This window comes from Xenopus laevis, chromosome 3L (assembly GCF_017654675.1).
Source record: "Xenopus laevis strain J_2021 chromosome 3L, Xenopus_laevis_v10.1, whole genome shotgun sequence".
Taxonomy (NCBI): Eukaryota; Metazoa; Chordata; class Amphibia; order Anura; family Pipidae; genus Xenopus; species Xenopus laevis.
The window spans coordinates 81,702,436-81,846,614 of NC_054375.1; the positions used below are offsets into that span (position 1 = coordinate 81,702,436).

Below are 144,179 nucleotides of genomic sequence, written 5' to 3' on the forward strand. Positions count from 1 at the left end.
TCTTTATGGCTGAAGGTGCAATAGACGTAGTGACGTGCCAGTACAGTAAACTAAATATGTATGTGAGAGCGGTGCATCACTACGTGCCATTACGTGTCTATTGCTCACACCTTCAGCACACAGGCAGCAGATCGTTTCACTAATTATGTGCCCAAATATTACTGCTATGGCTATGTGATTCCTTGTCTAAATGAGGCGCAGAGAATAAGTCCAAACAGACTCCACTTCCTAAACGTCGTGTACGCGTCCATCTCCAGGAGTGAATAATCCTGATCACAAGCTAGCTACCTCGGAATGGATGTCAGGCTGAATGGTCGGCCCTCACACATTTTCACCTCACTAACTCTGGCCCTTGTTGCAAAAGTTTGGACACCCATGGGTAAGGGAATATTGTGTGTCATACTTACTGTGATCATCCTTTTCTTGATGAATTCCATGTTAGTAAAATGAATACTGACATGGATTTCTTTATGGGAAATATTTTCCATGTAATGAAAATGGTGTATAGCTGAATGTGTTGGTGAAGCTCCTTCTCTTCATGACACTTTTAAATTTAAAGCATATTATTGGGAGGGCTTTATCAATGAGGCAATTGTGAACACTGTATTTTATTTTTGTTATGTTTATTGAACACTTGCTACCCTTCCCTGTCAATGTGTACTCCGAGGATCCAGGGAATAACATTCCAACTTTTGATGCCATCATTACCCCATTAAATTGCAAGCCTTAAGGAAGAGGATACCTTATACATAATGCTTTTTTGCACTTTGCACCTTGGCCATTTTAGTATGAGGATACTTCTAAAAAAATGACATAAGAAACCATTTGGAGGATGTATTTAATGGGCCATTGTAATAATTTACATAGAAGTACAGTAATACAGATAATCTTCACAGTTTCCAAACAAATATCAAGAAAGCAGCTTTTCATAATACTGTACTTGTTTATCGGATAACTCATTTCCTTGAAATATTTCTATAAAAATGAATCTTATAATTATATTAAATAGAAAACAAAACAACAACAAAAAAATACCCAACACAAATCTACCAAAATATCGTTGGTCAGTTAACATGAGCTCATAATTACTGTGTACATTAAGGGGCAGATTTATTAAAGGTTGGGTTGTATTAAACCCAAAAAATTCAAGTTTATAAGGGTATTTTTAATTCAAAACCCAAATTTTCAGGTTAAAAAAAACCACAAATTGTTTTAGATTTATTATACCCTGAAGCTGAAAATAGAATCCAAAAATACTCCAGCTAAAACCTGTCAAGTTCATGTAGAAATCAATAGCAGAGGTCCCTTGAACCATTTGAAGATGTTAATAGTCGTCATGATGTTCGAGTTTTTTTCGGTGGGTTTTGTTCGAAAACTCGATCAACTCGAGCAATTCGTCTTTTCCCGTGAAAAACTCGATCAATTAGGGCTTTTGGGTTGTTCACCTTGAATTTACTGATTCAAGTTTTTTCCATTTGAGTTTTTTCTTCAGTCGGAAATAATTCGCATTTTGAGTTCATTTGAGGTATTAAAAAAAACTCTCACAGCTCTAAAATTTGACGTAGGGAATATTTTTCCTTTAAATGAGAGGCCAGTAATACTGTAACCTAATGAAACTTTAATGCAGGCAGTCAGGACAGAAAAAAAACAAGGTTACTAAATAATACATGCTGCTGTCTGTGCTGTTCAGGTTACATGAGCTGTCTTTGCTTAATATATATTTAGGATTCTAAATGAAATCAACATTTACACATTTTAAATTGCCCTACAATTGCAAAGCTCACAGTTGTCACTGGTGGTAGTTTTTCCTTTTAATCCACCAAACTTACATTTTCTACACAGCCCACGGTTTTTACTGCCACTTATAATTATATTGTAAGCCATACCACGTTTCCTTTTTCCAATACAGGATTATGGCCTCTACGCTGTTCATGCCCAGTTATGTCCAGCCTTACACTAATCCACCCAAACATCTTCCCACGGATCTGTAAACAGCTTTTGTCCCTCCTACATCAGGTCAGTTGGGAGGGATATTATAAAAAGTTCTCTATCAGATAAAATACTAAAGGTGGTCATACACAGAGAGGGGCAGATGTATCAACACTTGAGGTTGATTTTTTTTTCAAAATGCAGGAAAAACATGAATATTCTCAAGAATATATTTCGAATGCTTGAATATTCAGGATTTATTAAAGAAATAAAGGGCCAGATTGAATTCAGAGAGAAAAAGATTCATCAAGTGAAAAAAAAGTAATATGAATATGATTTTCATTCATTATGTGTGGCTTTTTTCCGTGACAAAATACTTAAGTTAAAAAAGAAAAGTCACAATATTCATGACAGTGTGTTATTTTCTCAAACGCAGATATCCAAAAGTGAATATATTTGAATTTGACTTTGGCAAGTGAAGGCTGACCAGTATTTTCTGAAGCTTAAATTTTTATGCCCACTTTATTAAAACATTCAAGATTTTCAGTCCCATTGTAAATGAATGGAACCATGTAATTTTCATTTATTTGTGACTTTTTTCTGTGACAAATTACAACTGGGACTATATTTTTTCTGAAACAAGCTATTGCTTGCTTGGGTAAAGAAACTGAGTACTTTTATTGTTTTTTCTTTTCTGCACTCGTGTTTTTTTCCACTTCCACTTTGGTAAATCGGACTCTTAAAGGGCGCTTTATTAATGGTCAATGTTGGGATTTGTACATCCAACTGAGCGCACTGCTAATGGAGTATTCTTAAAGTTTATTATTTGCAACTAATGATGTAATCTGGTTTTTTTTTTCAAACAACATTTTTTGAGATATGATGAATTCTGCTGACTGAGAAATATTTTGAGAAATAGTAGGAGATTGAGTCTAAATAGGATAAGAATATTCAAAGTTTTGAAGATATCACCATTTTCTTCCTGTCTTGAATTGGGTGGAGCAATTTAGGGAAACTATTTTGAGCATTCATACATATTGTTAACACACATTGTGCACAGTTTCTTCAATTAGACCAGAATGCAAAATGTATGTAAATAAGGTAAGAGAACATTTGAGATGAGTAAATTGATCAGAATTCACTTCATTACCCAAGTATATTCAGGAGACTTCAGCCTTGAATGCATTTATTTTTTAAATAAATATTATATTTAACATTATATTTGTTTGTGGCAGGGTTAAAGGTTTGCTGGCCATATAAAGGCATTTAAAGGCAATGCAATTTAAAACAAATGAAAATATATATATATATATACAATGATTAGTCGATACATAAAAGTATAATTATATAGCCTATTTCCTTTACTCTCTGTGTATTTCAACTATATTTGTTTATGTATATAAAAATATATACTCAAATATTGCTTAAATGTGATTTGCATTTCCTTAACAAACTTCAAACTTATTAGAACTCATTTATATGCGACTAAGCCAGAGACGATTCGTTTTGTGCTATAGTCTTGTAGGTTTCTGACGTATGTACATACATTGTTGTACACTTGCGTATAACACTATACATCTTTTATATCAGTTGTGCAATGAAATATTAATGGAATTTAAAAATATATCAGTGGAGAAAATACTGTATTATATCTTCTTGTAATTTGGCATATCAGTGCCTTGCAACTCATGCTTTTATTGCGGACATCTAATAATGCATTATTAGTCGACTGAGCATTAAAACTATCCAACCACATGCTACTGTTTTGGTCAAAAGGGAGCTATTTGGACAACACTGAAAGCAATAATATCAAACAAACCTACTACCTTTGCTGAGAATGCAAACCTTACATTTATGAGGTATCATAGAATGCCCATTCTATGTTTGCCATACCATTTCTGTAATTGGTGTCATTCTCAGCAAGCCAAGTATTCTGCAGATCCATGCAAACATTCTGTGCCAAGCATAGCCACATCTCAGGAAGAGGCTGTAGGAAACGGTCTCATGCAGAGGCAATTCTACATTTATTTCACTTAATCAGTTTCATTTTAGGAGCGGGAGGCGCTACCTCTATAAGGTTAACTTCCTGTATGGAAGATAATGAATGTTTATTTACAGGATTTCAAAGGGGTTCATTCTATTAAAAAAAAAACAGGTTATTGCCTAAAATTTGAGGCAATAATTTATTTCACTTTAGAATCTCAATTTATCAGTAGCAAAAATAACTTATTACAGGTTTATTAGTAACCTGGGTTTTATTGGTTAACTTTGTGTACAGCACACTGCCTTATGGCTACTAAAAACAATTATTTAAAATCAAACAAATTGGTTCTTTGGATTTTGGGGATAATACCACTTCTTACTGCATTTATCAATTCATAGGTCACATTTATTCTGGGCAGGAGTGCAACTGCTGGAGCAGTAAGGGATGCACCTCCACCTCCATTTAGCACTTGCATCCCTGCCCCTCCAGCACAACCCAGAACAAGGCACACACTACCACACTGACAAGCACAACACAGCCAGTTATCCATAGCTACCAGATGTTTAATTACACTACTATAACCCAAGTAGACTACTAAATGTTAAATCCTACATGGTAGCTATTATCTACACGGGTAGGGCAAATGTTGTTGTCTTCTCAAAGCTCAATGAATACCATATGTGCAATGCAAGATATATCATCACTAATGCCTTGAATGAAAATCCTCATGCGTCATGCTAAACTTGCACCACTCCATGTCTGATGTAATCTAAAGGCACTCTAAAATAAATAACATCAGGGTTTCATTTACAATGTTATTGCAAATAAACTGAGTTTGTGTCCATGTTTTAAGGATGATTTGTTTATGTAATGTATCACCCATAACGTAAGAATGAGCCATAAATATAAGATTGCTGCATACTATAGAATATAGCTCAATAGTAAAAAACAAAACAAAGCCATGTGGCAGGTTTTTTCCTTGAATTCTGCATACATTTTAGTTTCAGCAGCACGTTTTACACCCCATCCACCCCAGTAGTTGTGAACCTCAGCCCACAGTATCCTTAGCAAGCAGCTTTTTTACAGATTCTAGAAGTTGTAGTTCACTTATGCTAGAGGGCTGCAGCTTTGACATCCCTGATCTGCAGCCTATTAAAAGTTAGCGATTAACTGGAGCAGCTACTCCTCTGCTTGGATTTTTTTAAGCACTGAATCTTCGCCTAGGATTTGACACAGTTCATTCAGTCTCTGCTGCATTTTAGGTATTCCAGCAAGTTGAGATTCCAACCTTTGTTTTTCTTCACTCAATGACAAACGTGTAGCTGTATCCAGTTGTTCAAAACGCCACCCTCCTTCTCCATCAAACTGCAACAAATGAGTGTGATATTTCCTGTGCAGAAATGTAAAACAATCATTATATGACATATCTGATTACAAACAGAAAACATATGTGTATGATTAACGAAAAAATATCTGTACAGCACTTCATAATGAGTTTTAAATACATTAAATTTTAAAGAACTGTATATTGTATGTTACTACTGTTTATGTAAGGACTTTGCAAAAGTTTGTCAAAAAAATTGAAGTATTTTAAAAATAATGCCCCCTTTTCTGTAATAAATATATATTGTTTGTGCCTACTGATCCTGGGTCACACCTCTGCAGACCCCCTTCTCCTCTACTAAGACTCAGAAATCCAGCAGAGAAGCATTTTCAATTAATGTAAAATCTAAGGCTTCTGTGCATGGTTGTTTTTGTCATTCATTTGCATAACGTTAATCCAATTGCCAGCCAATCGGATTAAAGATATGCAAATGAACGAGGAGCATGCGCAGTAGTGTAATTGTCCTCTCTCTCTCTCTGCTGCCTATCTCTAAGAAAGCAATGTACCTAACAATCAGATAAGAACCTATTTGTAATTCAAATATCAAAGAAAGGGGGCATTTTTTTTTAAATAGTTGTATAGGGAAAAGTATTTACTGTGCACCACTTTGGTTGGACTTTCCACAAAGATGGACAACCCCTTTAAATTGTTTGAAAACCTCTTTTGTAGATGGAACTGTGTCCTTTTTAACAGGGTTTCCTCATGCCATATGCAGACCAGACTTTAACTGTTGTTCCATACACATTGTTGTCTTATCTTCTGTCATATTTGTATCCTATGTGATTAGATTCATATTATCTTTGATAATATTATATAACATTCGATAATCTTGATCATTAGCTTTAGAATTATTTTTGATATATGATCTTTAGTAAATTTGAAAAAAAAAGTTTATTTACAGTGGAATATGCAAAAATATTCACAAAACTGCATCCTTCAAGGACTATCACACTTATGTAACGTCACACTTGACATTTGTCATTATTTGTATTTAAATTATTAGGATCCAAACACAATTTCAAGAAGATTTTTCTTTTATTCCACAATAACTAAGAGGGTGTCTATGAGAAAGGTGCATTTAGCAATGGTTGCTGACAGATGGATAAAAAACACTAATTTACTTTACAAATTGTGGAATGTGCAAAACTGTTCATGAAACTGCATTGTTTCAAGGGCTGTTCACAAAGAAATGTGCATAAATACATGCTTAATGAATATTAAAATATTCACACGTGACATTTGTAATTCTTTGTATTTATATTGTTTGGATACAAACACAGTTCAAAGAAGACAATTTGTACCCACAATAACTAGAGACTGTGCCTACTGTATGAGAAAGTTGCACTGATCAATGGTCGTCATGATCGGTGCCACTGGTGCCTGTATTTTGGCTCGGATGATTTGTCTGCAGAAAAACCTCCCTCACTGTTTATCATGTGAAAACTCTATTAAAGTCTATGGGGGAAAAACTGTAACTGAATTAGGAGAAATATTTTTCTCCTTGAATTGAATCTCATCCATTAGTTTTCACATAATAAACTATGAGATAACTTTTTCTCAATGAATCTGGCAATGTGTCTTGTTAAAAAGTTAAGATGCCTCCACATTTAGTATAGTATATTATTATAGTACAAGTTGCAGTAGTATACTATCATCCTGCCACCCAAATGAAAAATACATTTCTGCTTGATCTGCCCTTGTAATGTTAAGGCTGTACTTGAGAATTCAAACTTTAAAATGAAGGTAAATATACAGTAGGTGCATTTTGAACTACACCAACATGTTTGCACAAATGAGTTCCTTCATATAGAAAAAGACTGCATCAAATGACTTTTTTCTCTTTAACTATTGCTGGGTACTATGTTTTGTATTTGTTTGTGGCTATAGTATTTACACACAAAATAACACCAATTAAACCAAAACAAAAAAAACGTTACTGCTTAAGCTGGAATTTTACAACCCTATGATGTGCATGCTGGAGAGTAAACATAGCACAGCAGCAGGGACATATTAGGGAACACCACCACCATTTTCAGCCCCCCTCTCGTCTATTGCACGACTGACACATGCACGTTAATAAAACTGTGTTGTAAATACACTGAAGGTGGCCATATACTGGAGGCATCCCCCTCCTCCTTCAGCTTTGCTGCTGGATTTTGCTGCAACTGTTTGGCAGCAAGCTTGAATTAACCCAAGTAATGCTACTATGCAGAGAGGTACAATTTTTTTTATACTATGAACGGAGGTAAACAAGTTAGGGACCACCATACGGGGTTTACCAGCACGTAATGCTGCACAATTATAACCTTTTATCAACATATTCAACCCCAGTGGACTATGTTAATAGGAGGAAGTTGGGCTAAATCCTACAAGGCAGCACAACACACCTCAGTTTTTTCGGACTGAATATACTTTTACAGAGGTTTATAAATGTAGATAGTGCTATGGTTGTGCAAAATATAAACACCTAATCACAGTGTCATATAATGGCTGTAGTTTTTCTTACCAAAGGGATGGTCGGTGAGTTATTGACAAAAGGCTTATTCCATTATCCTTTGCAGCTTGAAATATCTTTCCTTCTACATCTATGCTCACAGCACTTGTACATTCATCAAGCAATGCGTATTGCGGCCTTTTGGTATAAAAATAGCATGTGAGTTAATGAAAAATAGATTTGGCTACCCAGTTATTTCCTTAGTGAGACTGAAAGAAATAAAAGCAATGTGATATAAATTCATTACATTGTGCATACAATATTATTTATTATTCCCTTTTGAACTTTAAAACAAACACTTGATAAAAAGGAAATATCTGCTAGTTGTTGAAGATGAACCTCTTAGCTCTCTTGTAGTTGTGTCCAAGGCAACAATAGATTAGTCAAAGCATGTGCTGCTTACATTGGAAGTCATCATTACTTAAAGGGATTCTGTCATGATTTTTATGATGTCGTTTTTATTTCTAAATTACACTGCAAATAATTCACTCAACAATATAAAATCTCATACCTGAAACAGCAAGTGTATTTTTTTAGTTGTAATATTGGTGTGTAGGCAGCCATCTCAGGTCATTTTGCCTAGTCATGTGCTTTCAGAATGAGCCAGCACTTTAGGATGGAACTGCTTTCTGGCAGGCTATTGTTTCTCCTACTTAATGTAACTGAATGTGATGCAGCGGGACCTGGATTTTACTATTGAGTGCTGTTCTTAGATCTACCAGGCAGCTGTTATCTTGTGTTAAGGAGCTTCTATCTGGTTACCTTTCCATTGCTCTGTTGTTAGGCTGCTGGGGGGGGGGGAAGGGAGGGGTGATATCACTCCAACTTGCAGTACAGCAGTAAAGAGTGACTGAAGTTTATCAGAGCACAAGTCACATGACTCGGGGCAGCTGGGAAACTGACAATATGTCTAGCCTCATGTCAGATTTCAAAATTAAATATAAAACAATCTGTTTGCTCTTTTGAGAAAGAGATTTCAGTTTAGAAGTCTGCTGGAACACCACTATTAACTGTGTTTTAAAAAAAACATTTTTTCCCCATGACAGTATCCCTTTAAAGGTAAACAATACCTCCCAGTTTGACATGAGCTCATTTAGCCTTCACCACTGCTGTTCAACTTCCACACCCCATTTTTTTAATCCACATACATGGGAGGCACATTTGAGGATATAAAATTATGACTTGTTTTACCGCTTTAAAGGAATTGTTCAGTATAAGAATAAAAACTGGGTAAACAGGGTAACATTTTGCAGGCAATGCAAAATAAAAAATGTTTTAATGTAGTTAGTTAGCCAAAAATAATCTATGAAGACTTGAGTGACTGCATGTAAAACATAATAGCCAAAACAATACTTCCTTCTTTGCAGCACTCTTGCTTTGCACTGATTGGTTACCAGGCAGTAACCAATCAGTGACTTGAGGGGCATATGGGTCATAATTTTAACCTGACCTAAATGCTGAGGATTAAAAGCAAACTCACTGAATATTTATTTCCCACGTGGCCCCCCTTCAAGTCGCTGACTAACACTGAGTGAGAGAGCTGCAAAGCAAGAAGTTGGGTTCTGGCTATTATATTAGACATCCAATCACTCCAGCCTTTGTACATTTTTGGCTAACTAACTATAGTAGAAACATTTTTTATTTTGTGAAGCCTATCGATTTAAAACGTTTTTATTTTTACACTGAACTGTTCCTTTAAGAATATAGGCTGACTGTCAGGAGTTGTCAGTTTTCAAACCCTTGTCTGCAGGGTCTTTGGACAGTGGACTTTCCTGTTGAGACACCAGAGACTTTTGGTGCTTAATGCTGATAATAGTCCAAGTAATCATACCCTCTCTCTGTTGTTTTCTCAGTCTCCACCTCTAATCTTGTTAAGGTCAGGTGTTAGCAATCTTGTCATCAAGACCCTATTTAAGGCAGTGCCTGCATCCCAGCTATTGCTGGATCATTGACTCATATCTGTGTTCTAGTTCCCTTTGTACCGAGCTCCTGAATTGCCTGGTTCCTTGCTCCAGATTTGCCTGCTTATTCCTCAGTCCTATTATCCCTTGTTCCTGCTACCTAGCCTTTATTCTGATCTTCTGGTTTTGACCCCTGGCCTATTCCAGAGACTTGTATTGCCTGCTGTCTGCCAAAGACCTCTTGTCTGTTTACACAGACTTGTTTCAGCTTGCGGCCTGCAGCCTGGCCCTGACCTCTGGCTTGTTATACCCACTTAGCTTCAGGTTATATTTTTCATCTTTGTCTTCTGTTCACATTCCTAATTAAATCAAGTTCTGAGTGCATTATATACTTCTGGTTCTTCTAAACACCAAACATGGAGACATCATGCTACCAAGGCTCCTACCTGCCAGCACTCTGTAGCCCTGCCTGACAGCTGACACTTAATAACAAAGTTCTGCTCCAGAACCTATACAATATGACTGCATAGTTGTGGGAAACCTAGCTCCAAAATCTGTCTCACAGAGAGATTAATGCTTCAACACATAAGAAATACAAAAATATTTTAGTTACCTATGGTAGAACATTCTTGCCATTCCCATCCGTTGCTTCTCACCTCCTGATAAAACATCTTTCCAGTCTGTAAAAGCATCCCATCCTGAAGACAGAGAAATCAGAGATCATTTGAAAAATAACTGCTTTATATGATAGAGGTTTTACTTAAAGTAAAGGTTTCTCATATTGATTAGCGGAGACTTTTGTATTATCTTCTCTTCTACTTCTGGTGATTTTAAGAGTGAGTTCTAATAATTATTTTAAGCAAAAGGAGCCCCCCCAAAAGATTTATTGGATCTGTCATTCCAGCTTCTGCAGTGAGGCAGATGCTTAGAGGTGGTTAGTGAAGAGTAACTTTATTATTTCAGAAATTAGTCAGAATTTTTAATTGATTCTATTTAGAAAATGTATTATTTAAGTAGGATGAAGCATATATTAAATTTCCATTTTCGCGTTCCCCTTTAAGATCTCCATAGTGGAGATGTAAGCTTCAAAAGAGATGTTGCTATCTGGTCCTGAAAGCTATAGTGTTCTCGAAGGCTAGACAATCCATTCCAATGGTCCATCTCCTATATTGGAGCCCACTTTCCACAGGAAAGCTGTCCTGTGGAAAGATATTTAATTGTAGTGTGAATATAGATGGTCTCTCTGAGCAGTACACAGGACAGGAAGGTTACATGTCTGTGTAAGGAACTCGTAGAGGGGCTGGGTGTGCTGCCTGCAGCGGGATCCTTCGACCAAGGGACTGAGTGAGTGAGGAAATGAGAAAAGCCAGAAGGCTCAGCAATTCCCCCTAAAATGAGTAATGTGAGAACAGTTTTGACCCCAACATATGTGTTTTCTTATTGGTAATCTACGAGGGACCAGTTTAGTGAGGAAACGCATCAAATGTATGAAGGTAGTGCCTAATGGGCAGGAGTTATTTTTATGATTTATATTTTATATGCTGAATGTGTCTGAAAGAACTGTCTTAAAGAGAAGAACATGTCTATTGTGGATCCCATAAGTTTACAGTATCCCATCAATAATGGGTTGTCAGAAATACAGAAACATTTTTGAGAATATGCCACCCTAACATCCAGCATCAACCATCAATGAGTGTAATAAGGGTTACAAGTAGAATCATCAGCAGTCTATGACTTTACCTCCTTCTCTTTGTACTATGTGGTTTAGATGAACAATGTCAAGAATGCGTTCCAGATCTTGGTCTTGATATCCTTTCTCACGCATATCTTCCAGTAAGTCAGGATAAATTACTTGATCCCTCAGTGTTCCGATGGACATGTATGGTCTGCAAAAAACATAACTCATCTTTAGTATATTACAATAAATGATGGAGAATACAGAACAAATGAACATACAAAAGGAATCCCAAGAACACTGGTAACCTGTGTAAAAAAGCTTAAAATATACCATCTAATGAAATCAGTAGGAAGTTTCTACAGCTGTGTATTTGGACAGAAAATGCTCAAGTGAATGATTTTTGGCTGAATCCACTTGTCAATGTTGGTAACAGGCAGTTTCCATGAATTCTATGTACAATCTGTTCTGTTTGGTTTAATTGCTTCTCTGCCAGTGGAGAATATGATGTCTTTGAGCCATGGGATTAATGGCCCAGTGACTCCCTGTATATAAGATAATTACCCCTGCATACAAAAGCACATTAACTTCCTACATATAGTGAAACAGTGATCCCAGTTGAGCATATCATTTAATTGTGATGGTTCAAACTTACATGCATTTATACAGCTGTCCCCTGTGGTCACCACTCCTATGCATGACTTTCTTGATGAAGCAATGGCTAATTGACTAGACATTTAATAAAGTGAATGCATTTTTATTCAGTAATGCCACAGGTTTTTCATTATATAAAACTGAACCCACTCATTTGTGGGTTCTATAATTTTTTGATTTTGCTCAACAGTGGGATTATTGGCCATCCCAGTAAAAATACCTCCTTGAAAATTAGCTGATTAGATTGCTGCTATCTCTTAAATGATCTGTAGACTGGACCCTTCATGACTAAAGCTAGTACCACATGGGGCTGTTTCTTGGCCTGTGTATAAGGAAGTTGAGAAGAGCGAGAGGCGTGTGCCACTAGCCTTTTTGACTGTATTTTTCAAAAATAAAATCTCATATCCTTCCTTGGAACCTCTGAATGTCTTGGATTGTATTGTTTAAATACAGTCAAATGTTTAACACCACCATGTTACCCTCCTAAAGGACCCCAACTATATATTTTACACTTCATCCGAAGGGCTAGGAGGTGTATGTTGCAAAGTAAGGGTCTCTCCATTTATATTTAAGCCATAACAGATGCCAATAATGCGTGCTGAAATCAAACCAAATACATGGAAAAATACTGATAATCAGAAATAACCCAGGCATTTAAATATATTTTTTAATTATAAAATAAAGTGCTGTTTAAAAGTGAAATTAAATAATAATTTGCAATAATAACAACAACCCTTTGACTTCACTAAACTTCACAAAATAATTCAAACAACAACCATTTTCATCACAATATTTAGGGCGTTATTTACTGAACCCTCAAATTTATGTTAGGCTTTTTGGGGCGAAAACTTTTTTTTTTGTGAAGTAAAAAAACTTTTTCGAGATTTATTATACCCTGATGCTGCAAAAAGCCAGAATCCGAAAATCTGCCCCTGTAAGTTAACATGTATGTGTAACGGGCCCGAAGGCACAGTAATAGTAAGGACCAAAGAGGAGACCAGACCAGGTTCGCAGTACAGAAAGGGTTTATCCAGAAGAATCGTCAAATACAAGCAAAAGGGTCAGTTCAGGCGGCAATCAGCAAAGTCCAGGAAACAGGCAATAAACGGTACACAGGAAAATATAGCAGAATGATAACACCCAGGAACACAGTAAAGGAACCTATAATCGGGCAATGAAGAAAAGGGGAATGGGGTTAAAATAGTCCTGGGCTTGGCGCCAAAAACTGACTCACTGGCGTCAGACGCAGACGCCAGCGTCCCCACGCTGACGTCCTGACGCCGGCGCCCGATTCTGACGCCGGCGTCCGTTCCGTCGCCGGCGACCAATCCCTGGGCGACTCGATCTTGACGTTGATGGCCTGCGACCAGCAGGGACCACATGGTGGAGCAGGGGGACGCCATCTTGGTCGCCATCTTGGACGCCATGCAGGTAAGAACCTTCGGATTCCATTACAGTACCCCCCTCCTTAGGGGGGGCCTCAGGACCACCGAGACTGGGGGAAGAAGGGAACAGTCTGTGGAACTTACGGACCAGGGTAGGTGCATGGACATCCGAGTTTTTTACCCAGGAACACTCCTCAGGACCGAAACCCTTCCATTCGATTAAATATTGAAGAGTGCCCCTGGAAAAGCGAGAATCCAGAATCCTCTTGACCTCGAACTCTTGGTGACCATCAACCAGGACAGGAGCTGGGGGGGAAGAAGAAGAGGAACAAGACATGGCAGGCTTAAGTAAAGAAACATGAAAGACATTAGGAATCCGCATCTCGGGAGGAAGTTGAAGACGGACCGCCACCGGATTGATAACTTCGATGATAGGATAAGGACCAATGAATTTAGGACCAAGCTTGGGAGTGGGAATCTTGAGGCGAATGTTGCGGGTGGAAAGAAAAACCTTGTCCCCAGGAGCATATGGTGGGGAAGGAACTCTCTTCTTATCGGCGAACCTCTTCTGAACCAAAGAACTCTTTTCCAAATTAGAGGAAGTAGCCTGCCAGATAGCCGACATGTGAGCAGCTTGGTCGTTGGCCGCAGGAACGTTGGTAAGGAGAAGATCCTGAGGGAAGGCCAACGGGTTCCGACCATATACACAGAAGAATGGAGATTTCAAAGAAGAGGAATGCAAAGCGTTATTATGAGCGAACTCAGCCCAGGGAAGAAGATCCGACCAATCATCCTGGCACAGGGACACGTGGCACCGAAGAAACTGCTCCAAGGCCTGGTTGACCCGTTCAGCGGCACCATTAGACTGTGGGTGATAAGCTGAGGAAAACTGAAGAGAAATATTAAGAACCTTGCACAGAGCTCTCCAGAACTTAGAGACAAATTGAGAACCTCGATCTGACACAATCTCGGCAGGGAAACCATGTAAACGAAAAATGTGTTTAATAAACAGTTCAGCGAGTTCAGGAGCAGAAGGCAATTTTCGAAGAGGAGTGAAATGGGCCATCTTGCTAAATCTATCGATCACCACCCAGATGACAGTGTGGCCGGAGGATAAGGGCAGGTCGACAATGAAATCCATCGCCAAATGAGTCCAAGGGCGAGATGGGATGGGTAATGGCAAGAGAAGACCCTTGGGGGAGGAATGTCCAGATTTAGAGACAGCACAGGTGGCACAGGAAGAAACAAAGTCTCTGACGTCCTTTCTCATGGATGGCCACCACACCAGGCGTGAAAGTAGTTCCGTGGTTTTTTCAATTCCCGGATGACCGGCTTGCTTAGAGGTGTGGACTTGGGACAAAATGGACTGACGACAATCTGGAGGAACAAAAGCAACCCCCAAGGGGGCATTTCCAGGAGCCGAGGTCTGGGCAGAGAGGAGTTGCGAAGCCAAGGACGGAAATAAGGCAGCGATAATCTTGGAAGAAGGCACAATGGGTTCAGGAACCTCGGAACTAGGCATTTCGGAAATGAAACTTCTGGACAGGGCATCAGCCTTTCTGTTTCTAGAGCCAGGACGAAAGGTGATGATGAAGTTGAAACGGGAAAAGAATAAAGACCATCTGGCTTGTCGTGGATTGAGACGTTTGAGGGACTGGATGAATTCGAGGTTTTTGTGGTCGGTAAAGATGGTTACAGGAACAGAAGACCCTTCCAGTAGATGCCTCCACTCCTCCAGGGCCAACTTGACAGCAAGTAGTTCACGATTCCCAACATCGTAGTTTTGCTCAGAAGAAGAGAATTTCTTGGAAAAGAAAGCACAGGGATGTAATTTACCGTCGGAAGAGGACCTTTGAGACAAAACTGCTCCCGCTCCCACATCAGAGGCATCGACTTCGAGGAAGAAGGGTAGAAGAGGTTCCGGGTGCCTGAGAATTGGTGCAGATGAAAAGGCTTCTTTAAGGGATTCAAAAGCTTCCAGAGCCTGAGGGGGCCAGTGTTGAGGTCTACCCCCTTTACGGATTAGAGCAAGAATTGGAGAAATCTTGGAAGAAAAACCTTTAATGAACTGTCTATAATAATTGGCGAAGCCAATAAACCTCTGAATGGCCTTGACACAGGTGGGAAGAGGCCAATCAATAATTGCCGAGACTTTGGCGGGATCCATCTTGAAACCCTGCTGGGAGATGATATAACCAAGGAAGGGAATGGTAGGCACTTCGAAAGAGCATTTCTCCAATTTGGCGAACAGATTATTCCTCCTAAGACGAAGAAGAACTTCTTTGACTTGAGAACGGTGTTCCTGGAGATTTTTGGAAAAGATAAGGATGTCATCCAAGTAAACGACCACACTTTGCCCCAATAAGTCCCTGAAAATGTCATTTACAAACTCTTGGAAGACCGCAGGGGCATTACAGAGACCGAATGGCATTACTAGGTACTCGTAATGCCCGTCACGAGTATTAAAAGCGGTCTTCCACTCATCCCCCTCACGGATCCGAATGAGGTTGTAGGCGCCCCGAAGATCTAACTTGGTGAAGAGACTGGCGCCCCTCAACTGGTCAAAAAGTTCAGAAATTAACGGGAGGGGATAGCGGTTTTTAATGGTAATTTTATTAAGCCCCCGGTAATCAATGCAAGGTCGCAGACTTCCATCTTTCTTTTCAACGAAGAAAAACCCTGCTCCCGCAGGGGAAGAAGAAGGGCGGATAAAACCTCTTTGAAGATTTTCCTGAATATAGGTCTTCATGGCGGCAGTCTCAGAGGGAGAAAGTGGATAGGTGCGACCACGAGGAGGCATGGAACCAGGAAGAAGCTCGACTGGGCAGTCGTAAGGACGGTGAGGAGGGAGAGTCTCAGCAGAGCCTTTGTTGAAGACATCGGAGAAGGTCTGATAAACGGGAGGAAGAGAAGGATTCGAAGACACAGAAGAAACTTTGACAAGGGGCGCAGCAGGCAAACAATTCTGCTGGCAATAAGGACTCCAATGGGAGACTTGTGAGGAGGTCCAATCAATGACTGGGTTATGGGTACACAACCATGGAAGCCCCAGAACTATTGGAGTGGAAGGGCAGTCAATAATAAGAAAGGACAGTCTCTCCAAGTGCATAGTGCCCACCTTAAGCGAAAGTTCTTGTGTAGACAAGGAAATGATTGCAGAAGACAGAGGACGGTCATCGATGGCAAGGACTCGAAGAGGATTCGCCATGGGCTGAAGAGGAATAGCGTGATTAGCAGCGAAGACCTTGTCCATAAAGTTTCCAGCGGCCCCAGAGTCAAGGAAGGCTTGCAGGGAGACTTTCCGGGTGCCCCATTGGATTTGCACAGGAAGAAGAAATCGATGGGAAGAAGACTGTGGAGAGGGGACAATTCCTCCCAGAATAGTTTCCCCAACCTTGGCTCTGGCGTTTCCAGGCTTAATGGGGCATTCCAGAGCGAAGTGAGCCTTGCCCCCACAATATAAACAAAGTCCAGTAGCCTTTCTACGAAGTTTCTCCTGATCAGACAGATGAGAGCGACCAATCTGTACTTGCTTCTTGGCGGGCAGAGGAGGAGAAACAGAAGAAGTAGAAGTAGACTGGGGAGGTAGTATGGGTCTCTGGAAGCGAGGAGCTAAAGCTGGTTGAGACCTCTGCGATTTCCAGACCCGCTCACAGTCAGCAAGATGTTCCCTCTGCCGGGTATCGACTCTTACAGCCAAGGAAACCAAGTCTTCCCAAGAAGAAGGGATCTCGCGGGACACTAGGTCATTCTTGATACGCATTGCCAGGCCGTTGTAGAAGGCAGCGTGATAACTGTCGTTGTTCCAGGATGTTTCTGCCAGCAAGGTACGAAACTCTATGGCATATTCCGGCACAGAGCGAGTTCCCTGCTGTAACTGGAACAACCGAGCAGAAGCCGAGGCAGACCGACCTGGCGCGTCAAACACAGTGCGGAGATCCCGGATGAAGGCTTTTGCATCGTCAATGGCTGGATCTTGCTTTTCCCAGAGTGGTGATGCCCATTCCAGAGCCTTCCCTTGTAACCGGGAGATGATGAAGCCCACCTTAGCACGCTCTGAGACATACTGGCCGGGAAGCAGAGCAAATTGGATTTCACACTGGATGATGAATCCGCGACATGCTTCCGGATCGCCGAAATACAGAGGGGGTGCAGGTATGCGGGGCTCAGGGACACATACCGGTGTAGCAGGTCTTGGAACAGGGGCGTGGGCCGCTGACGGGAATGCGGACAGCTTCTCCTGAATCGCCAGAAGGACTTGGCTGAACTGAGATTGCTGGTTCTCGTAAGAGAGAAGACGAGAAGACAATCCTCGGACAGCTTGGTAGACATCGGGCGTAACTTGCGTCTCCTCCGCAGGGTCCATGGCCCGATTATACTGTAACGGGCCCGAAGGCACAGTAATAGTAAGGACCAAAGAGGAGACCAGACCAGGTTCGCAGTACAGAAAGGGTTTATCCAGAAGAATCGTCAAATACAAGCAAAAGGGTCAGTTCAGGCGGCAATCAGCAAAGTCCAGGAAACAGGCAATAAACGGTACTCAGGAAAATATAGCAGAATGATAACACCCAGGAACACAGTAAAGGAACCTATAATCGGGCAATGAAGAAAAGGGGAATGGGGTTAAAATAGTCCTGGGCTTGGCGCCAAAAACTGACGCACTGGCGTCAGACGCAGACGCCAGCGTCCCCACGCTGACGTCCTGACGCCGGCGCCCGATTCTGGCGCCGGCGTCCGTTCCGTCGCCGGCGACCAATCCCTGGGCGACTCGATCTTGACGTTGATGGCCTGCGACCAGCAGGGACCACATGGTGGAGCAGGGGGACGCCATCTTGGTCGCCATCTTGGACGCCATGCAGGTAAGAACCTTCGGATTCCATTACAGTATGTAGCTGGAGTGCAACATGTCCAATAGATCTGTATAAAGTCAGGAGGCTCCAGCCTGTTAGGGGCAGATTTATCAAAGGTTGAAGTGAAATTTCAAATTTCAAGCTAATTTTTGTGTACTTTGACTAGGGAATAGTCCAAATTCGATCAAAAATCAAAAATTCTAATTTAGAAATTATCATATACTGTCTCTTTACAATTTCAACAATTTGCCATCTTAAACCTGCAAATTGTTGTTTAAGCCTAAGGGAGACCTCCTAGAACCCATTTGGTGTCAATTGGTGGACTTTTTTTTGGAAAAACTTTGAATTGAATTCGATCGAATGCGCTATTACTTTGATTCGTAAGATCCGAATTCGATCTACAACAGACCTATTCGATTGAAAACTGACCTATTCGGGCAAAATAAACTTTTGGTTGAATCCGAATTTCGACGTTTTTCACATTAGAAATTCGACCCTTGATAAATCTGCCTCTTAATGTCAATGAATGTGTTTGTGGACCACGGACTAATGAGCACATAAAACACTGCTAGCTAATTTGAATTGCTAGATTATTGTAAATTATTTTTTAAACCACTGCACAAAATATTACAGACATTCAAATTGCAGAGCCCATCTGAAGAAAATTTAATTTGCATTTCAATTGAGATTGACCTATATGAGGATATGACAGAAGCATATGATGGATTTATTAACAGTAAGACGGATTAATTCCCATCTGGATAGTTCTGTTTAAAGGGTTTTAGTCAAGACAGCTAGAGTGTAGCATCAGCCATTAGTTTATGCAAATGTTAACATATTTGTTATAAACATACCTCATAAACTGATCAAGTGAATAACACTATGGGGCCGATTCACTAAGCTCGAGTGAAGGATTCGAATGAAAAATACTTCGAATTTCGAAGTATTTTTTGGGTACTTCGACCATCGAATGGGCTACTTCGACCTTCGACTACGACCTTCGATTCGAACGAAAAATCGTTCGACTATTCGACCATTCGATAGTCGAAGTACTTTCCCTTTAAAAAAAACTTCGACCCCCTACTTCGGCAGATAAAACCTACCGAAGTCAATGTTAGCCTATGGGGAAGGTCCCCATAGGCTTGCTAAACTTTTTTTGATCGAAGGATTTTCCTTCGATCGTTGGATTAAAATCCTTCGAATCGTTCGATTCGAAGGATTTAATCGTTCGATCGAACGAAAAATCCTTCGATCGATCGAACGAACGTTTAGCGCTAAATCCTTCGACTTCGATATTCGAAGTCGAAGGATTTCAATTCGAGGGTCGAATTTCGAAGTATTTTTTACTTCGAAATTCGACTCTTAGTGAATCTGCCCCTATAAATATATGCACTAAAGGGTTAACAAGTACCATATTATATAAAGTTTTGCTCAAAATAATTTCCGACAACCCCGATAATTTAATTTCTTGTAATATAAGAAAGGTGATGCCTCTGTCAGTTAAATAGCAATGTTACCATGCAGCCATTAAACATACCTATTTAAAGGGCAGTAAAACTAGTAAATGTAACAATTTTTATGTGTGTGTTTATCATCTGCAAATAAATACATTCTTGGCCCTATTGAACCTTGAAGGCAGCCCCTATGGATATATAATAGCTGTGTTATGTAAACTATATTACAGCAAATGCAAACACACTATTTAATAAAATAAACGATAATGGTTAATTTTATATAAATTTACAAGGCCCCTCCCTTATTTATTTTTAGTTGCCCTTAAAAATTTTCGGTTTTTTTCAGTTTCATTAACACAATAAATTAACAACAAATATAGTACTAGAAAATATACATGTAATATTTCAAATGACTACCACTTTAATTTATTGTAATGTAAATAATATAATCAATAATAAGTTAATATACAACTGAATTGATAGCTGTACAAGTAAAGGGCAAATTACACAAGGGGATCTTTCTATAATTATGGATCACCGTTCCATGCTGTGCGCGTATGTGAAATTTTCTCTCTGCTTCACAAGTTGTTGTATGAGCTGGTGTCATAACATCTGTGTATTAGTGATGCACAGGTCGACAGAAAGTTAACCCACGCCAACCCCAACCAGCCCCCTCCCAACCTGAAACCCAAATGACCCGTTCTTATTTATATACCCTTGCTCTGACATCACTGGATGGGGCAGACAGATGAGAGTATATTAATAAGCTATGGCCTCCAGACGGAGTGGGGAATCAGTGGGAGCTGATGTCACAGCTAGGGTGAACCCAAGGACAAAGTTCAACCCGCCACCTGTCGGTAAAGCAATGTGGTCCAGTGCAACACTTTTGGGCACTTGTACCCATTACAACTAGTTAAAATCATGAAGACTAGGAAGAACTAAATCTACAAAAAATATACCTTTGTGGAATATAAAACATCTTCTGAGGTGGAGGTTTGTAGAGAACTCCTCCATAAACTGGCCATAGTCCACCTAAAATTCTGAATAGAGAACTTTTTCCACAGCCATTGGGTCCAGTAATTAGAAGATGCATTCCTTCCTCTACCTGAAATAAAATGATCAAAGCTGAAAGTAATCAAACTATATCAGGTAATCAATAAAGAGAGGACTTGTGCTTTAGAAACTCTGTATATAGTGTGTTTTCGATTGATAAGCAAAACAAGTTTTGTTGATTCATTACTTTACTCACTTGTGTTAGTGATTCATCACATGATCTAAATTTTCATTGAACACCCTGAACTGTATATTGGTTAAATATAGTATGCTCTTCTAGCTACATTAATTATAAAATAACCCTTCTCTACTTCTTTAAGTTAAGAGCAGATGGAGAAAAACCCAAAACTAAGCCTACTAGCTCACCCTGCCTCTTTCTGACTTCAATGAGAACCACTTCACACTACTTGCAAAGTTGATTTTCGGCCGGCACTACTGAATATTTTGGGCCTAGAACCTACTGCACTGGTGTGTCAGGTAATTCCCACTGAAATCAATGGGAGGTGGCACGTGCAGTTTCAGGAGGTTCTTCAGCATCTAAAATACATCAGCGTAAAAAACTTTTTGAGACTATGCTCCAGACTTGCTTATCAAGACTGAGTTTAATGCCAGTGCTCACTATTCTTTAAACAGAGCAAGTGCTGGAAGGCAGGGGTGTCAGGGTGAATTTCATAGCAATGTTAACTATATATTTGGTACAGGTATAGAATCTGTTATACAAGAATCCATTTTCCATAAAGTTATGACTCCCATTGACTGAATTGTAATCAAATAATTTAATTTAAATGTTAAAATGTTTTAATTTAAATAAATGTAATAAAAAATGCAAGTATGGGATCCGGTATTCGGAAACCAATTATCCAGTAAGCTCTGAATTAAGTAAAGGCTGTCTCCCATAGCCTCCATTTTATCCAAATAATCCAAATTTTTAAAAATGATTTTTTTTTCCTCTGTAATAATTAAACAGTACCATGACTTGATCCAAACTTAGATATAATTAATCCTTATCGGAATAAAAACTAGCCCATTGGTTTTATTTAATGTTTAAATTATTTTTTTGTAGACTTAGGGGCAGCTTTATCAAGGGTCGAAGTAAATGAGAGGGAATTTTCGAAGTAAAAAAATTCGAAATTCGAAGTAATTTTTTGGATACTTCGACCATTGAATAGGATACTATGACTTCGAATTTACTTCGACTTCGATTTGAAGTAAAAATCGATAATATTCGGAATATTCGACCATTCGATAATCGAAGTACTGTCTCTTTAAAAAACTTTGACTTCAATACTTCACCAAATTAAACCTGCCAAAGTGCTATTTTAGCCTATGGGGACCTTCTAGAGCATTTTTCTAAGTTTTTGGAAGTCGAAGTAAAATCGTTAGATCGATCGCTGAAATCCTTCGAATCGTTTGATTGGAGCGATTTAATCGTACGATCGAACGATTTTACTTTGATCGTTCGATGGCCAAATTCGGTGAAAAATACTTCGACTTCGATATTCGAAGTCAAAGTATTTCAATTTGATGGTGGAATTTCGAAGTATTTTACTTCGAAATTCGACCCTTGATAAATCTGCCCCTTAAGGCATAGAGATCCAAATTACAGAAAGATCTATTTTCTGGAAAACCCCAGGTCCCAAGCATTCTGGATGACAGGTCCCATACCATTATTTCCATTTTCTCTGTAGTAATAAAACAGTATATTTTACTTGATCCTAACTAAGATATCATTAATCCTTATTATAGGCAAAATAATCCTATTGGGATTAATTCATTCTTCTTCAGCAATTCATGCTTAAATGATTAATATTGATAAATGATGCTTAAATTAATTTTTAGTAGACTTAAAGAATGGAGGTTAATTACACAAAGATCCCTTTAAATTTAATTGATTTAAATGTATCCAATTAGTTAAAGTTACAATATGATTTTTCACTTTGTCACAGCTTGCACTTTCTCCATAGGAAAAGGACTTGGCAATCTTCCAGTTGTGCAGCCCACAATGGAATATCTGCATGACATGGTAAATTAAATAACTATGAGCACATAGTGTAATTATATATTAAGTAGAGGATATTTACATGTAAATAAGTGCTGTATGTATTTAAGTGGGTTAATGTATAATTAAGTTCTAACTAGTTCTAAATATTGTTCCAATATTGTTCCAGCAATGACTGAAACAAAGGCAAATAGATACGCAATAAATCTATCATATAAAACTCTGAGCATTTTAACAGCATTTAAAAAACTAGTAATTTTTATTTAGGATTGCTTATCTACTATAGGCCTTCATATGGGTGTCTTTGACTTTGTTCCCTGGCTGTGAATTTTTCTAGTGAAGGGGAACACTGGAAGAAACACGTGACTCTATTTGCTATGAGATCATACTCATGCAAGTGCCAAACACAGGTGGAATGCATCATATTGTGTGATCCAAATTTCAGATAATAAATTTGATACCCATAGCAACTTGTCAGGGTGCTTGTAATATAAAATCCATATTATTGCACATATTATTAGACCATATAAATAGGTACATAGCCACCCTACCCAACCTGCACCTCCTCAGTGGAAGATCATCATTAAAACAAATAAAATACATACAGTGCAAATGCATAATACATGTTATTAATATCACAGTTACAGCAAAGAGGAGGTTTACAGCAGGGAGATGCAAGTTTCATTAAAGGAGAAGGAAAGACTTGCAGCACTTGGGGATGCCAACATGTTAGGCAACCCCAAGTGATTGTAGTTACTTACTTGATACCCTGGGCAGGTGCTCCTATCAGCAGAAAACTGCACCGGCCCTGGGTTATACCAGTGAGCACCACGGAATGATCTTCTTCCATCTTTCTCGTTCTTTGCACGGCTGCGCATGCGCAGTAGAACGAGAAGCCGAACTTAAACGTCAGCTATTTCGTTCAACTTCGCATGCGTTTGCCCTGGGAAATCTGAAGAAAGAAGAAGATGGAAGTGGATCGCTCCGTGATGCTCACTGGTATAATCCCGGGCCAGTGCAGTTTTCTGCTGATAGGAGCAGCGGCCCGGGGTTTCTTGTAACTACAATCACTTGGGGGTGCCTAACATTTGGCACCCCTAAGTGCTGCAAGTCTTTCCTTCTCCTTTAAGAAATCTACTACTTCATTATACATTTTTTTTCACAGGGACTAAATTTTACCTACACCTTGCTTGCTTTCAAGGTTAACACTCCCAAACATTGCCCTTTTTATTGGCCACCACTGGGATCACCTGGCTGTAGCTGGGAATGATGGTCATGTTATAGAGATAAAACTAAACTGATATAAATATAAATAAAACTAAACTGCATGTATAAGCACCACATGTATATGAAGCTACTTGCAAAAGACTTTGGTGCAGAGTGTTTAGCTGCAAGAAAATACTTAGCAAATGTCTGTGCTGCTCCACTTTTCAGTGTTAATGTGACCCACATAAAACACCTGTCAAGAACAGTAAGCTTCACTTTATAATTTTGTACACAGTGCAATACTATTTTAAGCATATTTACCTTAATATTTAGCTTGGAAACCACCACATCTCCATTTGGGGTTATTATAGGAACATCCTCACAAATGATTCCATGCTCAACATCAATTACTTTACCTATAAAGAGAGAGGACGGTGTTAAAATAATCATTCATTTGAATTTTAAAGAAGCAACCAAAAAGAGGAAAATAGGGTTTGTAAAACGTACTACGTATTACAAGTGACGCAGGATGATCAGATACAGAATTGGATGGGACTTTAAAAGCTACATTACTGGCACTGAGCTCTACACATACAATGTATCTCACCTCAAATTAGAATTAATTAAATTAAATAGTAATGTATGTTTCCAATGTACAATTACTTTGTCATTTCAATGATGCACCAAATACAGAACAAGTATGGGATCTGTTATCTGGAAACCCATTATCCGGAAAGCTCTGAATTACAGAAAGGCTTTCTGCCATAGACTCCATTTTAATCAAATAATCCAAATTGTTATCTGAAAATCTTTGCATCTGTGCAATGCTGCCATTATTTTTGCACTTCCTAAATTCATAGTAGTAAAGCGGTCATTGTTTGTTATAGACTGATATAAAACACAAAATGGTTCTAAATGGATTCTGTGTCCGCTATGAGTTAAATTAGCATATTAGTCATACTTTAAATGTATTTTTAATATGTTTCTTTCTAATATTTGTCATTGATCCATTGAAAATTACAAAGATTAAAAACAGTATCTACTGTCAGTAACATAAACAAACTTGGGGTGCTAATGTGCTGGTTCGAAATTGCTTACAATTTTCAGGATAAGAGATGCTGTGGAAGTAATATTATCCTAGATTAAGAATCAAACTAGTCATATTCCTAGAGATGTTCTTGTTAGGTGAGATTGGAAGATTCACCTAACAGATATTTGTCAGATTTGATAACCCATGGACTAAACAAAATTGGGCTGATTCAATCATTGGCAATGGATCAAGCTGTATCTGAATTAAAACTGACAGGATACATATATATATAAATAATTTACTAATGTAATTAATCTGTCTGAAAAATAAATACATCAGAATACTGTTGAGTAAAAATAATATTACACCTCTCTTATGAGGACTGTGAAACTTTGTTTTTAAAACCTTTGTGCATAAAATGATAAAATGTAAGAATATTTTTGAGGACAGTGTTGATTTATTTGCAACTAAATGGCATCATTACACAATACTTTTCTAGGTTCAATTTAGTTTCAAGAATCATAGCTCTGCTACCTTCAAAACAAACTGCTGGTTGCTGCAGTTGCCTTGTCCTTTGTGTGTACTGGTCAAGGGGATGATGATCTTTAACTGTTGCTGAACTATAACTTCCAGAATTTCAAGCTATTACATACATTTATGCTAATTACCTTTAATTTCCAATGGCCCATCAATGTGCAGCTCTGTTTTCTCCTTGTTCTTATTGTTGTTTTTTGTTTCCTGGATTAAAGATCTCTTGTATATTCCTTTCTTAACTTCATTAAAGACTAAAAGCATATTATATACCCTGGCTGTATAGCCAGCTAATTCTGTGACCTGCAAGATAAAATCACACAAAATGGTTACTACTCAATAAACATTAGTTTACATGCCAGCATTCAGAAGAGCCTTCTAATATGAACTGGCTTACTTACTGAAGAGATACATTACACCCAACTACAGAAATTCTATGCCATTAAAGTTTTTGAAGTGAATGGAATATATCAGATGCGTTCTTCGGTTATGACTTTGCATATACAATTAAAAATCACAGAAAGCACCATATTTAACTGTAGCCATAAGACTACACTTAGAAGGCAAGCCAGGACAGTATGAGAGCACACATGCGCAGTCAACTAAAATGTTATTCTTGCTTAGAAAGATTCCTGGGCTGGTCGTTTTTTCCAAAAGATTTTATTCACTGGAGTTCATTTTTGGAACCGCAAAAAAACTAAACAATACATTCAGAATTTGCTTATTGTGAAAAATGTTTTCATTTCTTTAATATTCAGTGAAAAGAATCAAGCCTATTTACTACTAATGGAACAAAATACTATTCCATTGCTCTCCAAACTGACACATTCAGATAAAAAAATAACATCCCCTAATTATAGTCTACTGAAAGGCTATCCCAGTAATATAGCACTGAATTGCTTTAGAGACTGTTCACCTCTCTCTGCACTAGTGGATATAACAAAGTCTCACACATGCACTAGGGTGAATTTAAACAGAAGAAAATGTACCTATCTGTATGTAGGGATGTCGCGGACTGTTCGCCGGCGAACTTGTTCGCGCGAACATCGACCGTTCGCGTCCGCCGAATGTTCGCGAACGTAACGCAACGTTTGCCAATTTGGGTTCGCCTTAGCTGGCGCTTTTTTTTGCCATTTCTCCCCCAGACCAGCAGATACATGGCAGCCAATCAGGAAGCTCTCCCTCCTGGACCACCCCCACACCCCCTGGACCACTCCCCTTCCATATATAAACTGAAGCCCTGCAGCGTTTTTTCATTCTGCCTGTGTGTGCTTGGAAGAGCTAGTGTAGGGAGAGAGCTGTTTTTGTGATTTGAGGGACAGTTGATAGTAACTTTGCTGGCTAGTAATCTACTTGATACTGCTCTGTATTGTAGGGACAGAACTCTGCAGGGATTTGAGGGACATTTTAGGTTAGGTAGCTTTGCTGGCTAGTAATCTACCTTCTACTGCAGTGCTCTGTATGTAGCTGCTGTGGGCAGCTGTCTGTCCTGCTGCTGATCTCTCATCTGCATCTGTTCTTCAAACCACTGCCACCTAGCTGTGTGAGCTTTTTCACATTCTGTCTAAATATCAATAATAATACCGTCTCCAGAAACACCACCTGAGTGACGTTTTCCAAGCAGCAATAATATATTCCGTATCCACTGCTGTAGTGTATACGTTGACCTTGCAGGCATTATTTGCCCAGTGTGTTCTTCAAACCACTGCCACCTAGCTGTGTGAGCTTTTTCACATTCTGTCTAAATATCAATAATAATACCGTCTCCAGAAACACCACCTGAGTGACGTAGTGTGATTTCTGCCCTTTACAGCACAAAACGCAGCGCTGTGTCAACAATGGATTTTTTAGAAACATATTTGCCCTTGATCCCCCTCTGGCATGCCACTGTCCAGGTCGTTGCACCCTTTAAACAACTTTAAAATCATTTTTCTGGCCAGAAATGTCTTTTCTAGCTTTTAAAATTCGCCTTCCCATTGAAGTCTATGGGGTTCGCAACGTTCACGAACCGTTCGCATTTTTGTCCGGACGTTCGCGAACATGTTCGCGAACATTTTTTCCGACGTTCGCTACATCCCTATCTGTATGTCTTGGGAGTATGGGAACCTATTCAGAAACAGGGAGAACATGCAAATCCCCTGTAGATGGTGCCCTTTTAATGATCAAATGCAGGACTTTGCAAGTACAAAACAAATATAAAGGTTTTCCTCATACCTCTTTGTATGAAGACATAATTCTTTCAATGGCATCAGCTCCTGAAGCCAGTAGATTCCTGGCTGTAGTGAAAGCTTCAGTTCGTTCGCTCACCATGGCGTGTTTCTGTCCATCTTCTAAATCTAAAAGAGGCTGAAATTAACTCAGGAAGGGCACAGCTCTCCTGCACTCTTCCCCATACCTATAGTTAGCAGACCAGTATAGATGGATATATGTTAAAGAAGAATGTTAATCATGATAAATACTCAGCAAACTGTATATCAAAGCTTGTGTAAATTGATTCTCTGACCTAACAAAAATAAGGCAGTGTTTCAAAACCTCTAAGAAATAACAAATACAATCTATATTTGTAAACAAAGCGTTGCCCCCCATTCTGGCTGTTCTTCCATGAAAAAACTGCAGAACTAAAATATCTAAACTAAAAAGCCTCTATTATCAGGCACTTGCTGAATATAATGAGCAGTTACCTGCAGCATTTCCCAACAATTTTGTAATGTTAGTATATACAGTTATGGGATCCGTTATCCGGAAACCCGTTATACAGAAAGTTCCGAATAACAGAAAGGCCGTCTCCCATAGACTCCATTATAATAAATGAATCCAAATTTTAAAAAATGATTTCCTTTTTCTCTGTAATAATAAGCTTGTAATTTATCCCAACTAAGATATAATTAATCCTTATTAGAAGCAAAACCAGCCTATTGGTTTTATTTAATGTTTACATGATTTTCTAGTAGACTTAAGATATGAAGATCCAAATTACGGAAAGATCCCTTATCCGGAGGACCCCAGGTCCCGAGCATTCTGGATAACAGTTCCCATACCTGTACCTTATATTAATGTTCAAGTAGTGAAAATAGTGATCTCTGTTGGAGATGGCTGCTGAGAATAACTTAGTAGACAGTATAAACCAGACTGCAGAGGAGGGATTTCAAACACACACACACACACACACATATATATCTATATATATCTATATATATATATATATATATATATATATATATATATATATATATATATATATATATATATATATATCTTAGAGTGAAAGACAATGTGATCCACAGCACCACTTATTAGAAGGGTGTGCACAATAAAATCTCAACATCATAACCTGCATGTATATTTTTGGCGTGTGGGAAAAAAATCGAGCACCCCAAATACTCCCATGCACATATGGAATCCAACTCAGAATTCCAGCACTTCAAGGTAGAAGGGCTACCTACTGAGCCACCGTGCTACTATTATAGATGAAAGCAAACTTGAAAAAGCATTTTATGTGAAATTTGTACCACAATAGAAAAATTTGGCTGTACTTTGTCTTGTTCCACTTTATATCTGTTTAGGCACCTTACACAGGTTTTGCATGAAACTTACTGGAGCATGTGGATGACATAGTGAACCAGAGCACAGACACACAAACTGTCTTCTATAAAAATACATGACTTACCACCATCTGCAAAGCCAGTTGCAGTGATGATGGGAACAGCGACCATCACCAACCCACTGCTGCTCCAAACATATTTCATCAGGAATTGTTCTATCATGACATACCAAAGACGTTTGGATAAGATAAGATTTATTTGACCAGCCAAAGCCCTATAACTCTTTTGAAGTTTAGTCATCTCTACCTATATAAGGAAAAAAACTGTGAGTTTTTTGTGATTGTGATCTAGAGAACAAAAATCAGTGCCAAAATAGTTTCAGTTTAAATGCACCTGCTAACATCCATAGTACTGTATGCCATCTCTGCTACTCCTAAACAGGGAGAGTCAAAAATGTAGGGAGAATGATTTTTAGATACCACTTTGAAATTCCACATCTTGTCTATGAATTACGTTATCTTGATGGAGCAACAGATATGGACTCTCCAAAGACGGTGCTTGAAATGAATTTATTCTAGCAGAAGTTAATGATATCAGGCTAGGGGCACAAAAAGCTGAAAGCTCTGCTGGTGGTGCATGGAAGGTGCAGGCATAAGATAGCGGTTGAGGTTGGGAGGGGACTTTTGAAAGGCCTGCTTGTAATTTCTGTCCTTCTCCAGGTGGATGGGAGTAATATTTAGTACTCACTGCCATGTGAAGGACAGGAAATATAAATAGCTACTCACATACTGCTTTAGTAGCAATTAAATACAAATACTTTATTTGTGCTGAAAATGTTTAAGTAATGGATATAAAATTACTTTGACATATTCAGCAGAACAGTTTTTGGGTTGGGATCCTGTTTTAAACTAAAGATCAATTCAAGTCTTGTGTTTCAAAGTGGCACTTTCTGTTAATAGAGCATGTGTTTTCATGCAGAACATGCATGTTATTCATATTATTACAGAGATAGAACTTAAATCCACAGGTATATTTACAGCAAGTTAATGAAAGAAAGAAAAGAATAGGAAAAGTGGGTGGAGAAGCAATGCCTTCTTTCCTGGTTTATTGATAATGCTATGTAAACATGTATTTGTATTCACCATGTGGTTCAAGGCTATTGCCTAGCCCTAGCCAATGGCTGCAAAAATAGTTGCTGTTCTTCCTACTTATCTCAGAGCATTAAATTGCCATCTTAATTAATTTGTTCTGGCTTCTATTGAACCTAAATATGTCACATATCTCAGTACAAACAACTGAGACAAGTTTATATCATTATAATGTGAAAATGATTGCTTACTGTTATTGGCCATCATAAATTGCTAATATATACTATTTTATATTACCAGTTCATCATTTGCAGTGGCAAGAAAACTAAATTGGAACAATTGGTCAGCACTCACCCAAACCGTACTTTGACAAACAGGTGCACGTGCAGAGTTGTCCACTCCAACTGGCTGAGTATATCAGTAGCAAAATCACAGCACCATCCAAATCTTGTTTAATAATAAAAGCCTTTATTGGATTCCTGGCTCACATCTCGAACAAACGACATTTCAGGCCTGCATGGCCTTACTTGAAAAAAAGACCATGCAGGCCTGAAATGTGGTTTGTTCGAGATTTGAGCCAGGAATCCAATAAAGGCTTTTATTATTAAATAAGATTTGGATGGTGTTGTGATTTTGCTACTGTGGCAAGAAAACTCACCACATTTATAGCAGATTATGCATCTGACAGAAATGAGCGCCAAATCCTTGAAATGTACAGGAAAATGCTGAACTGAACTACGACGCTTGAGTAAATATCGACAGTTGTTGCCAGATTAATTTGTTGCATCACACCTTAGTAAACAGGGGGTGGCAATAATACTTTTTGCAAGTGGACACTAATGGGTGATGTATTTTTGACAATTGTAACATACTGTACTTTTGTCAAACAGAAGCCTTGTGTTAGAAAGTACAGCATGCCCCTCTATGGTTCATGCCATCATGAAATATGTATTTATATAAAATCAATTTTAGAAATAAATGCTAACTGTAGGGAATCAGTGGTTATTCAGTATAAAATAAAATATCATCGTGTCACATTATAAAGGGTGAGGAGGCGCTGCTCCAGTAACATTGATCCAAGGCACTGGAGTATAGATGTGAGCCATCTAAATGCACCACTCATCTTACAAGTCCTTGCATTGGCCTGCCAGGAGGATGCTGGGATTTGAAGGCAAGTAACAGCTGTTGGACATCCCTGCTGTAGCAGAAGGAAAGTGAGCCACATCAGAGAAGGGGGATGGGGGCCTGAGCATCACAACAGCAGCATCCTCCTCTCACATTTCACCCATTCATCCCTTTAGTAGCTGCCTTACCTTATGACCTCTGTAAAAGGCAATTTCTTCCACATTGGCTATAATTCTAGAGTGCACATAGCGCAGGTATCCCTTCCTGTGGGCTTCCTCAGCTACTAATTTGCCAAATTTCGGGGAGCATGCCTTGAGCACCTTGGCTGTGGCATAGACCACCAGGCCGGCTAGCAGGGTGGGCCCCAGGGGGTTGGCTCCTCGGGACCTGGCAGTCTGGATGAGGGTGTAAGATGTGAGTACCACATCCAGGATGGGTTTAGTGAGGTTGGAGTACAAATGTGCCACAGACTGGGAGAACATCATGATATCCTCAGTCAGAGACTGGTCGGGATTGGCCAACCTGCTGTCCATGTTAATAATCTTATAATAAGTCTGATCCGCAAAGTAGGTCTGGTAGGCGTGATCCACCAGGCGAGTGCGCAGAGCCAGCGCCAGTTTGCCCTCCAAGTAGCGGATCGCGCTATTCACAAAGGTGGCCGGGATGGCAATGAGAAGCCATTTGATGAGCTGCATGAGGAAGCGCCGCGGATTCTTCTCCACGATGCTTTTCACTATCTTGCCGTCCAGACCCGCCACATAGACGGACAGAAAGGTCCTGGAGACGAGCGCCAGCGAGTGCACTGACAGCAGCCCCAGCTCCTTGCTCACCAGCTTCGGGAACAGGATCCGCCTGAGCTCCAGCAGCTGCCGGTAGAATTCCGCATTGACGGCCGGGGAGCTGGGCTTGTGGCCGCCTTTAGAAGAGGTGTCGCGGGGTGACTGTCTGCACGGGCTGCTGTCGCTCTCCTTCTGTCGCATCCTCCGGCACACAATGGGATAGATGGTCTTAAGGCAGTAGGCAGCGGCCAGCACCACGGCCGCTCTCTTTAGTGCTTTCTCCCGGCCCCATTTCACCCTTTCCCCTGCCTGCAGTAAGTGAGACATCTCTAATGAACTACCACACACCCCTATTAACAAACCTACGAAACGAGGGACCCCCCACCCGCAGTCCTAAGCTGCCATTAAAGCCTGTGCTATTCCAGTCATTCCATGTTATGGAGGCAGCGGTCTATCCGCATTAAAGATGCGCGGCTGATTGAACACTGACAGCTTCACAGGAAACTCTCATTGGCATTTCGCCGTACTGCTGTACTCCAATCCATTCAGCGCTACTGATACTGCTAGCCCCGCCCCCGGCCGAACCTCATTGGCTGAGAGGGAGAAGCGGCGCACTGGCAGGTACCTCAGTGATGCGGCGTTATAAAGGTACCGCGGGCGCTTAACTGGTGCGTGCTCTCAATCCAGTGAGGCTGTGGTAGAAAATACATTTCATAACTACATTTATAACTCGCACATCCAGTATTTAAGCATATCTATAGTCGCTATCAGAGCTGCTTGAGACACTTTCTACTTAGCTTGATTTTTTACCTTGGACCACCATTTTGTGATGGTCCCTTTTGAGATAACCTGACAGGAAATGATGCTCTGTAACAGGAAGCAAAGCCAGGTCAAGTCTGAGGGGTGTCCTAGACAAGTCTCCACCCCCCAAAATAGTGAGGAGAGGAATGGGGGGAGTAACTTGACAAGAGGGGTGGTGATGAAATGCTAGCCCCAAATTACGGAAATATCTATTATCCGGAAAACTCCAGGTCCTGAGCATTATGTATTAACAGGTCCCATACCTGTACTTTTTTTTGTATTACAGAGAAAAAGGAAATCATTTTTAAAAATTGGTATTATTTGGATAAAATGGAGTGTATGGGAGATGGCCTTTCAGTAATTTCTGGATAGCAGGTTTCTGGATAACGGATCTCATACCTGTATATCCTCAGTTTTAGGGGAACCAGAAAAAATTGTGTAAAACCTGATACATAATTGTCGTGTAAGGCCAGTCCATTGGCAGTTTTGTTTATATGGAAGAAAACGGAATATAAAAGATTAGTTTGCTGGCACATTCATTAAAGGAATTGTTCAGTGTAAAAATAAAAACTGGGTAAATAGATAGGCTGTGCAGAAAAAAAAATGTTTCTAATATAGTTAGTTAGGCAAAAATGTAATGTATAAAGGCTGGAGTGACTGGATGTCTGACATAACAGAACAGAACACTACTTCCTGCTTTGCTGCTGTCTTGGTTTACCCGGACTGGTTATCCAATCAGAGACTTTAGGGGGGGGCACATGGGTCATATCTGTTGCTTTTGAATCTGAGCTGAATGCTGAGGATCAGTTGCAAACTCACTGAACAGTTATGTCCCATGTGGCCCCCCTTCAAGTCGCTGACTAACTCAGAGTTATAGAGCTGAAAAGCAGGAAGTTGTGTTATTATGTTAGACATCCAGTCACTCCAGCCTTTATGCATTCCATTTTTGCCTAACTAACTATATTAGAAACATTTTTTATTTTGCACGGCCTATTTTTTTACCCAGTTTTTTTTTTACACTGAACTGTTCCTTTAAGATGCATAATTACACATTTGTTTTTTTTTCCAGCCATCTACTTGTGACAGTGCTTGAAGCTGAGGCAGCATGAATTGGGTTGGGGGCTCCAGGTGAGCAGAGCTGGTAGTAAGTGCTGTCAGTGTTTCACTTACTCTTGCCTTTTTAGTTAGGGTTATATGTGGAACAACCAGTTTTTTCACAGTGACATCCATGTATTGGCGCAACACCATGCTTGGGGCCTGTTGTCCTTATATAGTTGAGGTTTTCACAAAAAAGACACATATATCAAGTTCAGCCTTTCTCCCCAATTTTAATTTGGGCATAGTTTATTCTGCACAAAATAAGTGATATGTCTTTAATCTGCTGTGCTCTGTCCTCTTCCAAGTTACAGTTATACAGAAAATGTTCAGCCTCCATGCTCTACTGTATGGGCATTACCAATAATGATAGTATTTAGTGTTGGTGATCAAAGACACTTGAATTGAAAAAACACCACACTCCTGACACACAGTTGAGTATACATTCAGAGCTTGTGCTGATCAAAATATGGATTTTATTTAAAAAAATACAGTAAACCTCAGAAACCAGCATCACTATTATGTCAAATGGAATAAACTCTATTGTATCTAAAGATAGCATCATTCTACACATTTTCACTGTATCATTCCTATAAAAGAAGCCAGTCTCAGTGCTAGACAATGCTTGTGGAAAATTAGCTGATCACTGATGAGTTGGCGATTCTATGCATTGGTCTCACAATAGTGATCAGAAGCATAATCAGTGGCTTTGACCGTCAGCATAGCAGAAGAGATTTACCAGGTATTCACGTATCTTCAATCATGACTGTCCATCACAGTGTTACTGCAGTGACAGTGAGCCCTTCTCTAGCTCAGACTCAGTAAGTCAACAAACATTCAATGATTACTCCTTTTGTCACTGTTTGTGACACACAAGAGGAAAATCAAAAAATCATATTGACTAGATGGTTTTTAAAGTATTTAATTGCCTGCCTATAATGTGAGAAGGAAGGTGGCCACTTGAAAACTACAATAATCAGTTTCCAGAACCAGTGAGGAGAGACAGTAGATATGATGAGTCTATCCAGGTTCACTGAAGGGTGGGGGCTTGCCTAATAGGCACGTGCCTTGTGAGAGATCCATTCCTGTACAAAATGCACTTATCTTCAAACAGTCCATTTCTATTACTTTTTAAAAACTAGCTGCTAGGGATGATAATATACTGCAGTTTGTTCCATTACCCATTAATATACACTAATCATATGCAATTACTGGGCTGTTAAATTTTGATACATTTTAGGGATAATAACTTGCATTTTTCCTGGATACGTTAAAGGGATGGTTCACCTTTAAAGGGGAACTATCGCGAAAATGAAAATTTAATATAAGATTCATCATACTGAAATAAGAAACTTTCTAAATATAATCAATTAAAAACTCTGTGCCGTTTCTGAATTAATCACATTTATCTTCACTATTCCTCTCTCAGCATCTGTTTCTCCTCATTCTGTCTTCATTCAGGAGTTGGGTGTCAGATGAATGATCCAATATATTTTATAAGGGGGCTTCTTTTGCCTAGAAGATGTATTAGAGCTCACTCTATTAAAATCAGCAGACATCATCAGCTCTAATACATCCGCTAGGAAAGGGAGCCCCCCTTAAGATATATTGGATCATTCATCCAACACCCAACTGCTGCATGAAGACAGAATGAAGAGAAACAGATGCTGAGAGAGGAACCGTGAATTTAAACTTGATTATTTCAGAAACAGTACAGAATATTTCATTGATTGTATTTATAAAGTTCCTTACTTCAGTATAAGGAAGCTTATATTAAATTAAATTTTTTGCGATAATTCCCCTTTAAGTTAACTTTTAGTATGTTATAGAATGGCTAATTCTAAGTAACTTTTCAATTGGCCTCCATTTTTTCTTTTTTATAGTTTTTGAATTATTTGCCTTCTTCTTCTGACTCTTTCAGCTTTCAAGTGGGGGTTGCTGACCCCATCTAAAAATGAATGCTCTGTAAGGCTACAACTATATAGTTGTTACTACTTTTTTAGTATGAATATAATGAAATGTAGCAATAATAATACATTTGAGGGTTTATGTAATAAAAGGCACTAAGTTTGCCCAGGAGCAGTAACCCATAGCAACCAATCAGCAGGTAGAATATACCAGTCACCTGTTTAAAAGCAAACATCTTATTGGTTGCTATGGGTTACTGCTCCTGGGCAAACTTAGTGCCTTTTATTACATATGGGGGTTGTAGCCTTACAGAACATTTGTTTTTAGATGGAGTTAGTGACTCCCATTTGAAAGCTGGAAAGAGTCAGAAGAAAAAGGCAAATAATTGAAAAACTATTAAAAAGAAAAAAAATGAAGGCCAATTGAAAAGTTGCTTAGAATTAGCCATTCTATAACATACTAAAAGTTAACTTAAAGGTGAACCACCCCTTTAAGGAATATCAGTGAAGCATATTAGTTATGCTTTAGTTTGATGTTTTACCATCATCTAGTAAATACATGAGCAATTCCTCATCATATCTGTCATTTTAGGAGCAGAATACTTTTTAAACAGGAAAGAAAAAGGCAAAAGGTAAGTTTATAATGTAAATAAATATTTCAGATTAGATGTGTACATATTGGAATTTATGGAGTGGCTATTCATTTCGAAGTTTTTTGCGGGGGCAGAACGCCTAGTGCTGTGGGGAATGGCTTTGTAATATGGGAGCACTTCCACAAAATAATAAAATCAAAGAGGCAAGGCATCGGGAGGTGGAAAACTAGAGACAATAGTTTCCATTGTAACACTGGTAAAAACCAAATGAAATGGAAATTGTATAAAACCAATGCCACTGGGTTCTCCACTTACAGAAGTGCTAAAATTTGTATTTCTTTTATTTTTTTAAATACATTTCAGCTAAGTATAAATGTACTTTCTATTTTTGTTAATGGTGAAAAAAACACATTTCTTAGGGGCACATTTACTTAGCTCGAGTGAAGGATTATAATGAAAAATACTTAGAATTTCGACGTTTTTTGTGGCTACTTCGACCCTCGAATTGGCTACTTCGAACTTCAACTACGACTTTGAATCGTACGATTCAAACTATAAACGTTTGACTATTCGATAATCGTAATACTGTCTCTTTAATAAAAAACCTCGACTACCTACTTCGCCACCTAAAACCTACCAAGCACCAATGTTAGCCTATGGGGACCTTCCCCATAAGCTTTCTATGTAATTTCTGATCGAAGGAAAATCGTTCGATTGATGGATCGATGGATTAAAATCCTTTGAATCGTTCAATTCGAAGGATTCAATCGATTTAATTGATCAAACTAAATGAAGTAAATCCTTCGACTTCGATATTCGAAGTCAAAGGATTTTACTTCGATGGTCGAATATCGAGGGTTAATTAACCCTCGATATTCGACCCATAGTAAATGTGCCCCCATATGATGGCCTGAGAATTTGTCTATTTTGTTTGTCTGAGTGTTTATCTGTCTAGCAATTCAAGGTGAAAAGTAGGCACAGATATTTAAAACTACCATTTATTTTAATGAAATAATGTTATTATACCAGTACATTTTGTTATTGACAAGCGGTTTTTATTTATGAGTTATGGCAAAGCAATGAAGGAGAAGCAGTAAAGCAGAATAATTAATTTAGTTGGACTGTAATTAATGAACATCATTTTTTTCTTCTTATAAATTCTACCCCCCAAGTATTTGCATAGAATATTTTGGTGAGAGTCTAAAATGCCATCAATTAATGGCCTCCAACCAAAACAAAGTGTGAGAGCCTCTCTTTACTGCCCTCTCTTTTACTCATTACATTTTGGTGGGCCCTAGCTGATCAGAAGGAGATGCCCAGAAATATGTCAGAAAATATGGTTTCCATTGCTTAAGTCAAATGTATGATGATACTTTACATGGCAAAACAAAGTAGAAGTGCAAAAAGCAAGGAAAAATGTGTTTAATTGATAATTATATTACCTAAAAAATGAGCAACTTTTTCAACTACAGGAATTTTTTGAAAAACAGAAGCTCATGTCAAAAATTAACCGATCAGGATCTGTCTGCCAAGAAAACTCATCCATCAGTTTAGACCTTCTTAACCTGTACTTTGTAAATCAGATATCCAGGAAAATGGAATCAGCCAGTGAGTTAAACAGATACCTGAAGTCTATTTATTGAATAAAATCGATATACTATACAGTGTACAAGCATGTGTGCTACTTAATTTACATCTCTGATGCTTTCATTTATATTTGAGGCACCCCAACTTTTGCTATAATTGCAGATCGTACCAGAAGAATGCTTGCTAAGTGAGCACTTATGCACTTCTTCGACTGGGCTCTCGCTTAAGACCTGTGATGTGTTTTATTAATTGCTCAGAATACAAACTGGTTAAATTGATAGGCTGTGCAAAATAAAAAATGTTTCCAATATAGTTAGTTAGACAAAAATGTAAAGTATAAAGGCTGGAGTGATTTGATGTATAACATGTCAGTCTGAACACTACTTCCTGCTTTGAAGCTCTCTTGGTTTACACTGACTGGTTACCCGGCAGTAACCAAACAGTGACTTGATGGGGGGGGCACATGGGTCATAACTGTTTGCTTTTGAATCTGAGCTGTATGCTAAGGATCAGTTGCAAACTCACTGAAACTTTATGTCCCATGTGGCCCCCCTTATAGTCGTTGACTAGCTCAGCTTTATAGAGCTGAAAAGCAGGAAGTTGTGTTCTGTTCTGTTACATTAGACATCCAGTCACTCCAGTCTTTATACATTACATTTTTGGCTAACTAACTATATGATAAACATTTTTTATTTTGCACAGCTTATCTATTTACCCAGTTTTTATTTTTACAATGTACTGAACAGGCATACTTTTAATGAACCAAAAAAGTATTTTGTATATGAGTTAAAAGAAAATCTAACAATACAATAAAATAAAGGCTACAGATTTTACCAATGCTACACATACATTATTTGTAATGGTATTTAATCTAATTTAGACAAGAAGATGTTAAACATTGATATAAAGTCAGCAGCATTTCCTCTTCCACAAAATAATACTGAACTGCCCATGACACCCACTGCTGTTAAATCTACAATATGCCTTGAAGACCATGAAGTAACGTAAGTGAATATCCTTATATGTATTTACATATATACAGTATAATACAGGTATGGGACCTATTATCCAGAATGCCTGTGTCCTGGGGCTTTTTGGATAACAGATCTTTCTGTAATCCACATCTTCATACTTTAAATCTACTAGAAAATCATGTAAACATTACATAAACCCAGTAGGCTGATTTTGCTTCCAATAAGAGTTAATTATATCTTAGTTTTGATCAAGTACAAAGTACTGTTTTATTTTTACAGACAAAAATGAAATCATTTTTAAAATTGTAATTATTTAGATAAAATGGAGTCTATGGGAGATGGCCTTCCAGTAATTCAGAGCTTTCTGGATAAGGGGTTTCGAGATAATGGATCCCATGCCTGTATGCCACAATAGTGTGATCAGTGTGACAATCATTCTCTGGTTCACTGGATCTTGAAGTTAGTGGGAGCTGTTTATGGCAATTTATTTAAAGCAGTTTTTTCAATGCAAGTTTTTGCATGATAAATAAAGTAAAAATTCTAGGTATTCACATTTTTTCACAATTTTATTCAAAAAAATTTTTATATTCATATTTTTTAACAAATAAGTTTGATAAAGATTAAAGGTATTTCGAAGTAGAAAAAGCATTATACAAATAAAAAATTTGAAAAAAATAGACCTTCCCATGTTGCTTTTATATTTAACACAATATTTTTTATTTTTCTTAGCTGTTCTGAAAAGAAATTTCTTTGCACTGACCCTGAGGACAGATTTCAACAGGTATTTTTGTTTATTTGACAGTACTTACTAAATGATTTTGCCGTATTGATATTGTATGTATACATAAATACACACACATACATATGCACCTGAATGTAATTGGAATCTGCTTGGAATTATTTAGATTTATCATGATCAGAAATGATGTCCTTCTGCCTGTTTCGATCATCTTGGTCACCACCTGAAAAGCCTGTATTTGATATAACTCATAGGGGCAAATTTATCAAAATGTGAGCTCAGTGCAAAAAAACCCCCACCCACTTTCTATTCATTCGTATGCGATTTGTATAATCATTGTTCTGCCTCCCTTTCTAAGCATTGGAAGTGTGATCTTTTTATCAAGTTGTCTTGAGATAGCAATAACTTACAACCTCAGGAATGTCAGCAGACAGTTGAACTCAATCAGAATGACACCTTGAAGATTGTTGAGTAGTTTATTTACAAAGTGTGAGAATCTTGACAGCAGTGAACATCTAGGTAGGTCAACAGACTATAATATGATCCACTCCAGCAATATAGGTGCAGTTCAAAATGGAACCTAGCATATACTACCGGACAAGTGGAGTAAACCAATAGACAGAGAACAGAGGGGACAACAGGAGGGGAGATGGAACAAAATAAGCAAAAGCAAACCATGAAACAAATAATGCATGTGTAACATGACAATCATATTTACTGTATCAAAAAGTGAACTCTAAACTTATGTATACCTGTGTTCATAAAGAGGGATTTTTCTGTAAATGCATCCTGACTAGTGTTTTAAAGGGGTACTTCACCTTAAAGTTAACTTTTAGGGGCACATTTACTTAGGGTCGAATATCGAGGGTTAATTAACCCTCGATATTCGATTGTCAAAGTTAAATCCTTCGACTTCGAAGTTGAAGGATTTAGTGATATTCGTTCGATCGAACGTTCGAATCGAACAATGCGAAGGATTTTAACCCATCGATCGAATGATTTTCCTACGATCACAAATTGGCTAGAAAGCCTATGGGGACCTTCCCCATAGGCTAACATTGAGATTCGGTAGGTTTTAGGTGGCGAAGTAGGTGGTCGAAGAGAGTACTTCAACTATCGAATAGTCTAACGATTTTTAGTTTGAATCGTTCGATTCGTAGTCGAAGTCGATGGTCGAAGTAGCCAATTCGATGCTCGCAGTAACCAAAAAAAATACTTAGAAATTCTAAGTATTTTTTATTCTAATCCTTCACTCAAGCTAAGTAAATGTGCCCCTTAGTATGTTATAGAATGGCTAATTTTGAGTAATGTTTTGTTTTCTTCTTCTGACTCTTTACAGCTTTCAAATGGGGGTCACTGACCTCATCTAAAAAATACAAATGCTCTATAAAGCTACAAATGTATTGTTACTACTACTTTTTATTACTTATCTCTCTACTAAGATCCTCTCCTATGCATGTTCCAGACCCTTATACAAATTAGTTAATGGTTGCTAGGGTATTTTGGACCCAACAACTAGTTTGCTGAAATGGCAAACTGGAGCTCCCAAATAAGCTGAATAACTCAAAAAACAAAAATAATAAAAAATAAAAACCGATTTCAAATTGCATACTAAAATGAATCTTAAGGTGAACAACCCCTTTAATAAATAGAATTTGTGATTTGATTTTTAAACTGGGCAAAAAGTGCATTTGCCTTCATTTTAAACATATGCATTTATATCTGCTTTATGAAATAGAAAATGCAAACAATTAATAAGAATGCCTATTTAATTTGGTTATTGTTAATCATTGTTATTTACTGTCAATTTAATTGACTGCAGGCCAGTCAGAGCTGTGAATACTTCCATAAAGTAAAATAACAAAAAATCCCACTCAACATTAAATTATGTAATACTTATCGCCTAGTTTAAATGGAAATGGAAAAGGTGAAATATATTGGTGCGTGCTCTCTGGCAATACAATAGAGCTATCCCCATTATTTAATAAGCTGCACTAAGTTTGTCCTGCTCCAGTAACCCCAAGAAAACAATACAATGTTTGCTTATAAAAAGGAGTCCAGTAAATGTTACCTGCTGGTTGGTTGATATGGGTAACTGCGCCTGGCCGCCATGTTTTTATTGCATATCCCTATTATATGTTTTAATATAACTGATCACAGCATAAAGCCTGCTAATAGTGAGACAGACTGCTGAGAGGGTAATAGTAAAGAATAAGAGACAGTACAGAATTTTAATCAATTATATTTTTGGAAAGTTCCTTATTTCCATGAGGTGAAACTTATACAAAATATATTTTTTTTTAATAGTTAACCTTCAGAGAAAAAAATGCATGTGCTAACACTGTCACTTTGGTTTCTTTTCAGAGTCAGATCTATGAAGACCCTGATCTGCTCTTTAGTATGTATTTGTGTATAATTTTATTTGTAAAGCTCTGCTAGGGAGCCACAGCATTGTACAATAGGGATGGGCAAATTTTTTCGCCTTGTTTCACCGCAAAAATTACACCCAAAGACTTGTATGGTGCCATGCGTCCAAAAAAAAAAAAAGACGCGCGTCAAAACAATTTCGGCGCGTGATAACATTTTTTTGACGCCCATAGACTTTAATGGGCGTCGGCGACATTTCGCCGGCAGTGAATTTTTGGCGAAACGAAACGGGTTAAATTCGCCCATCCCTATTGTACAATGCATAAAATGTGATATACATAAAAGTACAATATATACAAAGTACACACGGGGGGACAAGTCCAATAATAGATACAATAAATATGCCCAATACACAGAGCTTGTAAAAGGACATTGAGCTTATGTGCTATGTAGTAAGAGACACAGTAGGAAGGAGGCCCCTGCCCCATAGCAGAGTGGATAACATACAGGCACACATTAGAGGGGAAAAAGTGCAAATTGTAAAGGGATTGTCCAATGGGATTAGACTAATGTTCTAGTGCTCCAAAAGGTAGACTCTTAGGGGCAAATTCACTAAAGGTATTATGTAGATAATTCTCATTTGTTAGATGTATTTATGTATGTATTAATTTATTAAACCCTCTTTTTAGAGAAGTCATCTTATGGCTATCATACCCCTGTGTACCCCCAATGGAATTCCAGGAATTGCTCTAGGGCAAGTTATGGTATGGTAAGTGGATAGTTCAGTACCTAAAGCCGTCTCAATTATTATGGTAATGTGCTGGTATTTTATCTCTTGTTCAGGAGCAACCATCACATTACTTCAAACAACATTATAGATGTAAAAGAGAATGAAGAAAGGAAATGTAGTATTTGATAAAATATTTGTATTTGGGTACATAGGCATGTTCCAATGCCTTATTGGGATTTGTGCTCTTAGGGCTTATTAATTAAAATAGCCTTTATGTAAAAAAAAACCCAGACATTAATATTGAAAGCAGAACTATCGAAATGCTATGTTCAATGGCCTACTGCCACAATTAGTTCCTGCTCAGAAAAAAATGACTTTGTGCCTTGCCTAAAAATGGATTAAAGGAAAACTATACCAAGAACAATGTAGGTCTCTATAATAAACGATATAAGAGCTCAAATGTAAAACCCTGCTCCATCTAAATAAACCATTTTCATAAATTAGTAGTATGTGCATATGATTCATAGTACACAGATACTGTACATGTTAGTGTTCATCATAGGTTCGCCACCTTTTAGCCGTCTAACTCCGGGCAGGGGTGCAGGGCCGTGATGTAATGGGGTGGGTCCTTGACATCATGGGGCATGGTTGTGACATCAGGGGCGGTGCTATATCGGTGATTGGGCGATTGCCACGTCAACCCTAGTTCATCAGCCAATGAATGGACGGAGCTGTGTCTTTTACTCCTACACTGTTACAGTTATAGCTGCAGTATTTCCTGTCATGTGATCTCTGAGGCCGCACACAGACTGTCACCAAATGGTGGTTCAAGGTACATGTAAAGGGGCAATATTTACTGATATCTATGTTCCAGTTTGGTTATATTATTTAATAGGCTACTTAATAGTATATAGACTGTTAGGTATCCATTCTATAACTCTAAATATAAAATGGCATGTTATAAACCAGAATATTACCCCCCCCCCCGGAACAGCCACCCCTAATAGAGCATTGTGTGTGTGTGTGTGTCCCAATATTTATAAGTTGCTCTAAAATTTTTATCACTTTGCACCACTCTTGATTATAAGAGGCAAAAAGCTTGATAGGTGGCATGTAACTATTACATTTATAACTGGAGGCTTCTATTCCTTAGCCCTGTCAGTTGAGTATAACTTGCCTCTCATATTGTTTCAGTAAAACATTATCTCCATTTAGGAATTAAGGGTTAAACATTTTTGTAAGTTATATTTCCACTCATTGTATCACTGACAATCATTTGTTTGGCTTATAAGTGATACATAATGAGCAACGATAGCCTGCAATACCAACACACACATTTTGATGTTTGATAGTGGAATAGTGTCATTGTGGATTTATCCTGTACTTTCTATAGCGGCAATTACTAGCAATGTTTTACAAGTTTTTCTGCCTTCTGTTCTGCCGTGCAGTTCATATTTCTGACACTTTGTTTTCCTGCTTGAATAGTTCATATCTGGTCACAATATTTGCTTTACTATAGTCTAATTCAGCTCAAATAAGTAAACATTCTTTAAAAACAAAGACCTGGCTGGAGGAAAAGAAATGTTTATAAGCATCTTCTTCAACAGGGAGACAATAGCTGAAGGTTTACTTGATGAGAATGAGAAGACCCTCTATATTTGTTTTGCATTTTCAACATTCCCTGGTCCCCTATGGTTGTCTCCCTCAGATTGGGTGCTATTAATTTGAAGGAGGAGGCAGTGAAATGAACACACACCAATAGGCTAATGTGGCCCAAAAGGATCGGGCATTCCCTCATACAGATACTGTATGTGCATGATGTATGTTTATATGAATAACAGAACTTTATTAACTTTGTAGTAGAAGATATAACAGCTGGCAGTGATTTCATGAAGAAAACAGCTGTCCACATACTTGTTCCAAAGCAATTTTGGTTTATCTCCAGTTCTGCTCTATTCCTTGTTAGGATGTAGTCACTGCAGGCCCTCATTATGTCCTCTGGAAGGCAGAGTAAGAGAAAACTATTCCAACTCCTACAGTGACCTTTAAAGCAGAAGATGAGTTTATATTCCATTCACGCAACCCTTAATTTTAATAACTATAAATGAATGATAACAAAAGCATATGGTTAAAAAAAAAAAAAAAAAAGGTGAAAAGTTTGTCTTGAAGTCTACTTAATGGACCAAAAATAAATGTATTCATTGTACAGGTATGGGATCCGTTATCTGGAAACACGTTATCAAGAAAGCTCAGAATAGACTTCATTCTAAGCAAATAACGATTTTCTTTTTCTATGTAATAATAAACTAGTAGCTTGTACTTGATCCAATCTAAGATATAATTAATCCTTATTGGAGGCAAAACCAGCCTATTGGGTTTATTTATCTTCACATGATTTTCTAGTAGATTTAAGGTATGAAGATCCAAATTACAGAAAGATCCCTTATCCAGGAAACCTCAGGTCCTGTGCATTCTAGATAACAGGTCCAATACCTGTACAATCCACATGTGTGGTGATTGAAAATGAAACCTGTAAGAAAGGAATGTCTCGTTGGAAGCAAAATTATTCACGATTGGGTAATGCGTCTATTTACATTGTAAGGATGATTCAGGTGAAACCCACAACTCCTGTTTTTGGCACTTACATTCCTTCAATGGCTGGGCTGTGAAATCATTATGGGCCAGTATGTTTGAGCCTTCATTTATATAATAAATTTGTGTTGCAAGTAGAGTAGACTGCACATACATAGTTTTAAATGTTTTCTCAATCCTGTTTGTGTAGTGCAACCTATTTACAGATAGCTACTGATTCATTAAAGAATATGTACTGTTTCTGTGTGCTTAGTTATCTTATTGAGATTTGGGCACTGCCCCAATGGCAAATACTGGAGTTTAGGCTGGACATCCCATCCAATGGTTTATAGCACAGACAAAAAAGTACCATGCAATGCACTTCATATACATCCGGTCATAATTGAATAGCTCCGTGAAGGGAACTTTGCTTTGGGTTCAGAGAACACCTAAAGCCTCCCTTCCCCTGACATTTCTGTTAATACACCTGGACTGTCACTGCTCAGCAACAATGCACATATCACATGCTTGCCTGGGAGTTAAGCAGCCTTACCAGTTCTTTACAGCATGGCGTCTTCACATTACAGCTCTTTTCTGCGGCTTCACATTACAGCTCCTTTTCTGTCTTAAATGTCCGTCCTCCTCAGCATCAGAGCTGTGTAATGACAGATTTCATTAGACAAGCCATTATATCTAATATATTTCTTTTGAGTTGCATAATTGAACCTACTAATCTTCTAGAGATAATCAAGACCCAGGAACTTTGTTCATATAATCACCAAATCTGTTGAAAAATGTCCATATCTTGTTTGCTTAAATGTTGTGCCTTTAATGTGATTTATTTCAGTTAACACAAAGATGCAATATATTATATCAACTATTTCTAGGCTAGTCATGAAATGAAAACAGAAATGATGTGGCACATTTTCCAACTGAAATGAATAAAGTAAATGTTACCTGTCTTTTCACAGCGATATGATAGAGAACAAAATGAACAAAATGAAGATATGCCGGGTGAATCCTACGAAGGCGACAGTGGAGTTTGGCAAATGGGAGAGCCAGGACTACAAGGACAGTTTCTACAATGTTCTCCTGAAACAAGTGAAATGTTTTTTTCAATCAAAGAAATAACAAATAGATGTAAATCTGATACATACAATGTGCCACTGCTGAGCGATATGCCACATACTCTTAGTATTAGAAAGGAAAGTCAGTTGGATGTCAGTGGAAAACATCATGCCTGGTCTCAGACAGACAGCAGTCTACACACAGCTGACAAACACGATGTTTCTGTGCAGTGTGATATTCTACAGGAATACAAATGCTCTGAATGTTCTTTAGGCAATAATAGCAGACAGGTCATTAACTTAACCACCATGAGAGGGCAGCACACTCCGCTAAATGAGTTATTTCGTATAAGTTAGAATAGAAGTTCTTTTCAGTAATAGCATATATGGCAGATAGAAACAACAAGTATGACAAAAAAGGCACATTGTGTTTACAAACATACAGTCTACATATAATATGTTAGTAGTGTTGTATTAAGTTACGGTGTAATGTCTATAGCTGCACTTACAGTAAAAATAAACGAGTTAGAAATGTATTCTCACAACATTTATGATGCACCATTTATGTTCATTCAATACAAGGGAAGAATCCCAAACCCAAACGTTGTCTTGTCTACATCACTACCTTAAGGGGAACTCAAAACAAATACTGAAAAATAAAAAGTTTCATTAAAGTGATACTGACATTAAAAATAACGACTCTACAAATTAATAATGTACATAAAAAGTTACCTATAGCTCATGTTGATCATTTTTTGCTGAAAGGTCTGGTTTTGTAAGTAACTGTGTTTCTAAACCTTTTAGTCAGAGTTTCTAATGCTAATGGACTACTGCTGCACAAATATGGCATCCATAGAGAAAGATGGGGGATCATATAGTTCAGGGCTGTCCAACTGGTGGCCCCCCCTCATGTGGCCCTCCACATCAAAGTCTGCCTGCTTTGTCTTCTTACCATATGTAAGATTTAAAAGGTATCACTACAGAGATTAACTGGCCCCTGCATTGTCTAAACCTCAAATTCAGACTAATCCCCTGTTGTAATCACTTGTTCACACAAGTGACACCTCTATTGTTCACATCCTAAACCCCTGTATTGTTCACACCTGAGACCCAGACTGAAACTGCCCACATTGTTCTCCCGTTCACACTTTATTCAACATGCTAATGGGGCACCAGCACTGTGTCACTGTATGTAGTACATATTAGACTGGTCCTTATTCCTTTCTCCTGCTCTGTCCTGCCTTCCCTATGCTCCCTGTGTATGTCATATATTTGTTCTGGGGGTTTGTTAGCAATTGAAAATTATTGTCAGTGGCCCCTAAAGTGTTTAATCATATGCTGAGGTACTGTATTATATACACAGGGGAGGCATATAGATTTATGGGTATGTCTTATATAACTTAACTTTTTTCACATATGAGTGACATCCTTGCCAGGGCAGGCACAAGGTAGTTTGGCACCCTAGACAAGAGCTTCAATCAGTGCCCCCTGTCCTGCATTACCATTTCCCTCCTTACCATGATGGTTTTTAAATAGAGAGCAAGAAAATGTACAACACTTTTTCATTTATATTACTGCCCCCTGTACCTGTGCAAGCTCAGCAGCCATCCATCATACAGCCTCCTTCAGCCATCATATTGCCCCCAATCTTTACCTGTGTCAGCAGCAGCCAAAAATAAATCTGATCACATCATATTGTCCCCAAGTATTTATGTACCTCTGCCAGCGCCCAGCCCAGCAGCAACAGCAAACATATGGGCCCCAAATCTGTACCTGGCTGTGCCAGCAGGAAGCTTCACACTTTACAGTAATAGAAAGAATGTCTTCAGTTCAGTGCAACTGTGCAAGGCTGAGAGCAGCGAGAGCCACACCAAACAGGCCCCAGCTCTCTGCCTCTCTCTGTCATCACATCAGTGACATCATTGACGCATGTACGCACATCGCGGTGTACCGCACAGAAGGAGCTATTTCTTGCCGGCAAGAGGGAGAAGGGGAAGGAGATGGATTCCACCCAACTGGGTGACCATGATTACTGAAACAAATTATTAAATAAATGCTTGAAAAAAGTGCGCCCCTCAATGATGGTGTCCTAGACAGCTGCCTACTCTGCCTACCCCTAGTTCCAGCCCTGATCCCTGCAGTGAGCACCAGCCATTTGGTTTTTGATTTGCTATTAATGTGGACATGGTCTTGCGGTAACATGGGTGGTTTAAAGTGGGTGTGGTCTAAAAACAGGGAGTGGCTAACACTGGCTTCCGTTATCGGCCCTCCACCATGTAGATTGGAAAAATTCCGGCCCTCGGTACCATAGAAGTTGGACAGCACTGATATAGATACTGTAAAAGTATCAAGCAAATACTTTTTTGGCAAAACTATAATGCCCTTGTAAAGTCAGTATTATGAAACATATAACAAGGGTTTAAAGGAGACATATTATGTAAAGAATAAGAATGTATCTTAAACATTAAACTCTTAGATATAGAAGGAATGCTCTTTAAAAAGTTGTGTTTCTGGTTACTTTTAGGGATGCACCAAATCCACTATTTGGGATTCGCTGAATCCTTCATGAAAGATTCAGCCGAATACCGTATCGAAGCCAAATCCTAATTTGTATATGCAAAGTAGTGATGATTTAAAACAATTTTTGTCTGGTTATGTAGGGGAGCTGGTGACATTCAGCACACTGCACTGTAGGATATGAATGTCCTTAATTAATCAGTCATTGCTGTATCATTAATCACAAAATTGTTTCTAAAATCCTAATGTCTCAATTGTACCCTAACCCTTAGTTTGTTAAGTCACACATGTAGGGCCCTCTAATCCTATTGAACTCTATAAACCCTTGTTTGTTATTCACCATTTATTCCCCCCTTGTTATAAACTAAAGTAAAGCACTGCATAACTTGGAGCTATATAAATAAATGATAGGAACCAATCAGCAGCTAGATAGGGAACTGAAGCCTGTTTTTTTGTGTTACTGCAGAGCTGTGATTGGCTGTCCCTCTCCTACTGTGCTTCTGGCAGGAACCGTTAAGACACACCCACATCTCATTTAAAACAGGGACCAGAGAACATCTACAGGGAGCTCAAATAAAGGAGGCATTTTGAAGATGATATTAATTTACAGCCCAAATTAAAACCATCACCATATAATATACATTATTGCCTACAAAATTAGGGGGTTTTCATTTATCCAATATGTCTCCTTTAATTTCTTGCATTTCTGAGCAACCTTTTTTGTAAATTGAATTGAAGAAGTAGTTGCCATTGGGTTGTAATTTGTAATGTAATTGCAGTATCTGTCTGTCTCTTTCATGTTTGTACATCTAAGGGGCTTATTTATCAATCATCATTGTTTACGTGCAGCACAGATGCACACAGTGTAACCCTAGCACTCCTACAAACGAATACAAATGCAACAAATTCTCTAATGACAATTTGTCTTGATGCAAATTCTTCCACTACCAAAATGCTTCTGTGGATTTGGTTTGCAAATCATTCGTTGTCGTTCCAGAACAAATCAGGTTAAGCGTTCAGTGATCGGAGACATCTGTATTGGGGCAATAAAAGGAAACAGAGGGGTTCTGCTGTCCAGTACAGATGTCTTGTCTATGTAATGGCTTCTGTGTGCAATATAAAATGATGTCTGAGCTGAAACAGCAGAAACAAAAATAAGGTCTCTTTCAACCAGCTGTTTGGTTTAGGTTTCCTGTTGCTATGTAAACAAACATGTAGCATAGAATAACAGGCTGACTAAAAATGCAGAATAAGACCAAGGAGCAGATCCGCTCTTTGCTATTCTGTGTGCCAGGATGGTCTTTCCTGGTGCTTAAAGGAGAATTCAACCCTAACGTTAAAAAACCCCTACCCCCGTAGCCTACATAGCCCCCCTCCCTCCTCCCCCCAGCCTATGTATTACCCCAGGCAAATGCCCCTAACTTTTTACTTACCCCTTGGTGCAGATTCAGGAATCAGAGTACATGGTAGCCCTCTTCCCAGTCTTCATGTCTTCTTCCGGCGCTTTGGCAATTTCTGTCCATTTTCGGAGCATGCGCAGTTGTCCCAAACCGGAAAAATTGCTCCAACTGCGCATGCCAGGTCTGAACTGAGATTCAAAATAGGCCCTGGCATTTCAGATGCACAGAGGCCCAAACAGACCACACGGCAGTCCAAACAGCCCCCCACCAGCCCAATATATAGTGACTGTCTATGGCAACTTACAGCAGCACCTCTGGCATTTGCTAGAACCCACAGATTTCCAGTCCGGGCCTGGCACATGCGCCGGTCCACGGTCTCATTCTCAGATTACCGAAGATCTGGAAGATGGCTGCTGTGAACTCTGATCCCTGAATCTGCACCGAGGGGTAAGTAAAAAGTTAGGGCCATTTGCCAGGGGGCAGTTAGGCTGGGGGGAGGAGGGGGGTCTATCTGGGGTGGGGGTAGGCTTTTTTTTTTAATAAGGGGTTTGTTTCTGCTTCAAGGCCCCTACAGTACTTTCATGTTATATGTTGGGTTCTAAACACATTTACTACCTTAATTCCTTTATCTGAATAAACACTGTCCTACCTGCCCTTCTGCACTTGTTCATCATCCGGATTTCCAACAACTGAAAAGCAGTACACACAATAGTAATGTAAATAATCACTTTTATTCATACACATGTCTATTTATACACATGTTAACATGTTTCACAAACATAAATCATTAAAAAACAAAAAAACAGCAACATTTGTATAAAACCCTTGAAAAAGGGTTGGACAGAGCACTTTATCAAAATACATTTGTCAGAATTAGCATGGATTTTGCATTTGTATAAATGTTGCTGATCCATTGAGAAAAGTGTTTATAATTTCTTACAAATGCTGATCAGTTCTGTCGCTTTCCTGTGTTCATCCACGTGTGCCCCCCAATCGCTCAGCCATGAAATCAGCTTCACTTCTCACTGCAACATTTACATTGCGTAATGGGAAACAGAGTCAAAACTTTCTGTTGTTAAACATAATAAACCTTTGCAGCAGCCATCAGAATGGGGTTTTAATGTGTCACCAGTCGAATGGCAAAATCGCCCAGCACACGTTCTACTAGAAGAGTCGGTGCCACATTCTATCGGCATCTAGGAATTTAAAGAGAATGGAGAGGGGGATGCTTCATGAATTTTAAGTAGATTTAGCTTTTCTCCTTAACCACTTTATATGGATGCAAACCGCTTAAGAATTTACCATTTAAATAACAGCTGAATTAACATTGTAAAGGTACGACAAAGAGAGTACAGATGTGCTTCATACTAGGGATGCACCGAATCCACTATTGTGGATTCGGCTGAACCCGTGAATCCTTCGTGAAAGATTTGGGCGAATACCGAACCCTAATTTGCAATTAGGGGTGAGAAGGGGAAAACATTTTTTACTTCCTTGTTTTGTGACAAAAAGGCACGCAATTACCCTCCCCGCCCCTAATTTGGATTCGGATTTGGTTCGGCTGGGCAGAAGGATTTGCCTGAATCTGGATCCTGCTGAAAAAGCCTGAATCCTGGCCGAATCCCGAACCAAATCCTGGATTTGGTGCATCCCTACTTCATACGCCTATAATATTATTTAGGTTCTTGTAATTTTTATAGATCAATTCTAAGGTATTAAGTTGTAGTGCAATCTCTTTCCTTCCATGGACAATCTATACAAACTGCAAAATAAGGTACTTGCCTCTTTCCTTTTGTTTTCACCAGTCACAGTGCATACCCTGAGCAGCTAGCCCTATTCTTCAGATAAACAAAAATGCACACTCCAATGTCAGCATTCAGATATAGAGCCAAATTTAGAAAGTTCTCTTCGCTGCTATCCTTAAGCCTTCACTAATTTAGTCATACTGCAAGTACATTCAAATAAAATCACTTAAGTGGGCAGAACACACAAGTATAGATTTGGAATGAGTGAATAGATGGCTCATTTTACTTAGTCATTGTTTTGCATCATGTGAAAACCAATATAATGGAACAATTTCAGCCCCCAGATTCAAACAAAAATACAATCCATGCTGCCTAAAATCCTGGCCAAATGCTTCCAAATCTCTCCCCGAGCTCCATGCATCTGACTCACTGTGGATCCATTATATCATTTTATATAATAAACAGGTTAGTTATATGTTTCACATTAGGTATAGTTGTAGCATTTGAGCTGTTATTTATGATACAAACAGCATCTATAACAGTTAGATTGTTGGAGGAGAGGGACATTAATTTGCCATTCTAGGTAACTAGCCTCAGAATATTCAATACATACAGCTTCACCACAATAATGATCAATTATAAGTATGACATTAGGAACTTTGTAAAGAAAGAGGATGTCCATCCATGATGAAAGAAAATGTAATTTGAAGTAACCCTTGAAGTAATACCATAAAGGTATTAATAATTGCAATTCAGTCTTGAGTGGAGTTCTCCTTTAAAGATTATTTAAAGGAATAGTAACACCAAAAAATGAAGTGTTTTAAAACAATGAAAATATCATGTAGTGTTGCCCTGCACTGGTAAAACTGATGTGTTTGCTTCTGAAACACTACTATAGTTCATATAAACAAGCTGCTGTGTAACATTAGTGGAAATCGAAAAAAAGGCTATATAGCACAGGTTATACAGTAGATAACAGATAACTCCATTATATTCTACAGAGCTTATCTGCTATCTACTATGTAACCTGAGCCTTTTCTCCTTTAAATAGCTGCCACCTTTGTGATTTATATAAACAATAGTAGTGTTTCTGAAGCAAACACAGCAGTTTTACCAGTGCAGGGCAACACTGCATTATATTTGTATTACTTTGAAACACTTTCATTTTTTGATGTTACTGTTCCTTTAACAAGCCTCTTAAATGACCTATTGAATACAATAAGGTTTCAGCCTTTGAAATAGCACATGAGGGATTTATACAAAATGTGAGATTAGAGTTTACCACAAAAAAAATCACCACTTTCTATTATTCTTATGAGATTTTTAGAATGGTATTTATCAAAGGGGGGTAGAATTCGCTATTTGATATATGCACTTCTAAAAAATCCATAGGAATGAATAGAAAGTGGGTGAATCTTTTTTGAGGTAAACCCTAATCTCACATTTTGTATAAATCCCTCATGTGCTATTTCAAAGGCTGAAACCTTATTGTATTCAATATTTCATTTAAGAGGCTTGTTAAAGGAACGGTAACATCAAAAAATGAAAGTGTTTCAAAGTAATACAAATATAATGCAGTGTTGCCCTGCACTGGTGCACTGGTTAAAAATAAACTCTGTTCATAGGACTAATTCACGTAATGTGGTTTCATTAGTGTCACAGGTCTGTTGTACTGATCTGCACTTAAAAAATGGTTATGTCATGGATACAACCTGTGAACAAGTTTTAGATCTGAGAATTTGCTGCCAATGGTAACACATTTTCCCATTACTATTTTAAGTATTTTAAGAATCAGTATTAATACCACCCAGGTGCCTCTAAGTCTAATGCTGCAAAGTAAAATAAATGAGGGAAATAAAAAGGAAAGCAAAAAATAGCATTTGCACCTCTTTGCTCCTTCTTTGTGCCTCTTTATTATACTGCATTGCCTTGTTTTATTTTCATCGTGTCTCCATTTAAAGGAGAACTAAACCCTAAAAATGAATGTGGCTACAAATGCCACATTTTATATACTGAACTTATTGCAGCAGCCTAAAGTTTCAGCTTCTCAATAGCAGCAATGATCCAGGACTTCAAACTTGTCACAGGGGCTCGCCATCTTGGAAAGTCTCTGTGACACTCACATGCTCAGTTGCTGTTGAGAAGCTAAGCTTAGAGGTTGTCACAAATTATAAAGCAGAAAATGAGGGCTATCTGTAATATAAACTGATGCTACAGGGCTGATTATTAAATTCTGATGCTACTTGCACTGGTTTCTGTGCTGCCATGTAGTAATTATCTGTATTCATTACTAATCAGCCTTATATTGTGACATTTATATTCTATGTGTACTGTATATTGTGAGTGGGTCCCTAAGATCAGTAAGTGACAGCAGCACAGAGCATGTGCAGTACATTAGCAGAAAAGAAGGTGGGGAGCTACTGGGGCATCTTTGGAGACACAGATATTTACTGCTAAAGGACTGTGGTTGCCTTGGGCTGGTACAGAAGTCCAAAGCATAATGTATACCATGTCAAGCCTACTTCTTTAGTTAGGCTTTAGTTCTCCTTTAAGTGCCAAAGGCAGTGGCTTGTGGGGATTTTGATGAAATTTTAATTAGCACTGAGGAAATGCACAGCTTTATGGTATACGCAGACTTAACTACAGGTATCACCCAAAATGATTTTCTGAAGCTAACACAATTTGAGCCATAGCTGACAATGAGAAAGATACGTTGCAGGTGTTAAGATCATTCCATTCGCTGATCTATTTCTCTACTTCCTTGATAGAGTTCAGGTTGGAAGGGACTGCTCATTAGAACACAGGAATGCCATGACACTCACTGTTCCACACTGACCAATATGTACCTTTTCATCAACCCTTTCCTGCAGCTAAAAGTCCCTACACTGCTGTGTAAACTACAGTGAAATTCATTCTTAGCATTTTCCCCATACGCAAAAAATCTCCAGGACCTACAGAGAAAAAGGCAAAGAGTTCTAGGACCGTAATAGTTTTTATTTGCTACAATTCTAAATCATTTTCATATAGTTTCAACATCATTGCACTTTGATACAAAACACCACGGTGCTGATAATTAGCACAAACTGTAAAAACTTTCCTACGTGAAACATAGAAGCAATAGAATAAATCAGTTAACTCCGGCGTGGTCTTGAAGGTATTTCCATTGCAGGAACGGCTGTATCCTTTACAATGTACAGTTAAGCCATAGGAGATTACTTTGCTGACATTAACACTGCCACAACTTCTTTCACTTAATTATGTTTACAATATCATACACACATCGGATAAGATATAGTAGGAAACAAAGAAAGGTCTTCATAATTGGATAAGATATAGTAGGAAACAAAGAAAGTTTTTCATAATTGGATAAGATATAGTAGGAAACAAGGAAAGGTTTTCATAAAAGCGCAACTTTAAAAAAACAAAAAATACAGAAAAAAACCCAAAAATTATGTTAATAGACTGCAGCTACATGTAAGCTATAAATACCCGCAATAATATAGATTTGCCATAAAGCACACAATGTGAATTCTCTGCTTCTGGCCTGGTACAGGAATATTAAATATCACTTTAATTACAGGAACAATCATCAGTCATTGTTATATCTGTTTACTTAAAAACACACATATTGAACATTTAGCTGGTATTTACGTGAGCACATATTGAAAGAAACAGGGCTACATGGAGGTGCAGTGGGATACTGGCAGGTAATTACAGCTGGGAAGGAAATGTGTGTGTGTGAGATATGTCGATTAAAGAGTGATAGTTTTTTAGTTGATTCAGGACATTGCCTATCTATAGCTACAAATGGCGGCCACAGAAGTAGTTTTAAAATAAGCCTTGCAATTACATATAGTGTGTCCAAGCAGAAAAACAATGTATTGATGTATCCTCATAGTTCAACACTGGGGCATCAGCACATAAGCGCAATGATGCCAAACTGTATTATATATGACCATTTGGCTCATAGGAGAATTGACTGTGAAGAACCTGAAAACTGGTCTCAGAGTGGTGGCTCTTAAAAATAGTCAAGCCCTGGCTTTCAAACAGTCAAATCAATTTATAAATATGCAATGTTCATTTTATGCTATAAAAATATAGGCAAGGTATAAAATGCATGAATTGCATATGTGCAATATAGCATCAAATTGCACTTGCCTGGAATTTCCTTATGTAATATATGACAGTACATCTGCTAGAATTACACCATTGTGTTACACCCACTTTGGGAGAAGCAGAAGTCTGTTAAAATGAGAGTGGAATAAAGCACTGAGCACCTTTTCTTATTAATGACATGCCTAACTGTGGTGTATATGTAGCAATGTCAATTTTATATGTATTACCCTATTTTAGAAATCTGTCTCTTAAAGGGGTGGATCACATTATTATTTTTCTTATATAGTTTTTTAATTATTTGCCTACATGTTCTGACTTTTTGTATCTTTCAAAAGGGGATCACTGACCCCATCTCAAAATCAAATGATCTGAGAGGCTATAAATGTATTTATATTGCTACTTTTTATTACTCATCCTTATATCCAGGCCTCTCCATATTCCAGTCTCTTATTCAAATCAATGCACGGTTGCCAGGGGAATTTGTACCCTAGCAACCAGATTGCGGAAATTGTGAACAGTAGAGCTGCTGAATAAAAATAACTCAAACATAATAAAAAATGAAAACCAAATGCAAATTTTCTCAGAATATCACTCTCTACATCATAGTAAGTTATCTCAAAGGTGAACAACTCCTTCAAGTATTGTAGGAAAAAGGTATATGCAAAGGTTAATGTCACACATGGGATTCCTTTATTGATAACTGCCATAGGAAAAAGCTATAAAGCTACTGGCTAGGCTGGTAAAATACTGGTCAGGTGTTAGATCTATTTCATGACATTGTTTCCCTGTATAAATATATGGCTATGTGCCATTATTACTACAACAGTTGCTGTTGGGAGACAAACTACTTGCCTATATAACATTCTAGAACATAAACAAGTTATAGGTGCAGCCTTACAGAGCCCCGTCATTTTAATGCCTTGAAAAATATTATATTACCCTCAAATAATCACTCATGGAGTCACAGAAGAAAATATGGGGTATATCTACAATTCTGGAATTTCCATGCTTCCTGTATAGAAAGGATAACACTGGCCCTATACACAAAATTAAGAGTTGTCATTTACAGGTCAACAAATCAAAAGAAGCTTTAATGTATGATATGTATATTTTGTTATGTGTGTGTGTTACATGCAAACCTGATGCCAGACCACTGTAAAGTGTAAAGCTAGTGCGTCGAGCTCATAAAAATGGCAAAGCTTATACAAAATAGAAAGAGGCAAAAATGTTGAACAGGCACTGTTGAACAGATTACGTTACTTTTTTATACACAGAGATATAGTAAAGGATATACAAAAAAAATGAATATGTGTCTCAATTTAGATGCCTTTGAGCACCAGTCTGTCTCTGGATTCAATCTCTGATTGATCATTCTGCTGTAATGTAATCCCATAGTTTACAAAAAGGAAAATATGCAATATTAAAGCACAAGGAATGTTATCTTATATGTATATGCCTCGATCAGGGCCCCTTAATACTACTGTATATATATACCTGGAAGCCCAGTAGTGCTAATAGTGTCATAGAAAAGGCAGTGCTTCAGCCTGGGTGAACTAAGTCTTAATGTGGAGCCTGTAACCAGCCAACCCTTGATGACTTCATGCCAGTGATAGTACCCAGGAAGTACTACATCAGTGAAAGAATTGCTTGTATTATATGAGGTGCTGAATGGATCGAGGCATGTTTTGGCAACAAGGATTTAGATCATGTGACACGTTTAGAGAGATTAAGGTCACGTTAGCGGGGGGGGGGGGTGGAATGAGAATGCACTTAAAGAACAGATACAGCCAATCCTGGAAACGTTTTAGAGTGTTGTCTCAGGGTAAACAATGCAGCATTTAACAAAGCCATAGATTTCATTATAAATATATTTGTATATCCTGTCAAAAAGTTTTCACGTACATACAACACATTGAGCACACAACCACAGTATTTACTGTATGTGAAAATGTACACTTTTGGTAGAAAAGTCTAGTGTGTTTTACAGTAAGTTTGCTTTCAGTAAATGGCAGATACACAATTATAAATGTTAGTTTGGCAACACAGTTAATGAAAAAATCACAAACACTTTATACATATATTCAATCTCCAAATTGTACGTGAGTAATATTAGTGTCTGTCGGCTATACTTAGATTATTGTTTAAAAAATGTCATTAAAAAACAGAAGGTTTGAAAAAAAAATCAATCTGTATGTACTGGTAGGTGATGTAGATAAGCAATGTCTGGAATCACCGCATAAGTAGAATAGAAAATCTCTTCTGCCACTAAATACGATTATTGGGAACCGCTGTCTCTCCTTACATCTCACTTTCTTTTATAGCACCTATCTGGTCCGTTTCATTATTATCGGTCACTCCACTATCTACAGTATGTGCAGTATACAGACATTATTCAGTGTATTACTTGGTTCTTCCTTCTGGTCCCTTAGCCATAACGTAATATATATATAAAGTGAGTCATGTGACAAAAATTACATCACTACTCACCGTTTATAACTGATGACATCACTAGTCACCGTTTTTATAAGGATATGATTTACAGGATATTCATGGCTTTTGTGTATTATTTATATATATATATATATATATATATATATATATATATATATATATATATATATATATATATCTCCCCATATGGGACAGAGTGAGCATCAGTGGAAATTAGCTAGGTCTAGCTTTGAATGAATTCTCCATGAATAATATAGACCATAAGAAAATACTGTAATCTCTGGGGCACTGATCTAAGTTGTGTTTCTTTGTGAAAAGCATATAAATAGTGAATTCTCTTTATAAGGCATCTGCAACACTCCTACATTGTAAGGTACAATCCCATATCCACATTTATGGAAAGAATTTCACCTAGTCGGAACTGCTTTCTAAACGTACTTATCGAATGAAGGCCTTGCGCGGCATTAACTGTCTAAAGGCTTGAATTGAACTAAAGTGCAGCTACTGAAAATAAAGTTCCATTTGGAATTTAAAATATATATATTTTTGTGCTTTCTTCTATTTTGTTAGATTCGTACATTTTACGAACATTATTCTTTGCAGAAAATATGAACTTTTGGAATGTTATTTCTCTCAAAATATGTATACACAATATAAAAGTTTCCTGCCAAATATTCACACACTCTGTTTCACAGATTAAAAAATAACGAGTAAAAATAAAAAAGTGCATGGAATTTGCTTTGATCGCACACAGTTCACTGTAACTGTATTATTTCTACTTCTGCCAACAACAAAGGAAGACTTAAACAACGGCAAAGAATGCGTAGAACACCAAACAGCGTGATAAATTTCAAGAAAAACTGTGAAGTAATGCACATTGCCTTGTGCATATTACAATTTGGAGATTGTCTGAAAGCACATCGTATAATTTAAGGTAAACAAATAACCGAGTATTGTAAAACTATTTCTTGTACCCTTATCCCACTGAAAACATCATTAAACATAGATAATATTGTTGTTTAAAAAGTTCATTTTGAACTGTAGAAGGAACCAGACCAGAAGCAGGACTGTGAGGTCACCCATAGCTGCCCTTCCTTGGAAGGCTTTTAAATGATTAACATGCATCTGCAGAGGAAAATTATTCCACATCAGATGCATCATTGTCAGAGAGATGGTAATTACTTCCCTTGACTCTTATGTATTCTATATACCTCCCCTCATCGGAATCAGAGGCACCACACGTACACAGCTTGCTTTCAAATAAAGATTCAATTTCCTCCAGTTTCTTCCCTTTAGTCTCTGGAAGGCATCCATAAATAAATATGAGTCCCACACATGCAAATCCTGCATATAGGAAGAATGCTCCTGTAAGAGAAAAAAAGACATCAGCATATATTTCCATCTAGTAATACTGCAAGATACAGTTATAAAACCACTTCACAATAGAACAAGGTGAGGGAGGGATTGCATTACACTGTTAGATTACAGGAGTTGAGAAATGGTTTGGAGGGGTCAGAGATAGTCTGTCAAGAGGGGTTATCTATCATGTGCAAAGTGCAAACAATCCATCATGCACTCCATTTCTGAGCACTGGGCCTGCATGATTACGGTGTGCTGTGTTCAGCAGCACTGTATTTATAAGAGATGGTAGGAGGAGGCTGATACTGTGTACCTGTTTTTTTTAGGAGTGTGGTGCAAAGTGCAGCCAGATCCTGCACAGAAGTGCTCTTTGAATGAACATTAGTGCTGTTGCACTGCTTTCTGGGGTATTTTTAAACTACCCTATGGTTACCTGCAGAATCAGGTAAATAAGCTCTGCTTAATAGAGCAGAAACCTGCAGCTACCTCCTTGAATGCAACTCTGCCTGCATCCTGGCAGTGCTCTATTTTAGGGCTGTCCAACTGGCGGCCCACGGGCTGCCCCTTCTGTGCCCCCCCACATGCTGTGTCTGCTTACTTTATGTAAAATTTAAAAGGTATCACTACAGAGATAAACTGGCCCCTGCATTGTTTAAACCTCAAATTCAGACTGTTATCCCCTTGTGACACTTCTATTGTACACTCCCCTAAAGGCCTGTACTGTTCACACCTGAGACCCAGACTGAAACTACCCACATTGTTCGCCTGTTCACACCTTATTTAAAATGCTAATGGGGCACCAGCACTGTGTCACTGTATGTAGTACATTAGAATGATAGCTTTCCCTGTCTCCTGCTCTGTTCTGCCTTCCCTCCCTGTGTGTGCCATTCTCTGCTTACTCAGTGCTGCTTGTGTGTGTCATTCTCTGCTTTCTCAGTGCTGCTTGGCTGTGCCATTTTCTGCTTGCCCAGTGCTGCTTGTGTGTGCCATTTCTGCTTGCCCAGTGCTGCTTGCCCTACCCTACCTGTGGTGTAAGCCTGTTAGGGGTTTGATAGCTTTTGGAAATTGTTGTTAATGGCCCCTAAGGTGTTTAATCATGTGTTGGGGGGTTGTTGTATTATCCACAGGGGAGGAGGAGGCATATGGATTTAAGGGTATATTTTAACAAGATTTACATCTTTCACATATGAGTGATGAGGGATTTCCCTGCAGTGAGCACCAACCATTTGGTTTTTTGATGTGCTACCACCGTTAATCTGAATATGATCTTAAAAGTTCTTGTGGTAACATGGGTGTGGTTTCAGTGGGTGTGGTTTAAAAGGGGGAGTGGCCAACACTGTCTTCCATTATTGGCCCTCCACCACATAGGACAGTAAATTTTGGCCCTCGGTACCACAGAAGTTGTACAGCACTGCTCTATTTAAAAGGGGTGGGTATCGGTAGGCATGTAGTTGCCCCTTTCTCATTTGGACATGTAAGTTAGGCAGTGGCAGAGGATGGAGGACATATCAATTATTTTATGTGTACTATGGCATTACATTGGTACTAAAGAATTAGATAGATGGTTTGTAACTAAAGCTGTGGAAACCAAAAAGAGCTTCAGTTGCAGCAGCACACTCTGACCACTAACATATTTAGCTTTCTGATGCCAATACAACTGGTCCCAACACAGAGGAATAATCCCATGTCCAGACTGATGGTTATACATATGCACCAGAACCCTTTCAAAAGGGGGGGGGGAGAAAGGGTTATCTAATTGAAGCTGCGTCAGGTGAGTGTATGAAAGGGTCCTGCAGCCTTATAACTCAATACAAATAAAAAAGCATGGGCTGTCTTTAAAGTTGCACTGGTGCGTGTGGCAATAAAGCCTTCAAGAATTAACCCTAAAAAAACACACATAGGCTAAGTCTACTAGAAAATCATGTAAACATTAAATACATCCAATTGGCTGGTTGTGCCTCCAATATGGATTAATTATATCTTAGTTAGGATCAAGTACAAGGTATTGTTTTATTATTACTAAGTAAAAAGGAAATAACAAATAATTTTTAAAAATTTGGATTATTTGGATAAAAAGTAGTCTATGGGAGATGGTCCTTCCATAATTCTGAGCTTTCTGGATAACTGGTTTCCGGATAACAGATCTTATACCTATATGCAAACAAACAAATTTCAGCAATCAGCATAACAGAAAAATTGATGTATGTGATGTGCAAGTTCGACCCTGTTTAAAAAGAAAAATATAAGGACAAAATATTTGTTTATTTCACCAGAACGTTAGTTGTCAAAAGGTTTTTCTAACCATAGTATGTGAGAAACTCTGCCGTGTGTAAGAATGTGAGTGAAATCAGAACGTTAAAAATCCAATTCACTCCAGCGGAACAGGCGTTTCCTGTACTTCTTGCCCACAGAGGGTAGATTTCAGAATTCACAGTCCATGGCATTGGCCCCATTCCTAAAAATACATGAGAAACATACTTAACAAGTATTATACACCACAAGGAAGCCTGCAGAGAAATCTGCTGTCAAAAAGGCTACCTTTAGGGGTAACACAAAGGTTAAAACACTGAAATGGATTTATTTACAAAGTTATATTAAAATAGTTAGATTAGAAAAAAAAAAAAGATAAATAAGGGAGATATTCATTAGGCGGAGCCAGTTTACCAAAAACACAGTGCCAGCCTAAAAGCATGTGAGACTGCCACATTATGCCTTTGGTAAAATGCTTATATATCAAATATTAATACACATCCACCACATCTAAGGAAAAAAATAAATACAAATGCCTGTTTCCTGATGCAATCCTAGAATATCACAGTTTGCAAACATGCACTTATGGATAACTAGTATAATGCAGCTGCGTAGATTAGTTACAAGCAACAAATTTATTTAACTGCATATTTGTGTGGTTTCAGGTTTCTCTACTGATTCATAGCTGAATCAGAGCACAACTGAATCAGTAGAAAGGTTAATGCATGCAGTAATAATACATTCTAAAAATTGATTTCTAAAACACATGCAACTCCACTGAAAGCAACAACACTTGCAGGATTTCGTCTTGATTTCTCAGTCAAGCTCATCAGTATGCAAAGTCAGACTGGCTGGCTAAAACCAGTAAGAATACAGTATTGATGTTTAACCATAACCATAACTCTACATGCTTTTACAACATAAGCGTTACTAGCCGTTACTATTTTTATACCCCTTTATAAGAGAAAAGTTAAAATTAAAAAAGACAGGCAACACAAACCATCACTTCAGAGCTGGAATACCAGACATTTCTAAGGATATTTAGACACAGGGTTCATCCATCTTGTACAGTGGAAAAATAATGATGTCTGATTGTCCATCCAGTGTAACACATGAAAGGAGGGTTCTGGTTTAGTTCAACGAGATGTTCCAGCTAATGTGTCATTTCCTAAGAATTTTCGTTTACTGTAGAGCTTGTTAAATTAATTAAATAAGGAATATACTGCCATTTCGGAAAATTTACAGTAACATCAAAAAATTGAATTGTTTTAAAGTAATACAGATATATTGCAGTGTTACCGGCCGGCGGGACACGGGGAAAATACCTGGTGGGCCCCTGCTGGCCCAGACCTGCTCCCCAGGCCCCCAGTGTACCATTAAAAAATAAACGTACGGCCCGTCTTCGCACATGCGTGAGCAGTGCGATGCATCTGCGCATTCGGGAGCAGTGCGACGTGTCCATGCGCGTGGAACAGTACGACACACACTTTTATACTTTGAACTTCAGAGGGTTAATAAATCCTAGATTTTCCCAAGTTTAGACCAGCAGTGCAATAGTGACTAGAATGAAATCATAGGTCTTACCAGGTGCAAAGAAGACCAGATACAAAATGAGGCCTACAAGTACAGTCCAAGAGTATGGCGTGGGACAGTAATTATATGCCCAAATGGAGCCCTCTGCTTTGGATCTGCTTTCATTCATACATCTAAAAGAGACAAAATACAACAAAGCAACAATCAACAAAAAAGTTTAAGTAATTAATGCTACAGCAGTTGTTTTTTGACTTTCATGCCTGTCTCTACTTAATATTGCCAGGCTCCTTGGCTAATAACAACATTTCACATCCAAAACATTGATATTTTGGCTATAGTTCCAATAATATCTAGGATATAAAAATCTGTTTTATTACCAAATTAACCATAAGTGACCTTACTACTATGTTACAGCAATACATTAGTAACACATACAAATGCTCAGAAATATAATTTAGGAAATGCTAGATTTATCTCTCTGATTTTATTAAAACTGCTTAGATTATAAAGCTCACTGCAAAGGAGTCAGAAAGAATCTCCTTTCAATCGTTGTTTTTAAAAAATGAAACAGATGCTACATGAAGGCTACCATTATATTATACTTAAATAACTGTTCAAAAATGAAAATAGTTTATTTATATTAGGCCTTTTATTTTAAAAAGCCATGAAGATGAAATAGTACTTTACCTTCCCCATGCAGCTCTGTCAGTAGATTCTGGGTTAACAGGGACACATGAAGAGTCAACTACACTTGAACCATTCTTCTTGAAGCAAAACCCACAGTTGGGATCTAACATACATTTGTTACAATAACTGTAAAACAAAAGTAGTATTAGACATGCAACATGTTTGAGGAATTTATTTCAACAGATGAACATTTAAATGCAAGTGTCTATGGGCTCAACTGGTATATATTATTCCTTAAACTGGTTGTTCACACTTTTTATTAACTTTTAGTATGATGTAGGGAGTGATATTCTGAGATAATTTACAACTGTTTGTAATTTCTATAGTATTTATGGTTATTTAGCGTTTTATGCAGCAACTGCAATCTGAATGCTAGGGTCCAAATTAATCTAGCAACCCTGCATTGATTTTTTATAAGGGACTGGAATATGAACATGAGAGAGAGTCTGAGTAGGAAGATGAGTAATACATAATAGCAATAACAATAAATGTGTAGCCTTACAGAGCATTTGTTTTTTTAGATGGGGTCCGTGACCCCCATTTGTAAGCTAAAAGGTGTCAGAAGAAAATGCAAATAATTAAAAAGGCTAAAAAATAAACAATGAAGACCATTTTAAAAGTTGCTTGGAATTGGTCGTTCTATAACATACTTAAAGTTAACTGACAGGTGAACCACCTCTTTAAACAGTTTCAAATGTAGCATAAAATATAAAAATGTATAGTCTCTATATGCAAATATAATCAAGTGAATAATCGCATACAGTAATTGCTTGTAGTTATCAGAAGTAAATTGCATCCTGCAAGCTTTTATGACTCAGTTGTCATAACTTTACGTAAAGACCATCCTGAAAATGCCAGACACACATTACTATATGCCAAGTACAGACATATACATCATTGTCAGAACATGTTCTGCATTGCCCTTTAGATAATGGGTGTGAAAAGTCTATGGACTATTTAATTTTAATAAGCTGACCCCAGTAAATGTATCTATACAGCCAATTTCCTGTGAATCAGAAAAGGGCATTCTTCCAAGGTATGCCTTAAAGGACGTCAACAAAAAAAAATTTTTTGCCGAATTAAAAAACAAACAAACCACAATTATAAGCAACTTTCCAAAATTAATTTATTAAAAATTCTTAGTGATTTAAAAGTTATTTGTAAATATAATTGCTATTGAAAACAGCATTTGCTCAACTCCTGCTTGTTACTTTTTAAAAAATGTTTCAAAAGCCAGTCTCCTCCAGCAACAGAGGCTTGTCAATCTGTTGGCTTGTGTTACATTGTTTCAAAAGACAGAGCCACCAGGGCAGAGAATAGAAAGGGGGCAGACAAAAGGTGGCCATACATGGAGAGATCAGCTCGTTTGGCGATGTCTCCAAACGAGCGGATCTCTCTCCGATATGCCCACAATATCGGGCTGATCCGATCGTGGGCCCTAGGGCCCAACGATCGGATTGTAACGAACGGGAATGTGCGGTCGGATCGCGGGAGCGCATCAACGAAGAGATGTGGCCGCAATCCGACGGAATTTTTAGTCCCATCCGATCGAGATCTGGCCGACTTTAGGCCAGATCTCGATCGGGGAAGCCCGTCGGGGGCCCCCATACACGGGCCAATACGCTGCCGACTCGGTCTGTCTGCAGCTTTTATCGGCCCGTGTTTGGCCACCAAAACACTGCTTTCACTAGCAATACATATAACTATAACTTAAAAAATAGAAGATTCGTAATTAACGTATATTGCAAAGTTACTTAGGCAAAAAAAAAATTTTTTTTGGTTGACCTGTAAACCCCTTTTTCTACTAATGTTTTTACTATTTGAAGTGTTTTATCTATGTCTGTTCTCTATGGGGTGTGAAATTCTGATTTTCGTCCCATCCACATAAACCTCACTGTGGAGCGTTTTCTACATAATGGGGTTAGTTCAATAAATGAGTGTGTCCACCATGAAATTAGACCGTGGTATGTCAATAACTTAACGTTAATTAGTTTGCATGGAACAATGTTTAACAGAATGGATCAAATTGCAAATTGATGTGCATCTCCATCCTGGGTAAAGGAGGAAAATGGAAAGGAAATTTAAAACCCTGGTCTCTAGGCAGTGCTGTCTTTCGGTCCTGCGTAACGACAGGCGTGTGACCCAGGCACCCCTCACCTGGCCAACTTCACAGTGGATTTAGACTGTAAGGTTTGACGGTGACTGGGTAGGCAAAAGCCCTTGGGTGCCTATATATAAATACAGCCTTGTCTGAAAAATACAGATCTTGGCTGAAAGTTCACTAATGGAAACATTTAAAAATAAACTGGGTGTAATAAGCTCCAACATTCAGCACTCAAAGTCAATATGAAAAAACAGTGTTTCAAAGTTGTGAAAAAAAAAAAAAGTTTGCAATGTATGTCACAATATTATTTTTGTTCACATATGATTATCAAGAAAGCTCCTTATACCTTGCACATCACAATTTTTAATAGTTATGGACTGTAGAGAGACTGACTTTGGGGCTACACCATCCAATCTATAAATCGAGGTCTCCGTAAAATTCTTAGGGGGAAATGTAATAAAAGCGGTAAATAAAATTTTTTTTTGCACAAATAACAATAAAAAATTTCACATTCTTCATTAGAATGTTATTGCATTGCAAATTTTAATTGCACACTTTTAAGGTATGCTTGAAGGTGAGAAGTTTTATTACATACACTGTGCACCAGGGCAAACACACTGGAAATATAACAAACTGCAATTCCTCTATATTTAAAAATCAATGCACTAAAGCAGGCGGCATCCCCTGATGTAAATCACAACACACGGGCCATCCGTTACCAGTCAGGAATGGGGGATTCAAGCATGAATGCCAACAGCATTTAAATGTATCCACTTGTGCATATGTGGTAGATATATGAAGTATGAAATCTCACCTGTATTTTGTGCAAGTAGAATTCTGACCTGAAGGATCACCTGGCGTAAATGTAACAGGTGGTGATACCTGAGCAGACAATAAGAAACCCAAAGCGAGGACAAAAAGGGCAACTGTGGTACCTATGGAGGAAAATATGATGCTGTAATACTGTTTCTGTAATAATGTTTTACAGACAGTAACATTTTCTGATAACACGCTGATATTCAAAGCTTCCAATTTCATATATAGGACCAGACAAAATCAGGATTCAGCTGGCCAAGTTCTTAAAAAGTCATAATTTGGACTTAAACGAAATCCTACATTTATTGGATATGCAAATTGTGACATTTTTCTAGCATTCTTTCCTGTATTATTACATTAGCCTAGCTTACATTTTATGAGGCTAAATTGGCAGAAATACACTATGCATTTGCTAAAAGTTAACTAAAATATATAAAGGCAATGTAGGTTCCTCTTGTGAAATACACAGGCCACCATCCTACCAAACTGTGAAACTTGTACTGCCAAGTATTAAAAATAATTTCCCCCAGAGTCTTGAGGGAGTATATATATCAATGTAATTTGCATGTGAAACTTCTTCATTTATTGAACACAGAACACACAGAATACAAATTCCATACCTGTGAGACTTCCGAGTGTGAGTTTTCTTCTGCCAAGTTTTTCAACTAGCCATACCCCGAGTAGTGTAAAACTAAAATTAGTGAAAGCTGTAACAGCAGCAAGCCAAATAGCAAGTCTGTCATCCTCCACACCGGACATCTGCAATATGGTAGCATTGTAGTACCTGAAATACACAACAGGAAAAATGCTTGTGTCATGAAAAAAAATGTCTATGACTTGTTAGTGGTTGGTAGAACACAAAGTAGAATGCACAGAGTTGACAGAATACATGGGAAATAGCACTGCATACAAAAGATTACAGCTCTGTAGAAGGCATCACAATTAAATGTTAATTAGCCTTTATGTAGAAATGATGTGTCAACTTTTTAAATGGTTATGCTGCCACCAAAGAAAAATTAGATGTGTTCTTAATTTTCTTTAGAATGCAACAAGTTTCGGTAAGGTACAAACTGACCTACAATTCACATTAGAAGCAATTTTCACCTGCAGTTTAGATAAAGATATATAAGCCTTTACATTAGATATCATCTCTTCTTTCTTATAGTACTTTAAGAGCTGAATACCTGGTCCACCTGCCACCTTTGCCCTCTTTCAGTACATCATAGAATTTGTGATCTTCCAGCACAGGCCAAATATATATATATATATATATATATATATATATATATATATATATATATATATATATATATATATATATATATATATTCTACTTTGGGAAGATTCTTTAATAGGCCACTTAATATGATATAAACTATATTTTGGTTAAAGGAGAAGTAAAGGTTAAAACTAAGTAAGCTTTATCAGAAAGGTCTATATAAATACACCAGTAAACCCTCAAAGTAATGCTGCTTAGAATCCTCTGTCAAAAGAAACACCACATTTCTTTCCTTCAATTGTGTACACATGGGCTTCTGTATCAGACTTCCTGTTTTCAGCTTAAACCTCCTGGGCTATGGCTTGAGCATGCTCAGTTTGCTCCTTCCCCCCTCTCTCCTCCCTTCCCTGCTGTAATCTAAACTCAGAGCTTTGAGCGAGCAGGGAAAGACTCAGACAGGCAGCGATGTCACAGCAAGCTTATATGGCAGCTGCTATCCTAAACAAACAAACACACTGTCTACAGCTGTTTACTCGGGTATGGAAAAGTATGCTAAAGAATAAATATGGCATTCTAGCTTGCACTGTTGTGGCCAATCTATTGGAAATAAACTACCCTGGTAGCTTTCTTTCTTCTTTAAGTATTCATTCTGGGGGTAAAGTTTCTATTAAACGACACTACCCAATTTAACCTGCACGACATCCCTGTTTAACCTGCCATATTAAAAAGTGGTTTCCTTATTTGTAACAATAATAAAGATCTAATAACAGTAGCAACTACTGTCACTAGATTCAATGTTATGCAAATTCTAACAATCTTTATCAGTGTTAAAAGAAGGTCAACTTCTACATTTATATTTAAAAAAATAAATCTCATAGATGGTAGATTTATTAAATCAAAACTGTTTTCAATTTTTTCATTTTAGGGCCCAGTGAACTCCGGGAATAACATATTTTTCATAAACATATAATAAAAGTAGTTATCAGTCAGTGCCCACTGGGACCATAGCAGTTGCAGGGTCTGTTTGCTCTATATATACACACCTGGGTATCTTCCATATGCTCCTTCTGTTCACAGCCACAGATAATATTTTCAGTAACAGCTTTCATTCCATTCCAGCAAAGTTTACAAAATTCATATTTTTCAGCTATTACATCCAGTAAATATAATGTGCTTGCCTTATTCTGCTATTATTAATGTGTATCTCAAACACATGTTAATATGCAGAGTGCTGGATTTTTTGAACATATATATGTTAAAAAAAGTTCCAACCCATATTTTTAAGAAGTGTATGCTGTGATTTTTGTTACTGTCAACTAAATAGTGACTTCAAAAATGAATACATCTCAGTACCATTCAGTCTGTTGTGAGTGATTCTAATGGAGTTTGTAACTGTATCACTGTGCCCCTATTTCTCAACAGAACTTGACCAACAATGTAATTACATGTTAAAAACAATTCACCAATAAGAATTTGCTATTATCTTACATAGAGATTATTGTGTATTTGCGGCTTAATTATATTATACTGTAATGTCATCATAAGGGTATTATACTGTAATCAAACACAGGGACAGAGGACATACTTGCTCCGTGCTAAGAAAGCTGTGTTCAAAAATCCTGCTCTAAATGCAGACAGAGTTACACAGATTAGGTAGCATTGTCATTGGAGGACTGTTTCACATTTTAATGCAACCCTAAAAGTTTTATTGAGCAATATTGCTTTACGAATACCAACCTGATGTTGCTAGACTTTAGCTCAGAGCATGCTTTAACGCTTGATAAAAGTTTAGAGTATGAAAAAAATATGCTTACATGTTATAACCACAATGAGAGTAGTGACAAAGGCTTGTGTCCCTGACCACTGTGATGTCCACTGTTACTTTGTCATTGCAGGTTTTGGACAGTAATGAATGACCACACATTTGCAAAATCCCTTGCACTTTATGGTTGCCTCAACACTTCATTTCTCATTATAATCTGCTGCATTTGTCTTCCAGCTCTTTTAAATACAAACTTCTATCATCAGGTATTGCCAACAAAAAACTGTTGTTGAAAACATTTCTAAATTATTAACGGGTCATCAATCTAATGTTTACAGATTTGGGGACTATTTAGTAAACCCTGATTTTTTCTGGTCAAATTTTAAAAGGGGAAAACTCTAATTTTTAGAGATTTATTATGCCCCAAAGCTGCTAAAAATCTGAATATACTGCAATGAATGCTTGTAGAGGTCATGTATACAGTAATTCAATGGCAGATGTCCCTGAAGATGTTTCTTGACATTGTCATCTACACTGGTTTTCGCCCAAAAAAGTCAGGGTTTTCGGGCAACGACTCAAAATAAAAATGTGGGTGTCAATTCGTATGATTGGAATTGTCACACGATTTTGTTGAGATCACCCCCCTTTTTCAAGCTGATTTCTTGATAAATGAGTTAAATTAGTGGATGGGAGTTAGGTCGACTATGTTTTAATTAATAAATGAGGTAAATTGCCCCCTAAATGTAGTTAATGTCTCACTGTCTTCTTTAACATATTTGGTTGGGTGACAAAGCATCACTGCAAACATTTTCCATGTTTTAACTATTAATATCCATACTTTTGTAAATTCTGGAAAACAAACTTGCTTTTGGAGGAACATTTTTTTTTTGCATTCCAAGGGTTAAGTACCACTGTGTGTTGCATAGAATGGCACTTGATGCTGGTAATTGTCCACCATTTAACAGTGATTTGTATTGTATTTATTTATTTAGATAGCACCACAAGTTTGATATACAAGGCATGAACACAAACAGAAGTACTATTTTAAAACATCAGACAGTAGGAATAAATATGTAAGTACTAAGAATTTCAATATACTGCAGAAATGTGTCCCCTGGCCTGAAGAGGTTACAATTTATGAAGCAAAAATATATCACTTCTCTTTCAGCTGCAATGCATGAAAATATTGGGCATCGAACAATGTTAAATACTGATATTGCCATATAACAAGTAGGCCAGCCTGTAATTGTGTATAATACATGCCAACAATGTGTTTCAGAAGAAACATACTAGCAGATGGACGTTTCCAGGCTGTTTGCTTGCTAAACAGATGTTCCAGGTCTCTATAAAAATATCAGTCCTCTTAAAACATAAGAGTAGGGAAAAAAACTCAACACAGAATTTATATAAATAATTAATCATTCAACATTTATAAAATTATAATAAAACAAAGAAAGAGCTGCAAAACAGGGATTTTATAAAGACCTGCATTTGTGTCTTTAAATTCAGCAAACTCTACATACTACCCTTATGATGACATTACATTTTCCACTAACTGTCATATCTGGAGTCCATGTAATGTTTGACTGAAAATGCCACCCATTTTAGAATAATACAGGCCATGTCACAAACTATTATGCAAGGTTTCTACAACCATTATTGTGATTTATTTAAAGAGCCATTATTTGTAGGCTGTAACAAACTATGAGATTAATATGGAAAATATGCTACAGCCCATTGTATGCGGCCCTGCTCCTCAGTACATCATGCCATGCCCACCTGGTAGTTTCTTTCTGGTTCCTTGTGGTCATCTAGTCTGAGAATGGGAATGGCAGACTATATATATGAATATAAAGCTGAGTATATATACTGTACATATACTGTATATGTATATATGTGTGTGTTTAAAAATTCACTGACATCAGCAAGTGGCAAGGATATTTATTTAAAACCATTATACATTTTTTTTAAAGCAAGTGCCCTTTTTCTGCATTTTACAATTATAGCAGTGTTTTACTAGCACATACAATGGACGATCCATATTTTTTTATGACATTAACCATTTATATTCATTAGAGTCATAATTAGAGTTTCCAGCTTTTCGCCAGAGGGCATTTTGGCTTTTCTTTATTATATGCCTATGAATTATACAGCTGACTCAAAATTAATTCCGCAGATTTGCAAAAACTGCTTTGCACTGCATTTCAGTACATATTTTAGCAATATTGAAATATCAGTGTATTATGAGGTTGAACATATTATATGTAAGAGGCAATAAGCAAATAATGCATAGACTGACTATACACAAACATCAATAGCCAAAGCAACCACATTTTCAAACATACAGTCAAATGATATCCATAGTACAAGGGTGTCTGTCCTCACCATTCTTTTAACATATATATCCAATACACTGTATGAAATCTCATATAAAACGTTAACATCTATGTGTATGGCCACCGTTTTAAGTTTTGCAGGCATGTTGACAAACCCCTATAACATACTTCTTACGGCATGTTGGCCCCAGGCTGAGAATAAAATGTAAAATCTATTTTCAGAAAAACGAATGGGTTTAAAGTTTATCATGTGACTTTTGCTCCTCAATACGGCTCATATGTCCTCCCCCTTTTTGTGTCAACATGCATCGTGGCAGTGCATTCCATTTTATTTATATAGTTAAGGAACCTAATAAAAAGTCAGTGGGCAAGAGAAAAAATCTCATCTGAACTGAAGGTGCACCATAACATACTATTATTGAAAAGGTTATAAAACAAACATGACCAGAAGGAACAGCTTTGTTTCATGCAAGTGACTGAGAATTCAATGTAAACCGACTTTAAACTCCTATTTCTCCACCCAATGAGCTCCAACTGTATTTACACCCTTAATAGAGTTTTCTTTTTTCGCAAGCTTGGATTTTTATCTTCCACAATAGTTTATCAACAGATAGTCCAGCTAAAGAGGTGTTTATTTAAACCATGTGCATATTACCTACATTACTATTGCAGTCTGTTATTAGGGAGATTAACTAAAACAAATATTAATAGAAATAGTTTGTTACACTGCGGGTTTTACAGCGCTCATAAAATAGACATCTTACTTCCCATACTAATAAATAATTAAAAATGTTTTTACATTTTGTATAATGTTGTTTGAGACTTTGGAATTTCATAAACAATTCTACCCTCACCATCTAAATTCTAACTTCTGCATTAACCCACACTGTGCAATATTTGCTAGGATATCTACAACTGCCAAATGTTTCAAATATAGAATCTATAATTCCCTTTATCTAATGATTTATATAACCTGAAAATACAAACCGCCAAGCAGCAGAGTTATGCTTTACTTTACAACTCTAATGGACATCAGAGTAGGGCTGCTGAAACCTTCCATACAATAAAGTAAATTCAATAAACATGGGAAGAAATAATATGATTAAGAAGGTTCGAGAATTATTTCATATCTACTCTCAGTGGCTGACCAAAATAAACCAGTAAAAATACTAGGCATGTTAATTTGTTTCTTTTTTTTATGAATAAAAAGTACATTTTACCTAAAAATTACAAAAGGATTACTTTTAAAATAAAAACAATAAAAGCCAAAGATATCTTTGTTGTTTGTTGCAGATCTAGCTGTTTCAACTACAACATGCTGTTGTCAATATCACATATGAGGCTTTAGAATGGGTTGTAATTGGCTTCATCTAAAGAACATCACGGAATAAAGATTTGCAAATATCAAGGATTTATAATTGTGCCAGTAACACAGAAGTGAACTAATAAAGGTGGAAAATCCATCCTAAACTCAAAATGTTAATCTAATTGCACCCTAGGTCAAAATTCTAATGCCTTAAGTACTATTTTTTTAGGGTCTGCTGTGTAAGGAGCCAAATGTTATAAATGAATAAACAAGAACAACTTCTGTTGCACCTTCTACTTTCCACCTGGCCAAAAAATCCCCGTACACTCTGTGTGCCTTGCAAAACGTATTTATGCAGCAGACCAATTTTTAAAAACCGCAATGTAAAAACGCCTTGCCTGGCCCTAGCCTTAGCCTATTTATCATTCTGTGTAAAAAAAAAAAAAAGGGACAAAATACACTACACACCACCAGACAAACGGAAGCAGCCATTTGAAAATGCTATGGGAAAATATGGCTTTCATCCCTTGTGTTTTTTCCCCTGAACTTACTTGCTGCTTTGATTTTCCCATTGACTTTAGTGGATTAAGTGAGGTCTACAATAGTGTCAAATCTGGCATGCCATTTATTTTACACTATGCTTGGAGCTGCTGTGACAGCCATCTTGGTCGCACTGCCTACATCCTCCTGCAGGAGGAAACCTGCGAACCCAACATTGGCCACACTCACAATAGCTGCAGGCACCCCCTCCTAAGCAATTATAATAACACTGACTTGATTTCATATATGGATTTTCATTTACTATCACAATATAATTATGTATTTTCCTCTAAAAAATGACATTGTTTTTTCAGTAAAAATAAGATTGTACACATTCAGGGTTTAAAATCAAGTGCATGCATGGAAAACAAATGACACTGTCTATTAGTAAATTATCTAAACATGCTTTCTCTGGAATTAGTTTTAATAATAAAACAGGCTTCCAACAAGGTTTCAGAATAAAAAGACTGATTCAATTCTCAGTCTTAAGTGTATTGAGGCATTTATCTATATAAACATATGTCATATACATTTTCTGTTAAGTGATTGATTGCTACCATGACATATTCTTGGCAAGAAAAGAGGATAGTGGAGAATTTAATATAAATGACTTTAAGAATATATAACATCAGTAATTAGTTTACAAACAAGCTTAAACAACAACAGCTTTAAAAAGCCCTTACTAAGAAATCAAAGGAGAATACAGAAAGTTCTAGATTTAAAGAGGAATATCTACAGCTGAAATAATATATACATAATACAAATGCCCACAAGAAGCATATATGTTGTCATCATCTTGCTAGTATTAGTACAAAATAAATTCTTGGCACAACCAAAACGTTAAACAAGACTTATCCAACAAGTTGTGGCAGATTTATCAAAATGTGGGTTTAGAGCTCTATTCATTCCTATGGGATTTTTAGAATTGTATTTATCAATTGGTGACAGTTAGAACTCACTGGGGGTCATTTATAACCAGTGGGAAAATTTGCTACTACACTGTAACCCTTGGCAACCAATTTGCAAATGTGCCCAATATGAAGCCCAATTTGGTTCTAAATATCCCAGAGGAATGAATAGAACTTGGGTGAGTTTTTATTTACTAAGCTCTAAACTCACATTTTAATATATCTGTCCCGTTATATCAGTAACAATTTTAATCCAGATATATATTTTAAAGTGTCCATTTTCAAAAACTTCATTTCTACTTGATTATATCCCCTGGAAAAAAATTAGATTTAGGATTCCCCAGTACAGATAAGGGAACTGTTATCCAGAATATTCGGAGCCTGGGGTCTACAGGAAAAGTGGTCTATCTGGAATTTGTATCTCTGTACCTTAAGTCTACAAAAAAATAATATAAACCTTAATTTAACCCAGTAGGATTGATTTGCCTCCAAAAAGGATTACTTATATATTAGTTGGGAAGTACAAGGTACTGTTTTAATATATTACAGAGAAAAACGAAATCATTACAAACATATTGAATTATTTGATTAAACAAAGTCTATGGAAGATGGGCTTCTCATAATTCAGAGCTTTCTGGAAAACGGGTTTCTACTTGTACTAACTTTTTATGTATGCAAGTCAAGCTTGTTATACATGTGGTCTGTGCACCAAATGACAAGAGGGCTCATGAACAGAGCACAATGTGCAAATCAGATGCAAATGATCACAATGCAGCTTTCGTTCCTCAGAATTTCAGTGTATTTGCATGCACTTCCTAGCTGCGTCCCCCAAAATTGCATATGATGAAAACAAATGAATGCACATGCAAAATGGAAAGATAAAAAAAGGCTCATGTATTTTTGCAAGTGCAGTTGTTGTCCCTGCAGTCAGGTGTGCATAACACCCCTTCAATATGAGCTCCTTGTACTTCCAAATAGTTGTACTTGCCATTGCTCAGTCCTTCCTGCCTTCTATTCTTAAAGAGATACTGACACCTGAAATTAAACTTTTTTTTACATCTATTATAATATTGGCTTTGCAAGCTACTTCTAACTTTGCCATAAAGTATTTGCATGATGCTTTTACATTACCTGTCTGATCCCCCATGTTCCTGTATGAGGGGCTGCCATATTTGTGCAGCAGGAGTCCGTTAGCATTAGAAACTGTAACTAACAGGCTGAGATGGGACAGTCAGGTTGGCAAAGTCAGAGTGTCAGAGAGTCAGGCTTAGGAACTTCAACTAACAATAATATACAAAAACAAACCTCTCAGCAAAAAATGATCAACATGACCTATAGGTAACATTTAATGTACATTCATATGCTAAAATTCATTTTTTAGTGTCAGTATCACTTTAATTGAGCTCTGCTTTACCTATTGGCTACCACCACCTCTGGACCAGTCAGTAGCTCCAGGGTTCCCTCACTGTCCTGCCTAGTGATTTTTGATGCCTTTTTTTCTAAAGCACTTTCTGGATATTTTAACAGCTTTCAGTCTCAGAGTAATTAAGGGGATAAATCTTAACCTCCAAATAAAGTTAGTCAAATAGAATTTATTTGCTGGCTGGTGAATCCAGATTCATCACTTCTGATACAGCAAGGAGGCTAAGAACTAATACCTGCAGTGAAAAGCAATGCGTTGTTTCCACTGCTTCTTTTGCATATTTATGCTGCACTAGCCAGTTATATGCACATAGTGTACTGTGCTGCCACAATGACAAGTGAGTATAAATAAAATGAATGAGCTAAAGGAGGAAGCACATAAAAACTCCAATAGTGTAACATATGGCAAACACACAGCGAAATTTCCACCACATTTACTCTTTGTTAATTGCGCTTAATTGCCTGCAACTAATTGCAGTTAGTTTTTAAAAATCATTTGTTTCACTTCCAGCTACTAAATAAAATCCACTCTGTGTCAGTTATGTAACTCAAAGGAGAAAATAATTACATGTCATTTAAAAAAATTATACAAACAAGTGAAGTTAAATTCACAAGTCTACTTGTGCAATCATCAGTATTTTAAAAGAATTAAAGTCATATATATTTCTGCATAGTGCTTTACTTTTTATTAGATATATTAATAAAGTGCCAGGTGGCATATACCTACGCAGACCAACGCTTCACCCTTTGAGCAGGGAGTTGAGAAGGCATTTTTTGGAATTATAACATGTGTAAATTAATATTTCGCGGGGTTACTGCCCTGAGCAAAGTCATCAGGTTTGGTTTTGGGTGGTGGCGTGGGGTTACTGCCCTGAGCAAACTCATCAGGTTTGGTTTTGGAGCCCTTTCCTTGGTTTTAAAAATCTCTCTGCTGAATCCCATGCTTCAATAAGCAGCAATTTGTCACGTGGGAAAGGCCAGTTAAAGGGATTTCAGGCTAGGCCAAGCCACCTTCAGCAGACCAGTATCTCTAATTGTCTCATTGCCTCTAGATGTCTAGATGTTATAGCACTTACAAAATATTTAAAGGAAGGGTATAGTATTTAGATAAGGCACGTGTATTTTTATAAGCAGAGAACTGTGGCCATGCATATTCATATATACAATTGCTGTACTGACTTTCTTCATGTAATTAAAACTAAGTTATGAAGCTTTATCAAAATATCAAAGGCAATATATTGGCATTAATACAGCCCATAAAAAGTCAAACAAAAAAAGTATAAATATTAGAAGCAACAGATTACAAATCTGAAGAGAAATCTGTACTTACATTACTGTGTTGATACCCGCCAGTTGTTGAAACATCTGCAACCCACAGCCAACAATAAGTGCACGTCGAGTTGGAGGATATATTAGCATTCTATAAATAATAGGTCCGCCTAAAAAATAAATATTGTTGTAAAATGAATATATAGTATGTTCCTGTAATAACTGTCATTACTTTAGACTATTTCTATTTAATTAATGTTTAACAGGCTTGTTTTAGAAGCTTTTAAGTTGTGACTGAATTAGGAAGTATCTCACTGCAATAACCACATATTCTCTTTAGTTTCCAATATATTTAGAGGAAAATAAATACTTGCAGCATACAAAGATACATATCAAACTAACAGTTAAGCACATATTTACATAAAGTTATATGCTTTCAAAACATTCTACAAATTGATCTAGTGCAGTGATCCCCAACCAGAAGCTCGTGAGCAACATGTTGTTCTCCAACCCCTTGGTGTTGCACTCAGTGTCCTCAAACCAGGTGCTAATTTTTGAATTCCAGGCTTGGAAGCAAGTTTTAATTGCATAAAAACTAAGTATAGTGCCAGCTAAAGCCTCTTGTAGGCTGCCAGTCCGCATAGGGGCTACCAAATAGCCAATCACAGCCCTTATTTGGCACCTCAAGGGACTTTTTCATATGTTGCTCCCCAACTCTTTTTACATTTGAATGTGGCTCACGGGTAAAAAAGTTTGGGGACCCCTGATCTAGAGGAATGAATACAAAATTATTCAGCAGATAAGCTATCAAATAAAAGTTACAAAGGGAAAATTGAATAACCCCAGATAGCAAGTGGATAGCATCAATTACTGTTAATTGTAATTAGTACAATTGTAATTAGTACTTCTAACTGCATACACATATCTTGCACAAAAAGGCATCCAACACCTTTTTGAGCTCCATTAATAAATCACCAACTGCCAACACAATATTTTTCTGCATGTGCAACAGTGGGCGAGGCAATGTTCTCAATCGATTCATTTTCTGTAGTGATCTTTCTTGCATAGTATGCTTAATGCTCAGTATCCATTGTGTAAAGTGATCTTACTGGCATATCTGTGGTTAATATGCTCATAATCTATTTTTTTGCAGTGATGCAAAATATGTTCATTGTCCACTTCAGCAGTGATCTCACTGACTGGATTTATATGCTCATTATCCATGTTTGTAATCTTACACACATATCTGATTAATTATATTTAAAGGCAATGACAATTTTGCCTCACTTTTGCCTTCGTCCATGTATAAAGTGGGGTGGAGGGTGCTCTGAATGGTCCCTGGGGTGAGGTCCTCTGGTAATTCCCAGGTACCCATTTCTAAAGCTGCCTTGAGAAAACTCTGCATTAATTCAATGCAACCTACAAATTTGCCAAATACTTTTTAAAGCTTCTATTATTTTATTAAAAGGCGGAAAAATAACTCAGCCCAACATTGGTTCTTGGTGTACTCTGCATACAATACAGCAATTGTAACATTTTATTGATTCCTAAAGACTAAATAAATGTGATAGTCTGACTAGTTGGATCACCAATTGACTTGTCATATATAAAACAAATACAACATTAAGGGCCATCTGCAATGAGCATTGAGCCTTTTAATAGCACAGATATGGGCATTTTCAAAGGCAGATTACGTGACTTTTTAAAAGTAAAAACATGCAGCACAGCCAAGTGCTTCCAGAACTGCTACATCAAGAACTAAAAATAGTTAATCCACTAAGGATTAAACTCAAGAAGCCAGAGGCTTATTTAATTTCTTTGAAAACAAATCATTTTGGAAATTTGCATATACAAAATTAATTATACCCTAATGTAGTATTCTACATTTTTTTCATATCTGAGCAATTTAGAATTTTTCAACTGCATAAGCAAGTGAGCAAAAAGCTACAGTCGGGACGTGCAAACTCAGGATGGATTTTGAGGGTTGCATACAGTGAGTATACAGGACTGAGAAATCATGGAGAAATGTCCAATCTCTGGCCTTCCCTTGTTCCCCCTAAAATTACAACCATATAGAAAGATTTTATGTAAGGCACAATAGGCATAAGCTAAGTTAAGGAAAAAGAGAGCAGCAAATATGGAGGCAAATGCCATATTCTCTCTTTAAATAATCTGCTCTTGCAATCTTTGGAAAGCCCTTGCATTTTAATATGAGAGTGTCATGGTCAAAAGGAAGGTTTATTAAAAATTATATAAAACACATCCATCATCCATAAGACACAAACTCTAAACGTATAATGCCATCCAGCAAAAAACAGTAGTGGTCAAAATATCTGTCTGTCTGTCACTGCTGGTAATGTTATTTAAGGCACTACCAACCTGTTTGACTCTTACAAGTGGTTGCAGTTGGATCACTGCACAATAATGCTCAAGCAAGTGGCTCAAGATTCAAGATTCAAAGTTTTATTGTCATATGTACAGAGTACAGCATAAACAGTGGAGTAGGGAGGAATAGGGAACTGGAATGTCTTCTTTACAGATTAGACAATTAATTGCAAAATTACAATAATAAAATAAAGCTACAATAAAGTTCTGTTTATTCTAGCTATATACAATACAGTTACAAAAAGGTCTATTCTTCTAAATACATTAACTTTAAAGGAGAAGGAAAGTCTGTTTGCACTTGGGGGTGCCAAATGTTAGGCACCCTCAAGTGATTGTATTGACTTACTTGAAACCCCAGGCCGGTGCTCCTATCAGCAAAAAACTGCTCCGGCCCGGGGTTTTTCTAGCGAGCACCACAGAGAGATCTTTTTCCAGCTTCTTCTTTCTTCAAATTTCCCTGGGCAAACGCATGCACAGTAGAAAGAAATGCCTGATCTTTTAGTTAAAGTTCGGCTTTTCGTTCTACTGCGCATGCACAACCGCACAAAGAAAGAGGAAGCAGGAAGAAGATCTCTCCATTTGTGCTCACTGGTATAAGGGCTAGGCCACACGGGAAGATTTCAGGGAGATTAGTCGCCTGGCGACTAATCGCCGCATCTAATCTCCCTGAATGGCTTGCTGGTATCTTGCACCCGCTAGCACTAAAGTCGCCTGCGCCTATTAATACGCGGCGACACGTTTTTCAAAGTCGCTCGAAATCGCCTCGTGAGTGCTGACTGAACTACAAAAATCACCAATTTACTAACAGGTGCAGACGCCAAGTGCGGATTTTACTGAACGCTACCTCTTTCGTCAGAGTTGCCTTTCCACCTCAGACCAGACGAGGTGCTAAAAATCAGCTAGATCTTCCTTAATTTTCTGTCACTTACATCATATCCTGTGAGCCGAAAATGCATCAAAGTTCAAAAAACCCTGGCGTATTTTCCTTTTTTCAGCCTTCAAAAGTCCAAACAAATTTTTTTTGGGGAACCGTTTTTTCCAGACATTTCCTAACATATGGAACATTCATTTTATAGTGGGCTCATGTGTAGGGCATTCAAACTCTCTTGCATTTATTAAGGTTCCCTGGACATGTGTAATATAAACCGGTAACTTAAACCATTTGCAACAACAATGGTTCGTCAGTGAGATAAATATGGCTTTACCATTTATAAAGTTCAGTGTGAAAACCAGTTATGATTGTGTCTCCTTCTTGGACACTAAGGAGTCGAGGAGTGGCAGATCCCTGTCGGTGGATTTGTATACCAAGCCCACTGACAGGAATACTCTGTTGCCCTTCGACTCCTTTCACCCTATGAAGGTTAAAAAATCCCTTCCAAAGTCTCAGTTCAGTAGGGTAAAACATATTGTGACTGAAATGCAAGAAAAATTCAGGGAGCAAGGTTATCCGAATAGTTTTTTACAAGTCCAACGTAAGGAAATAGAGAATTTAGATATGGACAGTAACCATATGGGCCAGATTAGACAATGGGGGGATCGTATTCCTTTTGTCTCGAAGTATAATACCCTGAGCCACCAGGTGACCGATATTGTTAGAAAGCACTGGAAGATCCTCAAGGAGGGCCTCCCCAAGTTGGAAAGGTTTAGCGAACCACCACTGATATCCTATAAGAAAGATAGAACATTGGCATCCATGTTGGTTAAATCTAACATAGGGGGCAGGAGAGAGATTCAAACCACTTTGTGTCCCATCAGGAATGGAACATTTCCTTGTTTGGAGTGCAACTGCTGTTCTAATTGCCAGAAAGGGGATGTAGTGTACCACCCACGCAAAGTAACCCCAATAAAAATCGGGGTTTTTATACATCCGCATCAAGTTTTGTCATATATATCATAAAATGCCCGTGTGGCTTATTATATGTGGATCAGACAACACGTCCCATTAGAGAACGTATGAGAGAACATAAATCGGCAATTACAACTGGCAAAAGAGAACAAGCGGTTGCATACCATTTCATAGATACAGGCAATGGGATACATCAACTAAAATACCAAGTGGTGGATCACGTGCCTAGTCTTAGACAAGGGGGGGACCAAGTAAAAATACTACTGAGGAAAGAGGCAAATTAGGTAAGAAGATTAGAGACACTTGCCCCACAAGGGTTAAACAGAGAATACGATCTTCAAGCTATTTTTTGCTAAAGCTTTGGTTTTAATCGTTTTTATATGTCTTTCAGATCAGTGCTTCGATTGTAATCTGTACAGAGTCAAGAAGTTTTGTGTGAATTTAATGACATTGTAACAAAATCTTACTGATAATCTAGATAATGTCTTAAATGAATATATTTGTAATCTTATGTCAATTTGTAGCCAGTAGGTGGCAAAACATTGTCTATAAAAGAGCTAAATTAACCAGTGTTAAGTGAGCTTGATAAAAGGCCACACTAAGGCCTGAAACGTTGCTGACCAGATTCTGCCATGACAACTTGAATAAAGGCATTTTTATACTATAAGGTGCTTTAGAGAAATTTTCTATGACGTTATTCCTGGTGGAGGATGGACCACTGATGGCACCCGTTATTTAAAGTTGGGGCAAATTCTTTTGAGCTGACTCTGAAGTGTATGTATATGTTTACCGTTAAAACAAGTGCTTTTTTTATTTTACTAGACCCAGATAAATACCCAATAATATATTATTGAAGGTTTCAGATGTCTGTTTTCATTGGATTTCTTTACAGTTTATCCATTATAAATAAAATAGTTGATATGAACAAAGCAGAAAAGATTACACGCCAAATAAATGTTCACATATCTAAAATACTGTATTCATGTGCCTAGTTCTAACCTATCTTTATAAAATACTAACAGAGAATGAATTCTCAAGATCTATATATGCTATATTTTATTAATCAGAGATCTATTTACATAAGGAAGCCAGGAAAGGTCCCTTATGATTCCTGTATTAATATGCTATGGATATATTTCAAAACCAGTTGCTAGGATACACTACAAAAGGAGATTCTGTTTTCAGTTGGACAATGATGAGCTAAATAGTTTAGAAATCTCTTAAAACTATGTCAACCCCAGATAACAAAGTCCAGAACTTCTGTCTAAAAATACCTTATATAAGAAAATGTACAAATGGAATAATAAACATTTTTCTCTCAATATAGCATATAGTAAGGAAACATCCATCCATATTATCTTATAGTTGGAGGCAACGAATGACATAGGAAAATTTAGGGAAATTACATTTGCCATTTTACTTCTCCAACTTATGTTAGAATGTCAGAACGTCATATATAGCTTAAAGAGATTTTGTCCAGCTACTGAAGTTTAAAATATTACATTTTATAAACTTGTGTTGAATTGTGGAGTAGGCAGATGTTCTTGTTTTTTACCAATATCAAATATTTGAAAGTATTTATTCTGTTGATTGAATTGCTAAAAAGATTGGTCCAGCATTAATGGGACTGTATATCTCCTTTATCAGCCTGGACGACCATGGAAGACAGCTGTATTGGATAATCACAGAAGTCTTTCCATGGTGAATAAACCCCTTCACATCATCAAGTCAATCAAGTCAAGGGCACTCTTCAAGAGGTTGGGTTACTATTGTACAGTCAAGAGAAAACTTCATAAAAATAATACAGAGGGTTTACAACAAACAAAAGGTGAAAACTCATCACAAGCCTCAAGAATATAAAAGCTAGATTAGACTTTGCAACAAAGCATCTAGAAAAGCCTGCCGAGTTCTTTAGAAAAATGAAATACTGATGAACATGTACCAGAATTATGAGAAAAGATGAGTATGAAGAAGTGAAGGAAAAACTCATGTTTAATGACAATATGAAAGCTTCAAGCTGACATGTATAGGTTTATACACATTCAGCCTTCAGTACTGATGGATAATTACCAAAATGTACTGAAAACGCAACCCTAGAGCTTTTGAAAGCAAACAGTGGTATATTTTTCTATCACTTGACCTTATCCCAACCCTACCTGAACATGCATAAAGGCAAAACTGAGAGATCACAGAAAACAAAGGGACGAAATACAGCTGCTGTAAAAACATCAATGAGCAAGAATCCCAGTATTTAGTGATGTCCATGGGTTCCCAGTATTTAGTGATGTCCATGGGTTCCAGACTACAGGAAGGCATTGATTAGAAAGGTTTATTTTTTTTAAACAAATTATTGAAAATTGTTCAAATTTTAAATCACTCAAAATAGGGAGACTATAAAAATGCCTGTAATGCCTAAATGGCTTGTAATAATATTTTTGTTAAAGCCCTTGAATATTTGCTGAAAGTCCTCATTCCAATCACATCACATTAATTGCTTAATTTCAAATGAATTGTTATGATATAAGAGCCATTATACAGTATAAAAGGTTTCACTGTCCAAATATTAATGGATCTAACTGTAGGTGTAGACTGTGACTTTAAGCACAGCAATGAGCTTTAAATCAAAATGATGACCATATTACTGACAAAATAAATCAGAAAAAGACAGGCTATGAAGATACTTTTAACAAGATTGCTACTAAAATCAATATGTGTGAGAGTTCAATCAAAACAATACAGATTCACCCTTGTTCCCTTCACTGGGATTAAAGACAGACTGCTGAGGATTCAATGTGCCTGCAGAGCTCCTCAGACTGCGATTATCCAAGACAAAGAAAAGGAAAAAATTGAGGGCGCACTCTCATAAAGTAAAAACTTATGTTTAGTGTAACATTAAAAAAACAGGTGGCTGCTGATGGACACACAGGTGTGCTTACTTGCAGTGGAGCTGATGGAGGTTGGCCAGAAGATGCCTCCTTTCGCGTACTTGGGCTGACCTCCCTGTCTACCTAACTTTCACCAGTTGATAATTACGCTTCTAGAAATCCCATAGGAATGAATACACCGTGGGTGAGTTTTTTCTGTGACAAGCTCTAATCTCACATGTTGATAAATCTGCCCTTTACTCTTATCTAGTTTAGGGACTAAAAAAAGTGTCCATCAAATAATAGTTTGTTTCAAGCACTTTGTGGGCGAGAATTTGGAGAACAGTATTATTTATTTTTAAAATTATTGGGCCAATTTCATTTACATTTTAAAAAACCTAATGCAGAGTTTTTCATGAGCCCAGTTAAATTGCAAATTAGCACACCAAATTACAAACAAAGAGTTCAACAAAATCAATTCCACTTTATTGGAATTTAGTCACATTCAATAAGTGCCTCTTGTGCAAGAATTATTGACTTTTGCCATCAAAGGACTGTTTAGCATTTAGACTGACAACCTTAAAATGTAATCATGCTGGGATCTTGTTTAAAGGAACAGTAACTTCCAAAAAATGTTTAAAAAGTATGCATTTAAATATAATGTTACCCATTATATGTTATATGTGTTGCCTCAGAAACACTACTGTAGTATATGTTGCTACTGTATGTTGCCAAGGGGGCATCCATTTAAAATGAGTAGACAAAAAGGATTATATTTACACAGCGGATACCACATAAGCTGTTTACAATACAACAGGTTTTACACAGGAAGATAATCAGTAGTCAATTGGCTATGAAAATCAGGGACAATATAGAGCAAACAAGGATAAGAATATCTTTCCCATATACATATGTTTATTTAAAATGAGGTGCCAAGATCAAGTGATCCTTCCCAGATAAAGGATATAATCACAATGAGAACAATGTTTGTAGATCTTGCACACTTAAGGGGTCAAATTTTAGAGTTTTTTAGATCTCGAATGAACTTGAATGAACTCACAACTCGAATGGTTTCTAATTTAAGAAAAAACATGAATGGAAAAAAACTGGAATCAGCGAGTTGATCGAGTTTTTGGCGGAAAATTTTTGAATCACCCGAATTGATTGAGTTTTTGGGTGAAACCCTCCGAAAAAACTCAAACATCATGAAGGCTATTAACATCTTAAAAAGGTTCAAGGGACCTCTGCCATTGACTCCTACATGACTTCAACATGTTTTAGATGGTGTATTTTCGGATTTGATATATTTCCAGGGTTGCAGTATAATAAATGAGTTTTTTTTAACCCGAAAAATAGATTTTTGAAAAAAAAATAACCTTGAAAACTTGAACCTTAATAAATCTGCCCCTAAATAATCACATGTCCGAAGGTAATTTTGTGATTAAAAACGTTATCAGAGTTTTGTTTGATGCAAGTGTTTAGTGTTATAAATTAAATCAGGGGTCTCTAAACTTTTTTAACAGGGAACCACATTCAAATGTAAAAAGAGTTGGGTAGCAATTAAGTACTGTGATTGGCTATTTGGTAGCCCCTGTGTGAACTGGCAGCCTACTGGAGGCTCCACTTGGCAGTACACCTAGTTTGTATGCAATTAAATCTTGCCTTTAAGCCTGGAATACAAAAATAACAACCTTTTTTGAGGCCATCCAAGAGGTTGCTGAGCACCATGTTTCTTGCGAGCCACTGGTTGGGGATCACTGCACTAGATGGTAATGTTTGTTGAGGACAGGCCACTAATAACCTGTTCCACAGCCAAGTGACACCCACACGACCAGTCGTGCAAATCAACAACTTTATTTCACACATCCAGGGGTTAATTGCATAGTGCACACTTCCAGGATATTGCATACATACACATTCACAGGCTGCATATCAATTTTAGTACTAGCCAGAGAAAACTCACATTTGGGATTACATCAGCTCCACTCCTAGGATCCCTGTCCCCCATCTGTCTCAACAATCCCTCTGGTGTCCCTTTTCCATTCTGCACAGGATTTTTCTACTGGCAGACTTCTGGCCTGAAGCCATCCAAGCCTCTTCACTAGTCTATTTCTTCCACTTTGATCCCTATCTGGTGGATGATCCACCAGATGCTGATTCCTCTACCCTCTTTATTGGGGAAATAGGCAGCCCATACTAAATAGCCCTGTCTCAAAGATCTGATGCCTACTGCACTCCCTGCTTAGCTATAGTAGTCTGTTTTCTACTCCATATCATCTGGTCTTCTTCTCCTTCTCTAGTGTGCCAGTTGCTGTGCACTCCCATATAGACTTTGAGACTGGGTGTGGTTGCCCTTTTATACTCTTCTACCAATATATACTTATTACATCAAGCTTATTTTCCTAACAATTGGCTGAGTAAATGGCTTCTGCTGCCACATATTGGCAACTAAACAAAACTTTTGCAATTTTAACATTCATTACTTAAACATATAGTCACCATTTTATAAATCTTTACATGTTGGGGGCCCCTTTTGGAATTAGGGAAAAGGTCCCTAACCCTAGCCCCCTGCTCTCCTGCTGATCTCTCTGACTAGTTTGCTGAGCTGGCTGACTACTGTTACTTTGTAGCAACAGCCAGCTGTCCTTAGCCTGCATCCTCCAAACCCCACAATTCATTGCACACGTATACGGAACGCATTTTAGAACATCCTCAGGAAAATTCCTGTCCTTCATGCGATGTCCTACGGCTTAGGAATGCCGCATCGGGTGCTTTTACAGTCACTCATCCTCCAAATCTGCAGTCATATCTCCGTCCTCTACCCTTCCTTCTCAGCCGTCAGCCATACAAACTCTGCCCTCAACCCTCCGTCTTCCTCCCTCAGTCCTCTGCCCTTCCTGCTCAGCCCTCTACCCTCTTTCCTCAGCACTCAGCCTTCCACACTTCGCCCTCCGCTTTCCCCCCTCCGAACTCATCTGTCAGTCTTCTCTCTAAGCTTTCAGTGTTTAAAACATCTCTATAACAATACTGGCGAAGTGCGGAGGGATGAAGAGGTAAAGTGGAAGGCTGAGTGCTGAGTAGGGAGGGAAGAGGGGGGAAGGTGGAGGACTGAGAGCAGAGGGAAGAGGACGGAAGGTGGAGGACTAAGGGTGGAGTTCGCATGGCTGACAGTTGAGAAGGGAGGGTAGAGGACGGATGCATGACTGCAGATTTGTAGGATGAGTGACTGTAAAAGCACCCGATGCGGCATTCCTAAGCCATAGGATATTGCATGGAGGACAGGTACTTCACCGGAGGATGTCATAAAATGCGTTCCATACACACGATTTCCATAAGGAACGGAACATCACAGTGCAATGCATTATGGGTTATGTTGTTCCTGCATGCTGTCTGTAAGATGGAGAAGTTGTTACAATTTGTAACATTAGCCCTATGCGGCTTAATATAGAAGTAAAGAAGGTAATAGGAAAGAAGAGAAAGGCATTTAAATACTACAAGTCTGTAGGGACAGAAGCTGCATTTAATGAATATAAACATTGTAATAAATGTTGTAAATCAGCAATCCGGAAGGCAAAGAAAGGAAATGAGGAGTGAATTGTGGTGGAGGCTAAGACTAACCCCAAATTTTTTTTTAAATATATTAATAGTAAGGATGCACCGAATCCAGGATTTGGTTCGGGATTCGGCCTTTTTCAGCAGGATTCGGCCGAATACTTCTGCCTGGCCAAACCGAACCCGAATCCTAATTTGAATATGCAAATTAGGGGTGGGGAGGGAAATCGCTTGCATTTTTGTCACAAAACATGGAAGTCAAGCATTTTTCCCCTTCCCACCCCTAATTTGAATATGCAAATTAGGATTCGGGTTCGGTATTCGGCCGAATCTTTTGCAAAGGATTCGGGGGTTTGGCCGAATCCAAAATAGTGGATTCGGTGCATCCCTAATTAATAGTAAAAAGATGCAGGTTGAGAGTGTTGCTCCATTAAATAATGGCAATCAGTAGAAATCCATTGGGGGATCAACACAGGATACCCCGCAGGATAGCCAATCAAGCAAACAAACGGTGAGCTGCAGTCCATCTTTATATGTAGTAGACCATTAAATAATGGTACCAGTATGGTTGTAACAGATACAGAAAAGGCAAATGTGCTAAATCAGTTCTTTTCTTCAGTGTATACAATGGAGGAGTCTGAGTTCCCAGAATCACTTCATAGCTGCACTGACGGCTCTGCTCAATTTAGTCAGTGGCTGACTCAGGATATGATCTATAAAGCTTTAATAATAATTTATGTAAACAAGGCTCCAGGGCCTGATGGCATACACCCCTAGGTTCTAAAAGAGCTTAGTTCAGTTTTAGATCAGCCCCTATTTCTGATTTTCTCAGATTCGCTTTCATCTGGTATGGTACCTGGATTGGAGAAAAGCTGATGTCATTCCAATATTTAAAAAGGGAGTACGATCTCAGCCTGGCAATTATAGGCCAGTAAGTTTGACATCTGTGGTGGGCAAATTATTTGAAGGCTTGTAAAAGGATATCATTCAAAATTTTGTCCTAGTGAATGGCATTATGAGCAGCAATGAGCGTGGCTTTATGAAGGATAGGTCATGTCAGTCGAATTTGATTTTTTTTTTATGATGAGGTAAGTAAGATGCTGGACAGTGGGGGGGGGGGGCAGAATATGTGATCTATTTGGATTTTGCCAAAGCTTTTGATACCGTGCCCCACAGACGACTGCTTTCTAAACTAGGGTCTGTTGGGCTTAATGAAGTTGTTTGCACATGGATAGGAAACTGGCTACAGGATCGGGTACAGAGGGTGGTTGTTAATGGTACATTCTCTACTTGGAGTAAGGTTCTTAGTGGCGTCCCTCATTGCTCGGTATTGGGTCCACTTATACAAAATGGAAAAGGACCTTGGAGTCCTTGTAAATGATAAACTTGGCTGTAGCAAGCAATGGCAGTCAGCAGCATCAAGGGCAAATAAGATCTTGAGCGGCATTAAAAGGTGCATTGATTTACAGCAGGAAGCTGTCATTCTTCCACTTTATAGAGCACTGGTAAGGCCCCATCTAGAATATGCTGTACAGTTTTGGTCTCCATCACTCAAATAGGACATTATTGTATTAGAGAGGGTACAGAGAAGGGCAACTAAGCTGGTGAAAGTTATGGAAAATCTTAGCTATGAAGAAAGACTGGCCAAATTGGGGACGTTCACTCTGGAGAAGAGGCGTTTAAAGGGGTGAAATGATAACTTTTAATAAATATATAAGGGGGTCATATAATAATCTCTCTAATGCTTTACCGGTAGGTCTTACCAGCTGACGCAAGGTCACACATTCCGTTAGACAAAAAGAGGTTCCGCCTAAATATCCGGAAGGGGTTTTTTTACAGTGAGAGCTGTGAAGATGTGGAATTCTCTCCCTGAATCAGTTGTATTGGCTGATACATTAGATAGCTTTAAGAAGGGGTTGGATGTTTTTTTAGCAAGTGAGGGAATACAGGGTTTTGGAAAATAGCTCATAGTACAAGTTGATCCAGGGACTAGTCCGATTGCCATTTTGGAGTCAGGAAGAAATTTTTTCCCCCTCTGAGGCAAATTGGAGAGGCTTCAGGTTTTTTGCCTTCCTCTGGATCAACTGGCAGTTCGGCAGGTTAAAAAAGTTAAAAAGCTGAACTTGATGGACGTGTGTCTTTTTTGAACCTAACTTACTATGTATGTAAGTGTTTTCGTCCATCCTTCCCAGCCAGGATTTCAAATAATGCAGAAAGAGAAGACCTGTTAACCAGCTGGATTTTAGCATAGAAAATGGGATTTATTCATACTTTTTGAATAAACTGTGATGGATATATTAGGGGTTTCTGTGTTATGTGGGCCTCTTTATCAAATTTTGGTTTGGAACTTTAAAAATGTTAAGGATACAGAAAGAGTGCAGATACATGCAATTGAGCTAGTAAAAGGAATGGAAAAATTAAAACTTTCAAACCCATCGCCCCCTCAACTGGCCTCCACTGGACCCCCCTCCTGCTACCTTTATGAACAGTGTATTCCATTTAAAAGTGTTCCTACTTGTAAACTTGTCATAAATATTCAGAGGTGTGCAGTGGAGTTCACAGGGGCCATCTTCTGCCAGTTCACATCACTTACACGAAGCCTGCAGGAGCATGTATGGTTGAAGTTGCTCCCGGACATAGCTTCAACTGTGCTGGCTCCATGTTGGCGTCCTACCAAAGAGTCTGAACAGGCAGAAGATGTTGTCTGTGAACTCTACTTTGTACCTCTGCGTGTCCGGTCGGGTGCACTTGGAAGAAGATGGCAAAAAAGGCACCCAGATGCATGCATATCCAGGTGAGGACAGTGCAGTTGTGGAATACCTTGCCAGATGATTTTGTGATTGCAAATTCAATTAATGCCTTTAAGATCAGCTTGGACATTACACCGAGATGATCACAGCAACGCTTTGGACTTGTTAAGGACATGCTCAAGAACATAATTTACAAAAACATAGTACCAAAAGAAACCTATTTCTGTAGAAGTCAAATTTAATTGATAAAAAAACCTTATAAAATTGTGCCAGCTTGAAAAGATATTTACAAGTCCAAAATGTTGCAACAATAAAGCAAATATAAAAAAGTGGTTTTGTGTAAGACTACAGAGACTGCTACTCTGATTTACAAATAATGTTTGTTAAAAGCATAACACACTGGATTATTATCCCCCTTTTGCTTCAGTACTACAACATATATAAGTATTATATATTGGCATTTGTTCCAATATATTGTCACATTTTACTGTATAAACATATACAACAAGCATATAAACAGAGTCTGTCTAAGTGAAACCGTTTTTGTTTTACTGCTTTATAGATCTTGACACTTTGACAAAAATGTACATTTCTATGGGTTAACTTTTTTTTTAATTAAAACAAACACAAAGAGAACTCTGCCAAGTGCTGGAATTAAGTGGTGGGTAACACCTTTCCCTTACCTTTCCTTTACCTTTCCCTGTGGTTTAAAACTGTAGTGCATGGCATTAACAGAAAGTACTACAGTGTTAAGATAGCATATATTTAGCAGTAGCAGTATTATATATTCGCATTTGTTTCAATATATGCCAAATTTTGCAACAATAAAGCAATAAAAAGGTGCTTTTGTGTAATACTACATCGAATGCTGCTCTGATTTACAAATAATGTTTGTTAAATGCATAACACACTGGATTATTAAACTCCTTTTGCTTAAGTACTACAACATATATAAGTATTATATATTGGCATTTGTTCCAATATATTGTCACATTTTACTGTATAAACATATACAACAAGCATATAAACAGAGTCTGTCTAAGTGAAACCGTTGTTTTACTGCTTTATAGATCTTGACACTTTGACAAAAATGTACATTTCTATGGGTTAACTTTTTTTTTAATTAAAACAAACACAAAGAGAACTCTGCCAAGTGCTGGAATTGAGTGGTGGGTAACACCTTTCCCTTACCTTTCCTTTACCTTTCCCTGTGGTTTAAAACTGTAGTGCATGGCATTAACAGAAAGTACTACAGTGTTAAGATAGCAATGCCTCCTGTCAGAGAGAGCAACATGCCACCCACAGATAATTAGAAAGGGGACAATAAGCCACCCTTTGCTCAGGCTTTTTAAGTTCATTAGAGCATTTGGTTTATTGATTTTATAAAAAATTTTTATAGAACTGAGTGGGTATTCACAGAGCCGGGCCAACCCGGCCAGGCACCCTAGGCAACCTGGCCGGCCATGGCGCCGGCTGAGTGCGTGCTCAAACTACACTTAGGTGCGAATGCGTGAAACTGCGCTCGAGTGCACATGTGCAGAAGTGCAATTACGGATAAAATATCAGCGCTGGTCGGGGAGAGACGGGACCGGACAATGGAGTAGGCGACAGAGCAGGTACTGTACGTGCCTGGTGCCCCCCAGCTTTGCGCCCTAGGCACGTGCCTACCCTGTGCTTTTCAATGGTTGCAGTGACAGTACATGTTCATTGTAATGCGCATTAGAGAGATAGTGGTTTAAGCAAAAAGCAGGCAGGAAAAGAATTATTCAAATTCTAACACTGTCATATAATAAACACACAGAACACCACTGTAATTTCTTGATAAGGTATCGAGGTATAAGATACTTTATACAGAAAGCTCAGAATTATGGGAAGGCCATCTCCCAGGGACCCTATTATAATCAGATAATTAAAATTTTAAAAAATGATTTCCTTTTTCTCTGTAATCATAAAATAGTACCTTGTACTTGATCCCAAGTAAGATATAATGACTCTTTACTACAAAAACAATCCTATTAGGTTTAATTAATATGTAAATGATCTTTAGTAGACCTATGGTATGGCGTTCCAAATTACGCAAAGACCCCTTATCCAGAACCCCCCCCCCCCAAGTCCCAAGCATTCTGAATAGCAGGTCCCAAAGCTACAGGTATGTTAGTTCCTGCCATATTTTATAATAATCCTTTTTCATGACCAAATTATTATACAATTATTATCATTATCATAACCATAATCAAATTTTATAAGAAGGCAAACTACAATGATTGTGCAAGCTTGTTTGTCGCCAGACTGTTATGGTTACTTTAATTTACCTGCCTGTTATATCCTGCTTGGCAGATTTCTCCTCCCACCTTTTCTTTTCTCTGGTCTAACTTCCTGAATATAAAAACCCTTCTGCATACCAATAAAATATGAAAAAAATATGTATTAGAAGTAGTCACAAGGTTCAGACTGCCAATTTATGAACAGATCTTCCTGTTCTCTTCCCCTCCCTACTTTCTGATAACCTTTCAGTAAGGAAACATTAGCTCTGACCTTTTGTAGGCATCTAATATGCTCTAAAACACAAAACCAGGAATGCTGAAGTCTATCAGCAAGCATTATACACTATTCTTATTGTACAGGTCAAGCTATAAGGAGGTATAACTATACCACATTACACTATGAATATCAGTGAGTATCAAGTGGTTCTTAATGGACAAACTAAGCCTGATACACACACAACTCCTAAATAAAGCCTTTTGTCTGTGCTACATTCAGCCATGGCCAGTGTGGTCTTCTCTTGTGAAATGTCATGACTCAATACAAGCCATGTACAACAAAAATAACCACATGACTCACAACTATTAACAAAAGAATAAGGTTCTATACATTTTTATAAAATCAATTAAACAAATGCTCTAATGAACTTTAGAAGCTGGACAACCCTAGAAATGTATCTTTTGAAGTTTCAGTGACGGGTTTTTGCCTTTCTGTAAAACGTTCTATGTGAGGCAAGGTTTTCACATTGATACATGGCAGAAACAGCACTGCTACTAGTGGATCAAAGGAGTTGATAATCCAGTGTGTATTTGACAAGGCACTGGTGCTATCAGTGTGATGGATTTCATGGTAACACATGCAGCACGTCACGCTTTAAGTTGTACTGAATCTAAGAAAATCCATTTAATATAATAGCAAACAGGTGGATTTTAACAAGAAAAAAAAACTTACAATGTTATAAGATCTGCATTTAATACTATAAAATTCTGGCTTATGTCACATGTCACATAGTAGCTGCTACTTTAATTTTTGGTTTCATTGTTTTCTCTTGAAAAAGTAATATAGTATGTACCTACATAAAAGATTTATTTATAGCGGATCCTGACTCATTGCATTTTTAGCCTTTAGCTGAAGATTCACTTTGAGTAATGTATGGACACCCAACAGCTGTTCTATAGTAAGCACATAATACTCACTAATACTCTGTTAGAAGTGCATATGTAACAGTGTTCTGCTACATGTACAAATATATACAAGTCAGTGCTAGATTTAGAGGAAACAATAAAGCGGGGTTCCCATATCAATCAATGACCTGTAGCAAAGCTGGCAGTTGTAAAAGGCCCAGAGGTGACTATGCAGTGATGTAAGGTAGCGTTGTAGAAATCAGTGTTTAAAACACACCATAGTGCACCAAATATATTTAAAATCAGTGAAGAGAAAGGAAGACATTTTTTTTAAATTAATGGTTAAACCATAGGAAAAAACCCCCACTACAGTATAAGCCATGTGCATTACATAGGGTTCCAAAAAAGTGTTTCTTTTTTTAAAAACACTCAGTGGATAGATATTAAAACAGATGACCCATGTTTTAGCCTATTTCCAACTATGCAAAACCACACTTTAAGTTTTATAAAAACATGTTTAGCATCGATTCCATTAAATCAAGTCCAAATTAGTTCATGCTGCTTGTTGGGCTTAAACATCTCTGTACATGTCGTGTCGTAGTCGGTTTGCTGTAGTAAGGATTTTATGGAATGAAGTGTTTTGTGGCTGCAACTTTATCAAAATAATTGTATGAGCACATGCACTTCTTATTATTTCCTAAGAGGAAAGTAATTTGCCAGAAGCATGTTTCTATGAAACGTTTGTGCGTGTGGTTTCACGTTATATTAATGAAAATTCCTCAACGCTGGCTGCAGATATCAGTGGACAGGAGTAAGAAAATTTTAATTAAAATGGACAAAGACATGTTCCTCTCTAGCCTACTGTAGCTGTATGCTAAAATAGCCTCATAAACAGGAATTACAAAGCATGCAAAGAAGGTGAGCTGGTGAACCGAATCATCAAAATCATTCTAACAACACCGTATGATTTGCTAGTGAATGCAAATCAGGTTTATACATTCAGAGCCAGGTTTATGGAATAAATCTTAAATACAATATATGGTTGAATGCTACTACATGCTGCAAGACAAATTAACTCAACAGTATCAGAAGATGCTATATGCCAAAGATCAGTGCTTTATATCACTCATCTTTAATGAATAAGCAATTCATTTTACCTCACAAATAATTGCTGTGCTTTATGCACTTTATATTGATAAATGCTTTGAAACCATAAGAGTTATTTAGTATGCACTACGTAGTGTGCAAAATGGAAAATAATCTGCTATTGTGCATTTTTGTGTACTTTGTATGTGTGGTGCATTTAAAAGATGACCACAGGCCTCTGAGCTACTTTTCAGAGCTTACAGACCTGCGACGTGCCTACGTTAGGCCACACACAGTCCAAAAAGGAGGGCAGGGGGAGGCAATATACAATGGATAATTTGGGAGTGGGAACATTCCGGTGCATATGAGGACATTTTCATAAGGTAAACCAATAGTAAACAGGCTAGTCATACTATAGCAGGTACACGTAAAAGAAAAAATAGTCACAAGCAAGATTACTACATTTAAAACAAAAAACGCTGTAATTATAAATAGGGTTTTCTATATATGTTTTGCACAACATAGTGGTGTTTCCACATGAAGCCATCGAATTAGCTGTATAAATGCAGACTCCTGTAAGATTATTCCATTGCCATGGTTATTGTAAGCAATAATATTTTAAACAAGCATGTCCAGGGTATGGGAGCATGTTTGTTTTAAAAGAACAGTTATATAATGTTTTTGAATTGTGATAAGAATTCATAAGTGCGCAATATAACAACCCTACAAAGCAAAAGAGTTCAGAAGTTTTTCAAGGGCCCTCTTTTTGCTCAAAACACAGTTAATGATATGTAAAAACATGCCACCTGCTATAATTCCAGCAAATAAACAATTGTCAAAACCTTTGATCTCACCATCTTCCACACTGGATAACTTCTTGTTTGAAGAAAACTAAACTGTGCATTTTGCTAATAGCCCAATGTTGCTGATTCAAGTAATATTCTGTCTGCAAAGTGTGGTAGCCCTGTGTTCAAAAGGATTTTTTTCCAGTTACTGGTTCTTCTTCTTCTCTGGCTAATAATGTATTAGTTATCATTATGCAAGACGCTTCTTTCATGAATTAATTTATTACTCGTAATACTGATAATGGATGTTGAAAGGAGGCACATCATCTGAAGCCAATTTAAGCATGTCTTTTAGAAAAAGTAAATATTCTTAAAGGCCAATAACACCAGCTTCAGGAAACCACTAAACAAAAAAAATACATGTTTTGGTGCCTTTGGATTAAACCTGCTTTCTTCAAGCCTCAACAGTTGACATTGTGTCCTCTAGACTGATCTAGTGTTAAATAATGTGTCAGAGGGATGCCATACTTGTTAGTGACATATCTTTAAATTGTTTATAAATTATACAGAAACCTTAAAAACTAATGACAGAGGGGACTGAGAAAACCCTCATGCATGAATTGAAAACAACCAACTGCTAAACACAAAAAAGTCTTCAATATTTTCCAGTTATATGTATCCTAGTAGCAGATGAGCATTTGTCGATGACTGCTCATTTTTCAATGAACATATTTCATCTATGTTTCTTGTTCCAATAAGAAAAATCAAATGTTCTAGCCAAAATCTACAGAAAAAGCATAAAGCCAGATTAGTCATCTCATCAGCAAAATAATGTTGACTAAAAAATTGTATTCTTACATGGAAAATGAACAAATAAGATTGAAATGTATTGCTAAGTGTATGTGATGGCAATTACCATGCTTCTTATAGTAGGATTAAATATTGGATAGACTAGTCTGGGATTTATCTTGATTCTAAAAAACTTTTTTGGTAATCACCTGCCAAATACACAGTATAAGATATGTCAAATAAAAGAATCACTTAGACTGCAAAACTGCAGGGGGAAGCATTTTCCAGGTGTCCGAAGTCTAAACAAAATTCAAAATGTATTTGAAAATTTGAATGTTAATATTTTTTTAAACTCCAATAGTTGCTATTTATTAAATAAATAAAAGCCCAAAATTTGAATTTCTATAGAAGACAATGTGAATTGTTTCTAAAAGATTTCAAACAACTTTGTTATTTATTTTTTCACAGTTTATAAAACAGTCAAGCTTTTAAGCCTCATTTAAAATAAACATAAAATGTGATGGGGATGATTCTGTTCAACTTTCTTCTTAAATATGATAGTGCTCCTGAATAAAAAATTAAATTGAATTGTGTGGAATGTAGTTATTACTGATTGGTTTATTCTCTGCCATATGAGTTACTTGATCTCACAGAGAAAATATTAAAATGCTGTTGTCCAGGGTCCAGGGAAAATACCTGAATGTTTAAAATATATCGGAGACACATATGAAATAATGTGCTTCTTAACTTTGGCCACATTAATACATAAGTTTGATTTATATAAGAATTTCCCAAAGTCTGATTTATATAAGTATTTCCCAAAGTCTGATTTATATAAGTATTTCCCATCATGTCATGTAGGGATCCGTAGTGCAGTGTGTCTGGCAGATACTGGAGGGTGTCACAAGGTGTCAATGCTGCGTAACTATTTGATATAGTTAGAGCCATGTGCTCAAACAGCCATTGCTGATTTCTATCTCACTGAGGAGAGAGTGATTAGAAGTGCTGCAACATGGGGGTAGGGTACTCCAAAGCCTGGTAAGCTCAACCATGCTGGTTTAGAGCTTGGACTGCCTTTTTGTGTGCTCGCACTACGGAGAGTGCTGGGAGCTGTGCTGTAAGGCATAATGGGGGTTTGTCATGCTCACACTGGGGAAACCTAAGAGCTCTTTGGGGAAAAGGGACATTGACTATTTGTCCACCAGGAAGTGGAATCTGGGACTTTGCCTTGCAATGAGGTGCCAGGATTGGACTGCAGATATTCCCAAGGTAGTGGGTCATTAATATGATGTAAATGCATATTTTACTTTGCCTATAATTTTATATAAAGTTCTATGTTTTATTGCAAACAGTGTGTTTGATTTGTTTTTCCTAATGGAGCCAACTGCAGGTGTATTCCTGGCTCTCATAAGGTGGAGGCACTGCCATGAGAGGTAATTCCCAGTACCCTTTTTTACTTAGCAAAGGGGATTCAGGACCTGGTATATGGTAAGGATGTACAATCTTAACCCAGTGAGGTGTCCAAGAGGGTGTAACAGTCACTTATGATAAAATTTGGTTATCATGCCTATTGCTACTCCTGGATGCCCACCCGGCTAATAAAAGGGTAACCAAGTTTGGGAGTTTTACTTTCAAAGCAGCAAGCAAGTAAGTCGCAGGTAAAACTTTGTAAAATGTATAATAAAGCAATAGATTAATGAATCAGTGTAGAGCTGGCCAGATATGGGACAACTGACATAGTTGGCCAGCTTAAATATATTGCAATATATGGAACAATCCCTGTTTTATTTAAAGGGTAAGGCATTTATTAGTAGCTATATGCACAAAATGTCTCAGTATCTTAAATATATTGATAATTGGTTGAGTGCAGAGGACCTCTTGTATTTGTCAAAATTACAAAGATTGAAAAGATTTTTTCGGCACAAAACCCTGCATGGTTAGTAAACTCACATGGAGTTTCCTTTATGTTTGCCTGATATATCATTTACTCTATGTTTTCTGTTTTTTATCTATGGCTAACACTGTACAACACTCCACTACTTTATTTGGTGCTAGCATACTAGCACATGCTATCTGCTGTGCTACTGTAGGTTTTGCATGGTGATCAATTAATCATTAGTGCATTTTGCCAACATCCTAATTTACAGCTGATAGCTGGAAAAAGAAGCCTGGAACTATAGGGACAAATATTCAAAATATCGACATAATCAAAGGGTTTCAGTAAATCTGGGACTGTATAGCAGTCCAATAATAACATTGTTTTATAACATAATTATAATAGCACACAGGACACGTTAAATAACTCTGAATTAGCTGTCAAATATTCAAGCATATATAAGTAAACTAGCTAAAAGCCGAGGTGCACTTTAGTACGGATTGACCCCGAGATTGAGATTGATCTGAACAACATAAAAACCACTGCGGGTCAGTTTAAGCATCACAAAACAGAGATTAGGATGCACTTATCCATTCACTTCCAATGAACATACTAGTGCAAATAGTAAAAACTCAAAGGAAAACAGTGGTTAAAACAAACAAAGGTACCTGTTCCTCCTTCCTTCTCTTCTTCATCAATACTGTTTTTTATACTGTCATATTCTTCATCAATAGTTTGATTTCCACGAATCTGAGATAATACTCTTCTTGCTTTTTGTGTTTGGCCCTTCTGAATAAGCCAACGTGGACTTTCTGGAAGAAAAAGAAACCCAAGGAACTGGAGAACTGCAGGTACAGCTGAAAGACCAAGCATATACCTGCAAAGAACAAAAAGGAGTTTTGAATTTTACACTTATGGGTTCATAGTCAACATACCATGTGACAAGTGACAAGGTATCTAACGACAAAAAAAGCATGAGTTAACCTCCATTTATAAACTTGCCATATTTTCTTGGCAAATCTGCCTAATTATAAACCTGAAAACAGACACCATATTAAGGTGATAGGTCCCCTTAAAGGTATGTAGTGATAACCTACTAATCATCCCCTTTATACCCCAATTTCACTTTATCTGTCTTTGTATTTGTCATAAAATGTTGTGCCTGATTGCAAAGGGTACAATAATGATGGGATTCAATCAAAATTACAATATGCAAAATATATGGATACATTTTTGCACTGTTTTAATAAATAAGCCATATGAAATAAATATGCAGCGCTTAATATCTTCCTACTTGTGACTGAAAGTTACCCACCCACTTAGATTGAAAGCTCAAGGGGCAGGTATCTCATTCCGTTTGTCTCTTTGACACTTTGCTTTTAATCTTTTAACTGTACTTTATGTATTTATTTCTATATTTATTATTGTACTGACCCCCTGTTTCTTCTATTAATTTACTGTTCTGCATAAGTGTTGCACTATACATGGATAAGATACCGATAATACCAATTGGGAAAAAGCATTACAGCTTGCTTCAATCTGCAAAAGTACTAACAATATATGTGTCATCATTCTGTAATATCACAGGCTGCACTGGGATGAGCAAATCTTCACAATGAGTCTTACTTACAGCATTTTTTTAAAAGACAGATTTTCATTTTTGGAATTATTTATGCTTTCTGAATACAAAATTGAACAAATATTTATTATTCAGTATTCTCCATAACCTGCATGTAAATCATAACCTCAATACAACATTGTATGTCTAACTATGGGAAGGTTTGTACACATATCACGTATATAAGGGGCTTACATTAATGATCTAGCCAATGATTCTGATGCTGAGAAAGGAAATCTTTAAATCTAAGCCGAAACCTAGAAAAGTGAATGTTCTCCACACTTTAGCATATCTTTGGACAGGTGGTGAGGGGTTGAGTCCAAATTTTTGTGCGCATATAACTTTAATACTGAGTTTTTAATGAAACTACCCTCGAAAAATGAAAATTTTTCAGGAAAACAAAACTCGACCTTTAATAAATAACCCCTAACATTTGGATGCTGTGCCTGTCAGTGCATTCTACAAATTGGACAGTATGCAGTACATTGCTAGTGTGACACTAGCCTTTAAGTGCCGAATTCCATAGACATAATTTTCTAACCAGTGTTGGACTGGGGCACTAGTCTCCCATCGGGGCTGTGACTTCAAGGGGCCTTCTCACAAACTCCAGGGCTTCCTCTCGACATCTGCACATTCTGCCAATGCAGTGTGCATCCACACGTGCGTGTGTGCTACATTCCGTACATTTTGCCTCCTTCTTTACGTTGATGGTATGACATGGGCAAGGGAGCAAGGGACCTTTGGGTTTTTTCACAGGGTCCCACCAGCCCAGTCTGCCCCTTTTTCTAACAATAAGGTTGAATAATTTATTGGGGTCCACTTGGTTTACCGCTGGTTACAGATGCACAAAAAAAGATTTTTAAATGTATCCACACACATAAAATTATTTGCAGTTGGGCAGCTTACCCTTTTATTATGCCACCAACAGTATTTTACAGATGTACAATGCCTAAGCTTAAAAGTTAAAAGGAGTTGCTCTCAATTTTTCTTAGCACATTAATTTGCCAAGTTAAAATCATTTAGAGCAGATCTTTGTACATGAAAAGTTAGCTGGTAGGATGTTGTGAAGAGTGTGTATATTATATTTGTTTGTTTCCTATTACATATTAATTATTACATATTCCTATGAAATTTTATTTTTTCAAAGGGGCCGCATAAAACGGCATAAAACGGCATAAAAGTGTAAAATGTGGTATAGAGAAAACGGTGTTTGCCTGTGTAAGACTTAGAAAAAAAGTGACAATTTAGGTAAAAGGTTAAATCATAAAATAGGGATTCTAATGTATTTATATAAGATTTCTAGAAAATGTGCAATATAAAGAGGTGAATACAAAATGTTTACTAAAGTTTCCACTAGCAAAAGGTCCCAATGTTATTAGCCCCCTAAAAGTGATAAACTGAACTATTTCCTGAACAGCACTGCTTGCCAACAAGGGCATAATGGGAAATGAGTTTAAAGTGGACCTGTCAACCAGGCACAAAAATCTGTATAATAAAAGTCCTTTTCAAATTAAACATGAAATCCAATTTCTATTTTTATTAAAGCATTTATAGCTGTTGTAAGCTCATTTAAAAATCTCAGCTATCAATCAAATATTGTCTGCACTTCCTCTATGCAATACAATTACTTACACTTTCCATTCAGCACTTCCTAGATGTCACTGCTCTACACACATTCCCCCGTTCTCTTTACCGTTTAATTGTGTAGCCAGGACATGGGGATGGACATTGGGTCCCCCATTCTGATGCACAAACATGATTTTGAGATGATGCAAGGCTTGCCTTAATAACAGTGTACACAAAATGGCTCCTGCCTGCTTGCTATAATTATTAATTCCCAGACTGAAGGAAACACGATTCAAATAATTGATATTGTGTAATTAAAGTTCATTTTGCTTGACTAATGTGATGATATAGGATTTTGAATAATTTTTTTTGGGTGATGGGTCCCCTTTAAAGATTAAATTTAATTTAATTGGAAAGTTAAATGCTAAGGAGAATTTGATATAATTTTACAAAGAAAATGGATTAATTTTGTTTTAGTTGCATGAGATATTAGGAAAATGTGGTCTTGATATGAAAAGAATATGACATAAAACAGATTAGTGTTATTTTAAGGAATATGACATAAGACAGATTAGTGTTATTGTCACCAGCTGCCAGTTACTGGATCCATTTATTATAAGCAGCATACTGTTACACAAAATAAAATCTACTAATTATTTTTATGTCACAGATCACCAGTATCGATTAGGCAAAAATTTGCACACGCACACCTGGCCTCTCCAAACGATTTAAGTACGGTGCCTGGGGTATAGGAGGACGGCCCCTCCACAGTTAATGCATACAAAGTAACTCCAGCACACGTAACAAGCTCAAGGGATTGCTCCCGTGTTTAATGTCAATCCAACAATACAACGTTTCAGGGGCACGCCCCCGAAATGTTGTATTGTTGGATTGACATTAAACACGGGAGCAATCCCTTGAGCTTGTTACGTGTGCTGGAGTTACTTTGTACAGATCACCAGTATGCCAGTGCTGTTCACTAGTGATGGGCGAATTTCTCCCGTTTCCCTTCGGCGAAAATTTTGCGAATTTCTTGAGAAATTCGCAAAACGTCAATAAAAACCCAAAAACTCCGACACTGGCAACAATTCTGATGGCCATTAAAGTCAATGCCGGAAATTCACCAAAAATCCGCGCCTGACAAATAAATTCGCCCATCACTACTGTTCACTCGATGTTTTCTGGTTACGGGTTAATATATGGGAAACATAAGTTGCTTGGCAACTCTCAATGCTAATCCAAATACACACTGGGGCAGGGAAATGATTAAAAGTACATTTATATACTCTGCCTTATTTCCCACATCTACCATTCTGTTACTCTATTATGATCTCTTTTGCTGCAATAATATAAATAATAAAATATCTGTGTCTCAAAGAATTGCAAATTTAGATTTGATGCTTTCACGATACGTAGTATTACAGAAATACTGGGAATCTAAAACATGCATTCTGACTACTGTTTTCTTATAAGAAGAAAGACAAAATACATATTTCAGTTAATGGGATTTAAGTGTATTTCCAAAGATGTATCTAACACTACACAGTCAAATACAAATAAAACATAATTAAAATTGCACCCCTTTAAAGGGAAACTAACCACAAGATAGAAAAATGCTTATCTGGAAAGTACATATTGCTTTCATGTGAAGCAGTTAGTTCTATAACGGGTAAAACATATCCAGTCCAAAGCTAATGAATTGCAACACTTGTTACATTGTGTATGTGTTAACTTGCCTAAAATGTATAATCCAGTATGTTGGATGCACTCATATCGAATGAGAGAGCATATTATCAACAGTGTATCAGGCAAGGATCTTAATACTCATTAAAGTCCAGATAGGGGAATTGGGTAGAGGCTCTGGCCTAGCCACTCGCCAGTGAAATAGTCAAAAATAAATGGAAAGCCAATACCTTGTCTGCTACAAACGGGTGAATCCCAAACTTTATTCCATGGTGCTCACAACACTTCAATGTTCTAAACATTGAAGTGTTGTGAGCACCATGGAATAAAGTTTGGGATTCACCCGTTTGTAGCAGACAAGGTATTGGCTTTCCATTTATTTTTATCAGGCAAGGATGACACCTGTAGCAAAGCACTTTAAAGGGGAACTATCGCGAAAATGAAAATTTAATATAAGCTTCATCATACTAAGATAATTTCAAAATATCAGCAATTAAGAATTCTGACCTGTTTCTGAAATAATCAATTTACTTTTCACTCTCCCCCTCTTAGCATCTGTCTCTCTTCAAACTCTCTTCATGCAGGAGTTGGGAGTCTGATTCTGAATGAGTTAGATCCAATATATCTTTTTGGGATTGGGCTTCTCTTGCCTGGAAGTTGTATTAGAGCTCACTCTTACAAAATCACCAGAACATGCAGATTGGTGCAAAACACTTATTTTGTTAGTGCCTGAATAAATAATTATTTGAGCCTGCTGTAATACATTGGTTAGGAAAAGGACCCACCTCCCCCAAAAGATATATTGGATCGAACTGTCAATGAAATTCTGACACCCAATTCCTGAATAAAGAGAAAATGATGCAGAGAGAGGGATAGTGAAGATAAACTTGATTATTTCAGAAAGGGTACTTACTAGATTATATTTAGAAAGTTTCTTATTTCAGTATGTTGATGCTTATATTAAAATTAAATTTTTGCAATATTTTTCCTTAAACGGTGTTGCAATGTAAGTTTACATTTTTTCAGATACAAGCTATAGAACGTGTTTTGCTATTAGCGATTTGAGGTGACCAGCATAAAAAGTATTATGCTCAGAATTCTAATGGATATATTTATTAGGTACCCATCAATCAATATGCTTGAATTTGGTTTAGATATTAGCTTATTTGTATAATGTATTATATATTTTTTTCTGTATATAATATACAACCCATAAGACTTTGTATATGCTTTTAAAAAGATTAGTACAGAGTTGTGATCCAATTGAGGTCACTTATGGTCTTTGTATTTCAAATCTGAATTGTTGTAAGTTTACCACTTGTCTATGATTAAATGCATGAAACGCATCAGGGGGTAGTTTCAATGGATCAAATAAAAATGATTTTTTTAAGCAATATCCAGTGTCCATTGTCCAGGACTGCGAGAGCCCAAAAGTGATTTTTCTGTGAGGTTGCATCTGCAAGCTATGGGTTTGGTGCTTACACACCCGGATCACAAACATCAGCTTATACCTGTTTCTGTCTGTGTTTGTTATGGGTTCCAAGCATCTTGGAAAATATTACAAATTGCTGACAATACACTGATATATTTATATTAAAGCAAAACTCTCTAAGCACAAAAAAACAGCATACTGCATGCAGGGTATAAATATAAAGGCAAAACTCAGAAGTCAATAACTGGAGCTCATACAATAGAAACTGTGTTTAAGGAAGGCCATTATCCATATTATTTACATATTTAAATGAAATACTATGACAAATCACAAAGGTATACAAATATAACTGGCATTATATACACACACAGACAGATCACCAATAATAATAGCAGAATATATAATATAAATATAAAAATAGCATTTACAAAACAGGACTAACTAAAATATATTTATGTAACAAGTGTGTGTGTGTGTGTGTGTGTAATACACCAACACAAGAGGTGCCATGAGCCATATTTAAAGTGAAACTTTCACTTCTACGGGCTGACTGCCTACTTGAGCATGCATCCGATTACTCCATTCACTGGCAGAGGAAGTCTCACATGCCCTTTGGTGCTATACAAGCATATCCTATTCCACTGACTGCTGAAGTATGAAAAAAATGCATGAATGTTTCATGCTTAATGCATTCCCTGTAATGGGAATTTTGCTCATGTAATTTTTTTACATGAATAAACCACAAATATATTTGAATGTTGTTATACTATTGAAAGGCCTACTTCCCCACTCTAATGAACACTACACATTCTCAACATCAAAACTGGCATTGGATAATTGTTGGTAACCAACAATTATATTCAACATTCATAACTGGTTACATTTCCTGCAAGGAATCTATTTTCAAATCTATTTTAAAACACAACCATCTCCAATGGCATTTACAGAAGGCAACATTGCCCTCTCCTATTGGAGGGTTGGGCGTTCCACATATTTATAGATACTACTTAGCCAGCAGACTAGAGGTTATGCTCCATATTCATGCCCCAACAGGATGGAAGGATATTGAAAACCACTACACAACTTTCCCATCTGTTTTGGATACCACATAAATACAGAGCCACCCCCAGAAATCTCCTACCCACGTCAATACAAGCACTAGAACTGTAGGAATCAACAGATATTATTATGAAATTGAGTACACATAGTATTAGACACAGAACCATTTTCTACAACAAGAGATTTCCACCAGGATGCAACCCAACAGACTTTAAACCCTGGATAGATGCAAATATGGTTAATATTTCATCCAGACCAGTCTACCATACCCTTCCAAAAATGTAAAGAAGAATACAACATCCCATGCCCACAACTTTCCCAATACCTACAAATCAGACATTATGCAGAAACTGAGGTTAAAAACCAAAGAATACAATCTCCAACCTACTGTGAGACCATGTGCCTCAAACAATCTTACCCATCATACCTAATCTCTCTGCTTTACAATTGCCTCTCGTCGGACTTTCATCAGCCATACATGACAAAATGGGGTGTAGATCTAGATTTTGTGATATCCGAAAAATCTTGGTCATACGTGTGGGAAACATCTGTCTGTGCAGCCTCCAGCGAAAGAGCATATAAAATTATATTTCACTGGTACTACACCCCTTCACGTATCAGCCAATTTAGCAGTAATCCAGACCACTCTCTCTGCTTTAGAGGATGTGGAGAACAGGGGTCATTCCTACAGACCTGGTGGACATGCACAGAAGCCCATAAATTCTGGAAGATAGTTGCGACTCTGCTCTCCGAGGTACTTCACTGCACCATTCTACCCCCAATACATTTCTCCTGGGTATGAAAATCAGAGCCATTAGCCTCAAACAATCTCACAAATTAGCTACACATATACAGCAGCAAGATCACTGTTGGCCGCAAATTGGAAGCGACTGCAAATTCCAGGTCGACAAACACTGGAGACCAAGGTGAACTGAATCAGAGCAATGGAACCAATTAAGGACAGGCTCCTGGACAGGATTTACGAGGGGGAGCTAGAGTGGTACCCGTGGGCCCAGTACTTGGAGAGTTGTCAACCCTAGATCACTGCTTCTACATGAGAAATATGTAGAAAGATGAAAGATTCTTCGACCTTGGACAAAAATATTCAGAAACAAGTATACATGGTAACCCTCCCTCTTTATACTTCTCTTATATTTTTATTTCTCTTCTCTTTCTTTTCGTCCCTCTGCCCCCCCCTTTTCTTGTTTCTTCCTTTCTCCCTACCCCCCAACTTCCCCCTACACTATCTAATGTCTATTACGGCTATATGATCATAATGCAGATACAGGATAATATCAGAAGCATTAGGTACACATAACCTGACATTTGAATGCAAAAGAAGTATAAAGCTATTTAATAATGACACATTAACCACTGTTTATATATGCTGTACTTTATTACAATCTTTTCTCCTTCTTTTTTCTGTAAACATTATTGAAAAGTAATAAAACAATAAATGATAAAAAAAAAACTCTCACATGGAGCTTAACATTTTAAAATGTTTTAATAAAATGATATCTTTAATCTTAAAAGCATGCAAGTGGGAATTTTTTTGAAGTAATAGGTTACACCTCTGTTTGGTCACTAGAAGACCCCAGCATGCCAGTATTGGTTTACTTAGGTCTATCTCCAAGAAACCTGGCTGTAGAGTACCCAATGCATACCAGGACATTACAAAATTGGTTTTAATGGGCACAGAACAGAATGCCAGCTAGTGTTCGAGAAAAAAAGTTGTGCAAGTTTTGTTGCAGTTTCTCAACCTTGAAAATTAGTATATAGGCCTCCACATTTAACAGCAATGCCATATGTTACATACAAAAAGAACATTGCTGCTACATGCCTTTAATATTTTATCTTCATCTATGACAAATAAGTTTTACCTAGCAATACTGATCACAATTTCAAAAAAGTGATCTTAGAAATGACATTAAATGATGTAACAGAGACAAAAGAGACTGTGCTAAGACCCTATTTTCAGTACAACATGTTTAATTTCTCATATAATGTGGCATATGGATAGAACATATTTAAGCCTTCTAATTCTAAGAAATGCTCTTCGCCACACACCCATTCTGCCTACACAAAGATTTTTCTATTTAAAATCTAAGAATATCATCCTAGGTTGTAAAACCTCATTGTCTAAAAACAGAAGGATGTGAGACTAAAGAAGGACTGGTATTAAAATACATTGAATAAAAAGGTTATTAGCAAGAGGTGTGGGATATAGTATCCAAAAACCCATTATTCAGAATGCTTTGAAATATGGACTGCCAATTCCCATAGAGTGCTTAAACAAACAAGTCTAAATTTTTTACTGATTTGTTTTTTCTCTCGGATGATAAATTAACTCCATACTGAGGGAAATATAATGCTATCTTGTTATTTATTTATTGTTGTTTTAAACAGGCTACTACAAGTTGGAAAAATACAATAACATTACCTGTTTGGATGCTACTGGCAACTGTACTAGTGCAAATAAGCACCTAAATTCATACATAAGGCCTTAAATGTTATAAAGACTTCTTAATATGGTATAGAGATATTATTAACCTTGTATGAAATTCTATTGCATTACAAACCTCCAGCCATCTCTTGCAAGATAACTAAATGCTCCATCCACCACTGCAGCAAAGAACTGTCCTCCTGTGATAAAGAGTGTATTAATGGTAACCAGTCTTCCTCTCAAATGGGGTGGAGCTGCTTCTGCAATGTACACTGGTACTGTCATAGATGCAATACCTAGGTGAAAATAAATATATAGTTACATAGTTACATAGTTACATAGTTAAATTGGGTTGAAAAAAGACAAAGTCCATCAAGTTCAACCCCTCCAAATGAAAACCCAGCATCCCTACACACACCCCTCCCTACTTTTAATTAAAATTCTATATACCCATACCTATATTAACTATAGAGTTTAGTATCACAATAGCCTTTAATATTATGTCTGTCCAAAAATCATCCAAGCCATTCTTAAAGGCATTAACTGAATCAGCCATCACAACATCACCCGGCAGTGCATTCCACAACCTCACTGTCCTGACTGTGAAGAACCCTCTACGTTGCTTCAAATGAAAGTTCTTTTCTTCTAGTCTAAAGGGGTGGCCTCTGGTACGGTGATCCACTTTATGGGTAAAAAGGTCCCCTGCCATTTGTCTATAATGTCCTCTAATGTACTTGTAAAGTGTAATCATGTCCCCTCGCAAGCGCCTTTTTTCCAGAGAAAACAACCCCAACCTTGACAGTCTACCCTCATAATTTAAGTCTTCCGTCCCTCTAACCAATTTAGTTGCACGTCTCTGCACTCTCTCCAGCTCATTTATATCCCTCTTAAGGACTGGAGTCCAAAACTGAACTGCATACTCCAGATGAGGCCTTACCAGGGACCTATAAAGAGGCATAATTATGTTTTCATCCCTTGAGTTAATGCCCTTTTTTATGCAAGACAGAACTTTATTTGCTTTAGTAGCCACAGAATGACACTGCCCAGAATTAGACAACGTGTTATCTACAAAGACCCCTAGATCCTTTTCATTTAAGGAAACTCCCAACACATTGCCATTTAGTGTATAACTTGCATTTATATTATTTTTGCCAAAGTGCATAACCTTGCATTTATCAACATTGAACCTCATTTTCCAGTTTGCTGCCCAGTTTTCCAGTATAGGCAAGTAAGTTTGGCAACTTTCAACAAACTCCTAAGAAGTGTCTTAAGCATAGTAAAATTACTATCCATGCTCTTTACAGATAACCCTAGCAAAGTAATTCTAGAATCTATCGTATCTCTGTGTAACTGACTAACAGGTTGGAAAGATATAGCAGGAAGTTGTGTTCTGGCCATTGTGTTAGACATCCATTCAGGGGTGATCCTGGCCATTATGCTGCCTGAGGCAGCCTTCCTTTTGACCCCTCCCCACGGCACTCACCTTTTCAGCGCTGGAGGGGGTCAGGGGAGGTCCACGTTGCTAGAGCAGAGAGCGCAATCGCACTCTCTGCACTAGAAGAGCTGAATTTACGGGTTGAAAAATAGAACTTCAGCTCTTAAAGGAACAGTTTAGTGTGAAAATAAAAACTGTGTAAATAGATAGGCTGTGTAAAATAAAAAATGTTTCTAATATAGTTAGTTAGCCTAAAATGTAATGTATAAATGTTGGAGTGACCGGATGTGTAACATAATAGCCAGAAAACTACTTCCTGTTTTTCAGCTCTATAACTCTGAGCTAGTCAGCAAGTTTATGGGGGGCCACATGGTACATATCTGTTCAGCGAGTTTGCAATTGATATCTGAAAAGCAGGAAGTAGTGTTCTGGCTATTATGTTACACACCCAGACACTCCAGCCTTTATACATTGCATGTTTGCCTAACTAACTATATTAGAAACATTTTTTATTTTGCACAGCAAATATCTATTTACACAGTTTTTATTTTTAGACTGAACAATTCCTTTAAGTGGGACTTGGATTTTTACTATTGAGTGCTGTTCTTATATCTACCAGGGAGCTGTTATCTGGTTACCTTCCCATTGCAATGTTTTAGGCAGCTGGGGGGGGGGGAGAAGGGAGGGGGTAACTACTCCAACTTGCAGTACAGCAGTAACGAGTGACTCAAGTTTATCAGAGCACATGACTGATATATGACTGATTATCTGCATTTGCAAAATTATGTTATAAATCTGGATGTTTTAACTTAAAATCAGCTGCGTGCCTGAGACAGCAGCCCCAATACTGCCCCCCTTCCGCTCCGTACTTTCAAGTTTTAGCATCAAAGCGGGTCCAGGGGGGACCGCATCACTAGTGGAATGAACGCTATTGTGCTCACGACACTGGCAGAGACGAATTTCCATGTTAAAAAATGGAAATTCTGGTTTTAAAGTTAACCATCTTTAACCCTAGCCCTAAACTGGAGAGCTGTAAGGTCCTTGCCTATGGTGAGTTGCATTTGCAATGTTTTGACTGGCTTTGAAGTACTATTAGGGTTACCACCTTTTCTGGAAAAAAATACCAGCCTTTCTATATATTTATATTTTTGCCTATTAATAACATTGGGATTAACCATCATTTTTACTAGTCATGCCGGTAAAATACCTGCCAGGTGTCAACCCTATGTACTATGTATCTACTGCAAAGATTTATAAGCCTTAGTCTAATATGTTTTGAAAATAGACATCACATTGTTTCAAGTCTTGTTGTTTACTTTAAAAATTATTTATTTTTTTTTACATTTGGCTACAGATATGTTTTGTAATATATGTATAAATTAGGGTAATTTACTGACACTCCAGATACAAGCGCAAGAGCACAACATCTGGAGTCTGGCTGCAATTTGCACCTCACACCAGATAAACAATTTTGGCACAAGTAGCAGAGTGTAGCATCATCTGGTGCAGTGTACCTTGTCCTTACTGCTTGCCATAGGGCTAGTGGTAAGCATAGGGCATCATTGTGAACTGTATCTGCCAGTACTTCCTGACTCATGGGTCTTGATTATGTGCAAGTTAGCTGTTGGTAGGGAAAGGAAGGGTCCTACCTACAGCTGCCCCTGAAAGAACAGTACTATTAATAACTGCAACATCAATCCTTTTCTGAAGGGGGACACCTGGTGCTTTTGGTAGTAGCAAGACTTTGCAGTATAAAGTAGTATACAATGGTATTCTTCAGAATTTATCTGTTATCTACTGCATATCCTGTGTTTGAATGGCTGCCCACGTGTCTACATAGCAGCTTGTTTATCTAACTATAGTAGTGTTTCTGAAGCAAACAAACCAGTTATACCAGTGCATGGCAACACTATATTATACTGTCATTCCTTTAAAACCCTTGCTTTTGTTGCTAAAGTAAGGTAATATTAGTTTATGTGAGGTTGCTAATGGGCCTGTGAGGAACCTGTAAAACAATAAAAAACAAAATAAAAGCATGCAAAAATAAAAAATAAGGCAGTGGAGACATGATGAAGACATGACTTATTCCTCTTTACAAAGGGAAAAATGCAGTGCATGAAGAGCAGACACTGTTTTAAAGAAGGAATAAAAGAGCATTAGAAAGGTTAACACTACTATACAGAGATCAGGTGACATTATTTTGATATGCCTGTGTGTTTGCAGAGGCAAAAGACCTGGCACTTTTTAACAGGTGGTGTCAGTTGAAGAGCCTACATTATTGTAATTAATAATGTCTACATATTATGTAAAATAAGCTTCATCTGATGGAAGCAAATAACTTTAAATATAATACATTTAATAATTCTGTACTGTTTCTGCAATAACCAAGTCGATTATTAGCGTTACCTTCTCAGCAATCTGTCTTGGATTTTGATTGACAGGTCAAATACAGTGGTCTGTGATATCTTTGCCTAGACAATCTATTAGTACTATCTGCCCATGAAAAGAAACAACAAAGCTGCATGAAGAGAGAGACTGATGAGAGGAAAATATTGAAGATTTAACTTGCTTAGTTCAGAAACGGTACGGAATGTTTAACAGATTATGTTTAGCATGTTTCTTATTTCCATAGGATAAATATTATAACCGATTTTCATGATAATTCCCCTTTAGGGTCAGGGCACACACTCAGATTAGGGGAGATTAGTTGCCCAGCGACAAATCTCCTCTTGTTCAGGGCGACTAATCTCTCAGAACTGCCTCCGGCTGCCTAGAATGTAAATCGCCGGCGGATGGCACTGGGAGCACTTTGTTTTCTGAAGTTGCCGCACGAGGAAACTTCTGGCGACTCTGGAAAACGAATCGCTCCGAGCACCATCCCGCCGGCGATTTACATTCTAGCCAGGGGGAAGGCAGTTTGGTGAGATTAGTTGCCCCCGAAGAAGAGGAAATTTGACGTCGGGTGACTAATATCCCCGAATCTGAGTGTGTGCCCTGACCCTTAGGTGTAGTTGAATATGGGTAGAAAAACAAGCACTGTGTTCTGTTGCCAGTTAATTGTGGGACATGAATCTGGGGAAGAGATGACATTTTATTTTACACGGGGGTCACAGTATCCAAAAATTTGACACTGTTAGAAGTGAAGTACCATTTCACAAAATACAGGTTGTGATGGAAGAAGAGCTGACACTCTGTTACACAGTGAAAAGGACTGGCAGGGGGAGAACTAACCCTGTATTGAAAGGTGAACTGGCAGTGGGAAAACTGTTAAACCACGCCTTTATAAATAGATGAATTGGCTCTTTATATTGGTTTATTTGCCTATATGTGGGATTAAATGACGTGACAGAAAAACAAAAATGTTATCTTTCACGATTTGATACGTGTGAAACCTTGGAGACGGATTGATAAATAGGACAGACTGTGATTTGCGACCTGTGCTCGTACAGTAAAGTACAGCAGATCATAAGGGAGCCCGGGCAGGAGCTACAGGTTGGAGATGGCAGCAGCGGCACTAGGGCGGTACTTACCGATACCGAGTCCCACCACCACGCGTCCCCCTAGCAGCGTTTCCTTGTCGCGGGCAGCAGCCAAGATCACGGCTCCGGCGGTGAACAGAAGGCTGGCCATGAGAATGCAGGGTCTGCGACCCAGAACTCCGTTCAATCCGCCGCCTGCTAGAGCTGACACTGCCGCTGCCCCCACCGTGCTGGAGACCAGCAGCTCCTGCCATAGAGCCGATAGGTTCATCTCCCTCTTGAGCAGCAGCATGGCCCCCGAAACAACCCCAGTGTCATAGCCGAACAGGAAGCCCCCGAGGGCCGAGAACACGGACACGACATATACAAAAGTCGGAGTGACATCCTGCTGGAATTGCTTGCGGGCCGCTCGCTCCAAGTCCCCGGCGGCGGCGGCTGTTGTGCCGGTCCCCTGGCTATTGACACTCGCGCAGGACTCGGCGGAGGCTATGAGACTCCTCTCCCCAGCCGTCTCCTCCTGTTGATGTTTCCTCCTTTTTTTCTCCCCCATTAGGTTGCTCAGGCTCCGCAGCGTGTACTCCACATTGTCGCTGGCTTTGCGGGACATAAGTGTGAGCAGCGGACGGCCCCGCTCTAATCACAAGCAATGGAGGTGGCGGTGCTCAGGGCCGCTTCGCTTTTGGGTGCACGGGCGCTAGGTGAGCGGAGCATATGTACCCGCCCTAGCTACAATGTCGCTGCCGCTTGTTGCACTACAGTAGCTTACAGTACGCCACTCCTCGCCTCAGTTTCCAGTCAGCGATTGCATTTTCTTCCGTTTCTGTACGCTGTGCCCTGCTATTCCAGCTGGGATTCAGCCCACTACAAGCGGGCACAGACTGGCACTGAAACACATTGGCAACAAGAGTTGACAAGCTGGAGGGGCGGGGCTTTCTCAGTCACATGACAAGCAGCAGCTGATTTTCTTGACGTCACGCCGACACACGTTGGATGTATTTTGCATAGAACCCTTGGCCTGTTTTGATCTCCTTGTATGTGAGTCATTCGATTGGCTGGGAGGGTTCTGGGCATAATAAGACAGGCAAAGTCTGTTTTTTTCTGAATGGTGGAGTTGGGGGCATTATATGAGGGATAGTATGGGTCACATGGCCACAGCTGCTGAACAGTAAGACATTCCCTCTCTTGAGCTGGAAGTGTCTGACGGAAACGTGTTGTGGCTGAACATCAACTTTGCAAATGGTTTGGGGAAATCTGGACATGGCTTTGTGCTGTGTTTGAATGTGCTACCATTGCCCTTGCACAGAAGCCATGCTGAGGCCGCTCAATGCTCGCTGTCTTCATCCAGAAACTGAAAACATGTTCCCCTCCCTTTTCTATTGGGGAACAGGAACTGGTAAGCTCCTAATAGAGAAAACCTCCTAACAGGCGTAGGCGTCAATTTACTAGCGAAAGAGACCATCGCTAGCATCGTTCGCACTCTATCACCAGGCGACTTTTTGCTCTGTCGAATGGTCATTACTCCACAAATTCAGTAAAGTGCGGATTTTACTAAACGTTACTTCTTTTGCCAGAGTTGACTTTGCCACTTCAGACGAAGTGCTATAAAGCAGCTGGATCTTCCTCAATCTTCTGTCACTTACTGTACATCATATCCTGTGTGCCGAAAATGCATTACAGTTCAAAAAACACTGGCGACTTTTCCTTTTTTTAAGCGGGATTGCCTGCAAAAGTCCTAACAAACTTTTTTGGGTAACCGGTTTTCTCCAGACATTTCGTAACATATGGAACATTCATTAAACAGTGGGCTCATGTGTAGGGCATTATATTAACTCTCTTGTCTTTATTAAGGTTCCCTGGACATGTGTAATAAAAAGTGGTAACTTCAAGCATTTGCAATAACATTTATAATAAAGACCTCCATACAACTTTAAATTACCCGCTGTATGAAAATTGACATAAGCTCAAGATCACTACCGAAATTTAGGCTAGGCACAAACCAGGCCTGGACTGGGAGTCAAAATAGGCCCTGCCACTCCAAGTACAAAGAGGCCCAAACAGCCCCCTACCAGCCCACTATATGGTAACTTTCTATGGAACCATACAGCAGCCCCTCTGGCATTTGCCAGAACTCACAGATTGCCAGTCCGGGCCTGGCACAAACAAACGCTGCCGCATCTTCACTATGAAATGCTCACACTGCCGAAGTAACGCTATCGAAAAGTAGCCAGCATTCTGCAACTTGCGCCTGGCGAAGTGGTGTGATATGTGCGAAGCAGTCGCTGGCGACAATTTGTCCTTTAGTGAATCTGCCCCTATGTGTCTTCACCTGTGCTTTCCCTACTGTCTGTACCCAGTGGGTACACATCTCCAGTGCTCATACAATGTCAATATGATTCCATGGAGTAGAGGGCATTACAATAGACTATGTTAGTAATGTTATATAATACACAAAAGTCATGAATATCCTGTAAATTATATCCTTATAAATGGTGCTTAGTGAGGTCATCTGTTATAATCAAAGCTTAGTGATGTAATTTATGTCACACTGAAACGTATGTATTATAATAAATAACGCACCCCTGTTGCAAAATAGGAGGATATTAGAAGTCACTTCGGCCTTGTGTTTTCATATGGTCATGGAACTCCTCTGTAAACTGAGTTGGCATGCATCCACAGAACCATCAGCTGACAGAAAGTCCAGGAGTGCTGAGAGTTATCTTGTTATGGGTTCCATGGTCTCCGTGCCAAAGCCCAATGGCTTTTCCAATTCAGTCGGACACAGCAAATTGGACTGTATGACTGTGAAACTGCATACCTCCCAATAAAAAGGTGGACAAAAAAAGTTGCTGCACTATGAAATTTTGACCATGCCCTTTTTTGTGGCCACACCCTCTAATTACCATGTTCGTTTTGCAAAATTTGGCAGGTTATAAAAGTTTGAACACATTTCTGTGGTTTGTTTCAGTTATTACAGTTTTGCTAATGAAGGTGAATTGCCCTTTAAGCTGTGAGTCTAACTTCTCCCTGTTTATCTAAATTGTTACAATTACTTATTTTCTTATCTCAAAATTGCTACAAAATTATCTTAGTTGCACCTGGTGGCTGTTCTGGGCTCTCTGCCAAAAGCATTTAAGCAAATTAAGTTAGCAACTTTGTATCTTTCTTCTGGCTGTTCAGGGCAGAGAAAGTCGGGACTTTTCAGTACAAATGCGGGACTGTGGGTTGAGCTGTCAAAAGCAGTACTGTCCTGGCGGAAAACGGGACAGTTGGGAGGTATGATATTGTATGTGGGGTTTCGGGATGATGTAACAACTTGGTGGCACCACCTTGTTGATTACCTACTGTTTGCTTTGTCTAGTTACATTTGCTCCCCTTGCAATGAAGTCTGTCACTTCACTGGGTATCCCTCTCCCTATATATAGTGCACCCCCTCCTGTCATTTATAAAAATATTAGAAGTCACAAGGAGTTACGTGACCATATAAAAGCACAAGGCCAATCAAAATACACAAGTCCTAAAACTCCTCTGTGACTTAGAATACCTTTATAAATTATAGTAAGGGGTACATCACCTAGTATCTCACGCAGTGGTCCGGAATCTGAGCACATCCCAGCCTCTCTCAGGAATCCTTCACCAGGCAGCTTCTTTACTCTCTCTGCTGTCTCTGAACTCCAAACAATTATCGGGGTCCTATTATCCCCGAGCCCACCAGCGCATCACCACCCATGTGGCTTCTCTCCATAACCTGGGGCCTCAGCTGCAAGAGCCCCAGCTGGAACAAATCACTTCATTCTGAAGTGAACAAGGAAGTGGACTGGAAGCTCAGCTTTATGAAGACACCTTCTGACCAAATCTGGAACCTGCCAGGGCACACTGCTCAGGGACAAAGGATTCACTCCCCCTCCCTTATCCAAGTTAGGTCCAAAATGTAGCTGGCCACACTAGGGGATTTCCATCCATATAGGATTTTAAGACCATAGGGAAACATTTAACCCTATGGATCCCTACATTAGTCACTAAGGAGAGGTTGCATGCCTTCCAAGGACCTTTCAGAAGAGTTCCTTGTAGGGTTCATGATCAGATCAAATCATGCATGTGACGGAATGTTGATGCAGATATAAGTTGATATAATGATGAACCTGTACAATTCAGCAAGAAAGGAGGTTACTAGATGCACAACTCTTTATAATAAGAGGTGGGCACCTCTTCTCTGGGAATTGGTGTATAGATAATATTTATGTATTGTCCATTTTCCTACGATAAAGCACTGTCATGAACTTTATAACCTATGTGCCAGAATATCTCATTAATATCTCATTATCCATTTTGTGTCATAATCTTACTGGCATATGTGTAGTTAATTCAATTCTTGGAAACTACTTCCTGATGAAATGTTACTGTCATATCTGGGGTCAATTCAGTGCTCATTATCCATTTGCTGCAATAATTTTACTGGCATGTCTGGTTTCAGACAAATACAAGATTCCTCTGCACTCAACCCATTATCAATATATTTAAGACAGAGACATTTTGTGCATACTGCTACTGAAAAATGCCTTACCCTTTAAACAAAACAGGGATTGTTTGTCCATATATTGCAATATATTTAAGCTGGCCAACTACGTCAAAGTCATCCCATATCTGGCCAGTCCTATGCTCAATTTTCATCTGATTCATTAAGAATTCTATGGTCTTTTTGTGGTCACAGCCTCATTGCACCCCCGCCTAATGATTTTAAAAACTAGTGGTGAGCACAACTTTCCCTTGTTTGTTATATGTCTGGTTTCAGTGCAATTCTCTGAAACCATTCTCTGCAGTGATCCTGCTGGCGTGTATCAGTTGTGCAGTGCTTATTATGGCCAAAGGGAGTGTCAAAAGGTGCTGTGTATGGTAGTTTTCAGTTCTGTGCTACATGTCCACAACATAGGTGTAATTTTAGTGGACCACCCCGCAAAAAAAACAAGCAAGATATAGTGCACTTTGCTTCACTTGCTGGGGGGCCTGCTACAGGGAAAGAATACTGGTTAAATTAAGGAATGTTGGCCTGGAACATGGTATTTGTACCTGGATAGAGAACTGGCTAAAAGATAGACTACAAAGAGTGGTGGTAAATGGAACATTTTCTAATTGGACCAGTGTTGTTAGTGGAGTACCGAACGGCTCTGTACTTGGGGGCAAATTCACTAATGTGCGAAGCGCCTAACGCTAGCGCAAATTCGCCAGCGTGACGTCATTTAGTTGCTTCGCCAATTTACTAACGGGTGCTGGTGTAAATTCGCTAGCGAAGTGGACCTACTCTAGCGCTACTTCGCACCCTTACGCCAAGTCGAAGTTGCGATATGGCGAAGGGATGTAACTACGCTAATTCACTAACTTGCGCATTTTACTGAACGTTACCTCTTGTGCCAGACTTGCCTTCACCACCTCAGACCAGGCGAAGTGCAATAGAGTAGATAGGGATTGCTTCAAAAAAATTCCCAAAAAACGCTGGTTTCTTTTCCTTTAAGGGTGATAGGCTGAAAAAGATCGTAAATTTTTTTTGGGGTACCCTCCTTCCCCCCTACATTTCCTAACATATGGCACCTAAACTATACAGTGGGCACATGTGTAGGGCAATATAACACCTCTATTTTATTTTATGAAGCTTTCCCAGGCTTGTGTAGTGTAATGTATTTGCTGCTACATATACGTCCATTGTACTTTAACTTGGCGCCGTATGCAAATTAGGCATCGCTAGCGTAACTTCGCTTTCCTTGACGAATTAACGCTAGCGCAACTTTGCTACCGTTCGCCTCCCTGAGTGCAACTTCGGATTTTAGTGAATTAGCGGCGCCCTGGCAAAACTTCGCCTGGCGAAGTGTGGCGAAGCCTGCGCTAGTGCAACTCCTCAGTTTAGTGAATTTGCCCCTAGGTCCCTTGCTTTTCAACTTGTTTATTAATGACCTGGAGGTGGGCATTGAAAGTACTGTTTCTATTTTTGCAGATGATACTAAATTGTGCAGAACTATAGGTTCCATGCAGGATGCTGCCACTTTGCAGAGTGATTTTCTAAATCGGAAAACTGGGCAGCAAACTGGAAAATGAGGTTCAATGTTGATAAATGCAAGGTTATGCACTTTAGCAAAAATAATATAAATGCAAGTTATACACTAAATGGCAGTGTGTTGGGAGTTTCCTTAAATGAGAAGGATCTAGGGGTCTTTGTAGATAACAAGTTGTCTAATTCTGGGCAGTGTCATTCTGTGGCTACTAAAGCAAATAAAGTTCTGTCTCACATAAAAAAGGACATTAACTCAAGGGATGAAAACATAATTATGCCTCTTTATAGGTCCCTGGTAAGGCCTCATCTGGAGTATGCAGTTCAGTTTTGGACTCCAGTCCTTAAGAGGGATATAACTGAGCTGGAGAGAGTGCAGAGACGTGCAACTAAATTGGTTAGAGGGATGGAAGACTTAAATTATTAGGGTAGACTGTCAAGGTTGGGGTTGTTTTCTCTGGAAAAAAGGAGCTTGCGAGGGGACATGATTACACTTTACAAGTACATTAGAGGACATTATAGACAAATAGCAGGGGACCTTTTTACCCATAAAGTGGATCACCGTACCAGAGGCCACCCCTTTAGACTAGAAGAAAAGAACTTTCATTTGAAGCAATGTAGGGGGTTCTTCACAGTCAGGACAGTGAGGTTGTGGAATGCACTGCCGGGTGATGTTGTGATGGCTGATTCAGTTAATGCCTTTAAGAATGGCTTGGGTGATTTTTTGGACAGACAGAATATCAAAGGCTATTGTGATACTAAGCTCTATAGTTAGTATAAGTATGGGTATATAGAATTTTAATTAAAAGTAGGGAGGGGTGTGTGTATGGATGCTGGGTTTTCATTTGGAGGGGTTGAACTTGATGGACTTTGTCTTTTTTCAACCCAATTTAACTATGTAACTATGTAACCTTCACTGGCACACAAGGCACGGACCTGGTACAGTCTAGGGCAAAAGCAAGCAAGTAAACATGTAAAGGCAGTGTACCCACCAATAGAGGAAAAACCTCAGGAAAATATCAACATGAGGCAATATCAGGGAAGCCCAGAGCAGAAGTCACAATACAAGAAAATTATTTAAGGATACATCCCCGACTCCTTTGTCAGAGTCAAAAAGGAGTGTTAAATTGCATTTTATTAACTAGCATTTGTAGGGCTTGTTTACAGCTATACTTCACAAAAATCTTTTCCAGGACACATGGGTTCATATTGAAATCACCACCAATTGCTTGCCATTACTGCACTTTTATTGGAGAGTGTCTCTGTAAAAAGATGGTCAGGTTTGTAATAAAGATGTGAAATAAGTTTGTTTATATTTACAAAATAAATGGGTATATTAGACAGCAACTTTCTGAATCACACAGTACTGCCTGAAAAAGGCCTGGTATGAAATATCAAAGCAGAAAATGTGATATTATGCATGAAAATGAATGTGGAACATATGAGCATGAATTTTTTTTCCAGTAAATAAGTCAATTATTGCCCTCACAGTTTCATTCCATAAACCTGCTGCACATTTCTACAAAGAATTGAATGTCAGGGTCATGTAGAAGGACCTAGCAATTACCCAATCACGAACTTTAAAGGTAATTTGTGGTAAAACTATTGAAATTTTTAACCACTGTATACATTACAAATATGTATTTATCTACATATTTCTATATGATCTGCAGTGGTCTGAAAGTGTACAGCCAATGTGATTTTGTATGTGATACTGTAAATTGAACTAGATTTGGGACTTGTGTTGAAAATGTGTTGTGATGAAAAAAATCCACATTTTCATAAAATATAATTTTATAATTATAATGAATTGGAAAATTATTGTTTTATTTTTGCCATAATTATCCCTTCTTCCCTTTCTCCTGTAGAGAGAAAAGTTAGTTTCACCCTATTAGTACCGTGGAACACAGACACTATGGGGCAAATTCACTAACATTCGTAGTTGCGCCAGACGCAACTTCGCCGCACTTCGCCACACTTCGCCAGGCGTAGTTTCGCCAGCGCTCCGCAAATTCACTAAAATCCGAAGTTGCGCACAGGGGTAGTGTAAGATTGCGAAGTTGCGCTAGCGTTGATTCGCTAAGTGAAGCGAAGTTACGCTAGCGAAGGCTAATTTGCATACGGAGCCAAATTCAAATTTCAATGGAGGAATACGTATCAGCACTACAAATGGCTAGAAAACCTTCAAAACATCAAATAAAAATTTTATTTTGCCCTACACATGTGCCCACTGTATAGGTAAGTTGCCATGAGTCAGGAAATGTAGGATGGAAGGAGGGGAGCCCCAAAAAAATTTTCAATCTTTTTCAGCCTATCACCCATAATGTAGAAAACACGCCAGCGTTTTTTGGGACTTAGAAAAAATTTTGACTTTTTTTGAAGCAATCCCTATCTACTCTATTGCGCTTCGCCTGGTCTGAGGTGGCGAAGGAAGTCTAGCGTAAAAGGTAGCGTTCAGTACACTGCGCGCATTAGTGAATTTGCGTAGTTACGTCCGTAGCGAAAATTCGCCAGGCGTAAGGGTGCGAAGTAACACTAGCGAATCTACGCCAGCGTTCGTTAGTGAATTTGCAAAGTAACGAAAATGCCCAACGCTAGCGAATTAACGCTAGCGTTCGGCGCTTCGGCGCTTAGTGAATTTGCCCCTATGGGTGGAATCCACAAAAGTGTCGGTAAGTATACAGTTAGTGTTTGTTGCCAAACTGTAAAAATGTCATAGGTACAACAAATTCACAGACAGTACCTTATAGTTTTATGGATTCTCACAGGTCGTATGACACAAAAGTAGCCACTCCCACTTTTTAACAATTTTTTGAAAATTGTCAGAGGCAGAAAAATTATAGAAAATTGGTCTGTGCATAAGTTGTGTAAATATGTCATTTTTATACAACATGTTTACAATCTTTTCCTTTCTTGACATTTTTGTGAATTCCCTCTATGCCACTGTATAGTATAGATCATAAAGCTAACAAGTGTCAAGGAAAAGGTTAGAGACCACTAATTCCTTTTAATCAAGTCTCTCTATTCCCCCAGCAGTCCTGTTTCTCAGACTTGCAGGTAAGGGAGTGATTAGAAAAGGTAAATATATTAACTTCCTTACAAGCCCAATCAAAAGAAATTATAAGTCATCTGTATAAACCCCTCTCTTCCCTCATTTATTGTCTTTTAGTAAACTGCTGATTTGATTGTTTTGATTGTGGTCATATGCATCAGATGTTGAATTTCTTTATGTGGAGATTTATTATACCCCGACCCTGGAAAAAGCTAAAAAATACACCATCTAAAACCTGTCAAGGTCGTGTAGAAGTCAGTGGCAGAGGTTCCTTTAACCATTTGAAGATGTTAGTAGCCTTCATGATGTTCGAGTTTTTTTCTGAGGGTTTCGTGCGAAATTAGACAATTAGATTGATTCAAGTTTTTTTTCACAGAAAACTCGAACTCCGAACTCGCTGATTTGAGTTTTTTCTGAAATAAGAAACCATTGGAATTGATTTTTTTTGAGGTTTAAAAAAGCTCACATAGCGCTATAACTCAACCTTTGTTAAATAACCCCGTATTAAAGTATGTCCTATTTAACTAATGATAAAAGGGGATATACTGATACTTTTATTGAAGCAATAAGCAAAAGCTATGTTCATCATAAATCCTATTAATTGAATTCATGTTATCAAAATAGATGTAAACCATTATGTGTTAATATCAAGTAATCAGAATAAAGCTTGAACTTACAGAATTTACACTATGGATCTTGATAAATAGTTTGGTAATCAAGGTTTAGCAATAAACCAATTCCCTCTGGCTGTCAGCACAGATCCAAAAATCTTGAGGGAACAGAGAGAACGGTATGCAAGGTGGTGTTTTCAACGCTGGCACACTGGCTCAAAAGACAGGATAGCAAGAGAAAATTGGTAATAGCTTTAAATGTTTAAAAGTAAAGGTAAGAACACTATAATTAAGTTTACTTTATTTTTCAATTCAAATTCCCTTTAAGTGTCACAGATGATAAAATCTGTGGTTTGTCAAAAAAGTGTGTTAACTGCCAGCACCATAGATTTGGGAATTTCTGGTGCTGGCCCTATAAGAGCCAATTGGGGACTAATGTGGGCAACAATTGGGCACCAGTCATGTGTCCTCTAGTTGCCCTAAATGCACCTTTAGTGCACGAAGGTATTTGAGACTTTTCTAATAAAATAACTATAAAAAAGAAAATACAAAAGCTGGATCCTTGAATGGAACACATTCCTCCACATGACTTGCTTCCACATTCATATTATCTGTCAGTAGTGATAATGGTTTAAATGGGTAAAGTCTCAAGTGCCCAGGGAACCAATCTGATTAAATTATCTAGTGTTATTCTGATTTGCACCTAACTCAACAGCACTCAACTCCTTAATACTACAGACTGATTTCAGGGCATTGGAAGAGTAGTTAAGATGGTGATACCCCCCAAACAAGCCGATCTCTGAGATCATCAAGTCACATCAAAGCCCCAATGTGGTCCTTGTCTGCTAGAATTTAATTTTCAGTATTTAGACAGATATTGATCGTTCAGGCTGTCAGGAGATCCCCTTACACTGACCAATAATCTGCTGATTTGGCATTCAAAATATGGAAAAACTAACAGGCCTGGCCACAGAAGCCCGGCCTAGGCTGCTAAATATTAGGGGCAGCATACCGCCCAGCCGATTTGTAGTTGGTGGCATGCATGTGTGTGTTCACACGTGGGGGTGTGGGGTGGATGCAGGCGCTAGGGCCGTGTGCTAGGACCGTACAGCCCAGGAAATCTGGCCCTGGAAACAAATGCAGCATTTGTACTGCTTATACAAAGTATCTGTTGTATTTGTGTTAACCACTGCCTTTTACATATAAATGACTAGTTATCTTGGGGCTAATATGTCACTTGATAAAGGTCTGTGTCTGTCTAAAACCTTCAAAGGTAGTTTATGAGTGCAAATGCAATGTCCAAAGAGCAATTTTGGATGCAAATCTCTTTGATGCATAATGCAGTTGTGCATGAAAACAAATGAAATTGTGCGTGCTCATTATAGCAGATGTTCAGATGTTCAGAAGGTCGTTTTTAGCTTTTTTGTTACTTGGAGTTAAATTAACATTTGCACATGATTTTGGTGCATGTCTGCTGCACCTATTGGAACCCTGCTAGAGCGGAACTAGCTCTTGGGTTCTCCAGTATCCTTAGGTGCACTTGCACAAGATTCACCAAAAAAGGCAGGATAGGCACAATGAAACTTGGTGCAATTATATGGATTTACAAGGAGTATGTTTGAAAGTAAGTTCCTGTATGCCAATAAGCACATCATTTGCATCCATTTTAGTGAGGCTGGGAAGAGGCAGTGAATAACTGACTGACATACAGTTGTATTGTGAATAAAATATTGCACATTTTATGCTGTTTTATGTATTAAACACTACAGATCCATTACAAATGTACATAAACAATATTCAATTATTGACATTGATGGAGCAGCAGAAAGATTAAAAGGACCATGACTCAACACTTCATTTAATACACAGATTGTGTTACTGAATATCATTTAATAGCATTTGAATCATATGTACTATAATTAATCAAAAATTCTGTTTTATTTATATATTGTTTAAATGGGCTGTTCACCTTTGAGTTAACTTTTATTATGATGTAGAGAGTGATATTCTGAGACAATTTGCAATTGGTTTTCATTTTTTATTATATGTGGGTTTTGAGTTATTTAGCTTTTCATTCAGCAGCTCTCCAGGTCGCAATGTCTGCAATCTGGTTGCTAGGGTCCAAATTCCCCTAGCAACCATTTATTGATTTGAATGAGAGACTGGAATATGAATAGGAGAGGGTCTGAAAAGAAAGAGGAGTAATAAAAAAGTAAAAAAGTAAAAATACATGTGCAGCCTTAAAGAACATTTGTTTTTATAGATCAACAACCCCCATTTGAAAGCTGGAAAGAGTCAGAAGAAGAAGGGAAATAATTTAAAAACCATTAAAAAGAAAAATTGAAGGCCACTTGAAATGTTGCTTAGAATTAGCCATTCTATAGCATACTAAAACTTAACTTAAATAACTTTTAACCATGTCATATTTTAATGATCTTAGATAATGTGATGTTGACATATAACAAGCTGAAAGCTTTTTTTCCTCAACTCCATTTTCTTTAAAACCTTAAAGGGATCCTGTTATCGGAAAACATGTTTTTTTCAAAACGCACCAGTTAATAGTGCTACTCCAGTAGACTTCTGCACTGAAATTCATTTCTCAAAAGAGCAAACAGATTTTTTTATATTCAATTTTGAAATCTGACATGGGGCTAGACATTTCCCAGCTGCCCCTGGTCATGTGACTTGTGCCTGCGCTTTATGAGAGGAATGCTTTTTGGCAGGCTGCTGTTTTTCCTTCTCAATGTAACTGAAGGAGTCTCAGTGGGAAATGGGTTTTTACTATTGAGTGTTGTTCTTAGATCTGCCAGGCAGTTGTTATATGTTAGGGAGCTGTTATCTGGTTACATTCCCATTGTTCTTTTGTTTGGCTGCTGGGGGGGGGGAGGGAGGGGGTGATAACACTCCAACTTACAGTACAGCAGTAAAGAGTGATTGAAGTTTATCAGAGCACAAGTCACATGACTTGGGGCAGCTGGGAAATTGACAATATATCTAGCCCCATGTCAGATTTCAAAATTGAATAGAAAAAAAATCTGTTTGCTCTTTTGAGAAATAGATTTCAGTGCAGAATTCTGCTGGATCAGCACTATTAACTGATTCATTTTGAATTTTTTTTTTCCCATGACAGTATCCCTTTAAAGAGTCAATAACCCCATGTCCATATCATATAGAACCGAAAATGTATCCAGCCTCTTGTTTTAATAAAAAAAGAAAAATAATTTGATATATTTATTGCAGTTAGTGCAGACTAGTTTGAGTTTACATTGGCTCTGATAAATGGTTGCAAAGTATGGGTAATGAATAAAGAACACAATTCGGAGCATAATAAAAGGACAATTTCAGTTCTGCTGCTTATAAATAGACAGTGACTGGTGAATCATTTCCAACCACAGTAACTTTCACATAAGCAAAGGATGATTCAGAGCTTAATTACTAAAGCTAGTGCAACAAGTGAAATACTTCAGAAACATATATGAATGAATCACAAAGACCTGTACCTTTAGTTCAAATTGAGATTATTGATCAATGGCGTGAATACTTTTTCAAGACACCATAAGCAACTAACAATGGCTAAAACAAATAGGGGCTATTTATCAAAGGTCAAGTAGTTTTCTCCCAAAAAATGTGAGTTTTCGAGGGTAGTTTTCAGTAAAAACTCGAATTTTCGGGTTAAAAAAAACCTCCATTTTTTTGGGGGGTTTTACAAAAAAAACTAGAATTTTTCGAGATTTATTATGCCCCGAAGCTGGAAATAGCTCAAATACAAAAATACTCCAGCTAAAACCTGTCAAGATCATGTAGAAGTCAATGGCAGAGGCCCCTTGAACCATTTGAAGATGTTTGTAGCCTTCATGATGTTTGTGTTTTTTTCTGTGGTTTTCGCTGGAAAACTCAATCAATTTGAGCAATTTGAGGTTTTTTTTTGCCGAAAACTCAATCAATTCAAGTATTCGGTTTCACCCCTATTTCACTGATTCAAGTTTTTTACATTCAAGATTTTCATAAATTAGAAAACACCTTTCATAAATAACCCCCTTAAAGTGACCTACAAAAACTTAAGCTTCCAAAATCAAATGTTACAGAATATAGACTGGGATTAAGGTCTCAGATATATATGCAAGTAGAAAGCACAAGATAAATTGCGGACTTAACCCTTTAAGTGCCAAAGAACATAGAATCTGCTGGTAAAAAGCTCTAAGGGGGTTATTTATCAAAGTCTGATCTCATCTCAACATTTTCCGCTACGAACTCTGATCAAATCCGCTCTGGTTTTTTACGCTTATTTATTATTACATTTTCCCCAAAATGTATATATATTTTGTCTATGTTTTGTCTAATTTAGGATTTAGACTTCCCAGTGAAAGAATTGGGTTCTGAAAAACAACTGTCCTTGCTATCAAAGACTGGCATATTTTCCTTTGTTGTATTCTAACAAATACACGAAGGAATAGGCAGAAATGAAAAACTGCAGCTCCTTGGTCATGTTGCTGTTCTTTAAAGCTTCATTAATTCAAAAACTAACATGAGCTCTCCTTTTCATCCTGGTGTGACTCCAGGGAAAATTTCATTTTATATTCTGTAATGCTCTACACTTTAACAAATAAATACTAGGAGTAAAAATAAATCAAACATGAATGAAAATCCTAAGGCATGCTTTATTTCATCACTTCAGTATAGGCTGACGAAAATATTAAGTGAAGTAAACAGATATAAAATATGCTGTGCTTGCTGAAGGGCCTGACATTGAAGGGGCTTTTGCTCTTGTGCTTGAAAATGTACCTGAGAGATTTGTGGTTGATCAGATAGTTCTTGTGCTTGGAAAAGAATAGCATGTTCTGCTGACATTCACAGTGGATGAGTAAGTTTTTGCAGATAACAAGACAGGAAGTCGCTATAGCCTAGGAGAGATCAGAGTAAATAAGATGGCCAGGACAACACATTTATGTGATTTTGAGGTTAGGAAAAATACAGCTGGAAAAAAACATTTCACAACACTTTGTAAAGGAAATTTTCTACTGTTTATTATTTAATCGTTTAAGCTGAGGGGGGGCGTGGCTGACCAGGCACAAGTGAAGACGCACTATCAAGTGCTCCCGGGGCCCTGGGTCTAATATTGTAAATCCCTCCTGGAATAAGGGGCCCAGCACATACCAGCAGAGTCTGGGCTGTGTGGAGGAGGCATCGCTGCACTTTTCCGGCCGGAACGAGCCTTCTAGCCACATCTGGGCCGAAGTTTGAGTTTCGGCCTAGCAAGGCCTGAAGCCGGGGACTCGCGTAATTGCGAGGCCCGCCCGCGGGTGACCGTCGGCGCGGTTCTTTTGAAGCGGTACAGGAGTGCTGCTGGTGGCACAGGACAGCGCTGAGAGGTACTGCAGAGGGGATAAGGGACTCCATAGGACCCCGGGGGCCACACGACTGGGCTGGCAAAGGATTGTGGGCCAAGGTGTTCAGCTCTAAGGCACAAACAAGGCCATCAGCTCCAGCAGCCTCTAACAGCACTGCGTTGCTCCATATTAGCCCTGTGCTACTACCCAGACTGGCAGGAAGTGAGCTTGGGGCCTAAATTGAACTGCACAGCAACCCAGAGGGACTATTGGCCAGATAACACCAGACTCCTTGGGGAAACTGCTAACCTTATAGCCTGGAGATTTAAAAGGAAATAAAGAGCCTGTATAAAGGGGCAGTATAGTATATATAATACCTGCTGATACAATACTGCCTACAACGCCTAACCTATGCCCGGTCAAATTGACATGTGAGACAGGACAGATATGGAATACTGAGTAAATGTAGAGGGTCCCAGTGACAGCTCCGTGTACCACAGACTACATCCTTTCGCAGAGATCCTACCGCTGCAATAAACACAGAACCTATTATAAAACGCTATTTTTCCTAAGATGAGAAGCAGCAAAACACAAAAACTGAAGGTGGATGCAGCATCCAAACTTGAGCAATTTGCCAGACAACCCTCCCTAACTGGCTCCCCACAGAAGGACAGCCAGATGGCGACTACAAGCTCCCCAACACCGCAACCAGAAGCGGCAACTCAACTGCTACTAGACGCTATTACGGACTGCAGGACATCACTTTCCACCAAAATAGAGGAAGTCAAAATTGACCTCTCGCTGCTGCGGGCTGACCTCCAGAATATGCGTGAGAGGGTGCGTGAAACAGAAAACAGAGTCTCAAGTTTGGAGGATGCCTGCGCCCAATCCCTTCAACAATAGCTCGCATGGAAACAAAACTCAAAGCTTGCACCGATAAACTGGACGACTATGAGAACCGGCAGAAACGCAATAATGTGCGTATTGTGGGGCTCCCTGAGAGAGCGGAAGGGAATGATCCAGTAGCCTTTGCGGAAAAATGGCTGAGGGACACTATCCCCACAGCCACCTTCTCATCCTTCTATGCGGTCGAAAGAGACCATCGTGTGCCAGGCCGGAGTCCTCCTCCAGGTGTACCACCCAGACCCTTTCTAATTCGACTGCTGAACTTCAGAGACCGGGATGCCATTCTACAGGCTACCAGACAAAGCCCAGACATCATGGTGGAAGGGAAAAAAGTATCCATCTTCCCAGACTACTCGACAGAACTTCAGAGGCAACGGGGCACCTTCACGGCAGCCAAGCGCCGCCTGCGAGAGGCTAATTTGAAATATGGCATACTTTATCCGGCCAAGCTGAGGGTTCAAGCCGGTGATAGAGCCATGTTTTTCACCTCAGCTCAAGAGGTAAACGACTGGCTGGATGCACGGGGAAATCCGTCCCCCAGAGGCAGCCCTAATCGCCCAAACTAAGCTGGTGTCCAAAGGAAGGCGCTGCAGCAGGTGAGACTACTTGTATTTATGCTCCCCTGATTCATTCAGTCACCATAGACTAATACATATGGTTAAGACCCTATGCTTAAAGCAACCCACCTACTAATGTTGCCTCTCTCACTGGTGTGGAAACTCCCATTGTTGGGTCAGCCCAGGACTCCCTTGGTTTCCTGATTTGGGGAATTATGCACACTGCAAATACTACTAACTGGGCACTATTGCATCCTCTGCATCCCCTACCGAATTACACCTGTGTAAGTGACCCCTTAACAGAGAGAGATATAACAGCAGCACCTTTCTTTCAATTATTCTACTTAAGTGTAGCCTGACACTGTTTGTTCAAGAATATGCCCTAAGCCCCACACCTCCAGATAAGGGAGGAATGATGACAGCATCCACCTATGTTTAGTACTCAGAAACACATGGATGACTGCTCTCCCATACAGGGGCTGGGGCACCAGAGGGCATGAATATGGGGTTGCTATGAAAGGCCTCTTTCTGCTGTACTTCTGGAATTTTGGTGACACTGGTGTTTCACTTCCAAAGGAACACCTAACTACAAAGGACTCTGCACAGAATATTCTGTTATTCGAGTCAGGTCCTGCTGCCGCAGCGAAACTAAGGATCAACCTGTTATGACTATATTTTTTTGGTATCATGGAGACTCACACTTTACCCCTGTCTTATCTAGTTTAAAAGTTATCTGTCCTTGGATAACCACTCCCCCAGTTACAATGTTTTGGGAACAATACCTGCCAAGTTACTGGGTCAGGTTGGGAGGGAAGGGTTTTATGGGATGTTGTTGTTATGTTGTTAATTCTTGGTTCCTATGGTTCCTGCTTCGACATTTGAAAAATGGTACTGTGATGTATTTTTTAACCAGACTACCTGTACGATAGAATTCACAAATGTTAAACATGGGGGGCCCACTTAAGTTTCTTTCCTGGAACATCAGGGGGCTGAATTCTAAATTCAAGAGAGCCTTAATGTTTGACTATGTCAAGAAGTACGCACCTGATGTTCTTCTCCTACAGGAAACACACCTGGTGGGTCAACGATTGATGGCACTTAAGAAGCCGTGGGTCGCACACACATATCATGCCACCTTTTCTACTCATGCCAGGGGTACCTCCATTCTGGTTCGCAAAGGTATACAATTTGAATTGCTAGATATCGCTACCGATCACTATGGACGATATGTACTTATGGGGTGTATGATATCCAATCAATTGATAACCATAGCTAATGTGTACATGCCTCCCCCCTTTGATAGCACGTTATTGGATAATATAATGAGTAAACTAGCAAACTTTCCACCAGCACCATTGCTCCTTATGGGGGATTTCAACGCATTACTGAACCCCTCGCTAGATAGGTTGACCCCAAGTCCCCAAACCACCTCTAGACTTTCTCTCTGGACCCAGGCCATGAACCTCACAGATCTCTGGCGCTGGAGAAATCCTGATACAAGTGTTTTCTCTTGTTTCTCAGCAACCTATAACACCTTATCCCGTATTGACCTTGCCCTTGCCTCTGCAGAACTGCTGCCCTGGGTGAACTCGGTGGAATACCTACCTAGAGCTGTTTCTGATCATTCCCCTTTACTGGTAAAACTAGACCTTATCCCAGGACCCAGAGAACGTCTCTGGCGTCTTAGCCCAATTTGGTTAACGCAAACTAACATTAAGGAAGCAAATGAGGCAGCCCTCATAGAATTTTGGAACCTTAATCCTGGAACGGCAACCCTGGGGACTGTGTGGGAAGCAGGTAAAGCCACACTGAGGGGAGCACTTACCTCAGCAATTAAAGGAGCTAGGAAAGAAGCCACTCAGGTACTGGAAGAAAAACAGAAAATACTGACTGAGGCAGAAGAGAATTATATTAAAAATGTAGGACCAGATACACTCCATACCTTTAGGGCTGCACAAATCGCGCTAGAAGAAACTAGAGTCAAAATGACTCAAAAGAGATTGCTGTATGCGTCCCAAAGAACATTTGATAAAGGGGAGAAGAATGGGAAAATTCTAGCATATCTCTCTAAATCCCAAACTCCATCCAACACTATCCCCAAAATCACCTCCCCTTCAGGCAACATAGTAACAAACCCCTCTCAGATAGCTGATGCTTTTTCAACTTACTACCAAATTTTGTATGCCACCAAAGTCAACTACTCATCAGAACAATTAACAAACTTATTCTCTCCCACCCCTCTGGTCTGGGTGGACTCGTTCAAATACCTTGGCATTGTGGTACATAGGAAGTTAGACGCCTTTATACCTTCTAATCTTGAGCCAATCCATTCCACTATGAAAGACAAACTGAAAGTATGGGCTAATCTACCCATTTCCATCTGGGGCAGGATCAATCTTCTAAAAATGATATTTCTCCCCAAGTTCCTTTACATATTCCACAATTCCCCTGTTCCCATCCCCCGTTCCTTCTTTACCTCTATTGATATGGCCCAAACAGCGTTTCTCTGGGCTAACAAGCCTCCCAGGTTTGCTAGAGCCAAACTGCGGGCTCCTGTTAGCGAAGGGGGATTGGGCCTCCCACATTGGTACTTTTACTCACTGGCAGCCCAGATTTATTATATACATTGGTGACTTAATCCAGATCCATATAATCCGAACTTCCCACTACAGGCCACTTTGGCAAGCTCAATAGAGTCACTCTCTTATATCCCATTTCGCAAATCCTCCGATTTTTACACAACCCACCCAGTTATACTCACTCCATACAAAGCGTGGGTGGCAGCGCTTAAAGTTTGCGATCTAGTACTACCCCTCCTGTCGCCTCATCTACCCCTATGGGGAAATTCCTTCCTCCCACATCTACAACATATAGCAGAGTACAAAATATGGCCACAATGGGGCCTACGTACACTAGGGGACTTGGTTAAGGATGAAATGATATGCCCCAGGACCGAAATTAAACATGTCCAAACCCAGGAATCTCTCCCCTGGTTCTCCTATTTCCAGCTAAGACAGGCCACCAATGCTCAATTTCAAGGGAACGCTATGAACCTTACAACATCCAAGATAGAATCAGCCCTGAGAGCCTCTACCACCAAGAAACTTGTTACCAGGCTGTACTCGCTTCTTCTAGCTACTATTAAGCCTCCATTTAATGCAGCGGGTGCAGCCTGGAGCAGAGACATCCCAGGGTTGGAGGATGGGGACTGGGAGGAGGCAACTGATAGGGCCTATGACTATCTCGTCTCGACCAGAGATAGATTGATTCAGTTCAAGATCCTACATAGACTCCACTTAACTCCAAATAGGCCGTTTCGTATGAACAGACTCGACTCACCACAGTGTCCTAAGTGTAGGGCCTCAGAGGCGTCTTACCTACACCTCATCTGGTCATGCCCCCGAATCCAAGCCTTCTGGTCTCAGGTTCTCAACTATATTCAGGATAAAACGACACTACCCAACCTGATAACCCCTCAGGTGTGCATTCTTGGTGTAGTAGATGAGGTAACCCCAAGGGCGGCCATGAGAATTCTTTTTCGTACATTACTGTTCTATGCCAGGAAATGTATTCTCCTGAATTGGATGTCCCCCCAACCACCCACATTTAATGGCTGGTTGAACTTGCTAAAAACAACACTCCCCCTAATACAACTCACTTATACTGCAAGAGGATGCCCTCAGAAATATGATCTAGTGTGGCGGGACTGGCTGGAGGCCACTGAGGAGCCTTAATGTTAGAGATGGCAAGATATCAATGGCATTTATATCACCTACTTAAGTGCCCTAGGGACATTAGATCCAGAATTATACCCGAATTAAAGTATATACAAATGTACAGGATTCAAATATTTCAAATGCTGATATACTGTGTGATATGTTTACAATAAGATGGAACCATGCATAATACAATATTTGTTTGTTTGTTTATTGTTTGAAAATGCAAAATAAAAACCTTTTAAAAAAAAAAAAATGAAGCTGAGAAATGAATACTAATTTGTCTAGACTTTCAAAGGTTAAAAATAGCATTTTTCCAATAATGTTCCCATGGGGATATTTATCTACCAGTGCTAGTGGGGCACAGGCAATCTGAAGCTCAGTAGAGTCATTGAGTTGGAGCTGAGTTTCTTCTCCTGGGACTTGCCTCTGACACCTCATACTGGATCACACTGAGCGTCAAAATTAAATTACAATAAACTGTTTAAACCAATTGCAGGAAACATTATTTTAGTAAAAAAGGGAATAAACCTATAGTATATTTATATAATATATTGTACAGCAAATATATTTATATATTTGGCTCAGAAGATGCCTCATGTCTCACCAAGTCACTAATTTTTAATAGATTATAATCATATATTACACATTATTCATTGTATACTGAAAATTAATAATATTAATTAAAAAAGCTCTCTTAACTTTTTGACTGTTTTTCTAAAATTCTAAAAGTAAACTAATGTTCCTATTTCAGGTGTTTCAGTCTGGCAGCTCAGTAATCCAGGGGCGGACTCTGAACTCTTACAATCTGTTACATTAGTGTGAGCCAATACGAGGTGTCAGAGGCAAGTCCCAGGAGCATGTGTATAAAAGCCACTGCTTCTTTGTATTTTATTTATCGAAATACAAATAAGCAGTGGCTTTTATACACACATTCATGTTCATATTGACTCTTCTGCCTACTAAAGTCTGCTCAGAATTTGTAAAGGGGTACTGAGTACTGTAATCACAAAACCATAATAATAATGTGAACACTCTCATCTGTTATTGCTTTATATTACAAAGCCGGTAAGAATAGACATTTGCTCGAGGAAATTTATACAGTAATGTTCCTCACCATACACCTGTCATATCCAATCATGCAGCTGAGTACTTTTTTTTTTTTTTTTACAGTACTAGTTGTTCTTTCTAGTACAACATCTTGCATGAACCTGTGGGCATTAACTTTAACCCATTTGATGCTATTTTGCCATTAAAAGTTGTAAGGGAGTAACAAAAGAGTCATTTTTGTTTGCAGCTGCAGTGTACAAAGTGTAGTTTGCCTGGGTATCACCCATGATGCAGTGCATTTCCCATAATTTCCAGCATAATTAATCACGGGGTGGCAATTTTCACCTTGTTGCCAATGCATTAAAACACATTTTGAGGCAATTGGGACACAGTTGCACTAAAAATCTTCAGTTGTAATTTCCTTTGCACAAGTCAAAATTATGGCTGAACCCAATTATTTAGGTGCAAGTTTGCTGCATCAGTTAAGGGAACCCTAGAGCTACTGCCACATTGTTTGGTGCTAGTCGTTCCTGAGTTTCCCTGTGTCAATAGGTGCACCGAGTGTGATTACCAAGAGGAGGTGTAATGGAAGTAGCAGTGCCAAACAAACTTTACAGATGTGCAAGGAGAATGTTTAAATGCCCTTTAAAGAATTGCATTTTTCTGAGCAATGACTGTGAGAATGCCACAGCTCCTAAAGGTTGTAAATGAGCCCTATTGCCTTCAAAATCTAAGGTTTTGTACAAAAATAGCCAGGCGCAGATTTATGCCAAAAGAGATTTCTTTCTTTTGAGTCATGAAAGCCAGGTTTTAATTTCTATTTCAATGGATAAAAAGAGAAAACCAACAGACTGCTTTGAAGACCGCCCCCCCTTTAAACTGAAGTTCCAAAAGGACTAAAGAGAAAACACAGGAGAGACATAACATCTGTCATATTCATAGTAACATGCTAAATTACACTGCCAAAAGAGCCCCTATGTGTGTGTACCTTCTATAAAATGCAGAGTTATGAGAAATATAATGCTGTCTGGGCAATTTTTATCTTGTTGTGTTGTATTTAGTAAAAAAAAAATATATTTTTTATAAAAATATAATTTGTATTTGTAAACTTCCACAAGGTAATTATTTTCCAATACATTATGTTTGGGTGTTTTGAATTCACTGGGATGCCTACTTTTATAAAATATAGGTGAGGGGGCATATATAAGCTATAACATATTTGCTTTCATAGAGGTGACTAGTTTATCTGACGATTGCTGCCCAGAACTGTAGCAAACATTACACATTTTATTACATAACCCCATATTTATTTTAATTCTAAAACAGTCTTGACAGCATATGACAGTATATTTAAACCATGCAGATATAAATGTTTTGGTTCATACTGGCCTCTAGTGGTGAACTAAAATATAAAAGCAAGCATATATCTAGTTTGCAATTTCAAGTTCAATGTTGTTAATCAAATACAGGAGTTCCAATTTAATGTATACAATTGTGGTCACATAATTGCCAGAGTAAGATAAATTGCACATAGTCTGTTCTCCATGAAGGGTGTTACACTTAACAAGAGCGATTCGGGCCCCCCTGCCAAAAAAATCTTCGGAAGAGCTCGGCGCTCATAACTTCTCCTATTTGCAAATTCCCTCCCCCAGCACATAATTTACACAGGCACTCACACTGCAACTTAAAGAAAAAGACCAGTGGGGGGGGGGATTTTAATGCTATAGAGGAAGCTGACCCAGAGGTCCGGTCCCCCCTTCTTCCTCTATAGTTACACCACTGCTTAGCTTAGTCTCTTTTTGACTCCACCAGGTGTAACAGCACATTGCAGTGAGGCTGATACAACATCCAAATACAGGTAAGGGATCTGTTATCTGGAAACCCGTTATCCAGAAAGCTCCGAATTACAGAAAGACCATCTCCCATAGACTCCATTCCAAATTTTAAAAAATATTTCCATTTTCTCTTTAATAATAGAACAGTACCTTGTACTTGATCCAAACTAAGATATAATTAATCCTTATTGGAAGCAAAAGCAGCCAATTGGGTTTATTTAATTTTTACATGATTTTCTAGTAAACTTAAGGTGTGAAGATTTAAATTACGGAAAGATCCGTTATCCAGAAACCCCCAGGTCCCATGCATTCTGGTTAACATGTCCCATACCTGTATGACTATAACTCCCAGTATGACACTAGCCTGGAGCTTTTCTAGTTTTGGGATTGCATTTTAACATTTTGGGGCTCATTTATAAACAGTGGGCAAATTTGCTCCTGGGCAGTAACCCATGACAACCAATCAGATGATTACTTTCAGTGCTCAACCTGCAGCTGGCTGAAAAAAGCTAATCACTGATTGGTTGCTATGGGTTTCTGCTAGGGTTGCCACCCGGCCGGTATTTTACCAGCCTAGCCGGTAAAACACCTGCCAGGGCCGGGGCCGGTATTACAAATTTACCGGAAATGTAGCTGCCAGTAATTTGTAATACCATTTACAAAATCCCCTGCCCGCTGATGAAAACTTACATTTTCGTCGGCTTTGGGTGGTCGTCGGCTTTGGGTGGTGGCCCGCCCCTTTTGTGACGCTACTCCACATGGCCCACCCCTTTTGTGACGCTTCTTCCCATGGCTTCGCCCCTTTTGTGGCGCCCCTCGTCGGCTCCGCTCCCTTTTAAGTCACGCCCCACCCCTTTCTTTTCCGCCCCCCCACCATGGCCGGTAAATTTTTTTTTTAAAAGGTGGCAACCCTAGTTACTGCCCAGGTGCAAATTTGCCCACTGTTTATATATGAGCCCTCTTGTCTCCTGGTTTGATTAAAGGTGCATCCTGTAATGTTTCTAATTGTGAGGTTTAAACTGTTCATAAAGACACAGGAGATATTCTTGTTGTAAGGGATCTGTATTTTGATCAGTCCAGCTAAACTTAAGATGGCTGCAGGACCTCCCACATCAGCAAGTTACACACTTTTATGTATATAGCATTATCATGCTATAGCGCCACCTAGTGTGCGCCACATTATATTACATCTCCCTTCTTCTTAAAGGAAAACTATACCCCCCAAATAATGTAGGTCTCTATAAAAAGATATTGCATAAAACAGCTCATATGTAAAACCCTGCTTCATGTAAATAAACCATTTTCATAATAATATACTTTTCTAGTAGTATGTGCCATTGGGTAATCATAAATAGAAAATTGCCATTTTAAAAAATAAGGGCCGCCCCCTGGGATCCTAGGATTCACTGTACTCTCAAACATACCAACAAACCATACATGTTAGGTCACATGAGCCAATTAACAGACAGAGTTCTGTCTTTTACTTCAACACTTCTTCCTGTTACAGTTAGAGTTGAAGTATTTCTGGTCAGGTGATCTCTGAGGCAGCACACAGACCATCACGAAATGGTGGCTCAAGGCAAGAGATGTAAAAGGGCAATATTTACTTAAATATATATTCCAGTTTGGTAAGATTCTTTAATATGCCACTTAATATGATATGAACTATTTGTTGCTTAAGTGTTCATTTTGGGGGTATAGTTTTCCTTTAAAGAACATAACTATGAAAGTATTAAAGCATAGAGAAACATTAATGAAAATGTAAATAAGTATAATTATAAGTTCAGTCATCGGGGTGGCTTCACCATTCGACCACATCTTGTAGTTTTGATGTTTCTGTTCTTTGGTTGTACTCCTGCACCAGCATTTGTTGACTCAGTGTCTGATGAAGGAACTTGCGAACTATGTTGCAGTTCAGGCTGCTCCACTTACTTCAAAATCATCATCTAAACTGTTTGTAGATAGTGGTGCACATTTTTTGATCAAATGTCTACAGTTCGTTCTGTATACACCACCATCATCAGTTTCTACCAGGTATGATCTTGGTGTTTGTAACTTAGAAGTCACATGCCGTGGTTGCCATTTTCCTCCAGGCTTTTGCATCATTACCCGATCTCCCTCCTGCAGGACAGATAATGGCCTAGCACCTCTGTTGTAGTATCTGGATTTTCATTGTTGTTTATTCTGCAGTTTTGTGTTCACAATAGCTGATGGTATAATCCGTGGTAGTAATTGGTTGTGTGTCATGGGTAGAATGGAACGCTCATTAGTAGTTGAGCTGGTGACCCAATTCCATCAATTGGTGTGTTTCTGTATTCCAGTATGGCAATGTAGGGATCTCCACCACTTTGTTTTGCCTTTGAGAGCAGATGCTTAACAGCCTGAACTGTTCTCTCAATCTGTCCATTTGATTGTGGATAGTTTGGACTAGAAGTTGTATAGGATCTACATTTCGATCAGTCCAGCTAAACTTAAAGAGATACTGACACCTGAATTTAAACTTTTTTTTACATCTATTATAATATTGGCTTTGCAAGCTACTTTTAACTTTGCCATAAAGTATTTGCACGATGCTTTTACATTACCTGTCTGATCCCCCATGTTCCTGTATGAGGGGGCTGCCATATTTGTGCAGCAGGAGTCCGTTGGCATTAGAAACTGTAACTAACAGGCTGAGATGGGACAGTCAGGTTGGCAAAGTCAGAGTGTCAGAGAGTCAGGCTTAGGAACTTCAACTAACAATTATATACAAAAACAAACCTCTCAGCAAAAAATGATCAACATGACCTATAGGTAACATTTAATGTACATTCATATGCTAAAATTCATTTTTTAGTGTCAGTATCACTTTAAGATGGCTGCAGGACCTTCCACATCAACGAGCTAGACACTGTTATGGATAAAGCATTATCATGTTATAGCGACACCAATACGTGTTTTGGCACATTTCACTTTGTGATTTGCCTGGTATGAATATCTTTTTGATCATCTATGAATATTTAGTATTTAGCATTACATCAAAGTTACACCTGATCTTTCATATTTTTCAGATTTCAAACCTCTTATTAGTTTTCTTAATTGTTCTGTTAAAAAAAATGCTACATGTGCAATTAGCATGATAGATGACTATGCATACGAACCATTATACGCATTATAAGTTGCAATTTTTAAATGTAATATATAATTTGCCTAGTTTTTCCAAAAAGATAGTGCCTCAAAACAACTTGCACCATAAATACATCTTAAAACAATTTATGACCTGCATGCATGCAAATGTGGCTATATATATAGGCAGCAGTGTTGCCTAATGCATGCAATAGGCAAAAAGACAGACTATATATACAGTTTGATGGATAGGGGGACAAACATTATCCCACTATCAATATAGTTTGAAAGGGCCTGAAAGCCCAGGATTGTTGTTTCAGGCAGGCGATTATTATATTAAGCTGTATTTATTTTTTTGTGTGAGTTTGAATAGAAAAGTTTTTGTGTATTATATGACCTGGAGCTGTTTTCTCCATAGCATTAAAAGTTAGGGTTTTTACCCAGAGATAACTGAAAGATTACTTTTTAAGCACATTCCTTCATATTTAAAAGAGTATAATGCACTGCCATATTTAAGCCTTTAAGTTATGGCTAAAGTACATTAAAGGGTTCTTTTTTTTACCTTTGCAGAAGGATACCGCTCACTGAGGCCATTTTAATGCAAAGCTCCATGTGACTGATAACATAGAAACACCTTGGACAGTAGTCAGACCTCCAACCACTTTTTGATATAACAAGTACAATTGTGCTTTGTGCATAATTGGACCCTCCTAACCCCTGTAGAACCACAAAAAAAGTTAAGCATGGGGATCAAGGGTGGGTTGCAATGAAAACTGCTGCCTCAGGACAGCATGGGGACCAGAATTGCCCCTAAGAATGTGTAAAAATCTTTTGGACACTATATCATGTATAAACTGGCCATGCTGCTGGCTCTCCGTGAAACTAATATTCCCTGGAAGTGTTTTCTACTGGTGGATTATTAGGTGTTATGTGCATTCATTAGTGGAATAGTTTTCTTAGACCATACTCTTTAGCTCAACCATGTATCCAGTATACATATACTGCATTCTGTTTGGTCAAAGCCATCAGCAATTCTGTGTCTTTTAGTGCTCATGAACTTTGTCTGGGGCATGTCTGGCCTCTACTGTTAAATGCATGTTCAATATCACTGCTTTGAGAATATATCTGTAAAACTGTTTATTCAAGTTTGTGCTATTACTTGCATAGTAACACAATAGAGCAAGTGTCTAATGTTTTCCTTTTTGTGCAGTCGAACAGTAGCTCAGCAACATGTGTTTCTGTTTAAATGACAGAAATGAAACAGTTTAAAATGAATCACATACCAATATAGGAGGAAACAGCTCTGTAATAAAGAGGAAATACAGCACAAACTGCCTTCTAAAAAGTAAAAGTTTCACTCTTGCTTTGAATCGGGCTGGTTCAGGTAGCATAACTAATTTGCTAGGGAAATGTTAAAGTGAGAAGTTAATCTGCAATGTGTCCACATAAACAATTTATACATATTTCTCAGCTACTAACTAGATTATTAACCTGCTTTACAATATGTTCATTTTATATACATTACAAAACTTGGAAAGATACATCTTGTATGTAAACTATATTAAAAATATGTTTCACGTATCTTCTACATCTATAGTAATTTGCACCTAGATTTGTGTGATGCTTATTGACCCAAACTAATGGCTGGTGTTGAGGAAATGAGCAAAGTAAATGGGAACTAGGGAGTAGCAAGCTCATAACTGATATAAACATTTTTACTATTTGGGTTAATTATATTCATTTAAACACTGACTATTGCAACAGAGGGTACTAGTTTATTTATTATAATACACAGGTTTCAGGGAGTCATGTGACAGAAATTACATCACCAATCACCATTTATAAGGATATCATTTACAGATATTCATGGCTCTTGTGTATTATATAAGCATCTTAGACCAGTTTAGGACCCTGGTTCATGCAGTGGATAAACTGTAAATCTCTCCACTGTGGGCAAATGTATGTCCAGCTTTACTTGGAGGAAATGAACAAGATAAGATTCCTAGTTATTAGTTAGGGCTATTTACTATATAGGAGAAAGGTTTGTTCTGTCTAAATTTTAAAATTACCCACATTTAGTTTAATGTTAGGGTTTGCAAGGTCATTGTCCAAGCCTGCATTTTTCCTTTGCCGGAAGATGTAAAAGTTTTTTTTTGTAGTTAGTTTTTTTTTAACTTAAAGTTATACTGCTACAAAAAAAAATTTATTTTCAAAATATTAATCTACATTAAAAGTTACCTATAGGTCTTGTTGATCATTTTTCGCTGATACTGCAGTTCTGCTTTTGTAAGTAATTGTTACTTGAAGTTCATAAACCTGACTGTTTTGCCAACCTGACTGTCCCTTCTTAACCTGTCGGTTAGAGTTTCTAATGCTAACGGACTCCTGCTGTTCAAATATGGCAGCCCCTCATAGAGGAACATGGGGGTAAGAAAGGTAATGTAAAAGCATCAGGCAAATACTTTTATGGCAAAATTATAAATATCATTCAAAGACAATGTTATGATAGATATAAAAAAAAGATTATTTTCTGGTGTCAGTATCTCCAAGAGTACATACATGGAAGGGTTAATTGCAGGCCATCACAATACGTAAGAGAGGCCTTATTCATCCTACCTTGTTTCTAAAGAAGCAGTTAAAGGTACAAGCGAAAGGCTAAACCCCATCCTGTAAAACTATAATTCAAAGTTTTAAAATGGATGGATCACCTTTAAATTAATTCTGGTATAGCCAGCAGCGCCGATCCGCGCCTTTATGCCGCCTGAGGCGGCCTTCCATTGCCGCCCCGACCCCTCCTCACAGCGCTCACATTTTCTGCGCAGGAGGGGGTCGGGGCGCTGCACGACGCTAGTGCAGAGAGCGCAATTGCGCTCTCTGCACTAGAAGAGCCGAATTTCCGGGTTGAAAACTGGAAATTCGGCTCTTAGTTACCAGGAGCGGCATTTTTGCCGCCCCTGGTAACCAGGGGGGCGCTGCCGCCTGAGGCGAGTGTCTCAACTCGCCTCATTGGCCAGTGATAAGCTGCAACAATTTGCAACTGTGATCTTCATATTTTATGGTTTATAAATTATTTAACTTTATCAGGAGCTCTTCAGATTGGAATTTCAGTGTAAAAATATTGCATAGTTATTTCATAACTTGTTTTTAAGCATTACAGACACTTTAGCTGTTTGTGAAACAGTGGTTACCATCACATTGCAACATAAGTAGTCATAAACATATGCAAAAAAATTGCATATAATCCTTTGACGCCCAGAAAACATCGAACATGCTCTGAGCTTTGGAAGTCTTCAGATGAGCAATTTAAATAACCAATGTTGGAATATGAACTGCCATTTTAGGCTGCATAACCAATTAAAGCATTTTGGCATATAACTGGAAAAGTAGTTGATTTTGTTCCTGCACTACTGAAAGAGGGAAGATGGGGGTAATTTAACAACACTGTTATGCTCTACATCAAAAAGGGATCAAGATAACCCCTTTTCTCGACTAGGGTCTCTGTAAATCAACCCAAGTGATTGTGCAGAGAAAGTCTTAAAGGAGAAGGAAAGGCTAAAATTAAGTAAGTTTTATCAGAAAGGACTATATGAAGTATAGGTGAGGAGAATGATTTACAACAAGGTCAAGTTGTTATTATGGGTGACTTCAGTTATAGGTTTGTTAATAAGCTAACAGCTGACAACTTTTTACTTCAAGTAGTTCAGGAAACCAACTT

General features: G+C 38.3%; 3 protein-coding genes and 1 long non-coding RNA gene across 9 annotated transcripts; 1 reads left to right on the forward strand and 3 right to left on the reverse strand.

The window, feature by feature from the left end:
* Positions 1–824: 824 nt before the first annotated feature.
* On the reverse strand, positions 825–32,441 carry abcd2.L (ATP binding cassette subfamily D member 2 L homeolog). The gene is made up of 10 exons (XM_018252628.2): positions 31,473–32,441; positions 29,197–29,377; positions 27,744–27,865; positions 25,667–25,832; positions 24,290–24,384; positions 20,670–20,815; positions 11,433–11,578; positions 10,306–10,390; positions 7,804–7,929; positions 825–5,303 (listed from the first exon to the last, which is right to left on the reverse strand). The coding sequence occupies exons 1-10, from the start codon at positions 32,388–32,390 to the stop codon at positions 5,093–5,095; spliced, it is 2,196 nt and encodes a 731-aa protein (XP_018108117.1). The 5' UTR covers positions 32,391–32,441; the 3' UTR covers positions 825–5,092.
* Positions 32,442–32,597: 156 nt separating this feature from the next.
* Positions 32,598–47,096, forward strand: LOC108711174. 6 transcript variants are annotated; one of them, XM_041586458.1, is made up of 9 exons: positions 32,598–32,684; positions 33,934–33,992; positions 36,459–36,498; positions 37,932–38,067; positions 38,927–39,050; positions 39,750–39,801; positions 42,124–42,157; positions 42,816–42,895; positions 46,399–47,096. In XM_041586458.1, exons 2-9 carry the CDS (start codon positions 33,970–33,972, stop codon positions 46,849–46,851), a joined length of 942 nt encoding a protein of 313 aa, XP_041442392.1. In that variant the 5' UTR covers positions 32,598–32,684; positions 33,934–33,969; the 3' UTR covers positions 46,852–47,096. The 6 variants fall into 6 exon arrangements, with proteins under 6 accessions (XP_041442392.1, XP_041442391.1, XP_041442390.1 ...); XM_041586457.1 differs by having other exon boundaries at positions 32,624–32,711; XM_041586456.1 differs by having other exon boundaries at positions 32,647–32,731.
* LOC121401508 lies at positions 45,295–46,638 on the reverse strand. The gene is made up of 3 exons (XR_005966297.1): positions 46,617–46,638; positions 46,385–46,519; positions 45,295–46,082 (listed from the first exon to the last, which is right to left on the reverse strand). It is a non-coding gene; the product is annotated as an uncharacterized LOC121401508 (long non-coding RNA).
* A 4,027-nt stretch (positions 47,097–51,123) lies between the features above and the next one.
* On the reverse strand, positions 51,124–115,129 carry slc2a13.L (solute carrier family 2 member 13 L homeolog; the record flags this gene model as incomplete). The annotated part of the gene is given in 11 exon segments (NM_001095854.1): positions 51,124–51,607; positions 59,969–60,088; positions 62,385–62,537; positions 63,917–64,038; positions 64,553–64,678; positions 67,471–67,591; positions 68,093–68,256; positions 78,296–78,404; positions 100,222–100,430; positions 109,491–109,650; positions 114,320–115,129. Coding segments are annotated over 11 exon segments (1,815 nt in total). The 3' UTR covers positions 51,124–51,575.
* Between the last annotated feature and the right edge of the window lie 29,050 nt (positions 115,130–144,179).

Coding starts and splice junctions, on each gene's coding strand:
- abcd2.L (XM_018252628.2), bottom strand. CDS start 32,390: ATGTCTCACTTACTGCAGGCAGGGGAAAGGGTGAAATGGGGCCGGGAG. Junction 24,385..25,666: donor TGGGCCATTGGAAATTAAAG/GTAATTAGCATA, acceptor CTCTCTTTATAG/GTAAAGTAATTGATGTTGAG. Junction 10,391..11,432: donor CATAGTACAAAGAGAAGGAG/GTAAAGTCATAG, acceptor CTCTGTCTTCAG/GATGGGATGCTTTTACAGAC.
- LOC108711174 (XM_041586458.1), top strand. CDS start 33,970: ATGAATTGGGTTGGGGGCTCCAG. Junction 33,993..36,458: donor AATTGGGTTGGGGGCTCCAG/GTGAGCAGAGCT, acceptor CTGTCATTTTAG/GAGCAGAATACTTTTTAAAC. Junction 36,499..37,931: donor AGGAAAGAAAAAGGCAAAAG/GTAAGTTTATAA, acceptor TTTCAACTACAG/GAATTTTTTGAAAAACAGAA.